The sequence below is a fragment of the Chrysemys picta genome, chromosome 6, assembly GCF_011386835.1.
Source record: "Chrysemys picta bellii isolate R12L10 chromosome 6, ASM1138683v2, whole genome shotgun sequence".
In the NCBI taxonomy this organism is placed as follows: Eukaryota; Metazoa; Chordata; order Testudines; family Emydidae; genus Chrysemys; species Chrysemys picta.
Window position 1 is genome coordinate 54129099 of NC_088796.1, and position 144179 is coordinate 54273277.

A 144179-nucleotide genomic window follows, 5' to 3' on the forward strand; every position below is an offset into this window, starting at 1 on the left:
ATAAACTAAACAGTAATAAGTCACGAGGACCAGTTGGTATTCACCCAAGAGTTCTGAAGGAACTCAAATGTGACATTGCAGAACTACTAACCGTAGTTTGTAACCTATCATTTAAATCAGCTTCTGTACCAAATGACTGGAGGATAGCTAATGTGACACCAATTTTTAAAAGGGGATCCAGAGATGATCCCAGCAATTAGAGACTAGTAAACCTGACTTCAGTACCGGGCAAACTCTTTGAAATTATAGTCAAGAACAAAACTGCCAGATACATAGATGAACATAATTTGTTGGAAAAGAATCAACATGGTTTTTGTAAAGGGAAATCATGCCTTACCAATCTACTATAATTCTTTGAGGGGAATCTAGTGGATATAGTATACTTATATTTTCAGAAAGCCTTTGACAAGGTCCCTCACCAAAGGCTCTTAAGCAAAGTAAGAGGGTCATGGGTAAGAGAGAAGGTCCTCTCATGGATTGGTAACTGGTTAAAAGGCAGGAAACAAAGGATAGGAATAAATGGTCAGTTTTCAGATTGGAGAGATGTAAATAGTGGTGTCCCCCAGGGGTTTGTACTGGGACCAGTCTTATTCAACACATTCATAAATGATCTGGAAAAGGGGGTAAACAGTGAGGTGGCAAAATTTCCAGATGATACAAAACTACTCAAGATAGTTAAGTCCCAAGCAGACTGTGAAAAGCTAGAAAACGATCTCTCAAAACCGGGTGACTGGTCAACAAAATGGCAGATGAAATTCAATGTTGATAAATGCAAAATAATGCAAATTGGAAAACATAATCCCAGCTATACATATAAAACGAGGGGGTCTAAATTAGCTGTTACTACTCAAGAAAGAGTTCTTAGAGTCATTGTGGATAGTTCTCTGAAAACATCCATTCAATGTGCAGTAGCAGTCAAAAAAGTGAACAGAACGCTAGGAATCATTAAGAAAGAGATAGATAATAAGATATAATATAGATATAATAAAGATGTAATAAAAATATCATATTGCCTCTATATAAATCGATGGTACATCCACATTTTGAATACTGCATGTAGATGTGGTCGCTCCATCTCAAAAAATATATACTGGAATTGGAAGAGGTTCAGAAAAGGACAACAAAAATGATTAGGGGTATGGAATGGCTTCCATATGAGGAAAGATTAATAAAACTGGAAGTTTTCAGCTTGGAAAAGAGACAGCTAAGGGGGGATATGATTGAGGTCTATAAAATCATGACTGGTTGGCAAAAGTAAATGAGGAAGTGCTATTTACTCCTTCTCATAGCACAAGAACTAGGGGTCACCAAATGAAATTAATAAGCAGCAGGTTTAAAACAAACAAAAGGAAGCATTTCTTCATATAACACAGTCAACCTGTGGAACTATTTGCCAGTGGATGTTGTGAAGGCCAAGACTATAACAGGATTAAAAAAAGAACTAGATAAATTCATGGAGGTTAGGTCCATCAATGGCTATTTGCCAGGATGCGCAGGGATGATGTCCCTAGCCTCTGTTTGCCAAAAGCTGGGAATGAATGACAGGGAATGTATCACTTGATGATTATCTGTTCTGTTCATTCCCTCTGGGGCACCTGGCATTGGCCACTGTTGGAAGACAGGATACTGGGCTAGATGGACCTTTGGTCTGACCCAGTATGGCGGTTCTTATTTTCTTATCATGACTTCTGGAGTGCTATGTTCAAAATAAGATACGAAACTTTTGCATTCTCTGTTCATGTGCAGGTTCTGAGTAAACTTGTCTGAATTTAAGATGTATTTTATGTTAAAAATATTCTCCATCTACCAGGTAAAGGCAATTAATGGTATCTTGGTGGCTGATATCAAAAGAATACATTAAAAATGAGTGTGACATTTGAGGTAATACAGATAAAAATTGTGAAACTTTGAGTCAGGTATAAATACAGGAGGGATAAGCACACAATCTTGAGACAATCTGACCAGTTGTACTTCTCTGTTCCAGATGGGTTGGCATCTTATTGAACCTGCCATCTGTATTATGCTTTATTAATCTGATTAATATTTGTATTAATGAAAGATGATTGAGCCTAGCTATTTGACATCTTCTATTACATTAAATTGAACCCAAAACAATGTCATCTGCTATTAGCTCTCCTTCCTCACTAAGTAGCGGGCCTAAACTTTCCTATTAGCTCTTCCTCCTAATGTATTTATAGACCATCTTCTTATTGCCTTTTATGTCCCTTGCTCGGTGTAACTCATTTTGTGCCTTAATCTTTCTGATTTTGTCCCTATGTTTGTGCTATTCTTTTGTACTCCTTCTTAGCAATGTGTGAGTCTAAAGCTAATTTCATGCACAAGTATTTGTAGCATCTTAGCTGCAGTTTGGCTTTCAGATCCCAGGGTGCGTTTATATGGCTGGAATTTAGAAACTAACTAATAGTGAAATGGAATTTAGTCCAGGGATGATAGTGCTGGACATTTGGGTCTTCGGCTGCCTAAAGAGAGAGCCTCTCCACTCCCAAAGATACCTGAAAAAAACTGGAACAAAAGACAGTGACTGCAAGGGGTGTGAGTGATTGCTGGACCCAGACTAACAGGAGATTAGTCTGTAAAAGGAAGCATTCTGGAACTGGTGAGGATCTTATCTGTATTCAGTTTGATTAGACATAGATTTGCGTGTTTTATTTTATTTTGTTGGTGACTTACTTTGTTCTGTTTGTTACTACTTGGAACCACTTAAATCCTACTTTCTGTATTTAATAAAATCACTTTTTACTTATTAATTAACTTAGAGTATGTGTTAATACCTGGGTGGGCAAACAGCTGTGCATATCTCTCTATCAGTGTTATAGAGGGCAGACAATTTATGAGTTTACCCTGCATAAGCTTTATACAGGATAAAACGGATTTATTTGGGTTTAGACCCCATTGGGAGTTGGGCATCTAAGTCAAAAGACAAAAACACCACTGTTAGCTGCTTTCAGGTAAGCCTACAGCTGTTGGAACGTGATTCAGACCTGGGTCTGGGTTTGCAGCAGGCTAGCAAGTTTGGCTCAAACCAGGCAGGGCACTGAAGTACTAAGCTGAAGGGGTAGGAAAGCATGGGCAGATTTAGTTTTGGCACATCAATTGGCAGCTCACAAGGGGGGTTCTGTGATCCAACCTGTCACAGAGGTTACTCTTTTTTTTAAATTCATTACTGTAGCATGAAAGGAGCCTACAAATAACTGTTATTCTGCATTGATTAAAATAAGTGAAAAAATAACACAAATAATTGTATAGATTGCTGTTTGCATCAAGTATTTAAAGTACGTTGAATAAGTACAGTATTAGTTTAACTATTATCCCCAAATACCATTTTTCACATTTCTCAATAAACATAATGGGAACTTGCACAGTTCTCTTTGAATTTGGTTGCAGCCTACCCATCTCAGTTTTTTCAGGAACTATCCCAATTTCTTTTTATACCTCTCTATTCAAAAGGAGGATAATCAATTATCTGAACTGTTGTAGTCTGTTGTATTCTTTAATTGCTTGTGAAACAAAAATGTTTCTTCAGAATTTGCACACACTGTAGCATTTCCTTTGAGAGAAGTCTTCAAATGAATTGAGCATATTCAAATTAGCTACCATCCAGAAAGATCATATCTGATTTTTATATACTATGACCCTCCTGAGAGAGACAGAATCAAATAGTCTTCAAGTTGCAGTAAACGGGGCCTGATTCAGATCTAACTTACAGTGTTTTTTACACTCATAGTTCCACTGATTTAAATGGAATTATTCTTGATTATATCTGCCCAAATATTTTTTTATTGGGGGTCAATCAACATTGTGGGACTGATCTAAAATCTGATGAAGTGAATGGGACACTTTCCATTGACTTCACTGGGCTTTGGATCAGGTCATTGAAGATACTAGAGTTTTGATTCAACCATATTTGAACACATTAGCAATTTGCAAATCTGAAAAGCTTAAAAAGAGCTTCATGATTCAGTCCTATAAATATATAGGACGTGTAATATTCAGGTGACCTGTTTTTATTGGCAAATAGCAGTCTACATTGGCATTTTCTCACTTGTGACATAGTCTGAATATTTTTTAAATACTGATACCTTCACAAATAGAGCTGGTCAGAACATAAATTCTGTCCCAGGAAAAATTCTGAGATTAAAAGCAAAAAAAGTCCCAAATTGGGACAGATAGATTTTTGGAATATTTTTGAGATATGAAATTTAAAAAAAAAAATTCTTGTAAGTCAAAATGTGTTTACATATCAAAATGAAACATTTTGAATTTTCTACCATATTTAAAAATATAAAATAATTTTGATTTTGTAAAAACAGCATTTCCTGGTGGAAAACTGTTTTGACCAGCTGTAACAAATAACAGGACTGATTTGTAAGCACTTCACAAAACAAAAAATAAGCCAACTGTCAACAAATTCTGCATTTCGTGAATGTTGTTAAACCAGCTCTGTTCCTGATTTACACCATTATTGTCACAGCTCAGGACAATTGCACCTGTATCCCCTCTGGGTCCAGCACAGTAACCACTTTTAGGCTTCTAGCTCTGCTGGCCTTCACCTCTCTTGGGCAGAGACCCAGGGCTCTTCCCCTCTGGATTGGGATATTTCCAGGCTGCACAATTCCCTGCCTATGCTGTGAAGTCCCAACAAGTCAGACTGCCTCAGCAGGCCTATTTTGCCTCCCTTCTGCAGAGGCTCTAAACAGCATAATTGCTCGCAGTTAAGTTACCACACAGCTCTTTCTAAGCAAGCACATTTATTCTTAAGGTAGAAGCATTTAAAGAGAACATATTAAAAGCAATAAATGAACCTACATGCATGCTAATAAGCTTAGCAAATAGCACCCCAACTCCAACAAGGACTCTGGCAACTGAACAATCCTTCAGACCCTCCAAGGGGTTTCCTCGTGATTACAAATTGATAACCACCCTGCTAAATGGACCATTGTTCTAACTCAGTTTGGCCATTCTTATGTTCTTAGGGTTTACATTAATAAGGTCTCCTCCCCAGACCTGCATACAACACTACATAAACATTTGCATTTGCAATACAATGAACTCCTAAAATACGTACGTTTAATTCAGTAAGGTTTGTGTAAGACATCACAGGCAATTGCCATGTTGTCACAATTATAAACAAGATCAGAATTAAGGTGCAATATTGTTATTGTCTAAGTGGATATAAATAGTAGTAATGAGACAGAAAACATACATTAGAGTTTGGAATCAGGGCTAGAGTTTGGTTTCAAGAGTCCATAACATAGAGGTTAACTGGTTTCAGGAATTTTTAGCCTCCAAAATAGTACAGTTCCTCTAAGTTCTTCTCACAAGATTACAAACACATTGGTTGGGCTGGAATATCATGAAAATAGTTCACATACGTTTTCAGTTATAGTCAAAATAGAAGTGGAAAATAGATGGCTTCTGGTTTAGAGACCACCTGGAAACTAAACCATATGCATATTAACACTAACATCAACCCCTTAGATTGTTTGTTGCTCTGATTATAGTTCCTTTCTCTATAATTCAAGATGGAACTTCTCAAGTATATTTGAGACACTGGCAGACCAGGTGAAGCTCAGGCCAAGGTTCTCATGTTTCAATTGATCACTGACAAATATACATCCAGAATCAGTCTGAGCACCTGTGTGTTAGTATTATTAAAACAGGAATTAAAATGATTAGAATGTGTTCAGTGTTTAGACTTTGAGTGTTTGAGAGTTGCTGCATGCATTAATCTTGCTTATAACATCTGGTTCCCACATTGCAAGGAAATATTTGAGCAGCTGTACTGTCAGCCTCTGTGACTGTAAATCCCGACAGGAGAGATAAATTAATTAGTGTGAAGGGCTGATCTTCCACAGAAGATGTTACACCCTTCCCAATAGGAAAGGTCCAACAATACCAGAAGGATTATTGTGGGACATTGCAACTAGAATTTCCCTATGTATCATCAAGAGGACAAAAGACTTTCATTGTCCTACTCTCCTCTCTGTGAATATGAGTCATGGAAGTAAACTCCTCCCATCAGCTGAGTTTGCAACTCAGATCATATGGCAGGAGGGGAATAAAAATATGAAACAAAAGGAATTTGCTGTCTCTCTGCTGGTTCAACTCGGGTGGGAGGAAAGAGTTTCTAGGCATAAGCGAGAGATTCACAGCTGCTTAGGCTGGTTTAGCCCTAAAGGACATATAAAGCTTGCTGGTCATAGAAAGTTTAATTACATTTGAATATACAAATAAGTTCCACACACATATCTATGTTTACATGCTTTAATCTTGTCAATAACTCTGGTTTCCTTTTTCTATTTAATAAATCTTTATATAGTTTATTATAGGATTGGCTACAAGCATTGTCTTTGGTGTGAGATGTAACGTGCAACTGACCTGGGGTAAGGGACTGGTCCTTGGGACTGGAAGAAACCTAAATGTTGCTTTGATTCTTGAGTAAGGAACCATTGATCATAAATGTATGCTCACCTGGGTGGTGAGATAGATGGTTACTTTGGGCTACTCCAATCTGTGATTCCATGTTAATGCTGTTATAGTTCCTGAGGAACTTACACTTCATGATTGGTTGGTGAATTTAACTATGGAACTCACAACAAATTTGGGTTTTGTGCCCTGGTTCCCAAAAGTCTGCCCTCAGGTTGGTACTCACACTCTTGAGTCACTGTAGGCAGCATTACAGTATTCTGTACTGGACTCCCCATCTTGGAGCAACCTGATGGCTAAACGAGGCATGACAATCTCACCATCTCACTCTCTTCCACAGCGCTCCCCTGGTCTGGGGTGATGATTTGGTGCTTGAACCAGGTCAGGTATATTCTCACCCCTTCCAGGATAACAAAGCTCCTTAATCCAAGTCCAAAACCGGAACCAAAATCAAAGAATCTTCAACCCAGTTGAACTTAGCCTTTAGCCACCTTCCTTGCAGGCAGGTCCAACAGCAGCAGCCTGTCTTACTGACTAATTGCTGGCTCTTGGGCTCAAATACATTGGAAAATCCAGGCCAGGTATGCCCTCCTATCAAGGGCCTCTAGTAGGCCATAGACTTCAGACAGTTCCCAGACCAAGCCAAGCTTCTTGTCCCATATACGAGCAGATCATCAGTTCTCCTCCCCAGCCAAGCCCAAACAGCTGGGCTTTCTTCCTCTTAAGTCCAACCCCCTATACAGGCTTTGTGGGGCGGAACTGAATGAATGGGGCTGGCAATCCTGCTGACCTTTAAACACATCCTTTATTCAATATTATTGACCAAGTCATTTCCATGAATAATTTATTCTGTAGCTGTTTTTGGTTAAAAACATAGGTTATGTACTCTTTCAAGATTGGTGACAATAAATCTTAAAATTGAATTTGTGGTGCAAATACTTGTGATTATAAATTCAAAATTCACTTTTAGAAACTTTCTGCAACTATTGCTTAAAAATTTCTCTTTTAGTGAGCATTCCTCATAGTAATTGTTTCATTAGGTTAATTGCAAAAGTGAGTATAAAAAAGGCAAAAATCAGTTGAAGTAAATGTATTTACAGTAATGTACGTTCACATTATAGTCTGATCTTACAATGTGACCAATATGGGCTGACCCTTGCACTTACTCATCCAGAGCCCCATTGAATTCAGTGGGACTCTGTAGATGGAAGGGCTGTCTCACATAGACCAGACAGAGAGGGATGGAAGCAGATTTTTGTAACAGCCCAAATAATTTCAAATAATTAGCAAGCAAAATACTTGATATCACAGTTCATTTAAGTCTGATGTTCAGTAAGGAAAATATTTCCAGAATTAATTGTATTGAATTACACAGCTGTAAAGTTTTTAGTAGAAAAACTGATTTTTTTGAAGGATTTCTCCACAATAAGTCTCAGGATATTGTGTTTCACCCATTTTAATAAAGACTTTGCTATGGCCTTTGTTTTTGTGTGCTTTCTAATTCTCTGAATTAAATTAAAAATGTATCTCATTTATGTTTCCAAATATGAAGCAAATCTAATTAAATAAATCTAATTGCTATTGTAAAATCCTTTACTAATAATTCAGAAGGACAGTTTCCTGCTAAAGCACCAGTGAATACCTTTGCACTATTTAAAATTAATACTAAACCTTTTCTAGAATAAAGCATAATCTGCCTATGTTTTGCAAGCATCCAGACTATCCTCAGAACAGCAGCTGCTCATGGCCCCAGAAACTAAGTCGTCCCAGTCTCCAGTGTCCTATCCTTCAGCTCATCTCCCTAATGCATCCCTTAACGGTGCTTAAACAGTTTAGTTTAATTCTCTGCTACTTGTAGTGGAGGAGGAAAGAAGTTGCACTAGTTCCTCTTCTTCCATTGGTGAGTGTGTGTCACACAGGATGGGGAAAAATAGATGTGAAGCTATGGGAACAAAACAGAGCTTGCTCACATGTAGCCTACAACCAGAAGCAAGAACAAAGACACAAACTAAGTCATATCAGAACCAGCATTACCACAACAGCTGCTATGGCAGTTAGAACCCATTTCCCCCTCTAATTAACACATTAATATTCTAATTTATGGCTGTTTTGAACAAAAGAACTACTGTCCAAAATAGTGTTCACTGTTGATTGGAGTGAACTCTAGTGTAAGCTGGAAATGAATGAAAATATTTTGATTAATAGTATTTTTGTTGAAAACAATATCTTGGTCAAATTCAAATAGTTATAGCCAAAAAAAAAAATCAGAAAATTTCCTTTCAACTATTTTGAAATGTCTTATTTTGACTTTTCATTTCAAAAGCTTTTATTTTTAAAATTGTGAAACATTTGTTTTGAAATGACATTATGTTTTGAGTTTGGCCAATGTAAAAAAAAAAAAAAGTCCCCAAAAGGGTGAATACCCAAAAATGACTGAATCACAATAAGAAAATTAAGGAAAAAATTGGTAGGAATTGACCAAACCATTTTGGTCAACTCAAAACTAAATGACCTTCCCTCTTCCTTCCTTCTAAATATTCAGGTAGAAGTGAAATATTTCAGTTGATTCGATGTGACATTTTTTGTTTTGTCAATTCGATTTTTTTTAAGGCAGCTTCTGTTCAAATCTACCTCAATTATTTTTAGGATTTTTTGGTTCAGCCATCTGAATTTTTGTTGCCCAAATTTAAGCTTGGCAAACATAAAATTGTTGTATTTGTATGGAGGCAGGTGGGAAATAGAAGTATCAGTGGATTTCAAGAGGGGTTGGAACGCATTAAAAATATTATTGTTCACACAGGTTCTTTCTTCATTCTGAGACTTACAAGTGAAGCATAAAGAGTCACTATGCTTTACAAAGCTATCCCAAAGGGTCTTGTTTGCTAGCATTTTAATCCCTGATGTGCCACTGATTGCAACTTTATGTTGGATAATTGACAGTATTGTTCAATAACTGTCAAGATAAATGGTGAAATGCAAACAAGATTAATATTTTGTAGATAATTCAAAGCAGCAGTTATTTAACAAGTTGAATAAAAAAGCTAATATTTTCGAGGTAGAGGAAGTGTAGGATGGAATGGTTCTTCACATAGGCACCAACTTTCGAATGAGCTGGGGGATGCTCCGCCTGGCTCTACCTCAGGTCCTACCCCCACTCCACTCCTTCCCCCATGGCTCCACCACTTCCTGCCCCCAAGCACATCCCACCCTTGCTCCTCTCCCCAAGCACCTCCTGTATGCCGAAGAACTGCTGGGAGGGGGGAGGAGAAGGGGGAGGTGCTGATTGGCAAGGCCACCAGCAGGTATTAATAGGGGGGCTACCAGTGGGTGCTAAGCACCCACCATTTTTTTCCCTATGGGTGCTCTATCCCTGCAGCACCCCTGGAGTCGGCACCTATGATTCTACCTCTTATATCAAGTGCTAGGTTAATGATGTCACAGTGGACCATGTGTCCATTAACAGTGCACAGGTTAGTGAGTGAACCAAACCTGTACAGACAATAGAAAGATATCAGTTTTAAAGGGACTCCATAATATGCTTTGCAAAAATTTCCTAACAATAACCATGCTATGTTCCCACCAACACAAATGTAAAGGTTAGTTCTATTGTAAAAATGACATTGTGGGATTCTGTGTTTATTGTTTCTTACTGACTGTATATCTGATTTCCTCCATTTAGATGTAACAAGATGAAGACCTACATTTTCTGGTAGCGTAATCCCATCGTCTCCCACGGAGTTACACCATCAGAAATTTTGCCCAGGTTTTCTACCTACCAGTCCTGAAAATTCAACTTAAATTCTGAAAATCCTGTTGGGATCTTTCCATTTCACTTCTGACCAATAATTAGAGCTAGTTAAAAAACAAGGAAAAAGTTTGCAAAAAAAGACAACATTTTCCATCAAATATCAATATTGTTTACATTTTCTTAATAGCTGTGGGCCTGGTCTAGAGATTACTGTCAGGGACAGACCAGGAGCTAACCAGAATCAAGCCAAATTGGAACTCCAGATCATCACAACTGAGAGACAAACCAGAATGCAGGGACAAAGAGTCAGTTACCAAGAACGAGGCCAAGTCAAAATATCAGGATCAGAAGTCAGGAACAGGTAAACTCCAGAACAGCAGTCCATGGCAGAGTGAATCCTCATTGTACAGATAGTTTCCTGTTTCCTCATCTAGTTTAAATAGGGTCTCTTGCCCAATCAAGCTCCTTGGAGCTTTTCAAATCAGAGCTTAGGGGCAGGGCTTGTACCCAAGTTGGGCTTCATGGACCTCAGTCCCAGCTGCTGTCTATGAACTGCAGGGTGCAGAAGTGGAGTATAAAAATCTCCATGGCCATGGGTTTGAGACCCACAGGGCATGACATCAGCTCACTAATAAGATAGATGTGGTAGGCCAAAATAGACCTTTAATTCAACCTGTACAACTTCATCATCTTCAAATTATGCCCTCAGTTACACCTGGGCAATCTCCTGACAGTTCAAAGGGGCTGCAGAATCATTATTATTGGTGATGTATGAAAAAGAAGGAACCCAGCCTGAGGTTCAATGCCCATATTAAGTTTGCAGGGATAACAGTTAGAAAAAAACATTTTTAACTTGACACTGTGCAACTTTGATACTTAATCAGTGAAATAATAAACATGGAACATTATGATGCCATTTTTACAGACACTTTCATAGCAGTGCTGTACTTGATATAAATAGTGTATAGAGCTATGAAAGTACAGCATATGACTGGTAATGCTGTGAAGGTTAGTTTCTTGGAAATTTGTAAGAACTAAAAAAGAATATAACAAACATAGGAGCTTTGCTCTACTATGCTCCACTGGCAGGAATGTTGCAAATATTCTGTCACATTGCTCAAAACATCACCATGAGCAAGCAGATTGCATGCCAGACTAATCAGTTATACATCAAATCTTTGCCCTACAATAGTTACTGGAAGAACTCATCAGGTTCCACAGCACAGAATAGTTCTGCTTCATTAATTGTAAACCTTTCTTTGATTCTGCTGACCATGACAGTCTCCAGAGAATCATTGAAATGACTGAATACTCTGATCGGGATGTTTGAACTGCTTTACAATAGAAAAGAAAGCCATGAATCCATCAATCATATATATATGGCATAGTAAGTGTGTATATATATACAAACACACACACACTTAATATTCCAAATTGTCTTTAGTGCCTATCAGGCTGTGTAGTAATTCTGGAACCTTCCACCATGTAACTGCATTATCTGCAGGACGCATATTCAGCTCATCATTTATGATAGCAAGTTCTTGAAAGCAAATATATTTTGTTGTACCAGTGTCAATCTCTCCTTATTTCAAGAACAGCTAATAAGAAACTCTCAGTAATGAGAGTCTGGAAGTGTCTGTTGGAATGGGAATACTAATTAACTGGCACTATATAGAGGTTGTTAAGATAATACTAGAAGCAGGGAAAATTAACTACATATGTGGAGTAACAATTTTATTTGCAAACGTCATCTGTTGTCAAATGTGATAGTGGCCTGAAGCTTTTAATTGGAAAGTCTCACTTAAAGGATTGTTCTGCTATGGTGCATCTTCTAGGTTATATATAGACTACATGCTACAGCTCAGTCACCTTGTGGAGCAATAGAAGTATACATAATATTACTGACATCTCATGTCTGCTACTTTGTATGAGCTCAGTCCTGAAGTCCTTTCTCAGACAAAATCCTCACTGAAGTAAATGTTTTTTTCTGCCTAAGGACTGAGGGCTCGATCTGCAAAAGTGGCTAGAATGTAGCTCAAGTTAAGCAAGTATGCTGAGCACAGATCCAACAAACTGGAGTAAAAATAATCCAGTTTACTCCATAATTATGCAGATCTGTAACTTGTGGCAGCTCTACAAAGTGGCAGAAAGCCTAACTCATAAGAACAGCCCTACTTGTTCAGACCAAAGGTCCATCTAGCCCAGTATCCTGTCTTCCTACAGTGACCAGTGCCAGGTGCCCCAGAGGGAATGAACAGAACAGGTAATCATCAAGTGATCCATCCCATGTTGCTCATTCCCAGCTTCTGACAAACAGAGGCTAGGGACACCATTCCTGCCCATCCTGGCTAATAGCCATTGATGGACCTATCCTCCATGAATTTATCAAGTTCTTTTTTGAACCCTGTTATGGTCTTGGTCTTCACAACTCAGGGGAACTTGTGACCTCTGCATCACCTGCAAATTGGGGCAGGATTTTATTAGACAAAAATACCACTCCTCATTGCTCTACCTTCCACAGAGTGTAGTCAAAATTTTCAAACATTCAAAATCTTGATTAAAAATGTTTGCAAAATAATTCAAAGACAAAAATTGTGTGTGAAAATTATTCTATCCTTTTGTATTCTGTCCTATTTTTAGATTTCAGTTATTAGTTTAGATAAACTTCCTTTTTGCATTTCATGTTTTCTTTCCCTTTCCCCCATTTCTGAATGCATAAAGCAAACTGTATTGTTTCCAGTTTAGATATGCGTAATTTTATAAAACTAATGATAAAAGACATGCCTCCAAGGTCAGTTTTTAAAAATAAATAATCATTTTCTAGCCCACTCCCATTATTTCTATTGTTCTATTCCCTGAAAACTAGATGAGAAAAACTAGATACTGTGTATAAGCTGTCCATTTTATTTTTATTTTGAATTTCTTAACAGTGTTTTGTCACAAGACATTACTTTGGAATCATGATTAAAATCAGTATATTTTATTCTTTTAATTCCAAATTATGCAGCAGGTGGTTGTGATGGAGAAAAAACATGGACAGGCATGATATGCCCTATGAAATGTGCTGTAATATTTTGCACATTTATGAAATTAATTGACATGATTTCCCACAAGAATATATAAACCAATTTAGACAAATATTTTAATGGTATTTGTTTACCACTTTGGCAGAGATGTTATGCAAAAATCAATACAGGTGTGGGGTTGAGTCTTTATTTTTCTGCTTTCGCAATTCAACCTACATCTGCTGTTCGTTTAACAGTATTTTAAAAACTGATTGCCATTGTGCATCAAGCAGCATATTAAGTAAAAACTGGGCAGCAGAACAGGTTTGACAACTGATTCAGCCTTGAAGCAGAAACTGCTTATGATCAGTTCCAGTCATTAACTCTCTGACATTTCTAACATAAGTCCTTCTGGGGATGGCATCCAGCAACATCAAAGTAGCATCTAAAATATAGCAAACAATGTAGCTGTACTTCAGAGATGAAGTAGAAGGCAGAGGGTAAACTTAACTGGTGCCAAAAAGCCATAGTAAAACCATTTGCTATAGCTCCCTGTATATTTGGGGAAAATAGATTATGTTTGCTACACAACACTAATGTTATCAACAGAGGCAAGCAATTATCCCCACACTGCAAAAAAAGCAGAAGAAGGAGGAGGAAGAGAAAGAGCTACATGCTTCTGTGAATCAGAATTTCAGATTCACTGACAAAGAGGGCTCTTGAAAACCATTGGACTGCACTGAGTTGCAAAACAAAGAAGATGTGCCAGACCAGTTGTGATTGTCATTGAGGCAAGGTGGCAGCAGGTAATTATGGAGCGTGCTATTTTTTCTCCTAAAAACTTAAATTCTTATTAAAGCTAATTGTCCCAAGAGAAATGAGAACTGAATCCAGTAAAGGATCCAGTGATCACTATCTCTAGAAAAAAAATCATCAGAAAGTTGAGAGTGGAGGCAAGGGCTGTTTCTGCATTTGAGATTTACCTGATTCATTTAAGTGGGGTTAATGTTCTGAATGGTGACAGGCTATCTTCCTGTACGAGGTCACTTTTCAAGGACAAGAAAGATTAATGAAGAATGGTTTATTGTCTTTATTCTCAAACCAACTGAGTGCACTGGGAGATAAGGTCTTCATGTAAAAACATACATGACCTTGAAATAGTTCACAGATTGTCTATAAAATGGTCTCTCTGTTTATAGTGTATGTGGTCTAGGCTTTGACTATAATCATTGTTCATGTGAGTAGATCTGTGTAAACCCATCCCAGCAAAATGGGGCTTTTCCTTGGTGTAAAAGGATGAAAATGCTGCTTCTCACTAGTGCAGTTCAGCTTGTTTTCACCATATGAGAAACACAATTTCTGAGCAGCTCATTCATGTTTTACAATTAATAGCATTTTGTGTTAATCTATTATGGACAATATTAAATGATAAAAAACCCAACAGTGAGTAATGCTGGACTTTATGTTAACATAGACTTCACCCCAAAGGAAGTTTCATGAACCTCTTTCAAGTTGTTTTGTACATTCAAGTTTCAAATTCTATGTTATTATTAACAATAATGCCAGACAACTAGTATGGATGCATGGACAGAGCCACTATAAACATGTCAGATTTCAGAGGAATGATAACAGGCAAGTATATAGACAGTATCATATTATTATATCAACCCACAGCTCATCTTTAAATGCTAGAGGTGAGATGCAGCAATAGAATGATTAATGACTGATAATTTACAAGCATTATGTCAACATATTATTCAGCAATGAGTTTTATTACAGGTCTTTGTGCTAGGGGGCCTACTAGAAAAAGAACTGACTAATATGTAGTTAGAGATAGGAATGATTGCTTGGGCTAGAAAGTGCTCCTTTTTCTGCTAAGCAGAAAACAAACCCAGGAACATCTAAGTTCAAGATGAAGTTTTGAACAAGTATTGCTCAAGTGGGTTGCAAATGAAGCAAATTGAAGTTTTTTCATCTCCAGCTGGATAATCACGTAAAGATTGGATTATTATTCATACTGAACCCCCCCAACTATTAAACTTCACAGAATCCTAGCAAAATGAAGTTGTCTTCATGTTGTTCCTCATATATAAATTTCCCTATTCTAATGATTTAAAGAGTGCTGAGGATTGTTTGATCTACCAGGGAATTCATAGCTTTTTACAGGTATTGGCTCATTGATCGGAATGCCAAAAGGATGTTACCTTTCTTTGATTAATTATGACAGAACTTTCTTTGATTAATCATGTTTTAAACTTTCTCTTATAAATATTTAAAATATTTAAAATAATAAATAAAAGCAGAAATATTTTTGATGAGTAATGCTAGTTCAATCCATGTGGATTCATAGATTCATAGACTCTTGGATTGGAAGGGACCTCGAGAGGTCATTGAGTCCAGTCCCCTGCCCTCATGGCAGGACCAAATACTGTCTAGACCATCCCTCATAGACATTTATCAAACCTACTCTTAAATATCTCCAGAGATGGAGATTCTACAACCTCCCTAGGCAGTTTATTCCAATGTTTAACCAGCCTGACACTTAGGAACTTTTTCCTAATGTCCAACCTAAACCTCCCTTGCTGCAGTTTAAGCCCATTGCTTCTTGTTCTATCCTTAGAGTCTAAGATGAATAAGTTTTCTCCCTCCTCCTTATGACACCCTTTTAGATAACTGAAAACTGCTATCATGTCCCCTCTCAGTATTTTCTTTTCCAAACTAAACAAACCCAATTCTTTCAGCCTTCCTTCATAGGTCATGTTCTCTAGACCTTGAATTATTCTTGTTGCTCTTCTCTGGACCCTCTCCAATTTCTCCACATCTTTCTTGAAATGCGGTGCCCAGAACTGGACACAATACTCCAGCTGAGGCCTAACCAGAGCAGAGTAGAGTGGAAAAATGAATTCTCATGTCTTGCTCACAACACACCTGTTAATGCATCCCAGAATCATGTTTGCTTTTTTTGCAACAGCATCACATTGTTGACTCATATTTAGCTTGTGGTCCACTATAACCCCTAGATCCCTTTCTGCCATACTCCTTCCTAGACAGTCTCTTCCCATTCTGTATGTGTGAAACTGATTGTTCCTTCCTAAGTGGAGCACTTGGCATTTATTTTTATTAAACTTCATCCTATTTACCTCAGACCATTTCTCCAATTTGTCCAGATCATTTTGAATTTTGATCCTATCCTCCAAAGCAGTTGCAATCCCTCCCAGTTTGGTATCATCTGCAAACTTAATAAGCGTACTTTCTATGCCAATATCTAAGTCGTTGATGAAGATAATGCACTGTTATACAACAGACCACAGTGGTTGGTATTTAAGTGATGTGGAACATTGGCACTTCAGTACAGCTGAATAAAGTTCAGGAAACTACACTAGAGGTCTAAGTTTAATCACTGCATTTGGTACATTAGGCATCAGTGAAACAGTTTCTGTTTCCTATAACATGGTGGCTAAATTGCAACCCAATCTCCAGTATCTAGCCCACACAGGGGATAAATACCTACTGATTTGACCAGCTAATGGATTTAATTTTTTAGCTCAAGTTCAGGGTGTTTCAAAGAGATTTGAACTTCTGTGGACCTCTAAAACCTAGAACTACAGCATGTATAAACATGATGGCAAAGTCTATGGTGTCCCTCTACTGGTGAGTCCATCTAGAGGATAAGAGCCTATTATTTCTGCTAATGAGCACAGTTTTGATACAGGCTTATGTTTTGGTGCTGAACAACTTGAGTTCATGTCTGCTGAGTAGATGTGGTTGGGGTTGTTACAAAAACAAATGGTTAGTGACAGAATTAGTTCTGAAAGCTTTTACAAGCAATTGTGTCCTTTGGGGACTTTACACCTTTTGAATGGTAACTAAAGTGTTTTAAAATAAATAAATAATCTCTCACAAAACAATTTGTTATGAAACAAATTATAACAAGTGCCTGTCCTTTGTCCTGAGTGATTTTCACAATAACTGAAAATGCACAGTATCAGAAAAACATGCAGCTAGAAATGTCCTGTGCTTTAGTGGTAGCTGGCTCAGATGTTCTGCTTTTGCTCATTTCTATTCAGACTATAGCAAATCTGATAGCTGCATATAGTGGGCCAGTTTCACGACTGTCCATGAACTAAAGCCAGAACTAATCTGGGCAGAAGAAAACCCACCTAAAAGGGGCTGTGACAGTACAAGAGGCCTTCAACCCAGACTCCTTTGAGTCATTCACAGCCAGCCAGTTGTGACCGGTGATGGCTAGAAATAGGCCTGGCCATGACTGTCCAAGTATATACTCAATTCTGTGCATCACCTTTGCAGGCACTGTCAGAACAACTCTTATGGTGGTCTCCAGCTAAAGCAGCCATCTCATAGTGGAAGTGTCCAGGAAGGATGATCAGAGAAACACCATCCAACTCTTGCTAGAGCAGAGAGGTGTATTTAACAACTGGAATAAACTTTAGTGAATCTTATGCCGTGTATTTAAGTGTGTGTAGATAATATAACATACATGTATAAATGCATACATACATATATATACACATGTATGTGTAGATACATACATACATATATCTACACATGTACGTGTAGATAATATAGATAGATAGATTATTCTGAGTGTATTTAAAAACATATAAACCTTGTAAAACCAGGATGACAGGACAGGAAAATCTTAGACTCAGCTCTACCTGTGAAAGCCAATTAACTGCAATAGAATATAATCTGTTATAATATGAAAGTATTACATAAGCATATTAGTCAGTAATTACTTAAAATGCCATTTGTTTGTTATTACTTTCGGTAAATCTAAGATTCTGAAATAACTTAGTGTTCCATCTTGCAACAATTGTCTCACACACAATAGTAATTAAAAAAATACAATAGATTTCCAAATAGAACCGTATGATTGAAAGCAGCACAGCAGCATTGAACCTATAACGTAACTGTAGAACACTGCAATATTAGTAAGAGGTTCTATTAGTAGCTTTGGACAAGATGGTGCTGTGATAGGTTCAGTCACAGAGACTCCCTTGGGACTATCACCTCACGTGCTGAGACTACCTCTGAGACCGTTTTCCCTGTCAGCTTGGGACTCCAGAATCCTGCCTTGTTGAGCCAGACATGCTAGCCTGCTGCAGCACAGACCCAGATCTGGTCCACGCCCCCAAAGCTGCAGACTTTAACCAAAAACTGCTCAGCAGGTTACCAGTCTCCAGCACCCAGATGCCCAGCTCCCAGTGGAATCTAAACTCCAAATACATCCGTTTTACTCTGTATAAAGCTTATACAGGGTAAACTCATAAATTGTCCGCCTTCTATAACACTGATAGAGAGATATGCTCAGCTGTTTGCTCCCCCAGCTATTAATCACTTACTCTGTGTTTACTAATAAACAAAAGTGATTTTATTAAGTATAAAAAGTAGGATTTAAGTTGTTTCAAGTAATAACAGACAGAACAAAGTAAGTCACCAAGCAAAATAAAACAAAACATGCAACTCTAAGCCTAATACCTTAAGAAACTGTTTACAGGTAAATCTCACCCTCAGAGATGTTCCAATAAGCCTCTTTCACAGACTAGACTCCTTCCTAGTCTGGGCCCAATCCTTTCCCCTGGTACAGTCCTTGTTAATTACAGCTCAGGTGGTAGCTAGGGAATATATCATGACTGGCAGCCTCCTTTGTTCTCTTCCACCCCTTTTATAGCTTTGGCACAAGGCGGGAATCTTTTGTCTCTCTGGATCTTCACCCCTCTTCTAAATGGAAAAGCACCAGGTTTAAGATGGATTCCACCATTCTTCCTGGGCTGGCTTACACAAACACAGGAAGGCTTGCAAGTAAACAAACCCATTCACAGTTCATTGATTCTGAAGCACCCTTAATAGCTTCCACTTAATGTGTTTACATCAGCAATACAAGTTTATATCTTATTATCCTAACTCCAGACATAGAAATAATACATGCAAACAAATAGAATGAACACACTCAGTACATTATAACCTTTGTAATGATACTTTTTGAGAGACCTTTTTGCATAAAGCATATTCCAGTTACATTATATTCACATTCAAAGAATATTTTCATAAGATGTTATGGAGTGCAACATCGCAGGTGCCATGAGGGCACAGGTCCATGTTGTAGTGATGCAGAACAGGGGGGAAAACAGTAGAAAAAATGGGTCTGGGCTATAAAATGATGAAGGAGAAGAGTTTCCTAAGGGAAGATGCAGAAGACATTAGACAGGCTGCTGAAGGGACACTACTAAGGTCCAAAAGTTCTTCTACAGTAACCTTGTACAGTCTAGTGACATAAGGCCTCCACAAAAACTACCACTCTGCTGCTGAGAGAGAGAAAAGAAAATAGTAGCTGTTCAAAGACTGACAATAATTTGTGCTTTGCTCTTGTCCTGCCATTTAGAGTGTTTGTAAATTAACAGACTCCCTTCCCAGAATTGTGTTGAGATCATTAAAAATAGTCAGTCACACTGATGTGAAAACAAGGAAAAAAGCAAAGTGAAACCAAAAAGAGATTTGGAAAATAGAAATCAATGTTCAGAAGAGGAAAAGAACAAAGTTGTCAAGGAAAGTGTTATTTTCTTTTCTTTTCAAAGCAGTTATTGAACATGGAAAATAAACAAATCCTATAAAAAATAAATTTATAATGAACAAGGTTTGTCAGAGAGAAAGCAAGAATTGAAGAATCTGTAAGAACTTTTAGTTATAGTTTTATTTTTATTGACATTCATAGAGAAAAAAAATAGTTGATGGAAATACATTGGGGAAAAAATCCTCTGAGTCTAGCAGATATTTTGTTACATACACTTATTTAATTCCAAGTAAAACAGTCTCCCACTGAGTCATACAATGGTAAAAATCTAATTTTATTACATGTGATTACAAAACTCCCTGTCATCTCAATTCTACAAGGAGCTCATATGGAGTTTATTGCAAGATCAGGAATTAGGCCACAATGATCCCTGGCAAATGCAAAGTCAAACAACATAGTGCCATACATTTTCTACTGCTCTTCTAACACCTTTTCAGTGTCTCATACATCAGTATATGTTGGGTAGGTTGGAAATATGGTTATTTAAAGGGAGAAAGTACATTCTGTGTTTGGTCTTTTATGTGACTTGATAAATTGAAAAGTATCTTCTCATTGTTCACTTTTTATTTAAATTTCCCTCTATCCCTTCATCCTGTGGCAAGGTTTACACTAGAAAATTAGGTCAGCTTAACTACACCGCTCAGGGGTGTGAAAAATCCACTGAGGGGCATACTTTAAATGACTTAAGTCCCAATGTAGACAGTGCTAGCTCGACAGAAGTATTCTTGCATCAACCTAGCTACTGCCTCTGGGGGAAGTGGATTACCTACCATGAAGGAAAAAGCACTCCCAGCAGGGTAGAAAAGGTCTACATTGAAGCAACTGTGCTGCTGTAGGGTTTCAAGTGGAGACAAGCCTGTGATGGGATGTTAGATGAGGTGGGATCTGAGTTACTACAGATAATTCTTTCCTGGGTGTCTGGCTGGTGAGTCTTGCCCACATGCTCAGGGTTTAGCTGATCGCCATATTTGGGATCGGGAAGGAATTTTCCTCCAGGACAGATTGGCAGAGGCCCTGGGGAGTTTTCGCCTTCCTCTGCAGCGTGGGGCACGGGTCACTTGCTGGAAGATTCTCTGCACCTTTAAGTTCTTAAACCATGATTTGAGGACTTCAATGGCTTAGACATAGGTTTGATACGGGAGTGGGTGGGTGAGATTCTGTGGCCTGCATTGTGCAGGAGGTCAGACTAGATGATCATAATGGTCCCTTCTGACCTTAAAATCTATGATTCTATGATAAGCCGTAAATGGTGATATGATATAGTATCACCTCAAGCACTGAGGTTTGGATAATAAATTTTATGACATGCCAGTTTTCTGTTAATGAGCATTCTAGGTAAGCCATAAAACTAAAAAAAAAATGTTTTGGTACTAGCAATCAGTAGAGTATTTTATTTTTATTCTATTTCCTCCATGAGAAAATATTATGGAGTTGTTTTTTAGAGAAGATACATGCAACTCCTAGTGACTTCAACTGGAGTTGAGGTTACTGCTCGGCACCTCTGAAAAATTCACCCCTACCTGGCGTTTGTGTTTTGATTTCACATTCCCTAATTCTGTATTTCTTACTCTGCATGTTACTGTGTCTAAACACTATATCTGCCAGCAAAAGGCAGACGTACTCCTGACCTGGATGATATGCTAATTACAACTTATGTGATGCTTTTTGGTTTGACTAGGTTGCTATGATCAGCAGAGATATTGCCTGCATTAGCTTTGATGTAGGGCCCTGATTCATCCATCTGCTAATCAGGCTTAATAGAAGGTTCAGTTTTAGGTAGCGGTTATTATTTATATCACACTAATTATTTCATGGGAAGCATGAACTGTATAGACTACAAGCCTTACAATTTTCTGGCTGAAATAGGTTACATCTGTATAATGTAATAATGATAATTACTAGATAAACATGTTCTGTTGTTACAATAATTATTTCACTTAGAAATAAGCACACAATTAAAACTTGCTTTCCGTATGAAACGTAATTGTGATGGCTTTAGCATAGCTGGCAGTGGTAAATAAATAGTCAATTATCAGTATTCTCATACTTTTTATAACAAAGTTCTGAGTCCACTGAAAGGCTTCTGTGACACTACTTATTTAATACTGATGAATAACATTCATACTTATTTTAAGGTTTCTTCTTTCTATTTATGAGCTACTTATATTTTTCTTCTAGGTAAGGACATTTTTCCCCTCTATTATCTTAAACTGGTAAAGAAATATGTAGGACTTGACTATCAAGACATATTCACACTAAGTACACAAACAGAAATGTACTGCTAATGATAAGCTTTCCATTGCTGAGAAAAGCAATTTACTGAATGTTAATTGTTAGTGGGTAGTGCAATAAAGATACTTTGTAAGACAAAATATACTGAATTAGCATTATTGTGTTAATTTCTGTGCTAAAAGTGGTCATATGGGCTCTCTTGTGGGTTGGGGTTAATGATAGCAGTTATAATTAATTCAGCCAGTTAGAAATTTAGTAGTTTGACTCTAGAGTATTTTTATACAACCTTTCTATGTGAATGCCTATTGATTTATAATAGATTTGCCTTGATGGCTTTCTAGTCCCCCTCATTTTTGTGACTTTTGTTTAATACTTTATTAGATTAAATTGTCATTTAACTGACTCCATACTCCCTAGCTAAATATATTAATCTGCCTAGCTAAATCAGACTCTTTAGGGAAGCTATTGTTATTGATGTTACCTGGTTTGTATTTTTATTTTTATTTTTTTAATACAGAATTATGTGGTATTTTTACCTGTTTTATTAGACACTTTTATGGTCCCAGTGCAAATTGTCTGGAGAGAAGAGAAGGAGCAAATGCTTAACAAATCCAATTCAACAGTTATTCCAACAAAGGGCATCTTAAAAGGGCCAGGCTTTCACCTGAAATGGGATTTTCAAAGAGGTTTAAAAGGGGTAGGTACCCAACATTCAATGGAAATCAGTGGGAGTTGGTAACATAATTCCTTTAGATCCCCTTGACAATCTCAGCCCCATCCTATGAAAGTGAGACCTCTTGGCATATCAAAACAGCCAAACAAGGAGACAATCAAAAACCCCTGGCCACTTTTGAAAATGTCCACCTTAATGAATTCCAACTTGTGTGCAAAATTTCCAAGGAAGTCAATGGAAGTTTTGCATACATTTCAATGGCAGGATATTCACCTAAAGACAAAATAAATTATGTTTATGGGGAAGTGATTACAATATAGGAAATTCAATACAATATCCTGAATTGGATATTGAAGGGAAAGAGTGGAGTGATTACAAGTGGATATTAGAGTGGAAAGAGTTTCATTTCACTCCTGAGTAGATCTAGAAATCAGTCTTGAAAGAAAACTAGTTAATTTGTTTCCTGCTGTCCAGAAATGATGATGGTGGTGTTCGTGTTTTGTTTTAAATTATTGTCAATGTGGGTTTTGTTTTTTTGTTTGTTTGTATGTTTTGCAGAGCTATAATGTTTCTTTGATATGTAGCTTTTTAAATGAGCTGATTTAAATGCTTTTAGTTTTATTTCTTGTGGTAAATCAAATCCAAAAAGTTATTTTTAACAACAATAGGCAGCACCTAAAAATATCAGATTCAATTAAAAGTTCACTACAACTTCACAAAAGTATCTGTTTGAAAAGCTTCCTCCCTGTCTATATGGTGTATTGCAAGTATAGACAATAAGACAATCAGCCCTGAGTAAACTGATTCAGCTATTTGACAATATTTGGTTTAGATGCTGTTTTGGTAAGAAATTTGATTGTGTACCATTTCGGGATCATTCAGGAAAACATTTAAGCATATGCTCAACTGTTAATTAATGGGATTTCAGCATGTGCTTAAACTGAGCCCATGCTTAAATGCTTCGCTGAACAGAATCAGTGCCACCTGGCTATGTAACACTAAAAACAAATAGATACAATATCTTCCTTGTGTGTTATTATGTAACACTGTACATTGAGAACCACCCTCCTGATGCACATTTTATTTTCTTTTTCTTCTGCATAGTAAAGTTTTAAAGCTGTATTAAGTTAACAACACTTTTGAAAGAACAACCATAATGTTTTATTCAGAGTTATGAGCAACCTCCATTCCTGAAGTGTTTATAACTCTGAGGTTCACCTGTATTGTGTTATGTTTTCTGTGTTAGGAATCTGTTCCTCCCACATCTCCTGCACTAAGTCCAGGATACTCAGTGGCTATCTCCAATAGAGGAGTACATAGGTGACAAATCCAGTGGATGACTGTGTTACCATACAGCAGAGAAGAGGGGATAGATCAACTGCTCCTAGTGAGGGGGTCTGAAGCGGTAAACTTTTTCAGCATCCTTTTCATGGTCTGCTTGAAAGATTCTTACACACTGTTTGTGGATAATACACAGAAGTCTTAATGGTCTTTATTTTAAGCAGGACACATACCTATCTTCACAACCTTCAGTAACACAGATGCTATCATTGGTGCTGGGCCCACAGTTCCTAGAAATGAGGGTGAAGTGGGTCCCAGAGGCTGGGCCACAATTTGCTGAACCAGTTGTAGCATCTGCTCTTGTTGTATGCCTAAATGATGGACCAGCTGTCTGATGTCCATCTGTTGCAGAAGCTACTGTTGTGCTGGTTCCCAGTCATCCTTATGACAGATCCATGTTGTTATGAAGTTACCAACTCACATCTTTAGCCTTGGGGTATTTGAAGGCCCAGGTTATTCGGTCCTCCCCTTTCTTGGCGCGTGGTGTGGGGGGGGATTACTGCCTGTGCTCTCCATAACATGTGTCTAGGTCACAAGGAGTCCTGTAACAAATTAACCAGGCCTTTCCAGAGACTGCCTGAAAGGCCTTAGCCCCAGCCAGGCTTTCTTCAAGGAGCTGGCATGGGAGGTCCATTCCCTCTCCCAGTCAGCCATTGCTGTGCTTTTCCCTTCTTCCTCCAGGCTTGACAGCTCTTGCAGGGGAGCACAGCAGGGCTGATTGAGGCCACAGGCTTTCATTAGCCCCTTCTTGGTTGATGTGGGGTTTGAATATCACAAGTTCTTATACACAAGTTCTTATGTACATATGTATATAAATGGAAGAAAACAAGACTTGCCAATCACCACCCAAACAATTTTGTTTACATATTGTATGTATTCCTTTCCCCCACTCTTCTTCTGTTTCTTCCTTTATAGAAGGAAATCTTTTTAAGGCTATAATGTGTCTGGTATGTATGACACCAATACTCTAATGTGATACTATTAAATTATTAGTATTATTATAGTATTGCCTTAATAGCACTTATGGTTTTCCCAATGATAGGAATGGAAGATCTGTCACAGATCAAGAGTAGTGCTTGAATTGAAGAGTGGAAACAACATAATAGGATTCAAACTCACCCACACTGCATACCTTTTAAGCACTAATTGTATTTTATTTAAAAACTATATTTATTCCACACACAAAAAGGAAAATATTGTCTGAGTTTCAAGAAAGTTTGTCATTGTACACAGAAGTCTGAACTACAACCAGTTTCCAGTTAAATAAAGCCTTAACAAATTTATATATCACAAAAGCCCTTTTCAAGTCAGAAAACTGACTGTTCAGAAACAGACATTGATAAGAAAATGTCAATCTGGATTTCATCCAGAGGGAAAAGTCAACATCTTGCTCTAAATTGTGACTAAGACATGGAAAAATCATTTGAAGTGGAGGAGCACATAAAAACATTAAAGATTTTGAATTAAATCATCTGTAGGTGTTCTCCATGAAGGTTTATTAAATGCAGTCACATTAGGTTAGATATCTCATTACATATTAAGAACTGGCATTATAGATCAATAATAAAGTAGGATGTTTGTGACAATCAGAGAAGTACAGACCAGTTTGGATGAAAAGCAGTAAAGACAGGGTTCTCCACAGGTTGGAATCTAATCTGAACTGAACTGTAGAAGTTAGGAAAAAAATTAGATAGTTTTCACCTCTTTTTAAAGACCTTGCCACTTCATTCCTTGATTTTGGTCTGGGTGGGAAGTACCAGAATACTACTAGCATAAACTTTCCTAAGAGGGATGTTGTTAAGTATTACCATGTGTGCTTATAACCAAGATGATCCTGCAAGAATTTCAAGACACCTTTAGCGATGTGGCTTATGCACACATCTTTTGAGAATCAGTTCATCTCTTTCAAAGTTGCAACTCCTTTTTGTTCCCCACTTCTGCCCATGTGATGGGCTCCGTTGGCAGCAATCTGTCCCTTTCTTCTTCCTTACTCCTATTTCGTTCACACATGATCAGGGTTCTGAGGGATACACAGACAACTAAAGAGCAGACATTACCCCTGATTATGCATGGTCTTTCAGCTGGGTGGACCACTGCATTGAAGTCAGTGGGGCTCAATATCGATTCGGGGTCCACCACTGTAAAGGGCAGCTCAGGATTGAGGCTTAAGAAGCCAGATGTGGAACCCTTACACTGGTGAGCACTTACTTGTATGAAGCCAGTAGAACTAATTGAATGAGTAAGGTTTGTACAATTTGGTACTTATCCTTTAGCTCTCATTCAGGATTCCAACAGAAGAACAGTACTTTTGCATATGTGCATTGTTAAGTCATGTAAATTAAATCCCCAAAACAAATTGCAGGAGGACAGTAAGTTAATTAAATTTCATATTTTCCCAAATTAAAATAATCTCTCAAAATAAAGGGTTGCATGTAATGTTTAATTCATAAGAATACAGAAATGTATTTTGTATTATTTCAACTAAACTTTGATCTTAAACTAATTTTATATCTTCTTATCTCAAGTAAACTTCAATTCCTAAAGCTCATATTCCTTAGCATGTGAGAATTATATATTCATACTTCAAGATTTTCTAATCTTCTTTTTTTTACATGTTTGTATTAGTCCTGGTCCTGGAACTTATTTTTAAGTAAGCTTCACAAGGTATTATTTATGATGTGTTCCAATACTAAATATTCTAGTGACCATTTCTACCATAGCAGATACTGCAAAGGCACTTTCAAATTGGTAGATATCTTCTGTGGTGTCTATATGTATAGTCCTTTTATATATATATATATATATTTCACAAACACTCATATAAATGTCAATAGACTTCAATGGCACCAGGAAATCACCCCCAAATATTAAAATTAGTGGAAATTGGACAGGTTTAGAAATCTCAGCCTACATTATCTACTATAAAGTAGGTGTTTAACAAACAAATTTAATGAGACATACCAATTGATTTCTTAAGTTCTATATCTAGTAACATATTTACCATGTTTCCTAGAGAATAGTGAATCTTCCTACCTTTGGCATGTTACCACGTGGTTTTTTATGTAAGCTCCCGGCCAGGGAGGCTAGCCCCCGGCCCCTCCCCCACTGTCCTCCCTCCTCTGAAGCTGTAGTGCGCTGCGTCACCAGCACTCTGGCCCGACACTCCTGCTGGGCAGTGCAGGCAGCGATAGTAAGATAATATTTAGCAATAGAAATGGTTCAAAGGTAGAACCTCATTCATATACACTGTTGAATTTAGGGCAGGGAGAACTTAGTTTCAAATCTCAAGTCCAGCCCATCCCAATGGCTGAGGTCCAGGGTTGGATTCTAAACCAGAAAGAGTATTTGCTAGTTCCAGTTTGGATTATATCAACATCTATGATGCCAATGGGGTTTTATGGGCATAACTGAGGGCGAATCTGGAGGTTAGTGATTAGCTCTAACACAAACCAACACATCCTTAAAGAAAAAGATTTATACTTTTACTTTCGATTCCTTCCTCTTTCCCACTATTTGAGCTAAACTTTTTTTAGTTTAATATTACATATTGCTATGGAATTTCACACAACGATGGAATTATTTTAGCTCAAAGAGCAGCCTACCTTTTTCACAGTCACGTTCAGTTATTACCATCTCTACTTTGAAATCTTCTTGTCTTTTCATTGAAAGAGTGGGAGGTAGGAACTGAGAAGTTCAGCTTTCATTGTCTTGAAGTCAGTTTAGGACGGGCATATAACAAACTGGCGTCATGGATCTGAATTGGTTACTCAGAGAATCACAACGTGAAAAGACTCCTTTGGCAGATGGGAATAACACTAACTAATCTAAAAAGAAGTACTATTGATACAGTATTCTTTATATACATTATTGGTTAACAGATTCTGTTGCTTTTTCTGGTCCATAAAGTCTTGTGCAAACTGACAAGCAGTTAATTAAAATTTAAGCCATAACTGATGTAGCAAAATGTAAAGCTTTGTTGAAAAACTCAAGTGATCAGTGTAATGTTTACATCTATCTTTTTAGCTATGTTTTCAAAAGAAGATGTCAGGTACACCTGCAAAAAGGGAAATAAACTCCACCCCACTCACATTAGTGTGTACAAATACTTACACATGTTAAAGAAGTGATTGTAAACACCCAGACACTTCTTTGTAGCTACACATTGTGCATGTACAATACCTGTTTTGTCTTACACTGTAGGTTTCTGAAGGCACAACGAAGACCAAATACATTGTTTAAGTTTACTAGTCTCCATTTTTTTAATCACTTATTGCCCTTCAGCACAACTTCATAGAGTCATGTGTGCATAGGCTGCAAGGAGTGGGATCACATATTTATTTAATAGGGTTTTTGAAGAAGGCTGAGATGAACAGGGGCTTTTTTTAGGGGGTGGAGTGGTAGCTGGGTCCCTGACTGTTTGAGTTAATTTGTCCATACTCAATTCTTGTTTTTTGAATGCTGTTGGGTATATTATGTATTGTAAAGTTAAAGAAGTATCTTGGCACCTTGAACTCTTTGTAGATGTGACTTCTTTTTCATTATTGTTCAAATCTATATATCTATATATCTATCTAGCTAGCTTATATATATATATATATATATATAGCTAGCTTTATATATATATAAAGATGTAGAGTGCAATTGTTAAAAACATAATATATGTACAATCATATTTGCATTGTACACAATATTATGTGTATAAAACCCCACCCTGGATGTGCAAACATCTTGAAAATGTAGCCCTTTATTATAGTCTAGCTTAATATCTACTCTTTATCTCCCATTTTATAAGTGGCATTGTTTAAAAATTAACCAAAAAGTTATATGAAAAAACATGAGGTTAAATGGATCTTATATTTTCAGTCTATTTCTTTTCTCCTTTACAGTTAGGCATTCTAAACATACTGTTTTTCCATCTTTAATTGTGTCCTAAAAGAAAGGAACAAATTACAAACTTTATCTGGCAAAGAATAGGTGAAATCCAGTGCCCCAGAAATCAATGATAAAATCCTGTTGTGTTCCACAGGGCCAGGATTTCACCCAATGTTTTGGCTAATAAACATAGCCATACATGCACTGAATGCCCACGAGTCATTTATTCTATATAAATATGCCACTGGCATTCATCTGCAGTGTTCTAAGGATACAGTATCAGGTAAATTATTTCCTATAAATGAATAATCATACTAGTTATTTTGTATTAACAAAAATAATCAATGCACATGATTATTATTTTTTCCCCAAAAAAACCTTGATAAGATATCAAGGGTAGGTCTATACTTACCTCCAGGTCCGGCGGTAAGCAATCGATCTTCTGGGATCGATTTATCACGTCTTGTCTAGTCTTCCGGATCGATCCGGAAGTGCTCGCCGTCGACGCCGGTACTCCTGCTCCGCGAGAGGAGTACGCGGAGTCGACGGGGGAGCCTGTCTGCCGCGTCTGGACCCGCGGTAAGTTCAAACTAAGGTACTTCGACTTCAGCTACGTTATTCACGTAGCTGAAGTTGCGTATCTTAGTTTGAAGTGGGGGGGTTAGTGTGGACCAGGCCTTAGTGGGAACAATTAGTAGAAGCTATGCCGCAATGCACCATGGAAAAACAATAAATAAAAACAGAGAGTAGGTCTCAGCATTGTCAGATCTATTAATAATTACAAATGGCAGGTCAAAAAAATCTCAGACTGATCATCATAAATTGCTGATACATATTTTAGTAAACAGTGAAAATGACTTGTTTTCTTCAGGCTGTGTTAGCCATATAATACCCTCAACATATTTTTACTTCTGGAGAAAATTAAATGTAGATACATTATTATTACTCCTTAAAACAATGTATTTAAGACATACATACTGACTAAGATCACCAAGCAGCACATATTTCATAATGTATAGAATGGCTTTATTAAAAGCAAGCATTTAGATCACCTTTAAGCCCCACTAGGTACCTACAACTAGAGGCAATTATGAATAGTTTGACAGACACTTGCCTACAAGCCCCTGCTTAACACTCCCCATAGCATCATAGAAATAGTTATCTTGGCCAACAGAGGTGAGGATGGTTCTCTCCAGAGTCCATTACCTTTCTATAACTGACTAAAGGAATGACTGCTTAGAAACAAAATGTTCCCTGCTCTTCTAAGAAGGGAAAAACACCACAAACAATTCCACCTGTTAAGGTAGGAGAGACGGGGACCAAGTACCAAATCTTAGCCTCCTGCATGGCAATGCTGAGCACTGACAAAGTTACAGTTGTCACCCTTTAACTGGATATCATGCTTCATGTATGAATTTAGACTAGCATTTATGAGGCTTTCCAACCCTTACTTATATTGTGCTGTCAACCCCTTGCACACAACTCCCATTATCATCAAGAGGAATTATGTTCTTGGATCAGGGAACAATATGGCATTTTGTGTTTATTTACAAAGAAAGCTTTGAAACTTCCTTTCACTTTTTCATTTAATTAGGTTTCAGTACAGGGGTACTACCCAGAACAGAGACCAAATGTACTCATTTCAATAGTCATCTCTTGTGGCTTTGGATCCTCCATGATTGAATTACACATGAACAGAGACAAGTACATTAGAAATATTTGTGTTATTAGCATTTGGGTAAATCATCATGTGGTACTGATGAATTTATGGTGAGAAAAGTAAAATTTCTAGCATGTTTCAGATTATATTAAGGTCGATTAAAACGACATCTTGTTTTCTTAATAGAAAAAGCTAAAGGGGATAAAAATTGCTTCTGAAAATAAATTAGAAAAAAGAGATCTCTGTCTTATCATTAATGTCTATTTAGAAAAGGCACATTTATCAGCCCAATTTAAATTTGTTTAATTTCAGATAAACCCAATATATTTAGGGGGGAAAGAATGGTTAATTCATGTTGACCTCTCAAGGTCCCTTCTAGTCCTACAATTCTATGTTTGTGTTAAGGTTTCTTTACCCCATTCTGGCAGAGTAAAAGGGGCCCTGAAGTGAGTAATGAAATGTATACTGTGATGTAAAGAGAACAGGTTATATTATCATCCCTCTATCATTTCCCCCCTCTGTTCTGTCACACACAAGCTGCTATATTTTTTCTCCTCTTGCCTTTCCATAATTGGAGTTAATTACTGTAGGGGACTTGAAGCTATAGTGTTATTCCCAATATAATCATAGGAATTTGAACTTTTAAGACTACATGGTAGATTTAACCAGAGGTGGATTATGGTTTTGTGGGGCTCTGGGCCAGAGCAAGGGGGCCCCCTCACCCCTTCTGCCTGCAGTCCCCTCTCCAATCCTCACCCCAGCACTCCTGCTGGGGAGCAGTGATAGGGCACAGGGGCTTGACCTGTTCTACCCGGTGCTCCTGCCGATGAGCGGGGCAAGTCCCCATGCCTCGTCCCCACTCCCCAGTAGGAGTGCCAGGCGGGCGGAGTGGATTGCAGAATGGGGACACCCATTTTTCCAGGGCCCCCACAACTGGCCAGGGCCCCTGAGCATGGGTCCTGTTGGCCCAGTGGCTATTCCACCAGTGGATTTAGCTTAGAAGGCAAAACTGACTATGGAGATAATTGCACTCTCCCACATAAAGACAGGTAAAGCTAACTAGACTGTAAACTCTCTAGGGCAAAGACCATCTTTACTGAACAGCACCTAGCACAAGGAGGTCCTATGTGCTGCACGAATACAAAAAAAATGGACCCATATTGAGATGTGGAATATTGGAAATAGTCATCTTGTTCCCACCATTCCCTTATTCCCATCTTATCCCCATCATTACTGTATGGTACCAATGACTGACATTAGCATCGAACTTCAGGTTGGGGTGTGCTAAGTGAAATTATGATAATTAAGTCAGATCGTTATGGACGTGGGGAAAATATAAAACTTTTATTAAATATGTATGCTTTCTAGGTCTGTCTATTCCAGGGCCCAAAGCAAAGTTGTCACCTTCAGTTTTTCTAGGGGTCCCAATTTTCTCATAACTGGCCTTCCTATATTAATCTAAAATTAGCTCAGTCCATCAACTTAACCTAAAACCTTTGTCTCCCTGCCAGTTTCTTAGAGGCAGCCTGGCATGGGGTTGTTGCACTTTCACTATCCCAGGCCTTTCTACCTCCTCCTATCTCTGTTCTTCTTACTTTATAGCTGGGCTTCTTTTCCTTATTGGTCTCAGCTGTAGGTGTATGCCTCCATGATTGGTAATTCCAGCAGCTGTATCCTGGGGTGCAGTCAGCCTGACTATCTATGTGAGGGGAAGATTCTCCTCTTCCTTCTGCCTGTGCTCAGTACAGAGTTTGCCAACCCTCTTATCAAGATACACTGGAAACATTTTTATTATAATCTTGATAGATTTTTTTAAGAATAAAAACAATGTCTTTGTCTAGTACTGGGCACCAGACTTGAGCTGTATTCCCAGCTCTGCCAGCAACATGCTGCGTGACCTTGTGCAAGCCACTTCACCTCTATGCCCATTTAATCTCTCATTCTTTGTCTGCCTTCCGTACTTAGACTGTAAGCTCTTTGGGTGAGGGACTGTCATTTATTATATGTTTGTACAGTGCCTACCACAATTGGGCTCTGTTGTTAGTTGGGGTCTATGTGTACCACTGTAATTCAAATATTTTGGGGAAAAAAATCAAGATGATTATAATTTTTCACTAATTAGTCCATGACCTGAAAGTAGGTTGGGCCCTGTGACTGCATACAACCCCATTTACTTCAATTGGTATTTATCCACAAGAATTATTTCCAGGATCAAGCCTTATTGTTTACACACACAGAGAAGTCCAGATTATTGGTCTCATTAGTACTCTGTGACCATATTGGCCTCCACAGCACTCATCCATGTCCCATTAGGGCACTACGCATGGTGGCTCAAGGTCTCCAGTGGTCAGCTGCCACCACTCACAAAGTCCAGTGGTGCTTTGGTTCTTCACCTAAAACACTCCAAGAGTATTAAAAGTATAAAACTAAGAGAAAACAAAGAACTCAAAATAGGATCATCCAACAAGTCTTCAATAGGACCTCACATATCTGCTCAGGGCCTGTTTTCAAACAACCAGCCCTTTGATAAGTCTCTAAGGGCCCAGTCATCACATCCACTAGGAAGCTCATCCAACTGGCAAGCTTTTTCATCCAGACTCCTCTCAGAGATGGACAAGCAGAGCTCTGCTTTTCTTCCTGGCTAGCCCCTAACTATCCTAGGTCTTTTCATTTTAATCCCCTTCTCCACACCTGATTTCTGCTACAGGTATAGGAGTGTGGGGCTGATTGAGTCTGCAGGCCCTTGTGAACCCCTCTTTGCCAGTAAGGGGCCAATAAAACCCCTCACATAGTACAATAGTTGCTCAAATATTTGAGGCCATATTCTACCCTCATTTATATTTGTACAAACCAATTGATTTCAATTTAAGCCATAGGGCCAGAGCCTCAGCAGCTGTAAATTGGAATGGCTCCATTGAATGTTTTAATTTTACCTAAAAAAATAATAAATAGGAAGAGTACCTGCCTAATCCTTGCTATGTTAATTGCCTTTATACAATAGTCACAGCTGGTTGGTGTAATATAGTGCTGATGACTTTGCAGTATGTGAAGCTGTTTTGCTGGAAAAAAAACATTTTCAAATGTCAGCATGAACATGGTTTGAAAAACGTCAGCTGCTGTAGTTTCAGCTTCAATTTGTGGTTTTATTACATCCCCAAAAATCCCCTGAGGGACAGATTCAATAAAAACTCCCTTTGTTTCAGTGTGACATCCCTCTTCCCTCAAGGAAACAAAAAACTTGTGAGGTTTGCGTGGGCTTCTGCGGTATGAAAGCTGGACACTGCTTTTATTGGATCCAGCTAAAAATCAAGAAAATAAAGTGATTTCAAGTTCTAGCCAGGGAGTATTTAGGAATAATGCTATATCAGGGTGCTGTAAGAATACCAGTGATGTGGACTCTGGGAACACGAGCTACATAAGAACATAAGAACGGCCGTACTGGGTCAGACCAAAGGTCCATCTAGCCCAGTATCCTGTCTACCGACAGTGGCCAATGCCAGGTGCCCCAGAGGGAGTGAACCTAACAGGTAATGATCAAGTGATCTCTCTCCTGCCATCCAGCTCCACCCTCTGACAAAGAGAGTCTAGGGACACCATTCCTTACCCATCATGGCTAATAGCCATTAATGGACTTAACCTCCATGAATTTATCCAGTTCTCTTTTAAACTCTGTTATAGTCCTAGCCTTTACAACCTCCTCAGGTAAGGAGTTCCACAAGTTGACTGTGCACTGTGTGAAGAAGAACTTCCTTTTAAACCTGCTGCCTATTAATTTCATTTGGTGACCCCTAGTTCTTGTATTATGGGAATAAGTAAATAACTTTTCCTTATCTACTTTCTCCACATCACTCATAATTTTATATACCTCTATCATATCCCCCCTTATTCTCCTCTTTTCCAAGCTGAAAACTCCTAGCCTCTTTAATCTCTCCTCATATGGGACCCTCTCCAAACCCCTAATCATTTTAGTTGCCCTTCTCTGAACCTTTTCTAGTGACAGTATTTCTTTTTTGAAATGAGGAGACCACATCTGTATGCAGTATTCAAGATGTGGGCGTACCAGCGATTTATTTAAGGGCAATAATATATTCTCCATCTTATTCTCTATCCCCTTTTTAATGATTCCTAACATCCTGTTTGCTTTTTTGACCGCCTCTGCACACTGCATGGACATCTTCAGGGAACTATCCATGATGACTCCAAGATCTTTTTCCCGATTCATTGTAACTAAATTAGCCCCTATCCTATTGTATGTATATTTGGAGTTATTTTTTCCAATGTGCATTACTTTACATTTATCCACATTAAATTTCATTTGCCATTTTGTTGCCCAATCACTTAGTTTTGTGAGATCTTTTTGAAGTTCTTCACAGTCTGCTTTGGTCTTAACTAGCTTGAGCAGTTTAGTATCATCTGCAAACTTTGCCACTTCACTTTTTACCCCTTTCTCCAGATCATTTTTGAATAAGTTGAATAGGATTGGTCCTAGGACTGACCCTTGGGGAACACCACTAGTTACCCCTCTCCATTCTGAGAATTTACCATTAATTCCTACCCTTTGTTCCCTGTCTTTAAACCAGTTCTCAATCCATAAAAGGACCTTCCCTTTTATCCCATGACAACTTAATTTACATACGAGCCTTTGGTGAGGGACCTTGTCAAAGGCTTTCTGAAAATTTAAGTACACTATGTCCACTGGATCCCCCTTGTCCACATGTTTGTTGACCCCTTCAAAGAACTCTAATAGATTAGTAAGACACGATTTCCCTTTAGAAAAACCATGTTGACTTTTGCCCAATAATTTATGTTCTTCTATGTGCCTGACAATTTTATTCTTTACTATTGTTTCGACTAATTTGCCCGGTACCGACGTTAGACTTACCAGTCTGTAATTGCCGGGATCACCTCTAGAGCCCTTTTTAAATATTGGCATTACATGAGCTATCTTCCAGTCTTTGGGTACAGAAGCCAATTTAAAGGACAGGTTACAATTAATAGTTAATTGTTAATAGTTCCACAATTTCACATTTGAGTTCTTTCAGAACTCTTGGGTGAATGCCATCTGGTTCCGGTGACTTGTTAATGTTAAGTTTATCAATTAATTCCAAAACCTCCTCTCATGACACTTCAATCTGTGACAGTTCCTCAGATTTGTCACCTACAAAAGCCGGCTCAGGTTTGGGAATCTCCCTAACATCCTCAGCCATGAAGACTGAAGCAAAGAATTTGTTTAGTTTCTCTGCAATGACTTTATTATCTTTAAGCGCTCCTTTTGTATCTCGATCATCGAGGGGCCCCACTGGTTGTTTAGCAGGCTTCCTGCTTCTGATGTACTTAAAAAAAAACATTTTGTTATTACCTTTTGAGTTTTTGGCTAGCCGTTCTTCAAACTCCTTTTTGGCTTTTCTTATTACATTTTTACACTTAATTTGGCAGTGTTTATGCTCCTTTCTATTTACCTCACTAGGATTTGACTTCAACTTTCTAAAGGAAGTCTTTTTATCTCTTACTGCTTCTTTTACATGGTTGTTAAGCCACAGTGGCTCTTTTTTAGTTTTTTTACCGTGTTTCTTAATTTGGGGTATACATTTAAGTTGGGCTTCTATTATGGTGTCTTTAAAAAGAGCCCATGCAGCTTGCAGGGATTTCACTTTGGTCACTGTACCTTTTAATTTCTGTTTAACTAATCTCCTCATTTTTGCATAGTTCCCCTTTTTTTAATTAAATGCCACAGTGTTGGGATGTTGAGATGTTCTTCCCACCACAGGGATGTTAAATGTTATTATATTATGGTCACTATTTCCAAGTGGTCCTGTTATTATTACCTCTTGGACCAGCTCCTGTGCTCCACTGAGGACTAAATCTAGAGTTGCCTCTCCCTTTGTGGGTTCCCGCACCAGCTGCTCCAAGAAGCAGTCATTTAAAGTATCGAGAAATTTTGTCTCTGCATTTTGTCCTGAGGTGACATGTTCCCAGTCAATATAATAATTGAAATCCCCCAGTATTATTGAGTTCTTAATTTTGATAGCCTCTCTAACCTTAGCCAGTGGCCCTAGAGCATACTTCTGAGCTGTTATACCAATATGACTGGATTACTAATCTTGTTGGTTAGAGATTCCTGGCACAGGAAGATTGTTCAGCTGTGAAACGTTATAGTCTTCTGTTATTCTTAGTGTTCAGTTCACAGGCTGCCAAGACTTCACTGTCCTACATGGGAAAACACCATTTTTGCAGCATAATTATGGTTTATGGTCCCAGGCTTTTGCAGCATTTAGTACTTGACTTGAGGAGCTGTGGCCTTCCACTTCCTTCCTCTCTCAAACCAAGACTCAACCCCTGCATACTGAAAATGACTATGGCACCTTGTAACAGGGCAACGACTCACCCAGCAGCACCTCCTACTGGTCATCCAGGGAATTAGCTAGCCTTTCCCCAGCCCTGCTCCACTTTCATTACCCTACTCAGCTCCCAGCAGCCAGGCCCATCTCTCTCCACATCTAGCGAGAGACTCTCTGAGCTCTTCATAGGGCCAGCTGCAGCCTGATTGGGGTGTGGCCCAGCTGTGGCTGCTTCCCCAATTAGCCCAGGTTTATTGGTTCCCCGCCACAGCCCTCTTGCAGGGCCTTCAGGGCTGGAGCAGGGTAACCGCCCCGCTACACACCTACATATCTTTGAGGGGCTGTGTCTATATGATGAAAATAACTAGGGTCCAAAACCTGCCCTTAGATAAACATGTAACCTCTATGTATAGAACTTGCAAATTTGACCCACATTCTCCTTATGTCAGTGAGCTCTACTGATCATGTTCAGGGAAAGTAGATGATATGCTTCCCCACTGCATATCTGGTGGCTTGAGTGGGAAAATGAATATATATCTTGAAGAGCAGAGACCTGGTACACTTCAAATCTTTTTTTTTTTTTTTTGAGTTTGCACAGCTGGGAAGCAGGCAGGAACATTTGATTTAACATTATCATGTTTAGTGTCAGTCTATTTCGTAATAAGGGGATTTTTTCCCTGGTATGTTTTCTTTCAGTCCCTCATTTTCCCCATCTGGATAATGATACTTATCTTCACGTTGAGATCTGCTGATGAAAAATGCTATAGAAGAGCTAAGTGTTTTTATTCACTAAAGATGGGTCAAAAAGGTACAGCTAAGAGCAATTACAATTAAACACAACTGAAGGGACTTTGGTGCTTATAAAGAAGAGGAACTAACATAGTAATAGAGAACTGTGTAGAACAACATATAGTGCAGACGCTATACCATGTAAATTTCAAGTCACTCTCAATGTACGATACACAGTATAAAATATATTCACCACTAGAATAGGTATTATGTCATTGAGAGTATTGTGTGTCTCTCAGTGGCATAATACCTATTCTAGAGGTGAATATATTGTACATCGTTTATATGAGAGGTTTGCTGAGCTACATATTAGAAAACCCCTACTAAGGCACTGAATACTTTTTGTATCTGTTTATTCTTGATAATGCAGCTATACATATGGCACGATCAACCTTCTAAAAAAGTCAGGAATCATCTCTCACAGCTTTGGCTGAAGACACTGACCTTTATTTGCTAAAATCTTTTCTTCCTGAACACTATGACAGAGTGCCTATGCTGCTGAGCTGAACTATCTGTCACTGCACCTATTCTCACTTAGTGGTTTTAAATCCACTAGAAGCCGGCCAAGAAGTTTTTCTGTGCTTGTCAGGGTGCATGACTGAAAATGCAGCAGCTGGTAGTTAAGACTATGCAAAATGTAGGCATATGTCTGCAAGCATACTCTCTACTGAAGCCTTGAGTTTGTCAAATTGCCTAGTATTTCTGTGACAAATGTCCATGGGATCCTAAGATAAAACCATCAAGCTAATTTCCACTGTGACCTGATCAGTATTTGAATTGAGGTGCCAAGATCCAACAATCCTGTTAACCCACTTCCCTGAATATCTATTCCCCAATGCTTCTGAATTTCTAGTGAAGATCGTAGTCAGATCAGTGATTTTCCATGGCACAGAAGTCTGTAAAACTTTAGACATGAAGATCCCTAATGGACACATCCAACACTAAAGTGTGGGTTCCTGAGAAAAAAAACCTAAAATAGAAAATCGAAATCCATTTTCAAACCATAATAAGTAACCTCAAGACTTACCATTGCATAATTATAACAACAACAGTTTGTACGTCTATAGTGACTTTCCTCTCAAGATTTCAGAATGTTTTACCAAAAGTAATTAAGACTTGCAACACCTTTGTGAAGAAGAGAGTTATTACCACCCTTTTTTACATGTGGGTAAGCTGAGACACAGTGAGGCTAAATGTGTTGTCACACAGACTTTCTGTGCAGAGAAGGAAATTGAAACCAGAAATTCTGATCACAGATGCTTGCTCTAACCAGTAGACAGATTGTACTAAGTTCCACATTGCTTTTTTTCATCTTCAACAGCTCAAGCATCTTCTCTATTCAGCAACACTCACTTGACTTTTCATGTTGTTTCATAATCATACATGTGTATGTAAATGTAGTTTATTAAATCTTGCAACTAAAGTTGGTCAGAAAGTGGTTTTTGGTCCCTGAAAATTTTGATTTTTTCATTGAAAAAAAATACCCAAAAGCAAAAGACCAAAATCACCCAAACAAACAAAAACACTTAGGTCAGTCGACATGCAATTACCAGAATATCATTTATTTTATTCCTATAAAAAACATGTCAAACTCCATTATAATGTTCGATAATTGGATCTCTGAAGGGCTTTGGTCTTAGAACAGAGTTTTTCAGCCTAGCTTGCTATGTAATTCTTGCTACCAGGCTTCTATTATAATGCATGTGTAATTTGTATTTTTGGATTTCTGACAAAGCTATCAAAAACATTCATGGAAAAATTGTATATGGTTGAAAACTAATTCCATTGATTTCAACAGGGCTGCTCATAGTGCCTAAAGGTAAATACATGTGCTAGCATTTGCAGGATCAGGCCTTGTGTTTTTTTTTATTTTATTTTAATTTATTTTTTCTGTTTGAGGAAGTATACTTGAACTAGCAACTAAATAAAGTTGAACTGCAATAAAGACAGCAAGTGGGACAGCTGTGAATTACAACCGACAAGTTGTGTGGGGTAGTTTTATGATCATCAGAAGAATATACTGAGCCCCATTTTACCATTCTTTTAATAAAATTTTATATTGATAAAACAGAAGGGGGCAAGTATCAAGATTTATTTAATTACGTTTCCACCCACACAAATCTGTGATAAAGCATAGTTTGCAGTGTGGTTGAGGAAATTACATAGGAACTGCCTGAACACAATAGTCTGTAAATGGTGATAATGAAAGATTCAATCTGCTTTGAAAGCAGGGGATAGCACACAGACATCTGCTCTTATATCTCTTTTTACTGTTAACGTACAAAACACAAAGAAACCAGAAGGCTGCAAATTTCCAGTATGTTTAATATATATGGTAAATAGTATTAAGAAACTGTCCTAGAGTATAATGGGCCTTTCTCTGTCACCATGTTCGGAGTCCTTTTCAGTTGTATTTATAAAGACATTGAAATAGAGATAATAAGAGTACTATGATGCCACATGATAAATAACAAGGCAAACAATATAAAGGAAAGGCTTATGTAATGTGAGGAATTTCCCTTCCTCAGCAACTGTGCGTCTAGGAGTGAATTCCATCCTTCATAACCTTTTAAAATCTCTAGGCCCAGCTCTATGTTTGTTAGAGCTGGTTGTTGTTTTATTTTTCTTCCAATTTTCTTTTATTATTAATTTTGTGGCAAAATTTCAAACTTTGACCAAAAAGTAGCCTGACATTTTTGCAGGTGGTGGTTGTTGTTTTTGAAAATGTAACCTCAGGTTTTGACCAGCTATAGAGCTGCTTGAATTTTTTTAAACATGGATGAGAAAAGAAATCTTTTTCTTGTGTGATAATTGGGAGAGCTGACTGAAAAATGGAAATTGCGTGGGTAAAAGTTTTCATGAAAATTTGCCCTTTTTTTCAAATCAGCTCTCCATTTAGTGTGCAAGGAAAATACACTATAGTCAGTGGATATATTAAATGCTCTGTATCTAATACTATACCTTGATAAGTAATAGAGAATGCTACATTATTTTCAGTGTTTATTCAGTTCTTTTATTGAGTACCATGGGTCAGAAAATCTAGGTGCACAAAATAAAGTATACAGATTATTTGCTGTACAGAAAAAAGAAAACAAATATAATATAAAAAGCACACATGAGTAGCAAATTATTCCAGTCCTCCCCACAATTATGTAATGCTCCAGAAACAAGGTTTATTTTTCACATATGCTTTGTACATTAATTAGTTTACTAAGTAACTGTGACACTGGCAGACCAGGTCATGGCAGAGTGTAATCAGGCCAATTCACTTGTGTATTATCATAGATTCTTAGGGTTGAAAGGGACCTCAGGAGGTCATTTAATCCAACCACCTGCTCAAAGCAGGACCAACCCCCAAATTGCCCCTCAAGGATTGAACTCACCATCCTGGGTTTAACAGGCCAATGCTCAAACCACTGAGCTATCCCTCCTCCCATTAGTATAGATTAAAGTGATTGTTGAAGGTAGAAGAGTGTATTTGGTGTTTAGACTTCATAAAACTAATGTGGCGTTACTTGCATTGTTTCCACTTATCTGTATTCTGTTATAATGCAACAGCAAACATTTATATTGTGTATACCCCTCTGACTAAATAACCCATCAAAGAGGTCTTGTGGCATTCTAATGAAGGACTTTAACAAAAAACTGCTAATTTCAAAGCAAGTGACCATTGTCTGTGATGATGAGAGGTCAAAGACTTAAAGTGCATTCCTCACTCACTGTCATCAAAGGAAAAGTCCATGTGGGTAGAGACACAGTCAGCTTGTTTTCTGTCAGAAGAAGCTATAAATATGGATTCAAAGAAAGATCCTTCATCTCCAGAGAGTTTGGACTCTTACAGGGAAGTGCACCAGATGCAAACAGAGAATCTGGGTACACTGAAAAGACACGGGAAAGTGGCAGTTTATTACATCACTGCCACCATTTGGAACTACAAACTGTGACACACCTGTATATATATTTCACCTGCTTTAACCTCTCAATAACTCATTTTCTCTTTTTAGCTAATAAACCCTTAGTGAGTTTACTACAGAATTGGCTACCAGTATTGTCTTTGGTGTAAGATCTGGAGTACCAATTGATCTGCCGTAAGTGTCTGGTGTCTTGGGACTGGGAACAACCTGATGTGGTGTTTGTTTTGGCTGAAATGATTTTTTAATCACAAAGTTCAGTCTGGGTGGAAAGATAGACTGGAGAGTTTAAGAGGACTGTGACTCCATGATAAGACTGGTAGAGATATCCAGGAGTTCACATTTGTACTGATTTGGTGAAATCTAATTATGGAACACACTACCAGTTTGGGGTGTCTGTCCTGTTTTCTGACAGTCTGCCTTGAGGTGGGCATTCATATGTCTCCAGATAGTGGGACAATAACTATTTTTGTTTCAATTTAAAAAAAAATCAACATTTTTCAGTTAAAAAAAAAAAACATTAACCTAGAGGTGAATGAAAAGTTTTAGCAATTAGTTACATATTGATTTCATTTCAGCACACAAGTGTAATTGTTAACACCGTTATGTAAAATTGGTAATGCAATAGTGCTACTGAACAGAAAAATAAATAAATGAGAGAAATCCTATTTTGGACTGAAGGTGTTTATGGTTTAACCTCTGAAGAAAATATAGGGCTTAATACTCAGGAGGTATATGATGTATAATGTTTCTCTGGAACACCAATATGTTTCCTCTCACTGTATTTTCCCCATCAGTGTGGATTTTTAGCAGTCAAGGTTTAAAATAAATCTGACTCAACACAGAGGGAACTTCAGGACTACTACATCTTCCCAGTCAATCTCACATCTCCGTAGGGACTACTAAATATTTTAAATGGAAATTAATGATTTTCTTGCCACATTTGCAAACTCTTCTTTTCCAATGGAGCCAGCACAGCAGTTCAGTGAACCATACTCTCTACCTCACTGACCCTCTCTGCCCTGTATTTCAGTTCCCACTTGAGACGTGATTTTAATTTTTGATGAGGCTTTAGTGTTTGGATCTCAGCAACACTGACCTCGGAGCAGATGAGAGACTGGCTTACAATCTAAAATGAGTCATCCTGCTCTGCTGAAACTACTTGCACAATGTTGCAATAAGAGTAGGTTAAGGTATAGGGGCCACAAGGTGGTTTGTGTTTGGAACATAATTCAATTTATTTTTACACTTTTTTTTTTATTCATTCAATCACAAAACTATTTAATGAAAGAGGTAGAAGATTAGCGTTTACTGCATTAGATTGTCACAATAAAAATTCCCCCCCCATAGGGTCCCCTGGGTAAGCATCAGAGTTGTATATTGCTAACGCTTTTATATGCATTGGAAAGGATCTTCGGAAGAGTTGAAGGTGTGAGTGTGGAGTGGAAGATTCCTTTGCAGGTTACAAGAGGCCAAAGGGAGAGGAAGGGAGAAAGGAATGGGTTAACTCAATGATCCATCTAGGCCCGAAGATAAAGAATGAAACTGCAGCCCAAGGCCAGTGCACACAAACAGGCTCTCTGCTGCCAAACAGCTGGAAGCCTGTATCTAAACCCTGGCCAGCCGTGAGAAATGAGAACTGAGCCAGACAGAATATTGAAGGGGGTGCAAAACTAGTAAGATTGCGAAGGTCAGTGAGTTGGAACACAACAGTCTCGCGACCCTGAAACCGGTGTGTTTTGGGGAAACTAAGGGAACTGTGGAAGGCCAGTTCAGACTGGTACAGAGAGCATGGGGAACGAGGGTCCCTGGACGAAAATGCCCCTGGAAGAAGCCAGGGCTTAAAGCACTCCCGAGGGCTGAAGCAAATCGAAGATTTACAGCGGACCCTAGACGACCTGTGCACAGGGAAGAACTCTCGTCTACCCTTCCACCTCTTCTTCTTACATTACACCCAGGCTTGGCCAGCCTTGGGTTGTGCATGTGTAAGCATGAAAGTGCATTAGGGCTCGGGCACTAATGCTTTCTTCCTCCCTCTGAGTGACATGGGGCACGGCCAGCACTCACCACTGTTATTTGGTTAATAAAGCTTTAAACTTAGTTACTTGGTGTACTCCTTCATCACCTCCCCTAAAGATCCTGCGGCCTCAGCCTGATCACCTGAAGCCCCAGGCAGATTTGAAACATAAATCTGTCACAGGATAAAGAAAGAAAAAGAGAAAATGATGTACAGAAATGAAGTGAGGTATTGTTGTTATTAACCTATTTCCATAAATATGCATTATGCTTTAAAAAATACAATAGGCACAACCCCTGTCCTGAAAATGTTACAATCTGTATTTGAAAAAAACAAAACAAAACAAAACAAACCCCTAAATCTAACATTTAAAAGTTTTATATATATATATAAGTACTCCTGTTCTTAGGTTAAGTCTGACACTAAATACTACTAACTCTTCACTCTTTTCATTATTGCTTCCTTCAACCTGCAACCTGCATATATATATAATATTTTAACCTAGTTACAGTGACCGGGGGATGCAGGTTGAAGGAAGCAATAATGAAAAGAGTGAAGAGTTAGTAGTATTTAGTGTCAGACTTAACCTAAGGCTATAAGGTGAGATAAGAGGAAATCAAGTGGCACAGTGGCTTGAAAGGAATGAAGAAATTCCTTATAATGAGGCAGAGCAAGGGAAAGAACAAATCTGTCACTATGAAACCTCAAAAGAATCAGGGAGGGAGGCTAAGATTGTTGGAATGGGTAAATAGGAAGGTGGAACAGGTGAATAATAGGTCAGTGAGGTGGGGGGAAGGAGGCGGTATATGCAGAGTTTTGAAAACCAGGACAGCAATTTTGGCTTGGATATAGCTCCAAAGTCAGTGAACTGGGGAAGATATCTTACTTCCTGTAATAAAATGTCATGTGGGCATAGCATTTTTGGACTCCCTCAGTAGAATTTTGAAAGACCATAACTGTAAGAAGTACTCCTGTTCTTTATGGCATAGCAGAGCTCCCATTGACTACAATGGGAGCAGGTCTGGGTCTCATGATGAATGTCCACCCTTTGTTAAATCTCTTCTTGAGGTGTGACATATCCTGTGACAGAGTGGAATAAAGAAACAAACACGTTATTGTAATTCTTCTTACAGTTAGTGTGAGAATACTTACAAGGGGAGATAGATTCAATGTTTGTACTACAAACATTGAATCTATCTCCCCTTGTAAGTATTCTCACACTTCTTATCAAACTGTCTGTACTGGGCTATCTTGATTATCACTTCAAAAGTTTTTTTTCCTCTTAGTTAATTGGCCTCTCAGAGTTGGTAAGACAACTTCCACCTGTTCATGCTCTCTGTATGTGTGTATATATATCTCCTCAATATATGTTTCACTCTATATGCATCCGAAGAAGTGGGCTGTAGTCCACGAAAGCTTATGCTCTAATAAATTTGTTAGTCTCTAAGGTGCCACAAGTACTCCTGTTCTTTTTGCGGATACAGACTAACACGGCTGCTACTCTGAAATATGCCATAAAGGTATTTCAGATTACTTAGGGACTCATTGTCTACATGGTCTGCCATATTTGTTAATTTTCAAGGCACAGTAAAAAGCTTGTCTTTTCATGAGAGGTTTGCTGAGAGAAGAGAGGTTTGGAGAAGTCTATTTTATTTAAGTCTATTGTGTTTATTATTTTACTTGCTAGATAGCATATATGTCCATGTGTTTTATAGTGAGATAGGGAGCCATTTATCTTCTAATGCATTCTGATGGTGTTATTGTATATGTTAATTTGTGTAATGGGCACCCAGACCTTAGGATGAGTATCTTCAGAGTTATTTTAAATTCAAATAAATTAATGTGCAAATATTGTAATGTCCAGCATGACTGCAGTGTGCAGATCTCACCTCCTTTGTGTCATCTCTCCCTGTCTCTCTCTACCTCAGTTAAGTATTTTCCAACTACAAAGACAAAAGGCTTGTCTGACTAAATATATCTAAAGCCACTAGGTTATAATGTAGGCACAAATGTATTTCTCGGTGAATTCAGTAAAGAGATGCATGATCACAACACTATCAGTCACATTTTCATGTATCATCTATTGGCCATAAAAATGTGTTGAGGGCAGTAAGCATTGAAAAAAGTGTAGCAACAGACTGGAAACTCCTAAAACAGGCATCTGTAGGTAGGGGAAAGGGGGGTCAGAGGAGTTGCTTACCCTTGGGAGGGGCAGGGGATTCATACAAAAAAAGCACCCATGAATTCCCAAGAACCTTATGCATTTCAACATATCTTCTGGAAGATAAGGACATCACCCCTAACTCTTCTCCACATCCCACATTTTCCTCTTTCCCTTACCCTGTGAATCCTAATCTCTGTATAGCACTTCTACTGAGTAAAGGGAAAGTGCCACTGATATCTCAAACCCTGGCTTTGCGTCCTTTTCAACCAGAATGACTAGTTTTCGTCCTCAACACCAGCAGAGGTGGAAAGACACTTTGGCCTTTGTTAAGTCACTTACCAAGTCTGCATAGCTAGTGACAGACCTTGGATCAAAGCTCAGTATTTCTAGGCTCCTGTTCCCATGGTCAGGCCATATGATTTTCAAACTTTCCCACTTGACTGATTCTTGTATTTTTTTCTTTCCTCCACAATCCAGCTATAAAGAAAGGGAGGGTAGTCATGACCCCTGAAGTTGAGAACTTTTACATTAGACCATGCTGACTATGGGCCCAATCCATTTCCCATCCAACTCAATGGAAAGACTCCCATGGGTTTGAACTGGAATGCGATCAGACCCTATAAGGGCTATCTTTCATTCTGGACTTACTAGAAGCTGGTATAATACTGACAAAGACATTTTTTCCTTTTGATCCAAAAAGGAGTGAAACCTAATTTTCTTGAGACCAAATGAATGAATGAATGAATGAATAATGCACTTAAAAAAAAAAAAGAAAAAAGCTAGAACACCCATCTTTCGGAGAGTAGTTTTAATCAAGCAAATTAAAGATAATATAAACATGGTGATATGAGTCTGATTTTATTTTAAAGTGATTTATCACCAGGCAGTGGTTTTTCTCCTCCCCATGGTTTCACAGCTTTAATATGACTTTTTCTTTTTCCATTGCTAGGGCTGAGTACTATGACAGGCAGTAGGATTAATGATACAACGCAAAGGTCCTGTTATTTAATAGATAACTATATCATAACAAACTGTGTAAAAACAATAAATGTCTCCTGCAGTGCTGTTAAAGAGCTAGTGTGTGGGCCATAGCATTAATGTTCTATGGAAAGCATTTGCAGGGCATACACGCTTCTCCCTGGCACATTTGTGATGCTGCTATGATACTGGAGGTGTAACATTTCATTCTGTTCCAACCATTGCTATTACACATGTTCACTATGGGTCACCAGGGGCAAATGTGTTGATTTGGTGTGTGTTGAAGAAGTTAATAAGGGGGCAGCCAAACTCCAGCTAGAATTGCCACCTGTCAGATTTTTACACAGATAGGTTTCTAAATGCTGCGTAGGGTGTTAGGCCACAGACAAGCAATATTGTTTGATATTTGGTTAGCAACTTCCAGGATCAACTATAAAGTATGCATTTTAAAATTCCTCCCTGTTAAAAATGGATGGATACTACCATTGCACTGCTATGGTGCAGGCTATAGATATTAAAATGAACAAATCTACTGGCTCTATGGAAACCATAATTGAGCACAGTCGTCTCATATTGATTTCAAACATCCTTCCTAATTAATTTTGCTGTTGATAAGCCAGCTCATCAGATGACTTTCAACCAATGGATCAAATGTAATATACACTAAACTGTAACCCTGAATATGTTGACTTTGTTAACCTAGTTACCATATCAAAGGCAGAAAAATTGCATGGGATTATTCCTTTAAAAGTAAAATACTAAATATTATATTCTAATGTGTGTCTTGCTTTTGTCTTTCCAAAATGAATTTTCACTGGTAAATGCCCAATTACTGTGCATGTGCATCATTTTTAAATGACACTATTAGTTTTAAATGAATGGCAAGATCCTTCTAAGTGTACTTAGTAATGATTTGTGTTGAGCAGAAATGCTGGAGCAGTGTTGTTGGCCTTTGGCTTTTCATTACAAGTGTAGTACACATTAATGGCTCAGTAAGTGTTTGTCCCCTTCAGAGATAAATTTGAGTAGAAATTCCATTTCAAATACGTTCAAGGGCAAAGCAAGCTGTTTGGAAAGTGGAGATGGTGAGAAATAAGCTTGTCAGATGCTCTCATTGTACGCTTCTTGAACAGAGTCTCCCTCATTACTGACACATGCTGCTGTTATGCCTAGGTGGGTTGTTTGGGGTTTTTTTTCTCATAAGTGCCAGTAATCAATCCAGAGGGAGCTCAAGTTGAAAAAATGCTAAAAGGTGTGCTTTTGTCAATGAATGGAAGCAGATGAGTTTATCGTAATATGGGCTTCAATGTATCCTCCCAGGGCATTGTATTAAGGGATTAGAAGTGATCCTGACATTTGTCAAAATGCACTGTCCCTTTTTACCCTTAGCTTTATTCTGTCTCTGTCTGAAGTCATGATTTTGCAACAAGATGGCCCTATCCTTTCCCTGTGCTGCAGGAGCTCTTGGCCTAACTGAAAAAAAGGGTGCAAAGGTGCTTGAAAACAGGCTAATCTTGTGATGCAGTTTGCTATAACAGCCCCAATAGGCTGTTTGACATTTACAATCACTGGAGAGCAGTGCCATGCCTCTTTTTGTTCCAGCTACACCCCCCTAAGACATGAGGCAGGAGAGGGGTGGCATAGGAGTCACTAAGGTGGCTCTGTAGCCCTGACAAGGTCCTGTTCTGTGATCTCCCAGTGTGGAGTATTCCTCAGGTGATATAGAGCCACTTTAGCAACTCCTATACCATCTTCTTTCTTCCAGGAATCAGATCCAGGGCTGCTTTCTCCCCAGGGAGAGGCACAAGATGTCTGTAGGATTTATCATTGTGTTCTTACCATAGCCAGAATAAAGAGGCTGGCCAGACAAAGTATCCATGGGAATTCTTTGCTCAAAACTTTTTTTAAGGAATAACTAAATAAGATTTTAAAACATTTTTTCCATTTGTTCATTTTTTCTGAATGTTTCCCAAGACAATGATTATAGCTCTTTTACCCCATTTAAGGAAATGATTAACAACACTCAAAGCACAGAACAAGTACCTTGAATCTCCTGTTTGCTGCAGCAGATTGATACAGTAACAACTGAAGAGAAGACTCAATTAGCTTGTGAATAATCAGAACATGCACAAAAAATTATTGGTGAAAAAAAAAACCGAGAAATGATATATATATAAAAAAAACCCAGCACCTCTTTGTTAGTTAATGGTTATATACCTTCCATAATGTTTTCCCTCTCATAGCACTCTGGGGTTTTGTCTGGTGGGGTTTTCTTCCCATTATTATTTATGTATTTATTTTAAAATAATAAAGGTTATGTGGTAATCTCAAAGTTGTGAAACAGATCAAATGTTAATTTCCTTCAGATTGTCAGTGATCACTTCTCTGTGTACATTTCACTAATGAATTACTGGCTTTTGGCCAAGACAGATTAAAGTCACTAACATGGTTATAGTAAACCTTGTAACAAAAGCAACGCGGTTTTTATTGCAGATGAAATATTTGTGCAAACATGAAAATGTTCATGTAAGTGGCTATGTTATGGACAGGCTTAAATTTAATGAGGAAGGGGTAAGCAGACAAGAAATACAGAAGAAAAACCAGGAGTGTGGAATAAAGGAAATAAAGACAGAACAAACAGATTGGGATTCTAGAGCTATCCTCAGCAGGGATTTAAAGCTCTCAAGTTAACATTACAGTTCCTCAGCAGGCATGCAGTACATTGCTTTTATAATCTTCCAGTTCAATCTTTTGCATCAAGCAGCTCTCTGCTTTTATAGCAAAAGCTCCCTGTTCCTTACAGACTCAAGTTGAAACTCCAAGATGATAAGAACAGGTTGGTAATATAAACTTTGGAAATAGATAGCAAAGTTCATGGCTATGGGCTAAATTCAGTTCTAGTGCAACTGAGAGCACCTATTTTGAAGTTGACACAGTGAGGAGCAGTAGAGTTGCATCTATGTACAACAGGTCTAAATTTCAGTGGGCTGAAACAGCTGTAGTGGGTTGTTTAAAAGCCTGATACTGCGAGTTCTGATTGCTTTTTATGAATCGCTTGGCTCCTGATGATTTCAGTAGAAGTAAAAGGGTTTTGTAATGAAAGAGACATGCCAGTCATTAAATTTATGCCAAACAAGAAGGAACTGATTTCTGGGAAAGTTTTGCTGTTTCAAAATGAGTTCTACATATTTTAATATGCAAGGTTTCACTTAAAGCTGTGTAACCCTGAAGCTTCTAGATGAACTATGTAAGCTTCTAGATGAACTATCAAAGCATATATAGTATAATGTTTAGTCAGCATTCAAGATATGGCTGATTTTGGAGAGAAGGTACAATACAGATATTAACAGCACAAGAAACCATCTGAATCTGACTCTGCTGTCTGCTCTAGCTTCTGGAAATACCCTCTTTAAACTGGTAATGCTGAAACACTTAACACAAGCATTAGCAGAGTCACTACATACTAAAAATGGGGTTGATTGGGAATTTAAGGGATTGATGAGAGAGACTCTGTCCAGGAGCTTGAAGATATTGGACCATTACTCTATTAGAATAAATTGATGTAATTTCATTAAAATCCACAGTATATATAGACAGTGATTATACAGACTCCTGGTTGTGTTTATACAGAAGGATAGTTATAGTTACTAATTACTGGAATAGAAGTTAGTATGCAAATCAGGTAATGTAATTAAATTAATTTCAATTTTTTCCTATTGCATCTATCCTATGCTCTAAGCACATATAAACTCAATTTAAAATGTCAATAGAGCATAAAAGAATAGATCTCCCTGTGAGGAAAATGGGCCAAATTATCTGCTGGTATAAACTGGCCAGTTTCCAACAAAGTTAATAAATTTGACTCCGTTGGCAGCATCTTTACCAAATTATTACTATGCAACAAATTCTCCACAAAGCTCTCTAGTGACAGCAAATATCCATTGTCTGAATCTGGAAGAAATTCATGTTCAGAAATCTTCTGCCCAATATTTGAATTTATAAATAAGAACATATCAGTCTGATCCTCAGGACTCTATCCTTCCAATAAGCCCCAGGACTACAGCTGGTTGACAGAACCATATTCCTTTGGAATATGCAGTTCCATCAAAATGATTTGCAAAAATCAAGCTGATTTAATCAGAATGTTGTTTCAGAAGAAAACTGGAGGAAAGAAAGTTCCAACAATATCAAAATGTCTCAATATAACCTTTTTGGAACCAAAAGTTTCAGTTTTTCTTTTTGAAACAGCTTTACTTCATATTTTTTTTAATTTTAAGTTATGATATAATTTTACAAATAGTTATTTGTACAAAATTTTAAAGTCAAAATTAAAGAAAACACATTTTAATTTTGTCTAAGCATAACATTTCAATCAACTGCAACTATTTTTTCCCCAGAAATTTCCTTTAGATAATTTTGAAATGTTCAGTCTCAGTTTCAATTTGGAACAAAGCCAAATTTCAAAATCCTTTCTGAAACAGAACTTCTGTCCTCCCCACTCTACTCAAGATTTGTTTTTTGTGTGGGGAACTGTGCCTTTCAATCCCTTTCCCTTCCTAGGATGGGGAGATGGGTGGAGAAGTGAAATAACAGCTAAGACTTTCAAGGGATGATTGGCAGACTTGCTCCTTTCATCCTGAGTCTTTTGAGGAAATTAGCAAGATAGTTCTGGTCACCACTCCGAATCCTCCTGGTAAATGTCTTCTGAGCAGCAGTAGGATTAGAAACAGTCCTGCTCCACTGGCCCTTAACTCTAGCTCTATGAAATGCCACAGAATGCACTGGGCCTAAGGGAAATCCCTTATCCTGATGTTCAGACAATATTTGCCTTGCTAAGAATGGGTTGCTACAGTATATATCCTATTCAGCAAATTTAATATTCAGCTTGCCCATCCCTAAAGTTATCCTGAGGGAAAGTTTAGCACAGAAGTAACATGACTGTTTCAACCCACCTACTGTCACTATTGAGATCATCAGGCCTCTCTAGAGAATATCTATACTATTTTAATCTTTACAGAACTGTAGTACAGTATTATTAAATGACTTAAAACAGTACCAGTCAATTTTAATGGTATGTTAAATTACTGCTGAATTACAGTGGGATTCTTATAGAAGTCAGCATGACATCCACATTAATTCCAAATGAATTAATTATGCTTAGTGCAATCACACTGAATACCAATGAGTTAAGGACATGACACTTAAAAATTCTTGCCATTAAAATTTAAGAAACATTTACTGTACTAGATTTGTAACCTATTTTCTACTTTGCTGTAGCTTTAGTTAGGGCTACTAAATCCACACCACTGAGATACATGAATATTTTAAGCAGCACACAATCCTTACCATTCACAAATGCTTTATAATGGAATAGACAGCCATTTTAACTTACTAGGACAAGTGTTTGATGGTAGCTTTCTATAATGGTCTTTCCTATTAAACTTAAGTATAGAGATTGGCTTGGACATTAAAATCAGGTACCCTCATCATAAGGTATCCCATGGGACATGTCAGATTGGTGAGCACTGCTGTATTAGGATGCCACTCTCCGAAGTACTGCTATGCAGAAACCTGTTCTGTTAGGAATGAAATGACAGAGGTCTTCCTCACTACACCGTTTGCCATGTAAAGCATAGGAAACTTCCACTCCAAGTTGCCCCTCACAAAACTGGCAGGGGTTTTTGCCGCCTCAACCTGCAGATGTCCCAAGAGCTACATGGATCTTGAAAAGCCTACATAGGGGTAGGAGCATTTAAACTAAGGTTCAGGGGCCACATATGTCTCCATGGTCTTCTCCTTGGCTATGTCAGTATGGCTTTTGCAGGGTGTGCCAAAACCTCTGCTTGGGCCAATTTGCACCCATGTAGGTGTAACTGCTTCAGGTTTGACCTTGGAAGAGGAAGCCTCTTTTCCCTAGTTCTTCCCCAACTGAACTTTGCCTCCTCAGAATCACAACCTCCCCCTCCCCCCAATCACATGGTGCACTATCTATAATGTTTGGAAGGAAAGGGGAATAAAACAGCTGCTGCTTCACCCCTTCCCTTTCTTTATTCATAATTTGCCACATTTTGCTACCTCTTGCATTACTTAAGGGGAGGATAGCAAGTGCTTCGGAGTTAACAGCCAATCAGTGTTTCTCCATAATGATGTAATTCCCTTCAGCCTCGCTTTTAGCAGCAGTTCTATTCAGAATGCAGGTATCCCAAACAGAATGATGCCCATCACATGGAGGCCAAGCAAGCTAATGCAAAATACCAAGTTAAATATCATTCGGACCTACACTCCCATACAGATATGCAGTGACACGCAGATTGGTTTAGTCCATCCCTGAATATGAATACAGAAAATGCACCTGAGCAATTTTTATGATCAAAAATTGAGAAAGTCTATATTCCAAGTTACAATAACATTCATCTACCTGAAGATGATTGTTTAGCTTGCTGTCATTTTTCCTATTTACTATTTGATACCCTTTAAAATTAAACTGAATAAATCCTTGATATGCGAGTTCCTGTCCTGAAGTGTAATATCTGTATAATTCTTCACATCTCAAACTATTTGACTGCCTTAAAATTAATTGGGCTACAGACCTTGAAAGCTGCTAATCAGCAACATAACCCTAAGCCACAATATTAGATCCATCACAGCTCAGAATAATTTGCTACCTAGGAAGAGGGATTTTTTGCCTTTCTTTCATTGAAGCTATACAAACTCATACCCCTCCCTAGAGAGAGAAAGAGAGAGATCTTCATTATTCTGGAGAGACATTTTGAATGAAAGTGTTAGACTGTTAAGAAGGTCTCTTTGTTCTAGACTCAAACAGCCATATTTCTCTCTCAATCTGGTCTTCATTCTGAGCTGTAAAAGGCAGTCATATTAACACATCTCCATTTTCATTGGCTGTCCAATTCATGTTTTCATGCAGAATGGCTAATATGTCATGGCCAATACATATGAATGGCACAGTTATACTGTGACTCTAACCCTACAGACTTTCTAAGGGTCTAGTCCTGCAATTGGTTGACTGCCCCTGGTGAAGTACTGTGCTTCCAGTGGGGCTAGTTCTGCTCCTACTGGCAAAATTCTAACTTCACTCCTTTAAGTGAGGAAGGTCAAGCACAAGGCCTCAAAGGCAGTTATGGACATTATATACATTGTGAGAGCTGTTCAGCATCTTGCAGAACGAGGCCCTATCATCTTAGTTTCTAAATGTTCAAACTCTTGAGACAGTAAAACATAAATTAAAAATAAAATGGTTTTAGATGCATTTGTAGAATCCTCAAATAACAAAGGGAGGAGGGGCATTCAGGACACTGATTATTCAAACCCTGAATTTTCTGATTTCCAATGGGATGCACCTTCATTATTAGGATATAACATGACAGCTGCAATACCCGTATATGTAAACATCCTCAGGTGGAGGAGGTAAATTGCTTATTTTCTTTGACAAATACATATAAAAACAAAATATAGTTTTACAAGGTTGATCTCACCAGAGCAGTGCTCAACACATTTGGAGGTAGGGATGGAATTTGTCACTTTCTGAGATTCTGAAGATCTGGATCTATGCTTTTGACATAATAATAAAATTAACAAAATGCAGAATTCTGTCATTCTAAGGGCAGAATGGCACAGGTGATACTGATCAAGCTGACATCAAAGGTATCCCTCCCACAGCTATTACAACTTGTCTAGTAGTCCATATTAAGATAGGGGCTGCATGAGGTAAACAGGATGAAGTTTAATAAAGACAAATGCAAAGTGCTCCACTTAGGAAGGAACAATCAGTTTCACACATACAGAATGGGAAGAGACTGTCTGGGAAGGAGTAAGGCAGAAAGAGATCTAGGGGTTATAGAGGACCACAAGCTAAATGTGAGTCAACAGTGTGATACTGTTGCAAAAAAAAGCAAACATGATTCTGGGATGTATGAACAGGCGTGTCGTGAGCAAGACACGAGAAGTCATTCTTCTGCTTTACTCTGTGCTGGTTAGGCCTCAACTGGAATATTGTGTTCAATTCAGGGTGACCACATTTCAAGAAAGATGTGGAAAAATTGGAAAGGGTCCAGAGAAGAGCAACATGAATGATTCAAGGTCTAGAGAACATGACCTATGAAGGAAGGCTGAAAGAATTGGGTTTGTTTAGTTTGGAAAAGAGAATACTGAGAGGGGACATGATAGCAGATTTCAGGTATCTAAAAGGGTGTCATAAGGAGGAGGGAGAAAACTTATTCATCTTAGACTCTAAGGATAGAACAAGAAGCAATGGGCTTAAACGGCAGCAAGGGAGGTTTAGGTTGGACATCAGGAAAAAGTTCCTAACTGTCAGGCTGGTTAAACATTGGAATAAACTGCCTAGGGAGGTTGTAGAATCTCCATCTCTGGAGATATTTAAGAGTAGGTTTGATAAATGTCTATCAGGGATGGTCTAGACAGTATTTGGTCTTGCCATGAGGGCAGGGGACTGGACTCGATGACTTCTCGAGGTCCCTTCCAATCCAAAAGTCTATGAATCTTTGACAGGGACTTTACATTTCTGCATCAATCTCCTCAGCAGTTTCAATTTTATTCTTCCTAACTTCCAGTGCCTAAATGGTAACCATACTAACTTCCTGTCCTAAATTTCATGTAGTGTTGCTGTGCAGCGTGCGCAGATGTCATCCTTTATTCAAGAGGTGGATGAAGTCAGCTCTTTGTATATCACTTAAAGTTTCTGAAGTACTTAGGGATGAACAGTAATAATGTAAGGTATTATTTTTATACTATCAGCTGCTACATTTACAAGTAAAGTATTTCAATATCCACATATCTTCAACTCAAATCTTTAACAAAGAGGACTTCTTAAATTCAGATGTTGGGTATCCAGCATCTATTGTAATTTATTCAACAAAAATAGCTATTAACAGTACTTGTTTTTCCTTGTCACACAGTACAACAAACACCCACACATTCAAACATTAGTTAGGCAGTAAAGAGAAAACTGGAGCTATCAAGGGCAGTTTTCTATGCTTGGAGTTTTTTTTAAACAAAATGCATACAGTGCTTTAAAAACAGTTTTATAGGATCAATCTATTTCATAACCTCAGTATAAAAGACAGACTGAGAAAGATGGATGTATGAAAGCATATCAAATAAATCTAATCCTTTGTATTGATTTATATTTTTTTGAGATTGTGCTTTAAGTATTAAATAGACACAGGCATAGTCTGAAATTCCCAGCTGGTACCAAAAAAAGATAAAGTGAGCCCTTGTTTTAGCTCATGATGTGGAAGATTTGCCAGCATTGTCCTACCACTTCTCAAAGCCACCTAGCATTCGTTGCCTTTTTAATGGTCTCTTCCTAGCCATCTCCAAAGCTTTAAAAAAAAAAAAAAAAGTCAAAACATATAAAAGGTGAATAAGTGTGCCTTGGAATTGGTATTATAGATTCACTCAGCCCAATATTTTGTTTTGTTGTTCTCTTTGATAAAACTAATGAAAACAGTGAAAAATTAAATGTGGAATTTTGCACAAGAATGTTCATTGTTTATTTTAGAGTATTCAAATGTTGGCCTTACTCAAAATCTAACCAAATTCACAAAAAAAGTTAAAATTCTTTTTTTTTTTTTTAATTTCAGAGCTAATATTTGCTCAGAGTGACCTAATTTTTCCTTCAGACATTGGTTCTTTTCACAGAGAAATGGGACTGTTTTAAAGAAAATAGTTGTGAAAAATGACAAATTTTGGAAACATCAGGCCTATTTTTGAGTTTGTTCTGAAATACAACTCAACCAAATCCAACCCAGTCCCAACCCCCAACTAGTTGGATTTTGTGTATCTTCACCTTTTTTTGTAAATATGTTGTTCATCACCAGAGTAAACTGGCAGACAAAATGTATGTAAACAGCAATAACTCTTACCCCAAACAAGCTACAGTATTGGTTAATCATTTTTAAATATATTAATATGTTGCAATGATTTTTATTTTAGGATGGAATTTCCAAAGGGAGACAATGAGAGATGGATGAAAATCACAGCATTAAGGCTTGTGATTTTAAGTTACCCCAACCACCGTAACGTCCTGGTATGACAGATTCCCCTCTGTATTGATCCTCAAAGGATATGTTACAGCCCCAGCTTAAAAGCCTTGGCTCTTGAGTTGGAGCCGTCGCAGCTCATGCTTTTATTCTGCCAGTCCTGGTCCAATCCCCTGCATAGCAGCCAATAGACATAGACCTCACAATTAACACACAAAACATACAATTTTCATTGTATATTATATATATTGAAAGTGAAACAATGGAACCTTTTTAAACAAGCTGCAATCTGTTATCATTAGCATCAATTTCATATAGCAATAGTTAGATAATGGAGCCATTTAATGATCCTGTTTTTAAATCACAGACGTTCATAATTTTTCAAAGAGAACATTTCACTGTATTCCACTCACACTATTCATAACTATAAACATGCATAAACTCTGAATATTCATAAACAATTCACTTGACTGAGCATGTTTGTGTTCTTTTCTTTATATATGTTATGACTATTGCTTTATCTGATTTTGCATTTTCCATTCAATTATTTTGTGAGTCGTGGTCTGCTTTCAAGCCAATGTCAGGAACAGACTGTTTTCTTTATTTATAGGGCTATATTTGATTGAAGTTGAATAACTGCACGGGCCACTTTTGTTATTGAATGTTTTCCTAGAGATCATTTGAAGTCCATTTGCATTTTTGTGCTGATAGATTTAGAATCCTGAAACGTCAGCAGCATGTATGTCTCACTGGTAAATATTGTTACATTAGATAAGGCAAATGAATTTTTTATAGCATAGGCCATTTTATGGCTGTAATTAGATTTCTGCATGTATGTGTGAATTTGATTTTTATGTTGCCTTGTTGGATCACAGTTTCATTTCTTGTATAACTTGTTTTGATTAACTATCTATTTTAAATTATGTCCTTCACTTATTTTTTAATTTCATTTTAAAGGCATGGTCAGCTTAGCTTTCTCTGCCTAGCACCACTGAAAACCATTAAATACTATAAGGCAATTCTGAGCTTTGAAAGATCATGTTGCTTGATGCTGGCATATGTTCAACATACTATTGTAACAATATGGTCAAAGATAGTATAGAGTTATACCTGATGCTGTTTTTGTATCTGCTGGCTAGGTTAAAATAGTGAACAATGAATGACAAATTCTCCCATAGAAAACCCATATACATTGGGCAAAGAGGAGATGTCAAAACTAAGTTCTACATTTATTTCTTCTTGATCTAAAATCTTGTTATATAGGACAATCATGTCAGGTCCATGCATAGCATAGGAAGGATTTTAAATAGATATTTTAACTATGTAGACCTCTTTAAAAAGTTGCTTTAAAGCTGAAATACTCAACCAATCATAGCTGTTAATAGAACTCCAGTTTGGGGGCAGGGTTGTTATTTTTTTCTGTTAAAATATCTTCTATAGAATACCTTATCTTAAGAATGAACCAAAGCTTGGGCCTGAACCAAAATCTAGAATTTGCATATCCCTGAACCTTTGAAGGATTTAAAAAAAATCTGACCCAGATTTCACAGTTGACCATTAAATAGTCTAAAATGCTTGGAACAAAAACACCACAAAACTTTACGGATGGAAACCTAAATATGAATTTTATGGCTTAAGCCAATCACTACTTATAACCAACATTTTCCTTTTTGATTAATATTAACTGAATGTTAAAAGGAAGTATGGCTACATATAAAGTATGTCAAGAAAGCCTCAGCACAGCAGATCAAAATGAGATGTCGAGACAGAGTTTCCAGAGAAGCATCCAGTTCTTTTTATAATTGATATGAAAGGTCAGAAATCCATATTACAAAAAAAATGAAGCAACGTTATGTAATGCATTGGTTGTTTTATGATTCTTGGCAGTTATGGTGACACCACACATCAGTCCAGTTTCACTCCCAGTTTAACTATGTCAAGAGTAAATTCCTATGGGATCACAATTTGTTCTTTATGGTTATTTTACTTGATTCAAGTTAATTCAGAACCTTTAGGTGTAAATATGATGTTTAATATGACTGATACTGTATCAATATACAGTACTTTTTCTTAAAAGTTCTCTTTAAGGGCCAACTCTTGATTGCATAAAAGTTTATGACAAAATTCCCAATTACTTCACTGGACCTTGGATTTAGCCATGTATATAGGACATGGATATTGGTATAAAAAGCACTAGTGCCCTGATGTAGCATAATATGTCTTTTGTGACACTGGTGTTCGTTAGTTTCTGAAGACTCAGTAAAATAGCAAATACTCTCCTAACTCAGTGTACAGCACTAGGATTTTAGGAACACCAGAATATCCAGTGCTGACATACTTGGTGAGGAAGAAGTTTAGAGTAAAGTGGATGGTCTGTATTTATAGATGTACCATAGTCTAGATTAGACATTAAAACAAGATCTTGTCTGCTAATTTTTCAAGAGAAAAATGCATAATGGGAGATATTTTTGCAAAGGAGAGTTAATCTCCATACCCAGTATATGTTTTAAAGCAAGTGCTAACATCTGTTTAATATTCAGAGCTGGTGTTCATGTGGCTTTTGTTTCAATAAATGGTTTCCTTCTTATTCTGTGTGCAAGCATTTTGGGTCTATTTTCCGTATCTTTGTGTTTGGCGCCAGTATGTTAGATTTGACATAATTATAATTCTGCCTTAACTGATCCCGCATCTGTGGAGTTCATTTGATTATTTGTCTTGTCCCATAACAAAAGGGCAAACATTTTTTACACTTTATTAGTGTTCAGCCCCAGCTGGGAATATTTTACCTAGTCATGGTTTAAATATTAATATATAAATCTGTTGAAGCTTTGCCAGAGGCTATTTTTATTTTTATTCCATTCTCTCTCTCTTTTCCATTTAGGATATGTGATTAGAATATAGTAGCTACTTTACCATATGAAGTGATTTGTTGCAAAAAATAAGTGAAATTTAGAAATCTAACTGACTTCTACATGAGGACCCTATTATTACATTGCCCCACTAATGAAGTTTAGAGTCACATACACTCCATCAGGAGGGCAACAGAGGACATATAAGAAAAGTGTTTTCCTAACTCTTATGTATTTAGAAAAAAAGATTTGGGACCGTTTTTTTTTTCCTTTGGGGGAACTACCTGGTATCATGAATTCAAAATATCCCATAAAGTTAATTGAATATAAACAAGATGAGCAATTCCCACGCCAGCCAATAAACCTTTTTATCACCAGCTGATCATAGAGCTCTGTCAACAATCCTGTTCTTTGTACCAAAGAAAGCACTTAGTAAAGCCATTATGTTTGTTAGTTCCCAAGTTGGTAATTAGCACAACCCTTGCACTTTGTTTCAGCCCTTATTCTTACCCTCTCCCCATTGCTACTGGATAGACTCTTCAAGCTGTGCAGAACTAAAAAGTCCTGAGAAGTAAAAGGGATATAACCAGTGGGGAGAGAGCAGAGAATGTAGACTGGACAAAGGCTGGGTGGATTTGATGCTAGTCAGCAAATGCGAAAGCTAGGGAGAGGAGCTGGCAATCTCTGGCTGATTTCCTCCATCTCCCTCATTTAGGGTCTAATCCAGCACCCACTGTAGTCAATGGGAGTCACTCTGACTTCAAAGTGGGCTGAATCAAGTGCTGAGAGCCACCACGCTCCAGGAAGGGTCACGCTGCATTTGTGTCTCCTATGTTTGGGGAAAGAGTGTCTCTTTCTTTTTATATATACCATATAAGGTGCCCCTGGTTACTGTGCTGATGAGAATCTTATAAATTCAAGTAATGATGATAAATAAAAATCAGTAATGACAATGGGAAAAGGACACTGAAGATGTGAATAGTAGCATGTACAGAAAGTGGGGGCTGGCCAGAGGAGTCAGCAGTGTGTGTGCAGACTGGGGTGAGACTCTACCTCCCTAACTCTGTGGATCAATCTCTATTATACTACATGCAGCCAAAAGGGCACACCTAACTCATGTTCTGTAGGTATAATCTAATTATCTAGGACACCGATTATCAAAGGAGCACTACTTCAGCTATCTTGTGTATCAGTTGTTGTGGTTTTGACATTTTTGATATTAAAATGTAAGAATTGTTTACCAATGTTTGTTTGAAAGTTCACTTGAAGGGACTCTACAATTACTGCCAGCATGAAAGGAAAACTGTGTAGCTCTCTTTTAGAAAACACTTTTTTCCCCCTTGAAAAGCATGCACTTAAAGGCAGGGAGAAATCAATTTGCCTCAGCCTTTAGTCACCTTTCAGCTCAGTACTTCTCTAATATGCACAGTGGAAATCTGAGAACATGAACACAATAATTTTTGGCTTTTGGGAGTATAAAAACAAGACTGCTCTGGATCCTGTTAATGATTTATACAAGGAAACAGTATATGTTCCCTTAGTATAGAATAGCAGACATGCAAACATTCTCCCAGGTACTTTGAGGAGCAAATGTATCTCCTCTACCTGCTAAGGATAATATATTTTATATACTTACACAAACTAAGGGTTTCCTCTTCACATCTTTAGCTGCATTTCTCCATGATCTCAGGTGTGGCAGAGAGATATTTATCCCCCAACACTATTCTGTTGAGGTATCAACCAGATATTAGGGCTTGCTGCTGTCAGGAATGAGGGCTTACAGCTGCGTCTGCCCAGTCATCAGGCAGTCAATGAGTGCAGTTGTGCCACAGTAGACCCTCCTGATTAGCTAAGGCAGTCAGATTACTTGCTCTGAAAACCAGCAATTGCAGAAGATCAGTACCTGCTCAGTACATATGACCCACAGGTTCTCTATCTTCTTGTGCTCACCTCACTCCAAGCCCTCTCTTTTTTTGCTCCTTCATGGCTCCAGTCTAGACCCTATTCTGCAGCCAGCCTCCCTGCAGCCTAGACCTTGCCCAGCATCTGACCTTGTTCCAATCTTGTTCCAGCCTTGCTCCTGCCTTGGAATCAGCCTCATTCCTGCCTTTCCTGAGTCCAAGTAATCCGATTCTGATCCTGGGCTCTCATTCTTGGTTCTGACTCTCAACCCTTGGCTCTGGCATTCAGACTCCAAGTACTAGGCCTGACTCCTGCTCTGACCACTAGGCATGACTGCCTATGACCTGGTCTCCTGACAGTTGCTCCAGCTTTTGGAATTAAAGTAGGTCAAGAAGTGTTTACTGACAAAGACTATGCCGATGACTTGCTTGTATAGATAGCAAAGAATTTTAGTTCCATGCTGGTCTCCAAGATATCACCCACACTATGGGATTTAACATCTCATTGGAGAAGACCAAGACCAGAACCTTGGAGTTGGGCCACCAGAACCCCAGTACAGTAGGGATCAAGTACCTTGGACAGCACTGATAATTTCATCTAGGCTGAAAGCAGACTTCAAATGGTCACAAGAAATTAGATCTTCTTTGACTATTAGGTCTTGCTGCCTCCTGCATGAAATCCATGTCTCACTTCTGCAGATCGGTTCTGGATGCAAAACCATCTTGTACTGAGACAAAGTTCAAGATCTGTCAAATACTACCTGTACTACCAGTATTGCTATACAAATCAGAAACTTGGACCCTCTTACAGACAGACTTGTGGCTAGATGTATTCCATATGCACTGTCAGTGCCAAATCCCGAGCATTGATTGTGTGCAAAATATCACAGTTTTGCAAACATCTGGCCCACTTTGTTGCTAATTTTATTCAAAAGCAACATTGCATGATCTTTGGCCATGTCTCCAGGATGGACATAAATACTTCAAAGTCTCCATCAAAGGGGTGTACTCCCAGACCTTAATTGGCTCTGCCTGCAGGGCAGCCCCAGAAAATTTTGGATTTGCAGGATTGAGCCAGATCTGGAACTTTGGTATCCAATGCCTGGTGCAATGCCATCAGCCATGGTCACTCTGGCTGGTGCAATAATCCTTAGTAGACTATGCATGTTTGAGTATGTTGAGGAATATGTTCAGCTATATTTTGGGAAAATAACCAAGTATTATATACAGTATTTTCCAATGTGTGTGTTAGGCAGCTTTGAACAACAGAATCATCTTTCATTGCTATATAACTAGTTAGCAACCAGTTTGTGGGATGTTTTTAAAAATCAGAGTGGTCCTTATGTCATTTCTCACAAGCAAATATGCAAGTCATGCTTATAAATATTTCAGCTGTATTTAGATATTATTGATGTGTATGGAATTTACTGGAGTTATGCCTGATTTCCTGGAATATTATTTTTCTGCTTTTCACAGTCCTTGAACTACATATTCTCAACACCTGTCTTAAGAACTTTTGTGAGTTATTCTCACACATTACACAATTCATCCAAATGGCAACAGAATGAGTGAGTAAGGGACTCATAGCCAAAGTTGCACACAAGGACATTAAAAACCTTTGTGTTGTCCCCCCCACACACAGATCTCCCCTAAACTCTTAAAAATTAATAAAGAAAAGGATTTTATTTTTTGTTAGTTTGACATTTCATAATGGGTTAGAGCAAAACTTGAGTGCTGAATGCACTTAGTTCCAAATCCTGCCTCCAGCCCAGTGCACATCCCATACAATTGAGCTATGTGCTGGAGAGAATCCTTTTCCTGAGCTATGGCATACCAGTGGAGCCTCTCCATAGTTACTATTTCAGTTTACAAGCTGGAGTAGCCTCTGCACCCCTCCATGGGGAGAATGGCTAGTGTATATAGCCAATGGAAGTTCCATTGACCCCCAGCTCACTTGTGCTTCACCACAAAATCCCTGTTGTGCAGCACCATGCTAAATTTTAAATAAATAAAATTTTAAAAATAAATTAAATGAATGGAGATATCCTAGCACTGGAAGGGACCTTGAAAGGTCATCAAGTCTAGCCCCTTGCCTTTACTAGCAGGACCAAGTACCCATTTTGCCCCAGATTCTTAAGTGGCCCCCCTCAAGGATTGAACTCACAACCCTGGGTTTAGCAGGCCAATGCTCAAACCACTGAGCTATACCTCCCTCATGGAGAAACTAAAGGATAAACAAGGGATTCTCTCCACAACAAAATTATAGTGAGTGTCAGAGCTGCTGAGCGGCTGCCTGAGACAAGAGCAGATGCAGGCTGAAGTAGGGGCTGGCTAGCAGGGAAACAGGCATGGCTGGAGCAGGAGCAAAGGGAGTCTGTTGAAACTAGTGACAATAGGAATGCTTCCAATCAGATTATGACACTGAGCTGAATGGAAAGACTGCTTCCCTAAGGAGCCGATATATTTACCTTGGGATCACCGAGGTCAGTCCTTACCTGTGGATCCGCTGAACAGCATGGAGCCTATCACAAGAGCTGCAGGCAATTGCATCTCATGACTCTTCATACTCTGGCTCGGGGTGACTCATCAGGCTCAAGCAGGCTCTGGCTCAGAGGTAACTCATATTTGAGCAAGCTCAGAAGTATCACAATGGTTTGGGGGGAGGGGGCATTTGCCCTGATAGAATTAGTACTGTGTTTGCACAGTCAGAATAGTATTACACTGAACTTGGTACTAAGCCTCACTTGGAATTCCCTGGGCCTGACTTGGAGCTCCCATTCATTTTGACTGGTGTTCCGAATACACAGCATCTCTAAAACTCAGGCCCATTACTTGATTTCAGTGGGAAGTTTACTGATGAAATGATTACAGAACCAGCTCCCAGGTTAACAGGCATTTTAGAAGATGTAATCTACTATAGCAAACAAGTACATTCATAGGAAGAGTCTCTGCCCATTTCCTTCCAATGGCAGTTGTGTACTTTGCAAAAGTAGTATATTAGTAAATGGGAGCCTAAGATCCAAATAAATAGCATTTGCATTTGATAAACACTACCTCTGAACTTTACGTCCAGTTATGGACACTGTTCAGTGCCGGTCTGATTAGTCAGTGTTTTTTTATCATGCTACAGCAGCAGTGCACAACTGTAACCACACTATTGAAACACACAAATTTCTATACACATTATGTTGAGGTGGGGAGGGGGAGAAGGTGAAGGAAGGGCAAAGATTATGAGGCACACTGTATAAAAGGGAAGAAAATGCAAGTTCTAAACTAGAGCCTTTTCCCAAAGTGCTAGACTTCCATTGTGCCGCTCTGAACTACTTGTCTGTTTTAAAACCTAAACTGACAATTGTTAAATATGCCTCGTCAAAACATTTCCATCAAAGCTATTATTCAGTGTGGGGGGGGGCGGGGGGGAATAGGGTTTTAATTAAACAATTTTTCACAAAAGGAAATTTCTAGGGAATTTTTTTATTTTTTTTTTCTTGAAAAACTAAACAACTGAATTTTTTTTCAGTTTTTAGTAGAAAACCAAAATATTTCACCTGAAAATTGGAATTCGGAATATTTCAGCCAAAAACTAGATATGATGCTGTGGAACCTCACAGCAGTTGCAGTTCTGGGGCTTTGAGTCCCCATTCTCCTCTATGGGTCAGCCTCCACAGCCAGACTTGATCATGGTGCCATACCATCTTATATATTCATGAGCTTTTACCACAGCAAATGGTTTCATAAGTAGCTAGAATTTTTCTTCTTCTCCAGACTGAGTTATATTTTATAATGATGACACTTTCCAGCTAGCTCAGTTGTCTTCAATCTCTGCATACTAGACATGCTCTAGTTCAACCACAAGTTGTTGGACCAGATGCAGGGATCACTGGGTGAAATTCTGTTGTGCAGGAGATCAGACTAGATTATAGTCCCTTCTGACCTTAAAAATCTATGAACCACAGTGCAAGTGATTACACTTGGGGGCCACTTACTTTCCCAATCACCCTCCATCCTCACCACATTTTCTCTGTTTTTGTTTTGTCATGTTAAGACTCACAAGAAATATCTTTGTGGACTGCTGGTTGGTCGCGGACCAAGGTTTGTTTAAATGATTCAACACAGTGGTTGTCAAAGGAATTTATATTGCAATAATAAAGGAAGCCATATCATAGAACTGTAGGACTGGAAGGGACCATGATAGGTCATCTAGTCCACTCCCCAGCACTGATGCATGTTGTACGTTGAAACATAAAAGCATTTTTGTGACTTTTTTTTTTAGGAAGTGTAAAATAACTAGTATTGGAGCAGATGAGAGCAAAAAGAAATATCTGACATGTTAGATGTGCATGGTCTGCTTAACCTTTCACTCTAGTTACTCCTTAAAACTGCAGTGTGAGCATTTATGAAATGTTGCCCAACCACACCTTTTGAAAATGATTCTCCATAATTAGGCTTGGAAGGATTATACTTATTGGTAAAGGTCGGTAAATGTCAATTGCACCATACACTCACAGACCGACAAAAAATATTTCTATAGATAATCAAAATGTACAGATGGGACAAGTAAGAAAAATGCTGCTTGAGAACTTAGAGTTTGGCTTAAGGCTATTTACTTTGTATATTTTGACATGCAATGTGGATAATTTGTGTTTTAACACCTATAAAGCTTTAATGTTTTTGAATATCGGTGTGTACAGTCATTAAATAATTATTGTTTGACCCACTTCATAATTTCATGCAACTGAAAATTTAAATAGATTAAAAATAAACATCAATATTATCTATCAGGATTATAAAAAAAAATTACCAAGCCTTCCCATAATGTTTTCTTGTTCAGAGTTTTAGCAGGATGGGCAGCGTTTACGTACTATTCTGCATAGTAAATTACAAAACCAATCAGAGAAACAAAATCCTTTCAAACTCAGATCATTTTAACCATCTCCAAGGACAGAAAGCACTTGTTCAACTTACCTCTCTATATGGAACTGGAACATTTGTCAGATGGTTCTATGAATGTGTCTGTCAATTCGTGGACAGACAACAGGGTGGACTGAGCCCACAAGTGGAATCTCCCACCTGGTGGCTGGAGCCACAGGTGGTATAAAGGTACTGAAAGAGCAGAAGGTAAAGGTTATGGTAGGAAAGCCAACTTTCAAGAGAGTTTAAGAAACACTTATGACATCATCTTAAACATTCCTTTCGCTTTTCCTGCTAAAACCCTACCCTTCTGCCACCCCCTTGAGGTGTGCGTAATATATCTACACTGACTTGTGATTAACACAACCATTTATATCAACACTGCATTCATTACTAGATCCATTAAGTGTGCATTATCCCCATTGTGATAGGCAAAGCTCAAACCAACTCTGTGATCCATAAGCAGCAGCACAACCAAGTGAGTCAGAATCTGAGCTGCCTGAGGGGGGAAGGGAAAAAAGGGGTAGCTTGAGGGCCCACAAACTGAGTGGCATTGTGACCAGGTGCAAGGGGTCACACACCACTTGAGTTTGGTCTGGTTGCCCCTAACAGAGCGACGCCCAAGCCAAACCTAAGTGGCTCTGCAACTCAGTGTGCCAGGTCTTAATACCTGGAGAGGGGAGGCAGGCCCATCCTTGCAGGGCAGAAGCCACCTCTGTAGGTTGGGGGTGGGGGGCTCACTCTCCAAGCCCGCCTCCCCTCAGTGGTAATCTTTTGAAGGGTGGGGGATAGCTTCAGATTTTGAGTGACCCTGCTCAGAAGGGAGCTTCTAGGTCATACTTGTCTTCACTAGATGTTAGTCTATATATCATAACATCCACTTCTAAAGAACCAATATATGGTTCGCAAACAGTTGGTATCTGAATTTGTGTAAAGCACGACTGTAATTAATGAAAACTTTTGCTATGGAACTTTCACTCAGCTGGAATTAAATTTTTTTTAAATGGAAATGAAATGTATGATGGCAACTTGTGGAAATAAAGTGTGGGTTTTCATCAGCAAGACAGCAGGGTACATAATGAAACAGTGTTCAGAAAAATCATCTACTGTTACATAGTTCTCAATATGAATTGGTAATTTCATATTAACTTATATATATGGAATGGCACCTTTTCATGCACAAAACACTGGGGGTTTCCATGTCCAGTCTATTATTAAACACTTATTTCTGGTGGATATTAGCAAGTTATTTTGTGCACCAAGGAACTGAATTATCTGACGTTAGGCAGCTGTTGGATTCTGTGAATGGTGCAACGGTTTTTTTTTTTTTCTCTATCCTAAACTTTACCTCTGGTACTGGAAAGGTAAGAGCTTGCATCTGTTCCCTTTGTACAGTCAGAGAGGTATTTCATGTTTATTCCAAACAAGAATCACTTGCAGGTAATCTTAATTTTCACAGTGAAAAGAGATCCCCTTCACTTGCAGGTAATCTTAATTTTCACAGTGAAAAGAGATCCCCTTCACAGAATTTTGGGAAATATGCATAGTATAAAAAAAGCAAAATACAATACCTTTAAATATATCCTTTTAATTTGTTACTGGTTTTAGACAAAACAAGCTTTCAGGAAGTGGTAGTGTATTACAAACTCTCCAGACAGCGCTAAACTTTCTATGTGTCAATAGCAAGAAAGATAAATGTTAGTATATCATTGCATAACAGCAACATTATTGTAAAAAGGCAATAAATAAGACTCAAGAGGCTGTTTAAAATTACAAAGCAGCAACTTGAACATAAAATGGTTTAAATACTGCTTTCCTTTCCCCCACATATAGCAGAGAAAATGAAGAAATGCAGTAGTATGATGTATAGTATGGGTATGAAAACCCAGAAGTAATATACAAAATAATTACAGTAGGTATCAATCTATGCATCCTGAAAGATAAATGAAATGAGAACAAAGTTAGAATGAGTCATAGATCTCAATGTGTATTTTGTTTTTGGCTTGTTAAAGTTTATGGAATTCGCTTTCTGCCATTCTTGGCTGCATTACGAAGCAAAGCTTTTAACGCTAGTAAGGGTACATTAATGGTGGGTGAACAGGCTGATATTCAAATGTAGATCATATTGAAGATCTTAATAGTTGGGAAACATTCAGATACTCCTTCCCATATAAATATTAGTCTATTTTAATCAAATCCCCGTACCTTGCTAAATGCTTACCCATCTCTAGTTCTAAATCTCAAAAATGTCATCAAACTGCATCAGGGAAGAGCAAGAATTATCCTCGTAGCCCTGTTGTGGGCTAGGCAAATGCAGTACTCGAACCTTCTCCACCGCTCTGTGACATTGCCTCTCTGCCTTCCTCTCAGGAACAATCTCCTGTCTCAGACCTCTGGGACCTTGATCCATCCCAACTCCTCCTCCTTGAACCTGAAAGCATGGTTCCTAGGTGGTTCTTGAGTATGGAGCTAATCTGCTCAAATAAGGTCCAGTCAGTTTGCCTATCTAGAAGGAAACCCCGTACCCACAAAGCTTACCTTCAAAAGCGGAAACACTTCCATTCTTGGTGTTCTTTTCACTCTTCTTGAGCATGAGAGGTTCCATTCCTAGACTATCTATTGTATTTTAAGTCACAATATCTATCAATGAGATTACTCTGAATATATTTGGTTGCTGTGACAGCCTTCCACTTGTTCACTGAGTGCATCTCACTTTTTGCCCACCCCACTATGGCCAGATTCTTCAAGGACTTACACAGCTTATTTCCCTGTACAGACCCGCAGACAGACCTTAAATTGGTTCTCAGTGCCCTGAGGAAACCCTCCTTCGAACAAAGGCTACCTGTTCTCTCCTCTCCCTGTCCCTCAAGACTTTCTTCCTTATAGCCATTATTTCAGTAGATGAATAGAAGAGCTTTGTGCTCTTATGGCAAACTGACCATTCTATAGAGATAAGGTTACATGCATCCCCATCCTTGCTTCCTTCCTGAGGTCTCTTCCGTATACCATATCAATCAAGAGATCCACATGCCAGTGTTCTACCCGAAGCCTCATGCCTCCAGATTCCCAAATATAATCTGCATATGATTTTATTCCCTAATCTAAATATCACCCTCTTTCAAATACGAAGGTTTTGTGAATCCAGAGACAGCACTAAAAGTCTTACAAGAAACCATGTTGTACTAGTGAGATTTCCAGATCACAGCAGTTCAGTTGTATTCATAAAACAATCTATCTAAACAAAACCTCAGAACATTTAGTGTTTATCAGCATCCATCACTTTTAGTACACTTTCAGCAATTTCAAGTAAGGCGTCTTGCTGAGAACAACAGCCTGGATCATAAACAAACATTTTTCCCATTGTATTATTTTAGAACAAAGCTTGAATTGATGTTCCAAGATCCAGCAGGACTTTAAATATGTACACTCTTCCCCTTTGTAATTCTTATTAAAACATTACTAAATTACAGAGAGAAAAATGTGAGGATTAAAAAGTGTAAAAGGATGACAATCCTTACAGTGAATGTTAACAGGATGTAAATGATAAATGACACATTTGATGATATGATAAACAAGTTCTGGATTGGCAGTTCATGGGTTCAGTACTTAGCTTCCTACACCCAGAAAATATTAAAAGTTAATTTGGTTTCTAGAGAGCCCAACTGGACTTTATGTTGGTCACAAAGCACCAGAGAATGCACTCGATTAAGAAGTTAAAATCATCAGTTCCCCATGACTTGCATCTTGCACTGCTTCTTGGTGCATATGCTGCTTTGAGTATGGTTGACAGAAATTGTGATATCCACATTATTGTGTCTCATGATCCTGGAATTCTCCATTACTTGCACGTTACCATTGTAGTGTTAAATTTACCCATAGTACGCAGGTCTCTATGCACAATGAGCACCAAATTGTGGCTATGTGGGATATTTAGGTGGAGAGAACGAAGAGAAATTCTTGTGTATGCCTTGTGCATTGCAGAAGGAGTTTCCATGCCAAACTACATAGAGACACCAAGGAAAAGTTCAATGGGACTGGGCCATGCGAAGGGCCATGGTTTTACATGTAACTAGGACAGAGTAGCTCTGAGCATCACATCAGCAAATAAATAGGCAAAGTAGTAGCTTTGATGGCTACAGCGTTGTGCCCTCAGCCCTTACCTGAACCCTGATTTAATATTAACCTATCTGTATAGAGCTCGATTACTATAGGAGAAGTGACTGACATCTTTGAAATCAAAACCCTCTATATGCCAATAATAAATGGCACAGCATAAGGAGCAGTAATGTTATACCACAAAGCTGAGTACAGTATTCATAGAGAAGTTTGCTTGGCTTGTTTAATGGCATTTTCCCGGGTTTGAATTAGCTTACAGTTCTGCAAAATTGAAGTAATTTTACAAAATGTTGCATTTTTTTGATGAAAGGGTTGAAAGTTCATGTGCAATATTTTACAGTGTCCTAATATATATTTTTGGAAACAGAAAACAATATTTTTCACTTCAAAGTTCACACTTTACAATTTTGAAAAAGCTACTAGTAGAGACATCCCCCCAAAAGATGGCACATCTCTCTTCCAATTGTAACTTTTCCTTGGTGATAACAATAGTATTACATGGTATTAGCCAATAAAGCAAAATAAACTCACTATGCTGGTGAAGGTGAAATATGTTATGATGGTATTGGAATAACTTTAGCTTGCATAAAGTGAGACATTTTGCTTCTCTAATGCCTCATCCTAGCAAAACAGTATTTCACTTACTGTAAAAGAGTTCCTCAGAGAAGCATCATAGAAAAGCAAAGATAAAGAACTGTTTGGGAGGGTCCAGATTGGTCAAATCATGCTGCTCTGAATGTATATCTCTAAATGTAATGTCCAATGAATTGCTATGTGTGTAAGCCCATGTAACTGAGCTTGAAACTGAAAAGGATAAAGGAGGTCTTTTCAGCACAGGAGACTATATTGTTTGTCTTGCCTACACCAGATTATGAATGTTTAGGCAATAATTTCAGAATAGAGGCCCCAATTCAGCAAGACATTGACAAAGATTCTTAAATCCCATTGACTTCAATGAGATTTTTTTAATAGGATTGTAATTATTGTGTGCCTGATGTGAGTGCTTAAATATTTTGCTGAATTTGGGCCAGAATGAAGAAAGTTATGTCTGATGAAAAAACATCTGAATATTAGTGACTTCATATTTTGGATCTGGATCCAAATCTGAACATCCTTAACATTGGGAACTGTTTGGATTGAGGATTTTGGTTTGGCATGTTACAGAGAAAGGGGCCAGAAGTTTGAATCAAGATCTGAATTTTCCCTTTGAGTTTCTGGTTCTGTGGTTTTGATTTGAACCCATCTCTACTTGAAATATATAAACAGAAGTTTTATACTAGGCTTGTATATTGTTAAAAGTACAGTGGTGACAAGTTATTTACTGTATTAGCACAAAATAACTGTAGTAATACCAGGAATTAATGGATCTGCCTGAATAATACAACAAAGAAGATCATCTATAATATTATGTGGTATTTTGCAGTAACTTACATCAATGTACTAAGGAAGGATTGTTTATAAATTCATATACAGTATGGGAGAATATTCTTCATGACCAGAATAATTTTGCAAGGAAAATTTTGGCATTAATAGCTTCATTGAAATGCAAGCTTTGCAAAAAGATTTACAATAACAATACATTTATGGGTGTAACAATTTGATGAAGTATAATAATATTAATATTTTAAAATATGTACCTGCACAGTTATAAACAAAGCACTATAATATTAGGTACATTCCACTTCTTCTGGGTTTTGTTTGTATATTCTAAATAGAAATAAATAATATCACTTCTTTATAACTTGATTCCATCATGAATGTCTTCATCCCATGTAGAATTTCTTAAGGATTCCAGTGTTATCAAATCCTTATTAATGATCTTCCATACAATTATTTTAAGTTTCAGTGCTGGTTTTCAGTTGGAATTATTTGTATTGTTCTTATCTTTTATAAATATTTGATACATATTTGCAATCACTTATCCCTTTTACTCATTGTTTTTGTCAGTAGTAAATATATTTTTTCACTACTCATGAAATTTCCTATAAGCATCTCATGATTTATTGAGTACATGCTTTTAACATGCTCTGTTTTGTTTTTTGACTTCTAAGTATAAAATAAGATCTTGATGTCAAGAAGAGTGAACTGTTTTGTATTTTGGTTTGTTTAAATCAGGCAGCACTTACTAGGTTAAGATATTCAACCTTTTTTTTTTTGGTGGGAGGAGGGGTGATAAACTATCTGCCAAACTTGTAAAGACAGGAGTGTTCACAGAAATACCTACATGAATGTTATTGGTTGCAGCATATTTTCAGGAAGCCTTCAAAAGATCCATTATTGAACACATTGCTTGAATTCAGAGTTAAAAACAAATAAAAACTTTTACAATAAACACTTACTTACTTCTCCTGGATTATGTGCTTCAGTCTCTATTATCCTTCAGAAGATTATTATTTTAGCTCATCTCAGGCTTATCCTACACTAATTCAAAAGTCTTGGTTTCAGGGCCAGAATCTTCCCCTGTAATAGTGTTCACACCATTCTGGAGGTAATAACCAGACCGCCCTTTCTCTGGTTATTCCATCTCAGAATACTAGTAGTGCTCATAGACTGAACTATGGAGGTAATATGAAGACATGCAGACAAAGAATTCAGCCACCTTCAATTCTGTGTTACTAAAGATTGATCTTACTGGAGTGATGGTTGCAGTATTTAGTAATCAGTAGCCCAAAGACAATACAGTTTGAAAGTCCTCTTCACATTTATTTTGTTCCCCCCCCCCCACCCACATGCAATGAAATAAAGTTTGGGGGCAAATTTATCTATTGACTTCAATCTGTTTACAGCAGAATAGAATGTGACGCTTTGTCTATTCAATACTAATGGATTAGATGATCCTTCCCCACATGAGAGGGAGGTAGTAAGTGTCGTCAGATGTTTGGCAGCATGTGTGTGTTCTTTCTGGATGCTGCACTGGCTCTGGCCAAATAGCCCATACAGCAGGCTCCGATCGAACTGACCAATAAGACCACAAGACTTGGTTTAGTATTGGAGGCACCCATCCAGGGTTATTGCCAACGAAGCATGGTGCTAATGTCCTGGCTCAATGGTTATAGGTAAACTAACACATGTATGACAATGGACCACATCAGTGGCAGGACTTTCCACTGCGCCCTAGGCCAGACGAAGGGTTAAAGTGACGTAGCCCAAAATTTATAGACCGAGAAACTATCTGGGATAAACAACTTATCACCTTACATGTTTCATGACACGTTTGTTACCTCCCCTTGTACTTTCTTCCTGATGTTTAAGACAAAACATTCCTATTCACCACCTGTCTTTGTACTTTTACTCCTGATGTTTCACACAAAAATATCTCTATTCATCACTTTTGTCAAATCATTTTATCGTGTGCTAAGTTAGGGTGTTCTTGTGCTGTCTGCTGGTATTTACGTATTTGGTGTGTTTTAGCAATGCTAGCACCGAATTCGTGTACCAGTCACTGACTTTCAGGCAAGCATCTGCTTTTGACAGGGCCTGATTGTTGTTCATAGCATAACTTTTGCTGACTTTGGTTCAGGCCTCAGACCTTACTTTCAGGCTCCCTATTTCTACTACAGAATGGATATTCAAGGTTCCCATTTCCTGGAATTTTTCTTGGGCATCTCTTCTGTGGGAAATGGGAAAAGGAGGCTCAGGTTCATTAAGGAAGCTTAAGTGGTGCATAAAAATTTGTGAGGGGTCTTTATACAATGTTAACTATCACCCTCAGCATGCATAGAATTCTCTTGGGAGTTATACACTTGCACTAAGGGTAAAACTCATAGTTCCAAAGAATTTCCGCATCAGAAGCCCAATGTTATTTCCTTTGAAATCAATGGAAAAATCCCCATTGGCTTCAGTAGGTACAAGACTGGGCTTTACAATAAGACAATTTTAAGATAAGTCAAAGTTTGGACCTACAAATCACTACAGTCAACCTTTCTTCCATTGCCCTTTTGGATGATGCCATCAGTGTCATTAAAAAGACAATATTTTCCAACTGGATTGACACTAGATTGACTTCACCTATACATACATTCTCCTAAGAAATTATTCAGCTGGCAATATGGAAAATGCCACCATCCTAAAAGTTAATTAAGCAATAAGACATGACAAACCATGCTGCAGTGTAAATTAATACATACATAAGGTGCACAATGGGTGACGCACAGAGCTTCTGGTGCACCTAAACCATGTTTATTAAAATGACCACATGGTGGATGAAAGAGGAATTTAACATATCTATCTCCACTTTTTAAAAAGTTGTAATTCGTAAGGGTTGAGGAAGTTGTGAACAACTGAAACAGAAGGTTTTAAAAGTTCATTACCCTTTTCAATAATATTCCTCACCTTTAGAATGGGGAATGCCACTAGAACTAGAATGGGTGAGTGCTAGCATGATCATTTGGGTAAAATCCTGAGAGGAGCTGAGCAATGTAAGTTCCCATTGTCGTGTTGTCAGGTTTGGTTACTGTGAAAAGACCAGTCTATTTCCTTATTCCAGACTGTTTATAAACAAAAATATTTCTGACAAATGCAATTTACTGTAACCATCGATCACTGTTAAAAGTTTAGACACAACTACAATATTAACTCTCTTTTTCTAACTATTGAATTTAATTCCAATACAGGAAATACACAGATCATAACTTTTCCATTTCAAATGACATTGAATGAGATTTTGTTTTCAATTATGTATTCAATTACGATCACAGTCCACCTCCTGAGGTTTCATGTTAAGATAAAAACATGTCACAGTCAGAAAGAGTCTGTCTCATCAGAAACCCTGTTGTGAAGTTGTTACCATGAAATCTTGCCAGATGGAATTATTCTGAATGATCTCAATTTGTTTATAGCTAATTTAAAACTGATTCTCAGTGGTAAGTAAATTTTATATCATTATACCACAAAGAATTAACATATATTAAATCTCTCTTTAAATTCCAAAACAGTTGAGCTGCTGTTTGCCCATCAGTGTATCAATGTGGAGAAAGGAATTAAACATTTGAAATGTGTATAAATGAAAGGGAAAGAGGCAAACATACTGTCTTTGGAAAGATGATCACATAGTTGAGGCACTGGACGGGGACTCAGGAAAGCTGGGTTCAACCCTGGCTCTGTCAGGGATTTCTTGTTTGACCTTGGGGAAAACACTTGATCACTTTCTGCCTCAGTTGCCAATCTGTGAGCAGGGGGTAATTCTTCCTCTCTCATACTCTTTCTTGTACATTTACCATGTAAACTGCTCAGGGAGGGGAAGGGACTGGTTCTAACTTTTGTACAGTCTTTTTACAGCACTTCCACAGTGACAGTATCATATCAGAAGGAAGTCCAATGTATTTTATTACAAGCAGACATTAATGTGGGCTTAGAATAGATTCTCTTATTTGTATGTGTTCATTTTTTATCTGTATGCATACAGCTCATAGTGGGTGAAATCCTGACCCCACTGAAGTCAAAGGCAAAATTCACACTGAATTCAGTGGGTGTGAGGCCCCAGTATCTTTCAAACCATAGGCATGCTGATTTGAATGTCATTACAAACCTAAAATCTGTGTCATATCCATGAATCTTTCTGGACAACATAGGCTGAATTTTAGATAGAAATTCTATAGAACTTAATGGTTATCATACGATTTTGACATCAAATGCTCACTTAATTTCATGGTACAGTTCACTTATAGTTTTGAGTTCTTTCTAACCTAAAAACTCAAACCAAACCCATGTAAACTTAAATAAATAACTGTAAGGGGGGAAAAAAATCTATGAAGTTTCACATTCTTCTATTCATAGGTTCTTCACAGGCTCCAATATGTTGAAGTGATTCTTTTTTATTGTTCAAAGCAGCACTCAGCCAGCCCAACACATTATCTCTGGTGCTTATATGGTCCTCATGACCATAGTATTTGAGCACAGTCTCTAACTGATTTACTCTAACACCATCTTTGTGAAATAGGGAAGTAATATTTTCCCCCACCCCGATTATTCCCATATTTTCCCCAGAATATAAAATCTCCATTTTAAAAATAGGGAACTAAAGCATAGAGGGTGAAATCTTGGCCCCATTGGAGTCAGTATTACAGACTATGGCTTGGATCCAAAAAGGGGCTTTAGCATTGCAATTCTGAGCATTCTAATGCCTAACTTTTAGACACCTAGAAAATAATTGAATAAACAATGGGATCCACAGAGCCTGAGTTGGACATGTAGGCTCCCTGTACAATGCCTGGGGAGAGGGATTTGTGCCTAAGAACACAATCCACAAAAGCCAGCAAGCTGGGCAGAGAGCCATCTAAATTAGCCAATGGAAGCTGAGAACAAGAGGGGTGTGTACTAAGCCCTGCCCTCCTCATGGAATTTGATGCCTAAGGGTACGTCCAGACTACCCGCCGAATCGGCGGGTAGTAATCGATCTATCGGGGATCGATATATCATGTCTCGTCTAGACACGATATATCGATCCCCGAACGTGCTCCCATCAACTCTGGAACTCCACTTGGGCGAGCGGAAGTAGCAGAGTCGATGGGGGAGCCGCGGCCATCGATCTTGTGCCGTGAGGACCCAAGGTAAGTCAAAATAAGATACGTCAATTTCAGCTACACTATTCCCGTAGCTGAAATTGCGTATCTTACATCGACACCCCCCTCCCCCCAGTGTAGACCAGTCCTAAGTGTGGTTGCAGGGAGACATCTATCTCTGTTTAGTAATCCATAGCTGGGAATCCCTCTCCTGGAATCAGGTGGCTTAGGTGCCTAAATTATTTCTGGCAAGGAATGTCAGTGGTGGTGACGGCGGCAGCAGCAGCAGCCTTATACCTTTTAGCTCAGTGATTAGAGTACTCACTCAGGATGTGGGAGACCTGGGCTCAATTCTCCCCCTGCCTGATGAGGAGAAAGCATTTGAATGGGAGTCTCACACTGCTCAGAATAGTGCTCTAACCCCTGGACTACAGGATATCCTGACATGAATTCCCACAGTGTCGCCTGTTGAAGCTGTTTCAGTTTGTATAAATACTTGAATAGTCATTGGGTCCAAAAGAGAGTGACTCTAGCCTGATGGATAAGGCACCCTCTTGGGATGAGGGACACCCAGAGTCCACTCCCCCTGCTTCAATGACTCATTATTGATATATAGTGGAGCAGCTTCAACAGGAGACACTGAAGAAGACCCACACCAGGCCCACTCCCCAGTGGTTAGAGCACGAGTGTAAGAGACTCTTGTTCAACTCCTTTCTCCCCATAAGGTAGAGGGGGAAATTAAACTCTGTTCTACCACCTCCTCAAGTAGCTAGATTTTGAGTCTGTCCCAGTATGTGGAGGAATGCCTATATTTTCCTGGTTTGTAGATTTCACTGGAGCTTAGGTAGGAAACAAATACAGCAAAAATGTAAGCCCCTACAGGACTGGGTACAAACCAAGTGGGTGTTATGTGGATTGCCATGGTGCCAAAACTGGAACTTAGCCAGCGAAATCTGGGGCTTAGAGGCCTATGTACCTTTGTGGATCTGCGTCTGAGTGAAGGCACCCAAAGTCAAATTGGAAATCTGCTGTGGAGCAGAAAAATGAACCCAGAGCTTCAGAGCCACAAGCTGGTGCCTTAATCCCTTGTCCATCCTTCTTCTCTCTGGAAAAGGAATAAATACATGACATTTAATAAATTCAAGGATGATACCAAACTGGGAACAACAAAGACATTTGAGAACAGAGGAGGAGATTATAAAAGATCTAGATAATTTACAAAAATGGGATGTGGAGAGAAAATCTATGATGAGATTTAGACTTTAGAAAAAATTAAGGAGGTGAAAATAATACTAAGTAGATGTAACAATGGGGGCTGTTCTGGTTGAAAATAGCAAGCAAGGGCTAGCCTGGCAGTCTGGTGAGGTAATGGTGTAGTGTGGGAATTCTGAATTCATACCCCAGTGAAAATCCCTTGCTATTTTTTGTATGTGTGTGGGGACTAGGAACAATGTGAAGGCAAATTGATCATCTGATGGAGATCATGTCTTGCACAGCTCTCAAGTGGCCCCATCTCAGGGATGTTCACAGCAGCTCTAAAGGATAGAAGCTGTGTCCAGTCCTCCTTGATCAGTGACTGGCCTTCATGGTTGCTTGCTGAAGAGAAAGATCTTAGAAGAATAATGCAGAGCAATCTGCATAGAATGTGATGCTGTTGCTTTAAAAAAAAAGTAGTTTTATACTAGTTATATTTTCTGCATGGATGCACCATGTGTACAATTATATCATCATCATGAGAGTATATAGAAGGTATTTTAGAAGGTTCCTATGGGGGGCCTAGAGGGAAACTGTATACCATCTCATTACCAATTAAATTGTCTGCAAACTTTAGTGATTCACATTCTTACCTTATTGTTCTTTGATCACCTTTTTATTTAGAATCATTTAGTTTTCAGAACCATAGAATGATAGCATAGAAGAATTCTGACTGCTGATGCTGCTTAGTTAAGGGAAGAAGGGGAGGTGATGTCAGAAGGCTGTTGAAGGGATGTCTGAATCTTTAGAAAAAAGCGTGAGTTTGAACAGCAGAAAAGTTACATGCTGGGATTCCATGCTAAGCAACGCCTTCTGACAGAAACTAGCAAATGAAGCAGACTTTAGAATGTCTTTGTCTCTTGTCTTGCTTGTTTCCAGGTAGTAATACAACCACTCTAAAACCTTTCTCTGAAAAGAAATACTGCAGGACAGCAGAAATAAATCCTGCAAATAGAGGAACCAGGTGGAGAATGTGAAGGAGGCAGTAACACATGCTGTGAGGATTAGCAAAAGGAAAGCTAGAAACATGCTTCGTATTGAGCTTTCTTGACAATTTTGGTTTAATCCTTTCTGATTCCTATTAGCATTTGTTTGCTATCTTTGTAAATCTGCATTGAACCACTATTTCCAAGACATTTATCTGCCATTCTAATAGATGTGGCACAACAATCCTCAGCTCAAGTTTCTCAGTTACATTGATTCTCAGTTACATTCTCTTTACGCAAATCCAAATACCTAGAAACAGATTGTTTGAGCTGTAGCTTTGCCCATCTTCTGGAGTTATTGTTAGCCATCATTTTCCACTACACTCCTTGAAGCTATTATCAGCATAAAATATCCCCATGGGCTACCTTTCCCCTGTCAGCAATGGGACCATCTATTCTGCTGAATTTAATATAATGTTGAAGGCTGCTGAAAACAGTCAGAGATGCATAACCTACTACAATTTCCCTTTCCACCAACTGTCATTTTATAGTTTCCAGGTTTGGCATATCCCTGTGAAGAGACTAGCCTTTTACCTACTGCTACACATTACTACAATATGTAGTAATGTACATTATCCTTGATTTCCTATAGGATTTCACAGATGGTCTGCATCCCTCCCTGCAGGGAACTGCACTTTTCAACCATCTCTACCATGTCTTGCTAGAGATTCTTCAAGCAATTTATGAGACATAGAGCCAGATTAATCTTTCATCCCAGAGGTTCCCAAATAAGCTGATAAATTTCTATACAAAATGCAGCTACTGGTGAGGTAGAATGAGGCAGCATAGAACAAAACCATGCTACCATTTATGACAAGAATGGAAGACTATTGTACCCAATTAAAACTGCCAGGGGAATCTGTGTCGATGAATTTATTGTAGTAACTGGAATTATTTTAGTTACAGCTGGCAACATCACCTATAATTAAGGCTGGCCAACATATATTCTTAAACTGAGCTTTCAAAAACTATTTTGGCATGAATTTTTTGGTGCCCTGTTTCAGATGCCTTTAAAGGGGCCTTATTTTCAGGTGGTGCGTACTCAGCACTTTTGAAAATCGGGCCCTATTTCAGACTAATACTTTGTACTTTTATAGCACTTCCTGTCTGATAAACTGAGTTCCAGTCTTACAAATATAATTAAACAACACCTCACAACCATCTTCTGTGGTAGGTAAATGTTATCATGCTCACTTTTAGGCTACGTCTACACTTGGGAGAGTGCACAGTTAGATGTGAGTGTGCTGCTAGAGTGTACCCTGTATCCATGCTGATTATCCACATATGCCATACTGATCATGGGTATATGCTGTCCACAGGCATAAATCCATGTCCACACCACCCCTCTTCAGTACACAACTTTAGCAATAAAATTTCATGGGTGATATCTCAAAGACTTGTATCACAGGATACACCCTAGGAACGGTCTTGCTGCACATGGCTGAAACTGTACTTGACAATGGCAGCTCCTGCTCATCTCTCCCTTCTGCCAAACTGTGTTGGAGACATGGAGCAAATCCACAAAGATGTGGTTCTGCTCCTGCTAAGAGGATTGATGTTTATGCAATGCCATCGCGGGTAAATAGTATAATGGCCGATGAGGGTCTGGCTGGAGAATCTTGCCTACATGCCCGGGGTTCTACTGATCGCCATATTTGGGGTCGGGAAGGAATTTTCCTCCAGGGTAGATTGGCAGAGGCCCTGGAGGTTTTTCGCCTTCCTCCGCAGCATGGGGCAGGGGTCGCTAGCTGGAGGATTCTCTGCTACTTGAAGTCTCTAAACCACAGGACTTGGGGACTTCAACAGCAGAGTCAAGGGAAAGGGTTGGGATGGCTTTGTGGCCTGCATCATGCGGGAGGTCAGACTAGATGATCATAATGGTCCCTTCTGACCTTAAAGTCTATGAGTCTATGGATATTGGACAGAATTGGTCCAGGGAGCTGTCAGATGGTAAAGATACCTGACCTCCAGGGGGAAATGAAAATTTACTCAGGCCCCATGGTACATATATTCTGAATGGTGGGATCATAACGGTATGTAAACCAGCACAATGTGGTGGGACCACTTCGCCTTGGAAACCTGGGATGACAACCAGTGGCTGGAGAACTTCAGAATGAGGAAGCAGACTTCCATTGAGTTGTACAAGGAGTTTGCACCAAACCTCCAACACCATATCACTCTATATGGGAAATGCACACCAGTACAGGAGCAAGTGGATATTACCCTTTAGAAGCTGGCAGCACCTGACAGCTACCAGTCAGTTGCCAATCAGTTCAGGTTTGGAAAGTCAACTGGTGGGGTGGTGGCTGTACAGGTTTACCAGGCTTTCTATACTGTAATCTACCCACAGGTAGTTGCCATTACCCAAGTGTCACAGGGTGTTCCACTCACCACTTGTTTGGCTCCTTCTCCTGGTCACTCTGGGAATTAGCTCCTTGAGGTTGACATGCCTTTCCGTGGTTATACACCATCACCCAATCTCTCACTCTGGTCTGCAGCTCCCCTTTCATCCCAGGACCTGCAGAGTCTGCTTCATGACTCAGCCTTACAGCTAGGTCACTCAGTGTCCCCCCCCCCCCCCCCGCCTTCCCCAGGGTAACATCCTTCAATTTCCTGTCACTCCCACAGTGACCTAGGCAGACTTCTTGTTCACTGCCCCACTAGTCTATGCCATGGCCTTGGTAGCTGGTAGGGGAACCTAGGCCCACCCAGTATTCCAGGTTTCAGTCCAGGGACCCTACAGAAAACAGTTATGGGCTTTCCTCTCCCAGCCCTCACTGCTCCTTCCCCAGACTGCTTCCTACAACTCCTGGTTTCCATCCTTGTTCTGAAACCCTCCTCCCCCTTCCCAGGGAGTGACTAAACTATCCCAGGACCACCACTTGTCTGTTGCCAACTTCCTGGCTTTATAGACCCTGCCTATTCCAGCACAGCTGAACCTGTTTGCAGTCAATTCCCTGTTCCCTGGCTCTTCCTCCAGGTGTAGCCTATGGAGTGAATAAGCCTACCTGGCCACCTTAACCCCTTCCAGTCCCATCTGGGATGGACACCCCATTACACCAAGTCCTTGAAATAATAACAGATTTTCAGAGGATGTTTTTTCCAAATTGTGGGGGAGGAGGCATTGACAGAACAAAACACACATCCCTGTACTTTGCCCAATAGAAGGGGCCAGTGAATACATGAACTGCAAAGGTGGTTTTCCAAGGCTTAGTGGACCACATGAACATGAACATTTGACACACAGGAAAGGTCCATGATGTCAAAGTCCTCAGAAGATCAGGGATGTATGGCTGGGGGGGGGAGGAGAAAGGGACTTTATTCGCCCAAAACGATGTGACTATGTACAGTGTTTGTGCCAACACTTATTTTGGGGGACCCTACATATCCATTCCTACCATGGCTCATGAAGCCTTATCCTTATATCACCAACCCAAGAAAAAGGCAATTCAATCACTAATTGAGTAACTGCAGTATGGTGGGGGAAGTGCAACTTTGGGTGTTAGCAATCCTGCTGGGGTGTCTCTGGACCGGTTTAGATGCCAGTGTGGCCAACACCATTCTGATTATTGTGGAACACTGTGCTTTGCATAACATAGTTGAGGCTGAAGGGGAATACTTCCACACAACAACTGCTTTTCAAAACCAGTTCAGACAACTTTACTTCATTCATGTGCAAACTGCTCCTGGTTCCCAGAAGGCCAGGGAAATTTGTGATGCTGTGTGCTCACATACAATGGAAAACCAACAAGCCAGAAGGTGACTGGGACACTATTGTGACATTGTGTTTCTGCTTGACAAGCTCAAAAAAGCATTGCCACTCACCTCAGTTGTGAGAAACCTCAGTGGGTTTTGATCTCCTGCAGCTAATGTACTAACTGAGAGCAGACAATTGGAATACCTCCCAGAAACTTAACACCTTTGGCTGTGATTTTGTGCTATGGATACCTTTAATGCACTTTAATGCCATCATCGAGTAGTATTTTTGTTTCATGTCAACTGTTCTGTTTCAGGTTGGTTCATGGGGAGCACATAAACTTTGTTACAGTAATTAAAGAAACAGTTATGTAAGGATTTTGGAGGAACTTAACACATTCCCTCCTTACTATTCTGTCTGACACCATATCTCAGGGCTCTTATCAGATGATAGGCACAATGACTCCCATGACATGACTACTTCCATGATTGCCAGTAGTAACTATTGGTAGGGGTAGGAGAGTCATTAAGAGCTCAGTGTCACATATTTTCACTGTTACTTCTGTTTTCTTTGTATTCTCCCTTAGTTATCAACAAAGACAAAGATGTTTCATTTAACTTTGTCATCTGGTTTCCATTGTGGTGCTTTGGACAGCAACAGTTATTTCACAGCATACCTCTTTGCATGAACCCACTAACCTCTTTGGTACTCGCCTCATTCTCCCCCTCCCCGCCCTTCCCCTCCCCACCCACACACACATGGTTGTGGGGAAGGGCTTGTGGGAAGAATGTTAGTATTTCCATAGCACTGGCTTTTACAGAAATCACATGTACTGTGAATTATGCTACCTCATTCCAAACTTCAGGGAAGCATCATATTGATCATGCCTGAAAAAAAAAAAAAAAAAAAAAAAAAAAGTGCACACACAAGTGAAGTGAACAGTAACTTCTATGCACATATATGAAACAGGGCTAGATTCATTTCTAACAGGAACAAATGAGCAAAATTGCAAAATTCTCTCAGAAATGGGCAAAGGTTACTTTCTGGGAAGATGTCTCCTCACACTTCCCTCCCCCTGAGAAGGTGGGAATGCCCACAGAATATTGTGTGGGGTGACAAATGGGGATTTCTCCTGAGTGGGGTTTGAGAGTTGAGTATAGACTGGGCTACAGGGACAGGATGGGGATCATTGTTCCCCTTCCCCGTGATCTGGAGAACTTTTGTCCACTCGTCAGTGACGCACATTCCAGACTTCTATGTGCAATCACAAAAAATGTAGGTGCAAATACATGAACTTTGAAAACACCCCTTTGAAATAAAATCAGCCTCTTGGGACCAATTCTTTCTCTTGGATACATACATCTCTAGTTTGAAGTTAGTTTGGCACTTTGACTCACATTAGTTAGAAGGATGACACTGTGCAGCAAACAGTTGACTATCTCATTCTGTGTTCATCTGAGATAGTCAGGCTTCTTCCTATTTATGTGGGAAAATATATTATATGGAAAAAATGTTGATTGTGAGGCTACAGCAGAGCTTTCCTCTATAAAAGCAATTTTGGAGTGGGGAGTCTCCTATGAAAATAAAAAAGTACTTTAAAATGAAAATAAGAAACAACATTACTGTGTCCTTTCTCCAGACTTGATGCTACAAACAATATAGGTGAGTGGGGGGAGGTAAAAATTTATTAGAACCAAGAACAAACAATATACAGCTTTTTCTTATGGGTATCTAATGGAGATTATCATTATTATTCACTCTTTGCATTACAGTAATTCTTAAAGGACCCAGCTGATATCGAGGCCTCATTTTGTGAGGTACTGTACAAACACTAATGAGAAAGAGTCTGAAGAGCTTTCAGTTTAAATAGATTGGACAGATAAAGGTCAGAAAGGAAATCAAAGGCACAGGGAGGTGAAGTGTCTTGTCAAAGCATGTCAGTAGCATAGCTGCAAATAGAACCCAAATAGTCTCCTGAATTTTAGTTCAATGCCTTCACCACTAGAATATTCCACATGCCTGTAACTATGATGTCTGCCAGATGCAACTATCCTAGTGAAAATGAAGTTAGTGGGCCTGATCCACTCAAACCAATTCACTTCCAGTCATGTCAATGGAGTTACTCTTTATTTGCTCCCGTATGCATAAGACTAGGACACTTCCTTTGTCCTTGCAATGTAATCTTTGTCTTGCTTGCAGTAAATTACCTTATTTCATGAAATGGGGTATTATAATGTAGTAGGTACACATTTTAAAAGAGAAAAATAAAACATTGCACTTTCTGTACTGTGCATTAAGCTCAGAAGGATTTACTAACCTAGCACAAACAAAAAAAAATTTTCCATTATGTTATGGTCAAAATGATATGTTCCTTCCTTTACACAGCATAATGATCCTTTTAGCGTTAGCCTGCAAGTTAGACATCTAACATAAACACACCAGAGAAAGGCTTCACAGTTCCTTTGGCAGTTTCAGGACCTGGGGTGATTTTAGTATCTGAAGCTGAGGCATTCATGCTAAGTTTCCAGAGTTTGAGTTGAAAGGAAGGCTTGACACTGATTTTTCTTGTTCATAGAAAAATGGAGTGGTGGAGTCTACTACATCTTGCTCTCCTAAGGACAGTAAATACTTATACAAGCCTATGTTCCCAGCTCTGTGTCCTGGGTGCTTCTGGTTCTCTCCTTCTCAACCATAACTCAGCCAAAGATTCTTTGAGGACACTCGCAAGATTCCCCAAAGAGCCTGATGTGAATTGGAAAACACTGGTCCCTGTTGAAAGTTTGGGATTCTTTTTATTTGGAAAAAAAGGTTAGTATTTTCTTGTTGATCAGAATAAACTTACTGTATGAGTTCAGTAAAGAAACTAAAAATATTTGTATTTAATTGAGTTTGTTTTAGAGCTAAAGTTCTTCGCTAACAACATTGCACAGAATATGAATTCTGCCACTCCTGGGAATAGTGGTGCTAAGTACACTTTAATGCTTTGCCTTGAGAGTTACCATTAGCTTCCTTTCCTTCTATGAATGGGCTCAAACCAAAATATCTACATTTGGGGAGGTTTGAATTCCAATCTGGATCTGAATTTAGGATCCCTGACCCATCTTTGCTTTATTTACAAAGTAGTGTAGTTGTAGTTCATGTGACATTTAAACCTATCACATTTCTGTGGACTACTGAAAGATGTATTGATAGAATCACGCTAGGCAAGCCAAGAGGTAAAGGTTACATTCCATAATTTGCAACTGCCAAAGGATGGTCAAAATGGCATTAGGGAGATAGATTCAGGCAAGCTGGCTTGGGGTGGTATACTTTATACTTCTTTGTCTAGCAAGGATCCAGCTGCCCCAGGGCAGGTGGCAATGACTTCTCCCATCACCTTCCACCAGAACTTCCCTCAGAGACTTGTAGGATCTCCAATTGTGAATGCTTCTGAAGGGAGATACTGAAACAGTGTGCTCTTGGCCAACACTGTTTACAGGCATCCTGACACAGGAGAAGGAACTACTTTGCCTTGCTCTTGTTGATCTCCTTGGAGACTGACCACTACGACCCCAGCAACAGAGAGAAAAGAACTGAGCATCTATGGAGGGTTGATCAATGAATGTGAAACTTTTCTTACCCACCTAAGATGCTCTGTAGATCCCCTTTACATTCTAGTGTCCAACTATCTTCAGGATCCCGCAACTTGAGGAGCTCCCACAACTCCCACAGAAGCTCAGCCACTCTGGAAACCAGCCTATTTATTTAAGGGCCTAAAGATAGATTTAGAACTAACCTTTAGACAGGACTTTGGAGCGGAGCCCGGAGCTGGAGCACAGACCAGTAGGTTTTTGCCCAGAGCTGGAGTAGAGCCAGACTGGAGCAATTCAAAAATTTGATTGCTCCAAATCCCTGCCTTTAGATATCCAATTTTGAAAAGTTAGGACAAAACATTTATCACAGAAGACTTTACTTACTGGTTTCTTTTTTTTATTTCACAGTGTGTAAGATACATACAATGGACCAGATCCTCCTCTGCATCAGGGCAGCTTTACACCAATCCATTAGCCATAGAATTACCTCCCCCTGTGCTCTGTCTGGGCCATTAATGTGGGTGGCTTCCTTTATGCTTTTCAGTGAGAGGGTTGCACTTTGATCTGCAGCAAATTCTGCTTGGGCATTGCTTGCACTGCAGGCTCTCTCAGGCAAGGGGGACTCCTCCCCACTGCCCTAGAGACACACTACTGCCTTCTGCTGAAGAAGACATAGAGGCTTCTTTGTCCCTTTCTGTCTCCCCACCCCTTCTTCAGAGTTTACCTCTGGGAACTCAGAGACATATTCCCTTTTGCTGTGGGTCACAAGATTAACACCTCTGAGCAGCGATATTATGTCATTTCCAACCAACAATCCACTAGTAAATTCTTAAGAACTTCCAGATTCAAAGTATCCCTTAGACCTTTCCACTCTAATTCAATGTGGTTAAAGGCACTATGGTTTTAAACTACCACAGGCCAGGAATGTTACCTCTTCCCCTGGGATTATATCAACCTCCTCAGTCACATCTCTCCTGACTAGGTAAATCTGTGTTCCAGTATCTCTCCACCCTAGCACACTTTACCATTTACCTTGACCTGTTTATTAAACTATTTGTCTACCATCCTGGAGGTCAGATCTGACAAAATTACCTAGAACTCCCTCTGCCTTGGTAACAAAGAATCTGGTAGTTCTGTGAGTGTCCACTGGATAAGGGGCTGGAAACTCCAAGGGGATTCCCAGACGACTCAGGGGTTCGAGTATATCTGTCCCTAACCTACAAAGGGATGGCAGAGAGGATAGTGCTTGTGTTTCCTGTGACTGGGGAAGTCAGGGGACTGACCTCAGGCAGGGCCAGACAATGCTTCCTTGCACTAAGGTGAGGTGCCTTACAACCCTGGGTACTCCTAGGAAGTGTCACACCCCTTTTCCCCCTCATGCATCAAGTGTTCTTTATCCACAGCTGACGATTGTATCTTAAATACTATTGCATGTAACAAATTAGATAAAATTTACAAAAAGGATGTTTTAGTATTTTTTTTTTTTGCCAATAGACCTGCAGATCAAGTGCTGCATTAAGCATTAATATCCTGTTAGCCTAGGGTTACTGCATACTTTTAAATTACACAGTAGTATTATTAAACAGCAGAAAGGTCTATCGGCATCAGTTACTGTTTAGCCTGGATGATAAATACAGGAAAGATAGAGCAGAACACTTTACAGAGATGAAACATAATTCTGCCCTTTAGCTATCCAACTCCCACATTTTTACCACTTATAAATGTCAGATTACCATAATGTTTTATTTGGGTTACATTTTTGCTTTCTTCAACTTTCTGTTTTCATGTCACTTTGTTTTAGATTGTATAAGAGCTAAACTCTGGATGCACAAGGAAGCACTAACTCACATAACTGAAGCACCACTTGGAACTCTTCCTGCCTTTCAGTAACATGGTGGTATGTGACTATAATCACAAAAGATGAAGCCACTCTGTTAAGAAGAAAAGCAATGTGTGTGAAAATGCCAAGGTCAGTCTCTGAACCACTCTTACCTGATCACCATGCACATCAAAAAATTGCTTCATTTTTTCTTGCTGTAAATATGTGTAGCTCTCCAACTAAACTGAAAAATGCCACCCTTTCAACTCCAGGGTAAAGAAAGTCCCAGACAAACAAATGTCAAAACCTTCACCCAGTCTCTCTCCCTGAGTCACAGCTCTCCTTCAAGGGTCTGTGTCAGTCTTCCCTGTTGGGCATATAACAACAGCCACCCACGTAGGCTCCAAGAAAAAGGAGAGCTCTCCCTCTCTTGGGAGCTCCAACCTTGGGTCATAAATCGTGAAGTGAGTGGCACATTGACTTGCCAACTTGCCACTTTCTCTCTCTCCCTCATTGTTTACATGGCCACCATCATTGTTATGTCTGAGGACCTCCAAAACATGAATGAATTTAGCCTCACAACACCCATCTGAAATAGGGGAACATTATCCTAATTTTACAGATGGGAAACTAAGATAGAGTGATTAAGTGACTTTCCCTAAACTACACAGAAATCTGTAGCACAGCTGAGATTTGAACATGTATCTCTCAAGCTGATTCCACAAAACCATCGCTCTCTCCCTCCCTCCACTTTATACATAACCTCTGAGTTTGTCCCAGTGAGTCTCAGTTGGTGTAACTCAAATTGAAGGGTCAGAAAAGAAATGTGTACAAAGGCAAACAATACTGGAGGGGAGGAAAGGGGGCATATGAATGTGTGGGTTAAAGCAGGCAACCCCTAATTTAACTCCCACCTCCTCATATAGTGTAAATGAAAACCATTTAAGCTCAAATTTCAGTAAGTACCTGTAAGTAGCTTTAAGGAATCTAAACTGGTGTACAGGAGTCTAACACTACCTTATACGTCAACACTGAATTTGTCCTAAAGACTCAGTAGTAGGCACTTTGAGTGTTCACTGGGTCTATCCTACATTTGCAAATACGGAAAATACCACACATTTAAAAATAAAAAGCTACTAACTTGTAAACATAACTGACGTAACTATTGTAGTTAAAATTTACATTATTTTGTCCTTGACAGGTTTCAAAATTAATTGCCTCTTCTATAAGTGTCTGCAGAATAAGTATCTTATTATGGAGATCAGTTTTCAAGTAGCTGGAACTATGAAGGCTCTCTCAGAGGCAGCTTTGGCTAAGATATAGTCCTTCAACACCTTCCAAACCTAAAAATAAATAAGGCTTTTCATCATCATTTTTAAAAGTACCAGTGCTTTTAAGTTTGGGCATCTGATGTCTAATTCTGATACTAATATTAAAAAGCTGCATGTCCGGATGTCATCTGATCCATTGCAATGTACAATTCCATTATTTGTGGTTTCATATTGATCATAAAATATTTATACTTTTGCTTCTCCTATGAAACAATCATTTTATCAAGGCTACATAAGCTTTTAAAAGGGATACTGACAACTAAAGAATATGCTTATAATCAACTAGAGCAATAGCTGTGGGTGAAACATGAATAATACATGGCCCTCACTCCCTTTCTAATCTCCACATTATAAAGCCTGTATTCCAGAATCCTGAAGGATGATAAATAAAAGAAAATATTTCAAGTAGTGGAAACAGGATACACAATCAGAGACTAGAAAGATGATAATACAATACCCAACCTTTAAAAGGGATCAAAGAAAGAACAAGGAAACTACAGACATGTATGTCTTACCTCCATAATCAGAAGCATTCTAGAGTCACTGATTTCGAGTAGCAGTTTCTACACCACATTCTGGCTCCTGGAGTAAGGGACATGGACAGGAAAAAGTCGATGTGACCCAAAAACTCCAATTCCCTAGGAATTTCCAAACTGCCTTCATGGCTCCTTGGGGCTATTGACAGCTGGCATAAACTAGAGTAGCATGAACATAAGAGACTTTACCAGCAGCTAGGTAGCCCCAGGATTAAGGGAACATAAAGTGGCTTAAATCCTTCTTTGCATACCTTCTATTCTCAGCTGACCTCTCTGATGGACTGCAACCTTGTCGTAGTGGAGAGGCTTGCGTGGGCTAAAGACCCTCAGAGCTACATCGTCTGGAGCTTTCATACTCCTGGTAGGGTCCCCCTTGGCAAGCAGGTCTGAGGGGAGTCCAAACTTCACAAGACCCCAACAGTGGATCAGGCGCATATAGAGGACCTTCTAATACTTTGCAGCTATAAAGGCAGATGAGGGCTGTGGCAAGAGGGAGGACCCTGGCTGTCTTGGATCTCCTTGCCATTGGGTCACGTTTTTTCTCCTAACCAGTCTCGTGTGGTTACTGCCTCTACACCAGTTTCCGCATGTTAAAAGATTTCACGCGGAGGCCTCTGCCAAAGGGCTCACACCCACACAAAGTCCTGCGGCAATGGATGAGTGGTGGAGAAGACAGGAGCAGTGATCTCTGGGAGTCTTTAGTCACAAATCTGCATACAGGTGGCAGCCATGTGATGGTCATCTTGTGCTTGAAGGAGACAGAAGTGCATTTCGGCAGCAGCGACTGAACAGGCCTTTTTAAGACCTTCTCTGCTCACTCCAAATGGGGACGGGGCTAGAAAAGGTGCCCCAAACATAGGCTGCCTCAACTCTGCACTCAACTCTGTGGCTGAAACAAGAGATACAAGACAATGAATTTCGCCAACTGTAATGTCCCCTCCCCTATGGGCTCTCAGCACAGTGAATGCCCAGAAAGAATGCCCATAATTGCCAGAGAACTGGTAAGACTCAATATTGACATTACAGCTCTTTGTGAACTCTGCCAGACCGATGAGGGCCAATCAAAAGAGGATGGAAGTGGCTATGCCTTCTTTTGGAAAGGAAAGCCACCTGAAGAGAGACACATTCATAGGATTGGCTTTGCCATCAAAAATAAGATTGCCAGTCAACTTTTGGAGCTTCCTGTATGGATCAATGAGCGTCTCATGACTGTTTGGCTCAAGCTCAGCATCAACCAATATGCCACGGTTATCTGTGCATACGCCCCAACACTCGATGATGAGGAAGACAACAAGGAGCAGTTTTATAGCACTTGTGATACAGTCCCTTTTTTAAGCCTGGTCCTGGCCATCCTGACTTTTTTTTTTTTTGGCAAAAGTTAGCATTTGTCCCATTTGCTCTTTCCAACTGATCACTTTGCCAAAAAAGTGGGGCACACACCCCTAACAGAGCACAGAGGAACATGTGGGGGGGCAAGCAGCAATGCCAGCCCTGTGTGGGAGCAGGGCTCCATTGAGTAGGGATGCCAGCCGCATGGCTGGGAGGCAGAATTCAGGTGAACAGCAACAGCTGTGCGGGGGGCAGGCAGGGGTCATGCAAGCGACAACTCCAGCCCCATGCCAGTGGGAGAAGGAGGGCAGTAGCAGGTCTCAGGCAAGGAGTGATGCCAGCCCCAGGAGGCTTATCACCTGCTCAAAGCCAAAATCCAAAGGAGGCTAGGTGACATCAAAAACAAGTGGTAGCAAGAGAAGGCCTCTGAGATCCAGGGTTTCGTAGATCAGGATGACTTGAGAAGCTTCTTTCAAGCAACAAAAGCTATATATGGGCCAAGCTGCAAAGGCCCAACCCCCTTATGTTCCCAGCATGGCCCCACCCTCTTCAAGGACAATGTAGTCATTAAAAAAATGCTTGAAGGAGCACTTTGACAGCCTACTAACCTGCGAATCCACAGTCTCTGAAGACACCATAGGGTTTATTACACAACACTCAGCAATGGGACACCTTGCTGATCTCCCATCTTCTGTGGAAGGCTGGAGTACCATCATCCAGACAAAAAGTCACAAGGCATCAGGCCCAGATGGCATCCTAGCTCAGGTTTTTAAAGCTGGTGGAATAATGCTTCAGCACAAACTCGCCAACTCCTCAACAAAATCTGGACCTACGAAGACATTCCACCTGACTTTAAGAAGGCCAACATTGTTAAAGAGGTATTGCCCTCCTCTCCATTGCAGGGAAGATCCTTACCCGGATCCTACTAAACTGCCCCCTCCGCTTTGCTAAGAAACTCCTCCCCGAATCACAGTGTGGCTTCAGGCCATCCCGAGGCACAACCAACATAATCTTTGTGGCATGACAGATTCAGAAGAAGTGCAGAGAGCAACACTAGAAACTGTTTATGGCATTCATTGACCTAACCCAGGCCTTTGACTCTACCAGTCATGATGCCCTATGGAAGGTGCTGTGTAGGTTTGGCTATCCACAGAAATTCATTTCTATCATGAGACTACTTCATGATGGGATGACTGCCATCATTCTGTGCAACAGCCCAGAGACCAAACCTTTGATCTCTGGTGTCAAGTAGGGCTGTGTCATTGATCCATCACTCTTCTCTAATTACCTTGCCGTGATCCTGATTCTCATCTACGACCACCTTCCTGATGGAACTGGGATTGAGTATTGTATGGATGGCCAATGCCTCAATCTCCGACATCTACAAACAAAATCTAAGATTACAAGAATTGGCATCAGTGATCAGTATGCAGATAACCATGTCATTCTTGTACACACAGAGGCCAACCTGCTAAGCACACTAAATTTTTTTGCAGATGCCTATCACAGCCTGGTTCTCTCTCCCAGAGTCGGGAAAAACAAAGTACTCTACCAGCTTTCACCCGGCACAAACTACTCTTCGTACTGCACAAATCACAGTCGGTGGAGAACCCCTGGAAAATGTGGACCATTTTCCATACCTTGGCAGCCACCTCTCCCAAACAGCCAGAATTGACACAGAAATCAAATAAAGGATCCGCTGTGCCAGCACACCAGCACATCCTTTGGAAGACTACTCAAACGAGTCTTCAATCATAGGGATCTGCAAACAGGCACCAAGATCTTGGTTTATAAGGCAATTGGCATTCCCATTCCCACCCTTCTCTGTGTGTGAGAGACCTGAGTAACCTACAGATGACATCTCAAACAGCTGGAGTGGTTCCAGCAGCACTGCCTCAGGAGGATTCTCAGGATCAGCTTGGAAGACCGACGCACTAACATCAGGATTCTCTCTGCAGACAACATCAGCAGTGTAGAAGCACAAATCATGAAAACCAACTCCACTGGACTGGCCACTGTTTCCATATGCCAGACACTTGCCTCCTTCTCTCAGTTAAGTCAGGGAAGACGGGCTTGCGGAGGGCAGTGGAAGCACTTCAAAGACATACTGAAAGTACATCTTAAAAAGGGAAACATGAACCCAATGAAGTGGGAGGACTTGGTGTGGAACAGAACACAGTGGTGCCACACCATACACCAAGCCACAGCTCATTTTGAGGAGAACAGACATTCTCATGAGACAGAGAAGTGACCAAGGAGGAAAGAAAGGGCACAATAGTCCAGCCAACAACTATGTCTCTTCTAAGATTAAACCGATCCCTTCTGTGGGAAAATCTGCAGGGCACGAACTGGGCTCCTCAGCCACTTAAAAACCCATCAATGAACCCCCTTCACAGACATCATCCTTGCATTGCGGGATAGCCGAATAAGATTATCAGCCGAACTGATTTTTCCTCGGCCACAGTTGAGGGTTTGGATCATTGTGGTATATTTTTAAAGGCATAAAGGGAATCTAGGTTCCTAGTTATGCTTAATATTCATGGAGAGGTAGCTAAGTGCCTTTGAAAAAATCTTTATTATTTTTAGCCATACCAGATTGTACTATGCTCTTGCCAGCTGTCTATAGCTAAGCAGAGTTAGAATGGGTTGCTGTTGGGATGGGAGAGCTCCAAAGAATACCTACCTAGGTACTGCAGGAAGTGATTTTGGTGATCCATACTGTCCGTCTAATCTGTACTGGATGAATGCTGTTTTGGTTTGTTCCAAATCAGTGACTCTAGAATGCTTCTGATTATGGAGGTAAGACATATATGTCTGTAGTTTCCTTGTTCTGTCTTTGATCCCTTTTAAAGGTTGGGTATCATTATCTTCTTTCCAGTCTCTAATTTTGTATCCTGTTTCCTGTTTGATATATTTTCTTTTATTTATCATCTTTCAGGATTCTGGAATACAGGCTTTATAATGTGGATGTTACAAAGGGATTGAGGGCCATGTAATATTCATATTTCACCCATAGCTATTGCTTTAGTTGATTATAAGCATATTCTTCAGTTGTCAGTAGCCCCATTTAAAAGTTTATGTAGCCTCGATATAATGATTATTGTTTCAGAGGTGAAGCAAAAGCATATTCTTTGTACCATCAGTATGAAACCACAAATAATGGAATTATACATTGCAATTATAATGATAAGTGGTGAGGATCTTGACTATACGTTTCATTCAAAACATGGAGCCACTTGTAACACCATGCTGGGAAGTGGCCCTCTGATTCTGTACTGAACCACTTCCCAGCATGTGGTTCCATCGTTTGAATGCAACATACAGTCAAGGTCCTCACCTCTTATGGTTATTAAATAACCTATGGCACATTTTGGGGGGTATGTCTACACCACAGCTCGGAGCATGATTGGACAGTTGCATGAGCTCTACTCAAGCGATTGGGCTAGAATTAGGAGTGTAGCTGTGAGGGTAGCATGGGCAATGGCTTGGGCTAGCTGCTCAAGTACATACACAAGGGAGTCTGAGTGGATTTGTGATCTGGTGGTTACCCTGAACTGCTGTCCATGCCACCCCCAGCTACACCACTATTTTTAGCGTGCTAGCTCAAGCAGAATTAGTGCATGTATGTCAACCTGCTCTGAGAAGCAGATTCCCAGCAAGAATAGATGCGTCCTTGAGTTGAGGTGTTCGTCCTGCTCTTCAGATCAAACTGCAAATAAAATTATCACATTGTACCTGCCTACATTCTCCCTGGAGTTTCAAAAAGATAATCTTCACATTCTGTCCAGAATATTGTGTAGTGTTGGTATGTGCTATCAAAATAGCAGCTTCCTTTCACCTTGGAGGCAGCTGCATTTCAGTTGTGGCTTCACTGATCCCTACATATTGTTTGTAAAGCTTTTAGGCTCTTTCTTTATGTAGGAGCTATATAAATGTAAATTATTTTAATCACGTCTGCTGCCATAGTTGGGTTTCACAACACCCATAATACACAGTCCCTGGTTATTTTGGGAGGGAATATTTTCCCAAACTTTCTTCAGAAGATTTTCTTGTTTTAACCTCTGGGTCAGAGTCTATCAAACAAATGTGATGCATATAGATATTAAACCTCCCCAGTGTCATTTTCAAACATGTTTTTACTCTCCTCTAAAGTAGAAATTGGTTTCACTTTCCAACATTTCACTCCTTTCATTATATCACATGTAAACTAATTATTTGGTTCCCATGTGCTGGAAGAAACTCATATTTTGAAATGCATTAATCCTATAAAGCTTCATGTATAAAAAAAACATACACTTACGTTAAGACAAATGGCTTAGAGCCTGAATCTTCATTTCAAACAGAAATACATTTTTAGTAGAACAGCAGTTGCAACCAGATTCTTTACTCTTCATTATCTGTAAAGCTCATAAAAAATCCATTTCAAAACAGAAGAGAGGGTGCTGAAGAATGTCATCAGCCTCATTTAAGAATGCAGAGACATATCTTGAAATCAACTTTGCTATTTTTCTGTATAACTTAACATCTAAGAGAGTAAGATGAATTTAAATTACTCATATTTCAAAATAAGCAATTCATACAAGACTTGCATACTGGAATAGGTTCCATTATGAGACTGAATTTAAATATAGCATCTGCATAGCTGTATATTACAAAGAATATGCAAGCTTTCACCTTTCCCGATCTTATTTATTAGTCTCAGCTGCTTAACAGGCGACTAACAAAAAAATCTTATGTCCAACAGACATAGAATGATTTCTTCAGAGGGTTCCACAAACTGGAAAAGGCCAGGAGGTATATTAAGTAAAAGAGATTTGGAGGTGAGGTCAGTGGAATCTATCATAAGAGTGACACAGGTGGAGAAAAAGAGGATCAACCTATGCTGGAAAATATATCGCATTTCCTCCCTTTTCAGAAGCTGCAATCATTGTTAGCCTCCTCCAGTAATCTGCTAACTCCTCCTGAACAGTAGACTCCAGAGACCCAACATCTTAAATCTGTTCTGATTTCTTCCTCGCTTCGAAACATGTAGTGCTGTTCATTATCTATGCCTTTGGGATGACCATTACCAATTTAATTGATACTTACTTAACATAGTAAAATGTATCTTTGTTCTGGTCCAGCGTCTCCTGCTAGGCTGATCTCTGATGACCTGGAAACTAGATATCAGAAATAGCAACGTTTACCCATGTTAGTGGAATGCAATTGTTCCGTTTCAGAGAAATGCCGACACAGGAGATTGTGAAGGAGAAAACAGTTACACAAACACTGCAGGCTAAGTGACATTATTTACAGCTGTTGGTCAAACCATTCTGAATAATGTTAAGGATCTACAACGCCTGAAGATTGAACAGGACATGATAAATATAGAATTTAATAGTGAATCCTGTGATCTATTGCCAATATGATTAAGAAAAACATCTCCACAAGTCAGAGAAGAAAATCCGTTGCTGTAAGAAACTATAACACACACCACACACACACACTGATTAGTTCAATATTTTTAACTAGCACATACATGCATCATTGTTATGCAAATATTCATGTATTAAACTGATCATAAATTGTTAATGATCGCCCAGGATATTTTATCTGATCAGCATCTTCTGCATCATTTAAATTCCAATGCCCAGGTGTGATCAAATGACAGTAAGTGCATACCACCGCACAACATTCCTTACATGAAGGGTCTTCAAAGAAATCACAAGATATGATTCACATCTGCACTACTCCAGTTTTACACCTACGTAATTCCTAATTTTAATAGCATTAAATCAGCATAAAACTGGAGTAACACAGCAGGGAATCAGATTCACAGAATCTACGATCTGATTATTAGCAATAGGCAAATCAATTATGTTAAAATAAAAAGTGGCTTGGAGCTGAGCTCTTCCTTATATGAATTGAACTCACAGCTTCCTTAAGGAGAGTAGATAGGATGGGCTCCCTCTTTCCCCCACATGGAAAATATTCCCTTTTTCCACATCTATGACACCTATGTAAGATTCCACTGCCCTTTCCCCAAACCACTGTTGTTTGATAAGCCTTTTAGCCTTCCCCACTCTCTTCAGCCCTTTGAGAGCAGAATTTGGCCCAACATATGTATCACATATTCGGTTCCACTGGTAGCTGATCAAAGGAATGGTGCTTTTTTTCTTCTATACAGAAGATCGTGTAAAAGCAAAGCACACACAAAGAAACCCGCAAGAAATCGTACTTCCCTGCAATAGCTGTCAGCTTAGATCTGTGGGCACTTTGCTACTTGCACTTCTAATGAGAAAGTGACTGCAGACTCTCGGTGATTTAATTTTCTAATTAAATATGAGTTGCTAACAGCCCCCACATCCTTATTTCAGACACGTTTTCACCCACACACTTTGTTAATCATTTTAAAATCTTTACAAAGTGCTTTAAGAAGGTTGTAAGTGAAGAAAATTGGACCCAGGGTAGAATATTTTTAGAATAATTGAAATGTTGAGTTTGTTTAGAATAACTAAGCACCATTTCCCCCCCCCCCTTCCCCTATACAATCACCACTATTTTGTTAATTAGGTCTATGAATTATATAATTAGTTAACTATTAATTATTCATTACAATTACATTTGATATTTCCCAGTGCCAGTTTTAAGTATTTGTGATGGTTTTAAATACTGAATGCAGTGATAAGTGCTTGATTTATGTTTAGTTCTTATAATTATAGGTCTGTTAATGTTAAATATATTGATTTGGTCACAAGAATGTAACACCAATGAGCTACTGCTTGGTACTATAAAGATTATGGCTCATTATCTGTTAGCAAACGCACTAATTATTATTTGTAATATGTAACATCAGAAAATAAAATGGCTTCTGTTTCCAAAAGTCTCAATGATGAATGGCTTTTAAATGGCATATAAGGTAAGATATGACATATTAGGAAAGAGTAAACACATTGTGGCCAAGATTACCAAAACAGGGTCAGATCCCAGAAATCAATGAAGCTATGTCACTTTACATCAGTTGAGACTCTGACCACAGATGCCTAAAAGTGGGTTCTTAAATCCATATTTATGTAACTAAAACATGATTTTCAAAAGACCTGAGCACCCAGCAGCCCCAACAGAAACCTATGGGAGTTTCTGGGTGTTTGGCACTTTTGAAAAATAGACTAATTATGTAAGTATTTAATTAGCAGAGCTGAAGTTCTTTTTTTCCCCATCACAGAAAATTGCCATGACCACACTGTTATGCATAGGTTTGACCTTAAAATATTGGTGAAGCTTAATAAGATGTAACCTTGGGGTCCATCAATGTAGCTCATTCATTTCATGTAAAATAGGGTGAAGGATTTCCAAGCCACCCCTGTGTTGGAAGTGCAGAAGTGGAACTGAGATGTTGTATTCTGGGATCTATGCACAGTTGCTCATGTTTGTTTAAAAAACATTTTTAAAGGACAGTTGTGCAAATAACCTCATGATCTGGGGGCTGCTATGAACCCCAGCCCTCAGAGACACCTACTGTGAGAAAAATGCTGTTGAATGTTAGCCATATATGGCATTTTTCAGACATTAACTAATTAATCATTGCAATGACCATTCTAAAGAGGTATGTAGTTATTCTCCAAATCAATGAAGTTATATGAATTCTGCCCAACACTCTTTACTGTTCTTCCCTTTATTCATTACCTAGCAATGATTTCTGAATAATGTATAGTTTCAGCATCTGAGGTCACAAAGAGGTCAGATTGCACACTGCCTGTTGTTGAGGTCAATAACCCTCTAAAAATGGTAAAAATAAATCTCACCCAAAAAGAAGTAATTACAGACAAATTGTCATTTAGTTAGGAAATAAGCAGTGCAATTTGTTTTTGCAGGGGAGAAAGACAATTAGATCTTTTTGGTCTCTTGTGATAGCTAATGGAAGCAATGTTTTTAATTTTTTTTTTTTTTTTTTTAAAGAATATCATGAAATTGCAGTTTAGGCCAAAAACAATTCCTTTTTATCAGAACATCATTGCAGGTAAAATGCACTCTGGTAGAGTAGAGTACTAATCCTTCTGGGGGAATGACAAATTATACTATAGTACCTTTACATTCAGGAGGAACAGCAGTCAGACAAAAATGTCCTGTAACTAATTAATAACCTGCCTCTCAGACGAAGGAAAAATCCATGTTGCTATTATTCTTTCTTTGACCCATTTTAGGAATAAAAGGCCCTTAAATAGCTGCTATTTCCAGTTCCCACTGGACAAGATTTCCCAGTTCTAGGGGATAGTAATTTAAATACCTTTTGGCAGTCACACCAGAAAGGCCATGGGAAGCAAAGCATAGCTGTAGCACAGTGAACACCAGCCACACCCATTCTCTGTCTCCAGCACACACCCTAGGTTGGGGACTGGTCTGCCCCAGCCAGGGAACTCACCTGAGCAGGGGGTAGTTTTAAGGGGCTATTTACACTCCTTTTAAACCACCATTACACTGTCAAAGGGGACATTAACGTACATGTGAATCACATTCAAGTTAGGGTTTTTTAAACGATTCCAGGCACAAATGTGTGTCTTTGTAGGTAGATTTTAGCCATCTCTTCCAATTATATTATCATTATTATCCCTTCTGGCCATAAAATCTACTACTATATTAATAAAAACAACTAAGGCTGTCGAGATTTAAAAAATTGTTTAACAGTGAGATTAATCACAATAATAGAATATAATTCATTTAAATATTTTTGGATGTTTTCTACATTTTCAAATATATTGATTTCAATTACAACACAACACCAAGTGTGCAGTGCTCACTTTATATTTATTTTTATTACAAATATTTGTATTACAAAAAACAAAAGAAATAATATTTTTCAATTCACTTAATTCAAGTACTGTAGTGCAATCTCTTTATCATGAAATTGAATTTACAAATATATAGTTATGTACAAAAATAACTACATTCAAAAATAAAACAATGGCAAACATTAGAGCCTCTGAGTCCACTGAGTCCTACTTCTTGTTCAGCCAATCGCTCATGCTGAGATAATGCTGCCTGCTTCTTGTTTACAATGTCACCTGAAAGTGAGAACAGGCCTTCTCATGGCACTGTTGTAGCCAGCGTCACAAGATACTTATGTGCCAGATGTGCTAAAGATTCATATGTCCCTTCATGCTTCAACCACTATTCCAGAGGACATGCGTCCATGCTGACAATGGGTTCTGCTCGATAACAATCCAAAGCAGAACAGACTGATGCATATTCATTTTCATCATGTGAGTCAGATGCCACCAGCAGAAGGTTGATTTTCTTTTTGGGTGGTTTGGGTTCTGTAGTTTCCACATCAGAGTGTTGCTCTTTTAAGACTTCTGAAACCATGTTTCTCACTTCATCCCTCTCAGATTCTGGAAGGCACTTCAGATTCTTAAACCTTGGGTCAAGTACTGTAGCTATCTTTAGAAATCTCACATTGGTACCTTCTTTGCGTTTTCTCAAATCTGCAGTGAAAGTGTTCTTAAAATGTACAACATGTGCTAGGTCATCATCCAAGACTGTTATAACATGAAACATATGGCAAAATGTGCATAAAACAGAGCAGGAGACATACAATTCTCCCCCAAGGAGTTCAGTCACAAATTTAATTAACACATTTTTTTAACTAGCATCATCAGCATGGAAGCATGTCCTCTGTAATGGTGGCCAAAGCATGAAGGGGCATATGAATGTTTAGCATATCTGGCACGTAAATACTTTGCAATGTCAACTACAAAATTGCCATGTCATATCACTTTCAGGTGACATTGTAAATAAGAAGCAGGCAGCATTATCTCCTGTAAATGGAAACAAACTTGTTTGTCTCAATGACTGGCTGAATAAGTCGGACTGAGTGAACTTGTAGAGTCTAAAGTTTTACATTGTTTTGTTTTTGAGGGCTATTATGTAATAAAATATATTTGTAAATTTCATTTTCACAATAAAGAGATTGCACTATGGTACTTCTATGAGGTGAATTGAAAAATTGTTTGTTTTGTTTATCTTTTTACAGTGCAAATATTTGTAATCAAAAACAATATAAAATGATCACTGTACACTTTGTATTCTGTGTTGTAATTGAAATCAATATATTTGAAAATGTAGAAAAAATCCAAAAATATTTCATAAATTTCAATTGGTATTCTATTGTTTAACAGTGCAATTAAAACTGTGATTAATCGTGATAAATTTTTTTAATTGAGATTACTTTTGAGTTAATTGTGTGAGTTAACTGCAATTAATTGATAGCCCTAATAATAAGTATTACTAATAGTAACTAATAAAGGCTCCAGCCCTATTGAACTAGTATAATAGGGTAGAGCATGCTGAGGAAATATTATGCATAACTATTGTATTCCCCTCCCAGCTGTTCCTCTAGGTCCAAACAATTATCTTAATAGGATTCCCTAGTAACTAAAGCTGGAGTAGCACTCATACTTATCTAAAGGAGGAGGGGAACTGAGACCCAGCCATCACAGCAGATGTGTCTCTTGGTCCTGCATGGATCAGCTATTGAGTTTAGAGAGGGCTGGACTTAACTCCTATATTTATAACCTCCTCCCCGTGCACCTGTGGCTCTGATTGGCTCAAGTGTTGGGTGGTGACTGGGTCTGGATGTTACCTGCCAGGTGGGTTGCCCACAATGAAAACTTCCAATACAGCTTCAAGAACAGCTAATAAGCATGTCTAGTAACCGCCACACCCTAACTCTGAATGCTTCTGGGCCCCTCTAGCTGAGATGCCTGTCCTGTCCTCTGCATGTGTGCAGAGACACAGAGTATTTCAACTAAAATCTGTATCTTCTTCCCCACTGCTTCTCTCCCTTTCTTTGGGCCAAAGTCAAATGCTGTAGTATAAAACATGTGGTTTACACAAGACGAGGTACAAACACATCATAAGATGGTCTCTGCCTCCAAGAATCAACACTCTAGATAAAAGAAGAGAATCAATAGGGGGACACAACAAACACAAGGAAGGAAATGGTGAGACAATTATGATCAGTATACTAAGCAACAGTCAAAACACACCAGTTGACTAACTATGTCAAGAGTTTTGTAGGCATGGTTACAGAGATATGTTTTAAGGAGGAATTTGGAGAAGGACATTGAGGTCGTTTTGTAGATTGTAATAGGGCGTGTCTCCCATGCATGGAAAAAAGCACAAACATATTAGGTGGAAAATTTGATAAATGGACTATCGAGACTGCCATATTGGCAGAGCAGAAGCAGGACTCGATGTCTCAGTAGCATATAAGAAGTGATGGGATGGGTAGTAATACATTATGAAGGCTCTTCTATCTGAAGTCATAGAGTTTAAGGCCAGAAGATACTACTAGATTATCTAGTCTGACCTGCTATGTCACAGGCCACCAACACCATCCAGAACCCTAAACAGAGCCACTGAAATAAGACCACACAGGAGACTAGACTGTTATGTTGATAAAATATAAATTGATCTTACAGGAGAGACTGCATACCCTAGAACCATCTTATTAGAGTGGGCAGGCCTGGGTCCCCCCACCCTCACTTATCACTGGGTTGTTGGAGATACACCACACCTACCTCTGGAAGGGGGAAACACAGATGACAACCTGGCTGGGTTGCAAAGAGGATGCTGCGTTTCTGGGAGTTGAGAGAGAAATTATAGGCGGGACCAGAGATAGAGTACTGGTGTGAAGACTGGAGATGTGGGCGTCAGCCTCAAACTAATCCCCAACATGACCAGGAGGCTGTGCCAGTCTGGTAATGAGAGCTGTCCCCTGTGACAAGGGCCTATGTATATTTTCATTTAACATTTTTAATGTTTTTAGTATGAATTTAGGGATCATGGAAATTACCAGGATGGCAACCAGAGGGATGGAGATCTGCTATTTATTCACAAAACAGAGACACCAAGAGGATTGATCATTCAAATTCCACCTTGCTTCTGGGCCAGTGTGCTTCCTGCATGACTCAGAAGACAACTTCCAGCACTGAGAGGATACTTTGGACTCCATGCCCATTCAGTCCTCAGCTTCTCAGCTGAGACTGCCACTGTGGCTATGAATTAGTGCTGCTTTTCTTAACTTTTGTGATATTGACATGTGTACATATTGATTGAAACCATCCAACAGCCACAAAATTGCAGCAATTCTTGTCTTGATTAAGATCTGAATTGTCTTTACATAGAGTGACCATATTTCCCTATGCTGAATACGGGACACCTGGTAAAATTATTCTTATTCAAGTGAGTTCAATGGCAATCAATCAGAACTATGCTGTACAAACATTCAAATTAACACCAAGTTGCCTGAGCCCCTATGAAAAAGAAATACTGTGTAGTTGGATTCTTTTTATTTGCCTTATCTTTAAGGCTTTAGGGTTCACACAAGGAGGAGTGACACACACATACTCTTGTATACCTCTCTCACACGGGGCAGGGGGTAGGGGTGATCGACTGAGCCAACCCTCCCTGCCCAGCACTCTCCATGCCTGGCTGGACCCCCGGGATGAACCCACCTCTTCTGGGACCTGGCACTGCATCTTCCCGAGACCACACGTTGGGAGGTGTGGGGAGACGACACAGCGTCACATGCCCCTCCACCCCAGATTTCTGCCAGGGTTCACACCAGAACATGGCCAGCAGCAGCCTTCCGGCACTGTGCGGGAGGGAACCAGAGCTGCTTCCAGCCACAGGGGAGGAGTGGGGAAGGGATGACCTGGCCCATGTCTTTGCAGAGCTCATACTTCTCCCTGCTGCTCCCCTTCCCTATGTGGCTGGAAGCAGCTTGTTCCTTCCTGCCCGCACAGTGTTGAAAGGCAACTAATGCCTCCAGGCTTCTGCTGGCCACTGCCATACCCCAGTCGCCTCCGGCTATAGTACAGGTAGGAAGAGGTTAAGCCCTAAGGATGCATACATTGTGCACCAGGGCCCAGGGAACCTGACTGCAGGAGCTTCATGGAACCTGGCCAGAGAGGTGGCTCAGCAGCGGAGGGTGCCTAGGACACAGAGCAGTCCCACACTCCCTGGGGGCAGGACCCAGGGTTGGGGGGGGGGCGGCAAGTGAAGAGGTTGCTAAGCTCCTGCCCCAGGGGCTGCTGTGGAGCCTCCAGGTTTGGGATGAGAACAGGCTGGAAATCACTTCCCCCGACTCCAGAGTTTAGTTGAGCTTTGGCACCACAGGACTTTACTCCCCGTGGCCAGAGTCTGGACCGGAGGGTCTTGGCTTTTCTGGGGCACTGGCCCAGCCAGAGGCAGTGGGGGAAGGAAGGAGCCTGCTGGCCAGGCTGTTGGTGAGTTCAGCGTTTGACCAGATTCTGGTTCTCTGCACAGCGCTGGGAGTGCGTTGTGCGGAGAACTAGATATGGAGGTTGCTGGGGGGAGGGGCGTGAAGGTCAAAGCAAGGAGAGGATAGTGAGAGGGGGAGCACATAGAGGGCCGATGGATGGGCAGCAGAGGCAACACGTAACTGGCTGTCGCCTGGCACCTGCCCGCACTCACCAGCCACCGCAGCTCGCAATGCAGAGCCAGCACCAGTCGGAAACGGGACGGGGGACGGAGCCCTGCTGGCCGAGAACAGCCGGGACTGTGCTGATGGACCAATGGGGGAGCGGCTGGCCCCGCATGCTGCATGTTGGCCCCGTCACAAGCCTTGCACACCCACACCCATCATCGGCCACTGGACCCCCCACCTCCACTCAGCGCTGTTGGGTGGGGAGCTGGCAAGCAGGGATCTGGCCAGCAGCAGGACCTGCCATTACTGATGTAGGGGAGACAGAAAATATGGGACAATTTGCCCAATTTAAAGAGAAAGTCGGGATACCTGCAGGAGGGCTTAAATACAGGACAGTCTTTAAAAACAGGATATCTGGTCCCCTATCTTTACACTATTGATCTAGACCAACATATCCCAATACTAGTTATCTGAACCATCTAATCACCAAAATAAGGATGGAGGGCAATTCACCCCTAGTCTAGTGATGCTCTTTTTCAGTTTCTCTGCCCTGGTCTACACAATGAACTTATCTCTGTAGTGATACTGACCTACCCCTGGTGTAGATTGTGCTATGTCAATTGGAGGGCTTCTCTAGTCTACACAGCTACTATCTCTCAGGGTGGTGGAGTATCTATGCCAGTGGGAGAAGCGTAGCAACATCTTCACTAAATGCTACAGCTGCACTGCTATTAGCATAGATGAGCTCTCTGTTTCCTGCTTTTAACGTGAAAATGTTGCCCAGAAGCCTTGCCTGCTGCACACAAATCTATTTGATTACAGTGGAGCACAATCTCAGAAAACTTCAAAAAACCAAATGCACTCCCAGCTGATCAAGTGTCGTTAATAAATGTGCCTTTGGCAAAAAAGTGGTGATGATGTGACTGGAAGCGGCAATTAGACTAAGTCTAATGTTTGGTCAGTTCATTAGCTTTTGAAGCTAGTCAACACAAATCTGCATCCAATGGAAGCCCAATCTGGGAAAAAGGACTTTTCTAAATTCTGCAGCAAGCATTTAGTAATCTGCATGCACTTTCCTACCTTTTCCCCCCCAATAATGCTAACCTATTTATTGCCTTTCTAAAAATTTGATTAAAATTAAATCACAATACTAAGGGATCAACAGAAAAGGCAACAGAAGACAAACACAAAGAAATAAGAAACAAGATGTACACATTGAAAGCACCAAATGAGCAAATAAAGAAAATACGGTAGTGAGATAAAACAGACACCAGAGAAATTCAGGCAAGTTAAAATCATGGATTTGTTTATTTTTAATTTACCCCACAACTTTTCATTTCCTGGACTCAGGCTGGGACTACATTGTGTACTAGGGTAGAATATGGACTAACGTTGTTAAATGACTGCTTACAGACTTTTCTGCCAGGAAGCCTGCTACCAGATGCTGAATTAGTGTCAGAAAAAGTTCCTCAACCCAGTCTATAGAATCAGTATGACTGCTCTGTGCTTCTCTCAATCTGTGCACCCATTTCCTCTCACTACCAATGGTAGTTCAAGGTCAGTACTTAGTCCTTGTACAATGAATTCAACCCTTTTTTCTAACTGTGAATTTTCACCTAACATATTTGGGTCCAATTCTGAAAAGACTGTCATATATCCTGAATAATTGCAAAGAAGTGAATGGGACTGTTCACCCTGCATAAAGTGAAGTGTCTCCAGGATCTGTGCCCGTGTTTTTTGTTAGTTTGTTACCAGTAATGTAACAACCATTATGCAAACCTATTATTTCATTCTATGAAGCACTCACTACTATGGTTGTGCTTCAATATGATGTTGTTCTTGATAATAGTGCGTGTCTGGAGTAGCTCATGACTGTAACTGCCTACCTCAGGGCAGACTGTCAAAAACAGGATAGATACCAGAAACTGGTGGTATGTTTTATAATTAGATATCACCAATCTACTAACAAATATGAACTCCTGGATCCCTGTACTAGTCTTACCATGGAGTCAGACAGTTCCCCTTGGGCTCTCTAGTCTAACTTGCCACTCAGGCAACCTAAATTTAGTGATAATTTATCACTTACACCAAAAATTACAAAATATTCAGGTTGCTTCCAGTCCCAAAAGACGAGTGACTTACTCCAGATTGTCTTTGCTGTAAGATCTAGGGTAGCCAATCCTGTAATAAACCATCTAAATGTTTATTAACTAGGAAAAATAAATGAGTTTTCAGATTTAAGCAGGCGAACATATAGACGCAAATGAGTTAACACCTATCATTCCTAAAGGTGACAGATGTAATAATCTGTCCATTCAAAATGTCTTTCAGGGTGGACCCTGAGGATCTCTGCTTTAATTTAGTGTCTCTGGCCTATCTTTAACATTTGGCCTTCCAGTCCAAGAGACAAGCTCCCTTTCATGTAGCATTTTCCAGGTGAATAGGGCTATTCACTTTGTATTGTGATGTTCCTTAATGGCCCATTTAATCTTGATAGGCTAGCTGAATGGGTGGGTAGGATGATTCCCAGGCCCGGGTTCACAAGTTCAGAGCAAACATTTTCAAAGTTATAAAGCAAAAAATACATATTTCCCTGTAGCATGGAATACAGACATTACAAATGAGATTAATGCATGCAGAGACCTACAAGCATTTCATAGATTCTAAATGCTAAATATATTCTTATAAAACATATCTATTTTGAACAAAATTAGCATACAGGTGAGCTGGTTTGGTTTCCAGCCAGGAGTTAACTAAGAATTGACAAACGCCTATGGTCTTGGCCAGAGATGGCACTTGGTTTACCAGTCACATTGTACATTACAGTAATGCCTAGGAACCAACCAAATATGTCCCAGGTATAGTAACTGAAAATCATTGCCATCTGATGGCAGTTTGGTGGCCTATGTGTAATGAGTTTGCTGGTCTGTCCTGTAAAGGTACAGACTCACCCCTGCAGCGCCTCCTGCTGGTCATCCAGGGAATTAGCTCTCCAGCCTCTGGAGCACCCTCTGCAGACCAGTGATCCTCCTGTCCTCTCCTTCTCAGCTCCCGTGTCCCTCCCAGGACCCCAGTGCCCCTTGCTCTGGGTGCTGCTCCCTAGCAATATGCTAGGTCTCCCCTCCCAAGGGAACCCCCCACCCACTAACCCCACCTCACCTCAGGATAAGGCCACTACCAGTCACCAACTAGCCCCCACTCCCTGGGGCAGACTGCAGTATAGGCCACTCATCATCAGCAAGGTTGGGTTTGGACCTGCTGCCTTGACCTAGCCCTGGGCTGCTCTCTGCAACCCCCAGTACCCCTTGGCCTAGTACCATGCCGCAGCCTGGGGCTATCCAGGCTGGAGCTCCCCAGCTCCTCAGCCTTTCCCCAGCCCTGCTCCACTACAGGTACCCTGTGTCTAGCTCCCTGCAGCCAGGCCCTTCTCTCTCTCTCAAGGCAGAGAGAGACTCTGTTTGGCCTCTGACTCCCAGCCTTTTTATACAGGCCAGCTGTGGCCTGATTGGGGCGTGGCCCTGCTGTGGCTACTTTCCCAATCAGCCTAGCTTTTCCCTTTGCCCCAGCCCTCTGCCAGGGCTGTTTTAAACCCCTCAGGCAGGAGCGGGGTAACCACCCCACTACATGATTCTAAAGAACAGTGTAAGACAAAGGCTAATTAAGGGAAACTAGTCAGGCTTTTAAATAGACTGGCAGGTATCCTCAGAGGTTCTCTTCTCACTCCGCTTATTTAAAGAAATGTGACTTAGTATCAATTTTGTAAATGTTTTTAAAACAAACTTAATAAAATCTAGAAAACACATCACCAAAGCTTAGCACTGTTAATAATACTAAGCTAAAATACAAAATGAAGCAATACAGCTGCCAAATCGATATCAAATCACAGTCAAATTATCAAATTAGTCGCAGCACAGATTGGAATTAAATCATCAAATTAATACTAAAAATAATCAATCCTTATTAATTCTAATGGAGTTTAAAAAGGTGGCAGTCTATTCGGTTATAAATGTCAACCAAAGTCAGAGTGTACCAAAGTCAATCAAATCTATAACTAGGAGCTGGTTAAATGTCTTCACATGGAAACCAAATTATTGCTTAATATTTGAAAAACAACCTCATAGCCAATTTTAAACCTCCCTGCTTAGAATTCTACTTGTTTGTGGTAGCTAACCCTTTCTTCTCCTCCCAGAAGAGAGATTGTAATTTTAAATAGAATATCCTTGATAAGCACAAATTTGACAATTCTTGTGTACCAGAAAAATACAGATGAGAATTTCAAGTCTCTCAGGACTTTATAAACATACTACACAGAACACACTTTAATGAGCATTTTTATGAGACAATATTTAGGGCTGTTTAAACCTGGGGAACTCTCTTACTGACATATTCCTATGCGGACTTTATGAATGCTCATACATATACACATAACCACACAATCACACCCTAAAATTAAAGAATATAAAAAGGCTAGGCTATCTCCTAGCTAATAAAAGCAACTAGGAAAAAAATAAGATACTTAAGATAACTGGGGATTTGCCAATTTTTCAGCTCTTGCAGTCTTCTGGACTCTCACAGAATACGAGCTGGAACTGCAGTCAAGGAGCATCTACTCTGGGGGTTAAATCGGCATAGCTATGTCAGTTAGGGGTGTGGTTTTTTCACATCCCTGACAGATGTAGCTACATCAACCTAACTTTTAAGTGTAAGCTTAGGCCTTGTTACACTGGAACTTCACAGCGCTGCAACTTTCTTGATCAGGGGTATGAAAAAACACCCCACTGAGCGCTGCAAGTTTCAGTACTATAAAGTGCCAGTGTAGAGAGCGCCCCAGTGCTGGGAGCTACTCCACTCCTGGAGGTGGTTTTTTTATAGCACTGGGAGAGCTCTCTCCCAGCGCTGGTGCTGCGACTACACAGCCACATTAAAGTGCTGCTGCAGCAGCTCTTAACGGTTGCTAGTGAAGACATTCCCCAAGTGTATGAAGGCACTTCCTATAATCCCAGCCACATTAGTGAGCCTTTCAGAATCATCTTGAGACACTGAGCCTGATTCTCGACATTGCAATCAAAGGTCTGACTGCAGCACATATGATCTGTCCATGGACACTAGTACTTACTTAAGAGGCTAGCTCATGCTGCTGCAGCTTCACTACTATGGTTATTCAAGCTAGCTAAATCAAATCTCAGGTATGGCTACACATGCTGTAGTTGCACCTCTGATTTCAGGACATATCCTTACACTAATGCCCCTTTACAGTACTCAGGCAGTGTTGAGGGGCCATTCTTTGGCCAGACATAACATTTGGCCTCTCTACACTGCTAACGCCATGTAATGGGGCCTTAGTGTAAATGAGAATCAGACCCATGAACAGGACCATGTTGGGGGAATTTGTTACCATCCTTACTGCATACCTGTTCATAAAGATGTATGATCCTGTTCCCAAATGAAGTTTTCTAGTTTCTCAGAATTTAAGGCCAGAAAAGACAATTAGATCATATGATCTGACCCCATGTATATAACAGGCCAATAAATTTCACCCCAATACACCTATATTAAGCCCAATAACTTGAGTTAAACTGAAGCATTTCAATCTTCAGGAGCCTAAACTGCTGTGGTGCCAAAGGCAGAGTACAGGAGAGACCATGGTGATCCAGGTGCCTGAGGTCCCTGCAGTGCGGGAATTGATTAGCTGAGATATATCCAGATGATCTCAGAAGGCAAACCATGTGCCATGCTACAGAGGAAGATGAAAAACCTCCAAGACCAAACTGATCTGGGAAGAAATTCCTTTCTAACTCCAAATCTGGCGATAGGTTAGACCCTGAGCATCTGGAGACACACCAGCTAACTCTCTAAGAAAGAGGATTCTCTGTACCATCTAAGAGCACAGGTCGGACGCCCCCCCTACTTCCCTGCACCAGTGTCGCATCTCCTGCAGTGGTCACCTCCTGATACCTCTGCGGAAGGCAAAAACAAAAACACAACAAAATAGAATAGACTATAACTGGCCAATTGGGCATAAGGGGAGAAAAATCCTTCTTTGACCCTGCAGGCTATCACCTGAAGCCTTAAAGTGTGAGACGTCAAGGCAGAACTGCAAATGTTGTCTGCATTTTGAGGGCAATGCACACACAGACTGTAGAATTTCTCTCAGATGGTAGTCCCTCACCTCCCCAGGTAATCTGTTCCAAAGTTTAATTACCATCACTGCTAATTTCCTCTTATTTCAAGGCCACTGAATTAGTCAAACTTCAAATTCCAACCACTGGATCTTGTTATGCCTTTGTCAGATATATTAAAAAGTCAGTGGAGTGTCATATGGATTTCAGTGAGTGTAGGACTAGGCCCAAATAGAAATTTTCACTCTTCATTTCTGTCAGTCCAGCATGATAGATAAGATAGATAATGCAATTTTTTTTTTTAAAGAACCAGCTATAGAACAAAAGGAGAACAGAAGTGAAGGCACACTGTAAGATACCAAAGTGGAAAAGACAGCACACAAAGACGGACAGAAAGGGAAAGCAATTGTTCTAAAGACAAAGTATAATGAGACTAGCAAGGAGGAAGAAAAATGTTACGATCAAATAAAAGAAACAAGCAAATCAGGAGACACTGAGAGACAAAGAAAAAATACACAAATAATCTTAGACACAAATCATAAGACAAAAGCTGAAACAGAAAAGAAAAAACTATCTAAATATGAAAAAACAACACCCCCGCCCAAACCCTCAGTTAGCTAGTCACCAAAAAAATATAGGGAAAGAAAAAAGCACAGAAAAATGACAGACCAATATAGAGAAAATAAAGTTTAAAGATAAAAAAGTACTTTGCTAAAGATAAGGATGAAGAGACCCTACCAACAAAGTAAAACACACAGATAAAGAAGAGCACCACAAGAAAAGAAAGGTCAGAGACTTCTAGAGAAATAAGTAACCAGGGATAGGATAATAAGAAAAGGTGGGAGGGGGAGGGATAGCTCAGTGGTTTGAGCATTGGCTTGCTAAACCCAGTGTTATGAGTTCAATTTTTGAGGGGGCCGATTAGGGAAAAAGGGCAAACAAAAACGGTCAGGGATAGTACTTGGTCCTGCTAGTGAAGGCAAGAAACTGGACTAAATGACCTTTTGAAGTCCCTTCCAATTCTATGAGATAGGAATATCTCCATATATTATTATAACAGTAAGTAAGATGACAATATTGTGCTTGCAAATGGTAGCCAGACATTAGAAAACACTTTACAAATAAGCTGAATTTTCCATCTGATGTCTTTTCTACCTGGTGTCTAAACATGATGTATGTGACTGGAAGGGACCTCAAGAGGTCATCTAGTCCAGTCCGCTGCACTAATGGCAGGACTAAGTATTATCTAGACCATCCCTGACAGGTGTTTGTCTAATCTGCTCTTAAAAATCTCCAATAATGGAGATTCCACAACCTCCCTAGGCAATTTATTCCAGTACTTAACTATCCGGACAGGAAGTTTTTCCTAATGTCCAACCTAAATAGCCCTTGCTGTAATTTAAGCCCATTGCTTTTTGTCCTATCCTCAGAGGTTAAGGAGAACAATTTTTCTTCTTCCTCCTGGTAACCTTTTATGTATTTGAAAACTGTTATGTCCCCCTTCGGTCTTCTTTTCTCCAGACTAAACAAACCCAATTTTTTCAAGCTTCCCTCATGTCATTTTTGTTGTGGTTAATATATATTACCAGTACCCCACAGTCAAACAATATGGGACACTTCTGCGTGGGAGGCTGGAACTCTGTATTAAGTGAGCTAAAGATGGAATCACCATCACCCTATAACTGAGCCTGGAGAAACTGTGCTATCCATGTCTCGGCTGGACCCTCCTTCTCATTCCCATCCCCAACATCTTACACACACTAATACTAAATAAAGAGAGAACATGGAAGAAGAATGAACAAACAATAGTTATTATCATAACCAGACTGATTCTGTGTTAAGTTCCAATAATATTAATACAGCTGTGTCAAATTTGGCCAGAGTTTGATTCTAATCTTTTAGGTTGACCAACTTCTCTGCAGTCTCTAAACAGCAAATAGAAGTGCAGTCAGTCAACCTCCTGGTCTGTGGCAAAGTAGCTATATTCACTTCATTTTAGCCAAATCAACTAAATCTTTCAGTGCCGCAGTGTTCTTGGCAGATGTTGAATAATGACTGTAAATGATCAAAACTAGCACTTACCCTACATAACTTGTCAAATGTGATTCTAAAGTATATGTGTAGACCCATTCAGAGAAACAATATGTTCTGCTTCATTTCTCAGAGTCACATAGATGCTGGAATCATCACCCCTATAATTTATAGTAGCACTGTATACACAACAGGCAGACATCATGCAAAGGCAGACAGCATGGTGGCATGGTGTGAAGGATGAATTTGATTATTTCAGCAAATGTATCTCCCACGTTATCTGATTCTTTGCCCATCCCCTCTAGAGATACCAACACTGCAGCAGTGGGAAAAGCGTCACATCCTTTCATTCTTTTCACCAATGCCTCGCAAGCAATGCTGTAAAAAGACAAAAGCCCTGATCCTTTGCTGTGGCTGAGAAAGGAAGCCAGGGCATGGAGAGAGGAAGGCAAAGAAAAGGGCTGGGACCTTGGAAACAACCTCAGTACTCCAAGTCCCAAGCCTGCTGTGTGCTGCTCAGGTCCCCTTTAAAGCAACCTGATGGCTGCTCTTAATTAGGCTGACTACTTATCGTCCCCTTGGTGGCAGCCAGTCATCCCTGGGGTTGAGTGAACCATGAGTAGTCCCTTCCCCCTCATCCATGTCTCTTACTCTGTTGGCAAGGATGAGAAAGATGGAGAAGCCATTACACTAGCTGTGCAGCAGTGGAGCATTTTCATACATTGAGATGCTACTTTCATGGTCAACTCAGTCAGCTTTGGACACTTTGCTCTGGACAAGTAGCACAAAGCAATGAGACCGAAGTGAGGGAGCAGTGCGAGTGATCCTTCAAATCACTGAATGAAAGTGGCATGAAGTTGGAAGCAATCATACCACATTTATAAAAGCAGAATTGGATCTTATTCAGTCACCTAACAATTACTTGGCAATTAAAATTACTAACACTCCACTCATTTCTGGTTTTTAAGGATCTATATAAATGGGGATGCCAACTGGAATGAATCACATGGCCAGTCAGGGTTGGCTGTTTGTTGCTCACTTCATCTGGGGGGAACAACCATAAGTCTCCCAGATGCTCAGGCCTCCAGGTGCTGGGTAGGTCACAAAAAAATGATTGAGATCAGTCTCAGGGATGATATAGAAAAGGCTGTCCCTGCAGGTGGGAACACTACAGCCATACCCGTTTTTTCTCAACCATTACCTCTTTGTCAGAGGCTGGAAGGAAGAATATGTCCTCAAATGTCCACTTAAACCAGCTTTTAAGTTGCTTTGCCTGAAACAGACTTAACAGGGCTGAAAATCTGATTGACACCTGATTGGTCTCTGGTTATTTCTCTTCCTTTTCATTGAACTTCTCTAAATGCTGTCCTACAAACACCACATGTAAAATGAAGTGTTAAGTTGGACAAAAAGACAAACAATAAGCTGAACACTAGAAAAAGAAAGGGGTCTAAATGCTGACATCACAAACAAAAACACTGTAGAAAATCAGCCTATGAGAGGGGAAAGATTAGACTATGTCTGGGTTTGGGTTGTTTATTCATCACAGAACCATACATTTTAGCAGAGGTCGATGCACACTTTAAAAAGGGAGTGCATGTTTTGAATCTAACTAGAGAGGACATTACAAAAAAAAGCCTGCCCTGATGCTTGGATCAGGCTGGGTTATTTACACTTGTGCAAACTCATTGAAAAGAGGGTGGAGAACAATATCAAATCAGAATGGGAGCATATTACACCTCTCTTTTGAACGTGCACATTTATAAAAGATTTGACAAAGTGCAAGGCGGTGGAAAATCAGGCCTACTTTTCTCACGTGTAAAATTTGAGCCTTCTAGTTTTAAAATATAGTCCTTAATTTTTGTATGTTTTGAGAAGTGGTGCTGGCTTTTGGCTACACTGCTGTCTGGTGCTTTTACTACACTGTGTACCTGTTAGCTATCTGCTTTTCCCCTTTTTCAGGCTTGCTTGCTTCCTACTGTTGCCTTTCTCCTATGTTAACTCCCTGTGGTGTCCTAGCTATCTGGTCAGAGAGCAATTACCTTTCAAACTGTGTGCCCTGCTCCCCTGAAATTGGATGAAGAAGACTCCACACCTTTTATTGGGAGACCACATCCATAGCATGTCCTGAAAGGATTTCATGAGCATAGCTGGAGAGCTCTGATAGTGTTGGCTCAGGCATACGTGTCCCCCTGAAATCATAAGAGCAGGGATCCTCATATCAGCCCCAAAGATTAACCAAATTATAAGGGCTCCTTGTAGATGGTGAGTCTGCTGTTGACCAAGGCCAACCGTGAGTGCTGGAGAGAGAGCGCGATACTGAGAAAATATATAATCTCTGTCATGCCCTTCACCGTTCTGGCATAAATGGCCAGAAAGGCCTATGAGAAAAGATCAGCCTAATTTAGGGCATGTCTTCACTGCAAAGTTAACTCAGGTCCTTACCTGAGTGTTGTCCTAACTTGACTCTCACACATAAAATCCTATCACTTGAGTGTGATGCTGCTTTAAATTCAGTCTAGCTGGTCTGTAAGACGTGATGGACTATAGCCTAAATGGTGCTAACATGACCACTCACAGTGTGGATGTCACTCACATCCTCCAATACCTTCCCAGAATTCCCCTGAACCATATTTTCTTAACACCTAAGTACTCCCTGCTTCCAGACTGGAAATACCATATAATCTTGTGCACCTTGAGGGGAGTGCCAGTCTGGGAAGCCCATTCGCTCAAAGCCCACTATTATTTTGGGGACACTAGCTATCGTCACCAATCCTGGATGTACCAAAACAATAATTGCCTTGCAAATATCCATCACCGCTGCACGACTGTTGATTTTCCAGTGTCAAACTGATTAGCCACCTACCTGTAGCAATCTGAGGTAGCCAGCTTCCAGATGGCAATAGCAACCCAATTCTGGACTGATATAACCCCTCTCATCTACATGTTTTCACACTGAAGGGTCAAAGGAAGCTCCTCATACAGGTCTACAAATGAGGCTTTCCTCATAGGAAAGTTCTGGGTCTACTACTAGTCATCTTAGGTGAGCATGATGATGTGCTTGTGGTTCCTCCTCCAGGGTGATTCCATGCTCACTAAAACCTGCATCAGGTGTGTCCACTCTCCAAGGCTGCATGCAGCCTGTGTGATCTCCTTAGCAAAGCATGATGTCACCTTCTCAGGGTAACAATCTGCTGCCAAAATGCCCACCATCACATTTCAGATTCTATATATAAACCTGAAATGAAAGCTGCATTAATACCAACAGCTGGAACAGGTCATCATCCTGAGCTGGATCCAAGCCTTGGCACTAGTTAGAACAAAGGCCACAGATAGAAATCTATAGTGTGCCAAACTGGAAGTGGTTTACTTACTGAGTTGGTGGGCTAAGACCACTTTCACACAGGTGCTCAGGAAGGACTGACAAGTTCTCCCACAATACACTAAAAATAATTCATTGACTACTGCATTAAGCTGAGACACTATTAACCATGGCATGTGTCCCCAGAAGTCCTAGTGCCGCACACAAAGGAGTACAGCACCAGTATGGATGCAGCACGTTGAGTGTGGCTTTGCAGTGTGGCTGCTATCACCCAAACTAAGCCAATTACAGTGGTCAGACCTAAGTGCCAATCACCTGAGCTAACTTTGCAGTGAAGATACATGCTGATTCTGTGAGGTGGTGATGAGCACCCTCAAATCGCACTGACTGCAACAGAATTTGAGACTGCTCAGGACTTTGCAGATTCAGCCCATCAGGCACCAGGATATAACTGTTCAACACTAAAAGAATAAAAGACATCTAGCAGTGCTATGAAGCTTACAAACAATGGAAGAAAAGAAGGGAAAAGGCTAAAGAGAGAAGGTGAGGAAGGAAAGATAAATGAGAAAGAAGGCAGAACAATATCAGTTTATAGTACAAATTATTGTACCTCCTATTGCCCTGTGGGGATGTATCATCCCTACACCAACCTAATGAAAAGTTCCATGAGGAGGTAAGGGTCACAATGGGACACTTGCCAGGTAAACAAATCATGGCCTTATGTAAGGCCCCCTGGTGGTCTAGGATTATATAAAATAATCATGGCCTTATGTAAGGCCCCCTGGTGGTCTAGGATTATATAAGATGATCATGGCCTTATGTAAGACCCCCTGGTGGTCTAGGATTATATAAAATGAGGTAAACAAATCATGGCCTTATGTAAGGAACGGTTGAACCAATCGGTGTGGGGCTATACATGTGATAAACACATGATTCTCCTTCTTGTCCAATCCGTAGATGTGTTATTATAGCCTAATTGTGTTATGTAATGTAAAGAAAAACTATAAAAGAAAGCTTGCAATAAACAGAATTCGGATTCAGCCTGCAACCACAGTGGTCGTGTGCTTTATCCACTCCGCATGGGACCCCACAAATGGTGACCCCGACGTGATTCGGCTTGAACATCAAGGCAGCCAGGACTTTGCCCAGAGTGAGCTAGCAGAGATCATACTAAACACAGCCGCCAGTGAAGCAGGGATCAGTGTTCTCAGACAGTAGACCCAACAGGTGTTGTCTCAGAAGCTGAGCAAAGAGAAAGCAGATCCAACCAGAAAAAGGATCTGAAAGGTCAGACTCTATGTCATCTCTCATGAAAAAACTGGAACAATTGAATTTAGATATTGAAAAGGCGGAGGTGGTAGCCGCGGCAGGAGGTACCGGAGGATACCGGCTCCTGGTCGTCCAAAAGAGACGTTCGTGAGCTCACAGCCAACTGAAGCGTTCGGTGAGAAAAGGCGGAGGTGGCAGCCCCGGCAGAAGGTACCGGAGGATACCGGCTCCTGGTCGTCCAAGAGAGACGTTCGTGAGCTCACAGCCGACTGAAGCGTTCGGTGAGAAAAGGCGGAGGTGGCAGCCGTGGCAGGAGGTACCGGAGGATACCGGCTCCTGGTCGTCCGAGAGAGACGTTCGTGAGCTCACAGGTGAGCGGCTGCATTTAATAAAATGGGCTCTGCTTTGTCTGCAGAGGAGGAGACGGTGCATGATTTTTTATTACGCATCGCTAAAAAGCGGGGAGAGAAGCTTCCCTCTGACGCGTTGTCCCGTTTGTTGAAATGGGGGCAGAGACGCGGGTTTTTTGTTACTCCTGATACTGTCTTTAATAAGGCAGTCTGGGAAAGTCTAGGCTCTGACCTCTGGGAGTCGGTCTCTCACAGCAACAAGGAGGCCGTGTCATTAAGCCAAATATGGTGCAAATCTAAGAAACTGATAAAGACGCTTGCGGCAGAAGCCGAGGTCCAGTCGGCCATTAATGACCTCTTTCGGCCAAAAGAGGAGCCGCCTTATGTGTTGCCGGTGGGAGCCCGTAAGTTCTTTGGGGGTGAGGACACTATCATACCACTCATCCCCAGTGTACCCAAAGCTGATCCTACTATTGTCCCGTTACCGGATGACCCTGCGGATAAAATGAAGGTCTCGAGCCCAGAAGGGGATAAGTTACAAGAATTTCGGGCGGAAATGTACAAACAGGGCCTTCAGCTACAGAACATGCTGAATCAGTTGTCCCATTTGGCCGGTGAGAGCCATCCCCCGCAGTCCCACACATTGCGAGCCCTAAACCAGCCCGGCTTTCCTGTCACCAATAATGTTTGTACCCCAAAGTTCCGGGCGGAGTTCCCGGGGCAGGGTAAGCAGTTGCAGAATAGGTTAAAAAGAATGGCGGAGCCAGGCTTATCTAACTTTGAAAGAACATATAGGAAAAAACCACCGGAAAAGATCCCTCCGGCAGATAATATTGCTACCCGAACACCATGCCGCCACACAGAAGCCGAACAACGGCCCCGCAACACCGGACCTGCACTTGTTGTTTGTCACAACCTAAACACCTAATAATGCTGTGCTTCTGTTTGTTCGGACTCCTTATTATAGGAGCAGGGGTCTTTGTATGTCCAAACTCTGTACCTTTTGTTAACCCACGACAAAATGTTTGGGTCACCTGGGCAAACCAAACTGGCCAAGAAGCCCTTTTTGCTTGTCTATGGCCACCCCATCGAATCCCTTTAAAACATGTCTTATTGGCTATCCTTATTTACATCCCAATGGTTTTCATGGGCATTTACGTAATATTACGTTTCTTAAAAAGTTCCTTATTTAAGAAAAAGGGGGGAGGTGTGGGGATGTATCATCCCTACACCAACCTAATGAAAAGTTCCATGAGGAGGTAAGGGTCACAATGGGACACTTGCCAGGTAAACAAATCATGGCCTTATGTAAGGCCCCCTGGTGGTCTAGGATTATATAAAATAATCATGGCCTTATGTAAGGCCCCCTGGTGGTCTAGGATTATATAAGATGATCATGGCCTTATGTAAGGCCCCCTGGTGGTCTAGGATTATATAAAATAATCATGGCCTTATGTAAGGCCCCCTGGTGGTCTAGGATTATATAAAATAATCATGGCCTTATGTAAGGCCCCCTGGTGGTCTAGGATTATATAAGATGATCATGGCCTTATGTAAGACCCCCTCGTGGTCTAGGATTATATAAGATGAGGTAAATCATGGCCTTATGTAAGGAACGGTTGAACCAATCGGTGTGGGGCTATACACGTGATAAACACATGATTCTCCTTCTTGTCCAATCCGTAGATGTGTTATTATAGCCTAATTGTGTTATGTAATGTAAAGAAAAACTATAAAAGAAAGCTTGCAATAAACAGAATTCGGATTCAGCCTGCAACCACAGTGGTCGTGTGCTTTATCCACTCCGCATGGGACCCCACATTGCCCATTTTAGAGATAAATGGGGTAAAACTGCTGTATGCCAATATACATAAAGCATAGGAAACCAAGGCCCAATAGAACAAGTAACAATCTTTAACAGTAGTATTGCTGTTATGGGAGATCAGCTTCCTCCTTGAAGGGACTCCAAGCAGCAGTGCAGCAGGAGTGATTCTGGATGGAGATGTTTCTGTTACTCCAATATAGCTAACACAAGCTGCTTCTGGGAGTAGGAAGCCCTCCTTACCTCTGATTGGCCTCTTGTGAGTTGTAAAGTCGGTTACGTTCAGAAACAGTACCATAGTGACAAAGAAAACTTGTTTTCCGCCTTCCAAGCCATTTTAACAACAAAGCTTTTAGACCTTGAGAGGACAAGTAGGAATGTCAGAATTTGGGGTTGAGAGAGAATGTGAAGTATCTTTTAAAACAGTTCTAAACAGTAAAAAGTGTCTAAATGGAGAGTAGATTTTCAAACAATGGTGCTTGGGCGAGATTCTCAGGTGGGGTAAATGAGCATGGCACTATTTTAGCTTTAGCTCTTCCATCTTTGGGGCTGGCTTTTCTTTCTGTATCCTCTCCCTCACTTTCTGAGCTGCCTGTCCTTTTCCTGGTGCTTATGATCTCTCTAAATCACAGGCGACAGTTGGGGAGGGGGGGTGGAACATGCATGACCGAGTGCCCCCGCATATTGGCCTCCCAGGGAGGGAGAGAGACTCTGTCCTTCTCTCCCTGCACATCCCGCCTCTGTCATGTTCAGCTGGTTTCCCTGGCAGCAAGGCGTAGATAGAGGAGGGAGCCATTTCTGCCTGAGAGCCTGGCTGGGAGACAGCAGCTGCCTGCTGACACCCTCGTTGCCAGGGACAGGAGCCTGAAACATGCCAGGGTGGAGAGGGTGCTCAGTCTCACTTGGCCCCTGTCTCTAGCAGCTGAGCCCGGGCAGTGAGCAGGCCAACACTGCCTCCTAGCTAGGCTCTCTCAGGCAGAAGTGGTTCCGTTCCACTTCCCATCTGGCTGTCGGGGAGAGCAGCCAAATGTGCTGGGGGAGCACAGGGAGAGAAAGACAGAGCTCCCCCTCCCGCTGCCACCCCACCCAACCCCATAGGTAACGTGGTAGGGTGGGTCACTGGGCAGAAGAGAGACATGTTCCAGTATGGGGAGGCATGAATCGTCTATAAACTAACAAACCCTTGCTGATTTTTATCAGCCTCTCCCCATTTTCTTAAGTTTTACTCTTAGTGATCACTAATAAAGGCTAATGACTGTGTTATCTATTAGGAATGACTGCCTTTTGAGAATTTATTCCTGTGCTTACAGGGAGCATGCTGAGGGGAGATATGATTGCTCTCTATAAATATATCAGAAGGATAAATACCAGGGAGGGAGAGGGGTTATTTAAGCTCAGTACCAATGTGGACACAAGAACAAATGGATATAAACTAGCCATCAGGAAGTTTAGATTTGAAATTAGATGAAGGTTTCTAACCATCAGAGGAATGAAGTTCTGAAACAGTCTTCCAAGGGGAGCAGTGGAGGCAAAAGACATACCTGGCTTCAACACTAAGCTTGATAAGTTTATGGAGGGGATGGTATGATGGGATAGCCTAATTTTGGCAATTAATTGATCTTTGACTATTAGCGGTAAATATGCCCAATGGCCTGTGATGGGACACTAGATAGGGCGGGATCTGAGTTACTACAGAGAATTCTTTCCTGGGTGTCTGGTTGGTGAGTCTTGCCCACACTCTCAGGGGTTAGCAGATCACCATATTTGGGGTCAGGAAGGAATTTTCCTCCAGGGATGATTGGCAGAGGCCCTGGATTTTTTTTTTTTTTTTTTTTGCCTTCCTCTGCAGCATGGGGCACGGGTCACTTGCTGGAGGATTCTCTGCACCTTGAAGTCTTTAAACCACAAGTTGAGGACTTCAATAGCTCAGACATAGGTCAGGGTTTGTTACAGGAGTGGGTGAGTGAGATTCTGTGCCCTGCGTTGTGCAGGAGGTCAGACTAGAAGATCATAATGGTCTCTTCTGACCTTAAAGTCTCTGAATCTATGACTGTCTTTTGAGAATTTATTCCTGTGCTCACAGGGAGCACGCCCTGAGTTCACAGGGCACGTGCTTAGCATTACAAATACATGCCTTTATGGACTGCATTTTGCTACGATGGTTCCACTTCATAATCCATTGCAGATGGGGAGACTGAGCTATAGCCTTGCTTCCTCCATGACCCTCCCTACTTCCTTTGTGGGCAAAGTGAGAGCCTGTCCTTGAACCCTCCCATTCTCCTTCGGCCACTCACATAAGAGCCAGGAAGAATCTGGCCCGATGTAATTAAATCACTTTTGTTTTCATTTTGGATAATTATGGTAAAACATGGCAGTGTTTAATGCAACTTGCAGTCATGCTAAATTAAGGTTATTTCTCATACAGTTAATATAACAAATGTTAGTGCTACCCAGGATAAGATAAAAGTTGTGTTTCCCCTTAAAAGTGGAGTTTACTATGATTTAAGTCACACTACTGTAGATAAGATTACAATCCAAATTCTGTTGTGTTGGAATTTTACCAAGTGCTTAAACAATAAACAGTCACTCTCTATCTCCAGCAAAGTTTGAGAATGCTAAGTTTTTATAAGAATCTCATTAAACTATGGTGAACTTTTTCTTCTATTTCCTTTCCTATTAATAGTATCATTTCTTTCCAGATGACCAAGTTTTGTGTATAAACAAACACTATTTGAAGCTGCTATTGCTTCATTTGTTTCAATGTTGATGAGTTTTTAATACCATAAACACTGATCACCATATTCTGATCTCTGTTACCCTAGCTTAAGTCCATAGTAACTCTAGGGAAGCCAATACAGTTACTCTGGATTTTCCTGGTATAACTGAGATCAAGCCCTAGTTTAGAGTCCAAATCTTTTTCAATGGGAATTTTGCCATTGACTTTACTGGGAGCAAGATTGGACCCTTAGAATGTGACATACATACATTTACACTTGGAGCTACAGTTGTGATTTCCCATTTCAATAGACATACTTGCACTAGCACACTAAAAGTAGTAGCATAGCCAGGGTAGCATGGAGAGGTAGCATGGGCTAGCTACGTCATGTACAAACCTGCCAGAACCTCATGGGTACATACTCAGCACAGATACCCCCTACAGCTGCTCACCACTGCCTGTGCTACCCTGGCTCCACTACTATTTGTAGTCCACTAGCATCATTGAGCTACAGCAAGTATGTCTGTGTGAGCTGGAATCAAAGCCCTAGCTCATAGTATATATGAGCACTGGAGCTGAAGATGTAATTTTCAGCTCTGGTAGACATACTTGTGCTAGCTCTCATCAAGCTAGCAAACTAAAAATAGAAGCATAGCTGCACTGATACAGGCAGCAGGATGCGTTAGCTGCCCTGAATACGAGCCCATCTGAGACCTTAGGTATGTACTTGAGGCGCCTAACCTGTCCCATCACTTGTGCAGCGGCAGCAGCAGCACTCTTATTTTTAGCCTACTAGCTCAATCAAAGCTAACACAGGTATGTCTACCCAAGCTAGAAATTACACCTCCAGCAGCAGTGTAGACATACTCTGTATCAATCAAGCAGAAACCACAGGCTGATTTAAAAGGAGAAAGATTTGACTTACACAAATGCCTCGGGAAATCATCAGTAAGAGAAAGGAAACAGAGAATGAATGAGGTTTCAAGCAAAATATTACAGACTAGATCCTCAGCTGGCATAAATCAGCATAGCATCATTGAAGTCAAAGATCCCAATATGGCATGACTTAGGTTGCAAAAGTTTTATTGAGTGTGTAGTTCTTTATAGAACCTTCCTTGTGGAACATTAGATAACCCACATTATTTGTGAATAAATATCAGCAAAGGAATATCATTTTCAGTTCCAGGGCACAAGACAACAAACCAGGCAAAATAAACAATGTGTCAGAATATCTCTATCCTATTTAAAAGATTAATAGAGCAAGAAGATGTAACTTTGAAATATGCATTTCAAATATGTGCATTTTAAAGGCTTTTATTACTGAACAAAGCCACATCAGCATTTAAATTAAAAACATTGGGCCTCAGGAAAAGAACAAGAAATATTACCTAGTACAATTCACATTGCTTATAAGGCAGTTGTAACAATTTTTGATGTACATGTAGAACATTCATATTCCCAGTGGAGCTCAAATGTTTAAAATTAATGTTACATTATATATACTGCCCCCATTACCAAGTCTAGAGAAGAATGTCTGAGTCTATTTCCTCCTTTCCCTACGTGTGAGTGATGAAATTGGACAGGCTAGAGAGCAGAGAAAAATGACGGAAGAAAACAGAGCCAGAGCCTTAAGGGAGCAGGAAGAAATGTAGGGCTTTAGACAGAGTTATGGGCTGCCCTGAGAGAATTGAAGAAAGTGTGCTAGGAGGAGTGGGGGAGGAAAGACAGAGATGGAGGAGTTCAAAGACAAGACAAGACAACTGCAGAAACATTCAGCCAGAGGAAGAGGGAACTCTCCAGTCACATGCCAAGGCTAAAGATTTATGCAGTGGGATCCAACTCTGACAGCTAGATCCCAACAACAAAAGTTATCTCGTGTACATTATTATCTTTCATCCAAATACATGTATTTATTTTGAAAATTAATAACATTTCTCTATTTACGAGTGAAGAGTCTTTAGCAACACTTAGGAGCAGTATGAAAATTATTAACCATACAGTGAGTTCAAAATTCAGAAACAGAACCATCTTTCGGAAGGGTGGGGGGAGCAGACTTCAAGACATCAAACTAACCAGTAAAAAAACAACAAATGTGAGTGCTCAGAAGAAAGCCTGAGTGAACAAAAATGCCTTGCAGCATGATCCCAAGCTCTCCAAATAAAGACTCTGATGAATACTCAGGGAGGGTTAGGGGCAAAGGCAGGCAGTGTCAACTAAGAATTCCCTGCCAGGGACACTGGAAAGCTGAGCCTCAGGCACTGATAGCTGAGATCCCCCATTGATCTCCACTGTCACAGTGCGACACAGGGAGGGAGGTGGACTCTTAAATAATTGGGTCCAAGCTATACATACTGTCACTGATACCTTGAATTGCACCTAAACTGAACTGGTACTTAGGGCAGCATGCAGTCCTAACTTCCCTGAGTTACCGCACTCTACAGAGAAGGCGGTCACTGAGTCTTGGAATAGACTGTAGCTTCTGTGGATACTGGTGGGCTATCCCAATAGAGTGCCTGCAAGTAGCACAGAGGTAACTCCGGTGAAGTCAGTGTCTTAAAGGAAAGTCTCCTGTTAGCTGTTACTGGGGGGCAATAGTGGCAACTGCCTAACCAGCTTCGGACAGCATAACAGGCTTTATTTGCAAAAACTGCTCCTCTTGGAATACGTAGTTCTGTTATGGTATTAGAAAAGACTTACAAAATTAGGAAAGTTCTACAGCCCCCAACAAACTCTTCAGGCAGGAGGCACATTTATTTACAGAGAAGTCAGCAGATACAGTAGCCTGTGCCTGCTTGGAAGCAGAGAGATGGAATTGAGTTTCAACTTCAAATGAATATTAATCCACCAGTGTGGTCAATTTAAACAGCTTGAAAGTCAACAAAACACATCTGTGTTAGAATTCAGTGTGGGGACTACAGCTGGTCAGAAAATAAATTTTACATCCCACAAAAAATTTGGAGATTTCCAAAATAAATAGTTGTACCCTGAATCAGAATAAAAAGACAACATTGTTGGGGGGAGGGGTTAATTAATTTATTTATTTGTTTATTTATTTATTCAAAATGAAATTTTGAAATGTCTCTCATTTCAGGGCAATTGAAACTTTTTGAAAAATTTGAAATATGTAAACCATTTTTATTATTGTAAATCTAAATTAAAGTAGTTTTTGAAACAAAAAGTCACTGAAAATGAACCATTGAAACCTACCATTTTGAAAATGTCAAAATAGGATATTTTGACATTTTTCCAAAAACATTTCCTAAATGAAATTTTGTCAAAATTGATATGACTCTATTGAAAAATTTCAGTTTAATGGAAATGGCCTTTTTCTAATGGAAAACTGTTTTGATGAAAATTTTTCAATTGGTTCTATTAGAGACTAATTCTTCATTGATTCCAAGGCCTAAGGGAACCATTGTGGTCATGTAGTCTGACCTCCTGTATAACACAGGCCATAGAATTTCCTCAAAATAATTCCTAGAGCAGTGGTTTTAAACCTGGGAGTCTTCGGACTCCTGGGAGTCTGCAGACTATGTGTAAGGGGTCCACGAAAGGTGACTGTGGTGAAAATAAAGTTTCATATTCCAGAAAAAGCATTCCATTTTTCTGATCAAAAGTATGAACACCCCACCAAAAAGACAATAACCAGAAGTGTTGTCATACCATAGAAGCCCGCAATTTGTCACCTTTTCTCATGCTGTATCAAATGCCATGCCGAGCATGTGCAACATTTATAGGGGAATTCTGTTCAGTCAGTTTTCAGTCTAAGACTTCCATGGTAGGGGCCCGCAGAACACAGGTTGAATTTCCAAGGGGGTCTGCAACTCCATTTAAAATAGTTTTGGGGGTCTGCAATGAAATAAGGTTGAAAACCACTCTCCTAGAGCATATCTTTTAGAAAAACATCCAAATTCAATTTTAAAATTGTCACTTAGGCCTCAGTGAAGTGAATTGCAAAACTCCCATTGATTTCTGTGGTGCAGTATCAGACTCTTACTCCAGTTTTATATTGACTTCACTAGCATTACTCTTATTTTACTCTGGGTAGGTGAGTGGACATATGGCCCTTCATCCTTTTTGCCTTTTGTTTTAAATTTATTTTAAAATTAACTAAGTTTTGTGGGTTTCAGGAAAGAGTGGCTTTTTAAGAGGGACTTGAATGAAAATTGTGTAGAGGTACATTAGGGATTTTTATCGACCACCTGGCCAGGACAGTGATAGTGATGATGACATGCTAAGGGAAATTAGGCAGGCTATCAAAATTAAGAACTCAATAATACTGGGGGATTTCAATTATCCCCATATTGACTGGGAACATGTCACCTCAGGACAAAATACAGAGACAAAATTTCTCGATACTTTAAATGACTGCTTCTTGGAGCAGCTGGTGCGGGAACCCACAAGGGGAGAGGTAACTCTAGATTTAGTCCTGAGTGGAGCACAGGAGCTGGTCCAAGAGGTAATAATAACAGGACCGCTTGGAAATAGTGACCATAATATAACAACATTTAACATCCCTGTGGTGGGAAGAACATCTCAACAGCCCAACATTGTGGCATTTAATTTCAAAAAGGGGAACGATGCAAAAATGAGGAGATTATTTAAACAGAAATTAAAAAGTACAGTGACCAAAGTGAAATTCCTGCAAGCTGCATGGGCGCTTTTTAAAGTCACCATAATAGAGGCTCAACTTAAATGTATACCCCAAATTAAGAAACACAGTAAAAAAACTAAAAAAGAGCCACTGTGGCTTAACAACCATGTAAAAGAAGCAGTAAGAGATAAAAAGACTTCCTTTAAAAAGTGGAAGTCAAATCCTAGTGAGGTAAATAGAAAGGAGCATAAACACTGCCAAATTAAGTGTAAAAATGTAATAAGAAAAGCCAAAGAGGAGTTTGAAGAATGGCTAGCCAAAAACTCAAAAGGTAATAACAAAATGTTTTTTAAGTACATGATAAGCAGGAAGCCTGCTAAACAACCAGTGAGGCCCCTCGATGATAGAGATAGAAAAGGAGCGCTGAATGACGATAAAGTCATTGCAGAGAAACTAAACGAATTCTTTGCTTCAGTCTTCACGGCTGAGGATGTTAGGGAGATTCCCAACCTGAGCCGGCTTTTGTAGATGACAAATTTGAGGAACTGTCACAGATTGAAGTGTCACGAGAGGAGGTTTTGGAATTAATTGATAAACTTAACATTAACAAGTCACCGGGAACAGATGGCATTCATCCAAGAGTTCTGAAAGAACTCAAATGTGAAATTGCGGAACTATTAACTAGGGTTTGTAACCTGTCCTTTAAATTGGCTTCTGTACCCAAAGACTGGAAGATAGCTAATGTAACGCCAATATTTAAAAAGGGCTCTAGAGGTGATCCTGGCAATTACAGACTGGTAAGTCTAATGTCGGTACAGGGCAAATTAATCTAAACAATAGTAAAAAATAAAATTGTCAGACACATAGAAGAACATAAATTGTTGGGCAAAAGTCAACATGGTTTCTCTAAAGGGAAATTGTGTCTTACTAATCTATTAGAGTTCTTTGAAGGGGTCAACAAACATGTGGACAAGGGGGATCCAGTGGACATAGTGTACTTAGATTTCTAGAAAGCCTTTGACAAGGTCCCTCACCAAAGGCTCGTATGTAAATTAAGTTGTCATGGGATAAAGGGGAAGGTCCTTTCATGGATTGAGAACTGGTTAAAAGACAGGGAACAAAGGGTAGGAATTAATGGTAAATTCTCAGAATGGAGAGGGGTAACTAGTGGTGTTCCCCAAGGGTCAGTCCTAGGACCCATCTTATTCAACTTATTCATAAATGATCTGGAGAAAGGGGTAAAAAGTGAGGTGGCAAAGTTTGCAGATGATACTAAACTGCTCAAGATAGTTAAGACCAAAGCAGACTGTGAAGAACTTCAAAAAGATCTCACAAAACTAAGTGTTTGGACAACAAAATGGCAAATGAAATTTAATGTGGATAAATGTAAAGTAATGCACATTGGAAAAAATAACCCAACTATACATACAATATGATGGGGGCTAATTTAGCTACAACGAATCAGGAAAAAGATCTTGGAGTCATTGTGGATAGTTCTCTGAAGATGTCCACGCAGTGTGCAGAGGCGGTCAAAAAAGCAAACAGGATGTTAGGAATCATTAAAAAGGGGATAGAGAATAAAATAGAGATGATATTATTGCACTTATATAAATCGATGGTACGCCCACATCTTGAATACAGCATACAGATGTGGTCTTCTCATCTCAAAAAAAGATATACTGGCACTAGAAAAGGTTCACAGAAGGGCAACTAAAATGATTAGGGTTTGGAGAGGATCCCATATGAGGAGAGATTAAAGAGGCTAGGACTTTTCAGCTTGGAAAAGAGGAGACTAAGGGAGGATATGATAGAGGTATATAAAATTATGAGTGATGTGGAGAAAGTAGATAAGGAAAAGTTATTTACTTATTCCCATAATACAAGAACTAGGGGTCACCAAATGAAATTAATAGGCAGCAGGTTTAAAACAAAAGAAAGTTCTTCACACAGCGCACAGTCAACTTGTGGAACGCCTTACCTGAGGAGGTTGTGAAGGCTAGGATTATAATAGCGTTTAAAAGAGAACTGGATAATTTCATGGAGGTTAAGTCCATTAATGGCTATTAGCCATGATGGGTAAGGAATGGTGTCACTAGACTCTGTTTGTCAGAGGGTGGAGATGGATGGCAGGAGAGAGATCACTTGATCATTACATGTTGGTTCACTCTCCCTGGGGCACCTGGCATTGGCCACTGTCAGTAGACAGGATATTGGACTAGATGGATCTTTGGTCTGACCCAGTACGGCCGTTCTTATGTTCTTATGTTCAATAACTGGGGTAGGAAAGGTGCTCTGCAGAGGGGTAGCAGAGAAAAATGCACCCAGTTGTTAGTGAGAGAAGAAAATAAACATGGTATTGATATTTACAGGACTGGCAGAGTGGAACAATCAGGGGACACGTTAGGAGATCTGAAAGGCTCTGAAGGCAAATCCTGAAGTCCTACATCAATAAAATACCCCATGCAGTAAACAGGAGCTTTAATAGATTAAGGACTTCAGCATCTGGCTTTGTGTTATTGTTTTCTAAAAGGATGCTTTTAAAACATCAAAGCTTTAAATACCCTGAGCTCTTTCACTACAGTATAAACTTGATTGTCATTATGACCTGGAAAATGTGGGTGTGTGACTCATAGATATTATGGCTTTTCTACAGCAAACTGTGATTCCTGTCTTAGCTAAAAGGTTTTGATTTTTTTTTAAACCAAAGCTCATGTGCCTGCTATGGTGACATTTTCCAAAAATTGTTTAAATTTACTGATGATTTAAGAATATATTAGATTTCTAATAGGTAATAAAGTGCTAATCCCTAACTATAATTGCAAGGAATCTTGTCAGACACAAGAAAAGAGAAACCTACAGTCTATTGCATTACTTTATGAGAAGAAAGTAAGCACGTACACCTATAAATTCTTATATGTCATTTATACTGTAGTGGGCTGGTTTGTCTCTCCTTAACTAAAAAGACAGGTATATGCAACATTCTGAATTAATTATCTTAATGGCCAAAAGAAAGTTTGGATTTGTAACACTTTCACTCATCTATAAAGGTCAACTAAATTTATGAGAGGAAAGTTATTTATGAGGGGAAAGTTATTTCTGAAGAAATATATTTTATAAATAAGGCCTCCAGATAATATTTTCAGTACTTTCTGTCTAGTTCTTAGTCTTTAAATTAATTGAACACACTCTCCCAATGACATATCTATCATCAGCATTGAAATTTATTGCTATTTTTTTAATAAAGCTTTCTATTTTCATATGTTTAATTATCTGATGTCACTCTGTGGTTTAGAAAGGTTTAGTCTACACAACCTGATCTGATCCCTTAATTCACAGCATTTCCCGCCCACACAAAGAGGTTGTCTGCTTTATAGAATTATTCATACATTGACAGGAGGAACAAGAACAGATCATCTAGCTCTTTGGTTCTCATCCTTATTAGTACATACTTTCCTCAAGAACAGAACCAAGCTGCTTCTTAAGCCATGCTATTGTATGCATCTGAAAACCTTTGCCAGGGGGCAGCTTCTCCCAACAACGGAACTGCCTATATTAGAAATATCCTTTGGTTTTTCTTCTCTGATCGTAGGTAGTTCTTATTTCTCTTAACCCTTCAATATGTTCCCACTGTGATTCCCATCCTCTTGAATGAACTGTCAGAACCTAAAGAAATATGTTTTATTCTTTTCCCTCTAACTTTGGCCTGGTCTACACTATGAGTTTAATTCAAATTTAGCAGCATTAAATCGAATTAACCCTGCACCCGTCCACACAACGAAGCCCTTTATTTCGATATAAAGGGCTCTTAATATTGATATCTGTACTCCTCCATGACGAGGGGAGTAGCGCTGAAATCGGTATTGCCATTTCGAATTAGAATCATAGAATCTTAGAATCTAGGACTGGAAGGGACCTCGAGAGGTCATCGAGTCCAGTCCCCTGCCCGCGTGGCAGGACCAAATACTGTCTAGACCATCCCTGATAGACATTTATCTAACCTACTCTTAAATATCTCCAGAGACGGAGATTCCACAACCTCCCTAGGCAATTTGTTCCAGTGTTTAACCACCCTGACAGTTAGGAACTTTTTCCTAATGTCCAACCTAGACCTCCCTTGCTGCAGTTTAAACCCATTGTTTCTGGTTCTATCCTTAGAGGCTAAGGTGAACAAGTTCTCTCCCTCCTCCTCATGACACCCTTTTAGATACCTGAAAACTGCTATCATGTCCCCTCTCAGTCTTCTCTTCTCCAAACTAAACAAACCCAGTTCTTTCAGCCTTCCTTCATAGGTCATGTTCTCAAGACCTTTAATAATTCTTGTTGCTCTTCTTTGGACCCTTTCCAATTTCTCCACATCTTTTTTAAAATGCGGCGCCCAGAACTGGACACAATACTCCAGCTGAGGCCTAACCAGAGCAGAGTAGAGCGGAAGAATGACTTCTCGTGTCTTGCTCACAACACACCTGTTAATGCATCCCAGAATCATGTTTGCTTTTTTTGCAACAGCATCACACTGTTGACTCATATTTAGCTTGTGGTCCACTATAACCCCTAGATCCCTTTCTGCCGTACTCCTTCCTAGACAGTCTTTTCCCATTCTGTATGTGTGAAATTGATTTTTCCTTCCTAAGTGGAGCACTTTGCATTTGTCTTTGTTAAACTTCATCCTGTTTAACTCAGACCATTTCTCCAATTTGTCCAGATCATTTTGAATTATGACCCTGTCCTCCAAAGTAGTTGCAATCCCTCCCAGTTTGGTATCATCCGCAAACTTAATAAGCGTACTTTCTATGCCAATATCTAAGTCGTTGATGAAGATATTGAACAGAGCCGGTCCCAAAACAGACCCCTGCGGAACCCCACTCGTTACGCCTTTCCAGCAGGATTGGGAACCATTAATAACAACTCTCTGAGTACGGTTATCCAGCCAGTTATGCACCCACCTTATAGTAGCCCCATCTAATTTGTATTTGCCTAGTTTATCGATAAGAATATCGTGCGAGACCGTATCAAATGCCTTACTAAAGTCTAGGTATACCACATCCACCGCTTCACCCTTATCCACAAGGCTCGTTATTCTATCAAAGAAAGCTATCAGATTGGTTTGACATGATTTGTTCTTCACAAATCCATGCTGGCTGTTCCCTATCACCTTACCACCTTCCAAGTGTTTGCAGATGATTTCCTTAATTACTTGCTCCATTATCTTCCCTGGCACAGAAGTTAAACTAACTGGTCTGTAGTTACCTGGGTTGTTTTTATTTCCCTTTTTATAGATGGGCACTATATTTGCCCTTTTCCAGTCTTCTGGAATCTCTCCCGTCTCCCATGACTTTCCAAAGATAATAGCTAGAGGCTCAGATACCTCCTCTATTAGCTCCTTGAGTATTCTAGGATGCATTTCATCAGGCCCGGGTGACTTGCAGGCATCTAACTTTTCTAAGTGATTTTTAACTTGTTCTTTTTTTATTTTATCCGCTAAACCTACCCCCTTCCCATTAGCATTCACTATGTTAGGCATTGCTTCAGACTTCTCGGTGAAGACCGAAACAAAGAAGTCATTAAGCATCTCTGCCATTTCCAAGTTTCCTGTTACTGTTTCTCCCTCTTCACTAAGCAGTGGGCCTACCCTGTCTTTGGTCTTCCTCTTGCTTCTAATGTATTGATAAAAAGTCTTCTTGTTTCCTTTTATTCCCGTAGCTAGTTTGAGCTCATTTTGTGCCTTTGCCTTTCTAATCTTGCCCCTGCATTCCTGTGTTGTTTGCCTATATTCATCCTTTGTAATCTGTCCTAGTTTCCATTTTTTATATGACTCCTTTTTATTTTTTAGATCGTGCAAGATCTCGTGGTTAAGCCAAGGTGGTCTTTTGCCACATTTTCTATCTTTCCTAACCAGCGGAATAGCTTGCTTTTGGGCCCTTAATAGTGTCCCTTTGAAAAACTGCCAACTCTCCTCAGTTGTTTTTCCCCTCAGTCTTGATTCCCATGGGACCTTACCTATCAGCTCTCTGAGCTTCCCAAAATCTGCCTTCCTGAAATCCATTGTCTCTATTTTGCTGTTCTCCCTTTTACCCTTCGTTAGAATTGCAAACTCTATGATTTCATGATCACTTTCACCCAGGCTGCCTTCTACTTTCACATTCTCAACGAGTTCCTCCCTATTTGTTAAAATCAAGTCTAGAACAGCTTCCCCCCTAGTAGCTTTTTCAACCTTCTGAAATAAAAAGTTGTCTCCAATGCAGTCCAAGAATTTGTTGGATAGTCTGTGCCCCCCTGTGTTATTTTCCCAACATATATCCGGATAGTTGAAGTCCCCCATCACCACCAAATCTTGGGCTTTGGATGATTTTGTTAGTTGTTTGAAAAAAGCCTCATCCACCTCTTCCACCTGGTTAGGTGGCCTGTAGTAGACTCCTAGCATGACATCTCCCTTGTTTTTTGCCCCTTTAAGCCTAACCCAGAGACTCTCAACACTTCCGTCTCCTATGTCCATCTCTACCTCAGTCCAAGTGTGTACATTTTTAATATATAAGGCAACACCTCCTCCCTTTTTCCCCTGTCTATCCTTCCTGAGCAAGCTGTACCCATCCACACCAACATTCCAATCATGTGTATTATCCCACCAAGTTTCAGTGATGCCAACAATGTCATAGTTGTATTTATTTATTAGCACTTCCAGTTCTTCCTGCTTATTCCCCATACTTCTCGCATTTGTATATAGGCATCTAAGATACTGGTTTGATCTTTCCTCCCAGTTTTGTCCTGACTCTTTCTCTCTGCCAGTATAGCCCACACTCCCTCTTGTTTCCGACCCATCTCCCCGGTCTCCATGTTCCCCACTTACCTGTGGGCTTTGCTCACCTGTCCCCGTCGAACCTAGTTTAAAGCCCTCCTCACTAGGTTAGCCAGTCTGTGTCCGAATAGGGTCTTTCCTCTCCTCGAAAGGTGAACGCCATCTCTGCCTAGCAGTCCTTCCTCAAATAGCATCCCGTGGTCTAGGAAGCCAAAGCCCTCCTGGCGACACCATCTTCGCAGCCAGGCATTCACCTCCATGATGCATCTGTCTCTGCCCGGGCCCCTACCTTTGACAGGAAGAATTGAAGAGAATACCACCTGCGCTCCAAACTCCTTCACCCGTACTCCCAGAGCCCTGTAGTCACTCTTGATCCGCTCAGTGTCACACCGCGCAGTATCATTTGTGCCCACATGGATGAGTAACATGGGGTAGTAGTCAGAGGGCTGGATAATCCTCGACAATGCCTCCGTAACGTCTCGGATACGGGCCCCCGGCAGGCAGCATACCTCCCGAGATGAAATGTCAGGGCGACAGATGGGCGCCTCCGTCCCCCTCAGCAGAGAGTCTTCGACCACCACTACCCTACGTTTCCTATTCGCAGTGGTGGCAGCAGACTCTCCAGCCTTAGGGGTACGAGGCTTCTCCTCCTTTACTGTAGGGAGTGATTCCTTCTTTCCTGTATCGAGAAGAGCATAACGGTTACCTATAACCACGGCAGGAGGGTTCGGAGCAAGGGTGGAGCACTGCCCGCTGCCAGAAGTAACCAGCTGCCAGTGTCCACCCTGAGCCATCTCCTCCTCCACCAGTGGTGTATCAGCAGTCCTGTGTACTGGGACAGCTACCTCAGCTGTCTCCACATGGACACTGTCGAGGAATTGCTCGTGGACACGGATGCTCCTCAACCTAGCCACCTCCTCCTGTAGCTCTCCCACCTGCTGCCTGAGAGATTCCACCAGCAGGCACCTCTCACATTGGATGGTCCCCCCAGCCTGGATATCAGTAAGTGGAAATTGCAAGTTACAGTCTTTGCAAAACCACACCAGGATCTGGGTAGAGGCATCCATGCTTAGGCACTCTGTCTGGCTACAGGCACAGGTGGAGGAGACAGTAGCAGTGCTGGCACAGGTGTTGCGGGTCTTCCTAACCATCGTAAGCCTCCCTCTGTCAAACTCCCGTCTGCAGCCCTTAGGGTTAGTGTGGCCGCAATTCGAAGGTATTGGCCTCCGGGAGCTATCCCACAGTGCACCATTGTGACCGCACTGGACAGCAATCTGAACTCGGATGCACTGACCACTATGAGTTTAATTCAAATTTAAAAAAAGTGCCGCGAACTTTTGAATTTCATTTCCTGTTTGCCCAGCGTGGAGAGCACAGGTGACCACGCAGAGCTCATCAGCACAGGTAACCATGCAGTCCGAGAATTGAAAAAAAGCACCAGCATGGACCGTACGGGAGGTACTGGATGTGATTGCTATATGGGGAAAGGATTCCGTGCTAGCAGAACTACGATCCAAAAGATGAAATGCCAAAACATTTGAAAAAATCTCCAAGGGCATGATAGAGAGAGGCCACAACAGGGACTCATATCAGTGCCGCGTGAAAGTTAAGGAGCTCAGACAAGCCTATCAAAAAACCAAGGAAGCAAAGAGTCGCGTCAAATCAGAGCGCAGACATGCCGCTTCTACACTGAGCTGCATGCAATTCTAGGGGGGGCGCCACCACTACCCCACCCCTGACTGTGGATTCTGAAGCGTGGGTAATCTCAGCCACACCTGAGGATTCTGCGGACGGGGAAGAGGAGGAGGAGGAGGAGGAGGACGAGCTTGCGGAGAGCACACAGCACTCCGTTGTCCCCAACAGCCAGGATCTGTTTCTCAGCCTGACTGAAGTACCCTCCTAAGGCAGTATCCAAGACCATGACCCCATGGAAGGGACCTCAGGTGAGTTTACCTTTTAAAATATAAAACATGGTTTAAAAGCAAGCATTTTTTAATGATTAATTTGCCCTGAGGAGTTGGGATGCATTCGCGGCCAGTACAGCTACTGGAAAAGTCTGTTAATGTGTCTGGGGATGGAGCAGAAATCCTCCAGGGACATCTCCATGAAGCTCTCCTGGAGGTACTCCAAAAGCCTTTGCAGAAGGTTTCTGGGCAGTGCAGCCTTATTCCGTCCTCCATGGTAGGACACTTTACCACGCCATGCTAGTAGCAAGTAATCTGGTATCATTGCATGACAAAGCCTGGCAGCGTTTGGTCCCGGTGTTTGCTGGCATTCAATCACAGAATCATAGAATCATAGAATATCAGGGTTGGAAGGGACCTCAGGAGGTCATCTAGTCCAACCCCCTGCTCAAAACAGGACCAATTTCCAACTAAATCATCCCAGCCAGGGCTTTGTCAAGCCTGACCTTAAAAACCTCTAAGGAAGAAGATTCCACCACCTCCCTAGGTAACCCATTCCAATGCTTCACCACCCTCCTAGTGAAAAAGTTTTTCTAATATCCAACCTAAACCTCCCCAACTGCAACTTGATACCATTACTCCTTGTTCTGTCATCAGGTACCACTGAGAACAGTCTAGATCCATCCTCTTTGGAACCCCCTTTCAGTTAGTTGAAAGCAGGCTCTTCTGCAGACTAAACAATCCCAGTTCCCTCAGCCTCTCCTCATAAGTCATGTGCTCCAGCCCCCTAATCATTTTTGTTGCCCTCCGCTGGACTCTTTCCAATTTTTCCACATCCTTCTTGTAGTGTGGGGCCCAAAACTGGACACAATACTCCAAATGAGGCCTCACCAATGTCGAATAGAGGGGAACTATCACGTTCCTCGATCTGCTGGCAATGCCCCTACTTATACAGCCCAGAATGCCGTTAGCCTTCTTGGCAACAAGGGCACACTGTTGACTCATATCCAGCTTCTTATCCACTGTATGGTCCTTTTCTGCAGAACTTCTTCCTAGCCATTTGGTCCCTAGTCTGTAACAGTGCATAGGATTCTTCCGTCCTAAGTGCAGGACTCTGCACTTGTCCTTGTTGAACCTCATCAGGTTTTTTTGGGCCCAATTCTCTAAGCAACATCCGTTCTTTATCTCACTGTGTAATCCTCAGGAGAGTGATATCGCTCATGGTAACCTGATTGAAATACGGGAATTTAATTAAGGGGACAGAAGTGGCCATTCCTACTGGGCTGTTTGCCTATGGCTGAAAATAAATCCTTCCCTGTAGTTAGCCAAGCCAGGGGGTGGGGGTAATTGGCGCTGAGCTTTTTTCGTTTGGCTAGCAGGGATCTTCCCTGATACCAGCCACGTGGTGGGGGGAGGGATAAAGCGATCATCCCAGAGAATTGGATGGGGTGGGGGGTTAGTTTGTTTTCTGCTGCTGCAGGTTAACAGGAAAACCGCAGCACTCAACGGACTTTGCTTGGTATGTGGGAAAGGAGAGCGCAGAAGCAGAAAGACAATGGCTTACCATGGCCGCATGCAAGCCAAATTCTGTTGCCCGGACCTGTGTCTGTGATCTCTAAACACCAAACCCACAGGCACTCAATATTAAGATGCAAAATGCGACCTTGCACTGAAATAACATGTGCTACGTAATGTGAATAGTGATGTTCACCATGAAAGAGTATAAGCATTGTTCTGTAAAATTTATCTTTTTAAATACTTCTCTCCCTTTTTTTCTCTCCCTCCAGCAGCTGCAAATTTTTCGAGCCTCCCTCCTCCATCTCCAAGGCTATCTCAGATAAGGCGGAGAAAAAAAAGGACGCGAGACAACATGTTCTCGGAAATCATGGAATCGACCCGCAATGAAAGAGCTCCTCTGAATGAGTGGAAGGACATGGTATCAAAGTACAGGAAAAATGCCAGTGAATGTGAGGACAGGAGGGACCAACGTGAGGACATGAGGGACCAATGTGAGGATAGAAGGGACCAACGTGAGGAGAGGAGAGATGCTTGAGATGAGAGGTGGCGGCAGGAAGATCAGAGGAGGGCAACGTTGGGGCTGCTGCATGAGCAAACAGACATGCTCTGGCATCTGGTGGAGCTTCAGGAATGACAGCAGGATCACAGACTGCCGCTGCAGCCTCTGTATAACCACCCTCCCCCCTCACCATGTTCCATAGCCTCCTCACCCAGACATGTAAGAACGCGGGGGGGGGGGGAGGCTCCGTGCACCCTCCCATTCCACCCCAGTGGACAGCCCAAGCAAAAGGCTTTAACCTTTTTTTAGTGGCCTTTTCCTTCCCTCCGATCCTCCTCCCAAACCCCACCCAGGCTACCTTGTCAGTTCTCTCCCTCTTTTTATAATCAATTAATAAAGAATACATGATTTTTAAATGATAGTGACTTTATTTCCTTTGAAAGCAAGCTGTGATCGAAGGGGGAGGGTGGGTTGCTTACAGAGAATGAGTCAATAAAGGGGGCGGGTTTTCATCAAGGAGAAACAAACAGAACTTTCACATGGTAGCCTGGCCAGTCATGAAACTGGTTTTCAAAGCTTCTCTGATGCACAGCGCTTCCTGGTGTGCTCTTCTAATCGCCCTGGTGTCTGGCTGCATGTTATCAGCAGCCAGGTGATTTACCTCAGGTTCCCACCCTGCCATAAAGGTCTCCCCCTTACTTTCACAGAGATTGTGGAGCACACAGCAAGCAGCAATAACAATGGGAATATTGGTTTGGCTGAGGTCTGACCAAGTCAGTAACGTGCGCCAGCGACCTTTTAAACGTCCAAATGCACATTCTATCACCATTCTGCACTTACTCAGCCTGTAGTTGAACAACTCCTGACTCCTGTCCAGGCTGCCAGTGTATGGCTTCATGAGCCATGGCATTAAGGGGTAGGCTGGGTCCCCAAGGATAACTATAGGCATCTCAACATCCCCAATGGTTATTTTCTGGTCCAGGAAGTAAGTCCCTTTGCGCAGCCATTTAAACAGAGTAGTGTTCCTGAAGACGCGAGTGTCATGAACCCTTCCCGGCCAGCTCACGTTGATATTGGTGAAACGTCCCTTGTGATCCACCAGTGGTTGCAGCACCATTGAAAAGTACCCCTTGCAGTTTATATACTGGGTACCCTGGTGCTCCGGTGCCAAGATAGGGATATGGGTTCCATCTATCGCCCCACCACAGTTAGGGAATCCCATTGCAGCAAAGCCATCCACTATGACCTCCACATTTCCCAGAGTCTGTACTTTTGGTAGCAGCAGCTCAGTGATTGCTTTGGCTACTTGCATCATAGCAGCCCCCACAGTAGATTTGCCCACTCCAAATTGATTCCCAACTGACCGATAGCTGTCTGGCGTTGCAAGCTTCCACAGGGCTATCGCCATTCGCTTCTCAACTGTGAGGGCTGCTTTCATCTTGGTATTCTGGCGCATCAGGGCAGGGGACAGCAAGTCACAAAGTTCCATGAAAGTGCCCTTATGCATGCGAACATTTCGGAGCCACTGGGAATCGTCCCACACCTGCAACACTATGCGGTCCCACAAGTCTGTGTTATACCAATAGAATAAAAACCAGCAGGATCTTATTAAGAGGGATAAGGCAAAGATGCCACATTTAATGTAAATATACTGATAAAACAAAAGATAAAAGTAAACAACGTTGTTTGACTACTTATTTCTTATACACACACACACACATATATATATATATAGAGAGAGAGAGATTCATTCACACAATCATTCATTCAAGTTCTGTATAGGTGTTATAGTTACCAGCCTAGAAGTTGCTCATGCCAAGTTACTGGCCAGGTATCTTGGTCATGAGGATGGAGCAGAGTCTGTGTCAGGTGCACCTGATGCTCCTGGAGGCTGGCAGCAGAACCAGAGACTCAAAGTCATCAGTCTTTAGAATCCATTCTTATAGGAATTAGTTCCTATGTTAGTCTATGGGAGCTGTTTCATCCTGCTGTTGCTGACTCAATCAGCAGATGGCACATTCCTGTCCAAAGTGGCACATTCCTGGTGGCTCCACACTGTCCAAAGTTTGTGTTTCGCATCCTTCCAGGTAATGGGGTGGATCCCAGTTTACCCTCCGGGGGGTTTCTGGTCATCCAGTTGACACATTCTTCGGCCGATGTATACTCCCTTTCTAGGCTGGCACCTCCCTAACCATTCATGTATATCAAGCATTCATCAGTATACATTCCATATTTTAACCATATTTTAATTTACTGTCTCCACCACTTTCAGGGTGTGTGCTAATTCATTTGAGACTCCCGGCCCTTTAATCACAGAGGGTGGGGGTCTGTCCTAGGAGCCATTGAATGAAGTGAAAGTCACTTAACGGCTTATAGTGTTTGTTTACCTTGTATCAATTACTTCAAGAACAAAGTCAGTTAACTTGTTTGTAAGTTTTACATAGTAATAAAGTATCTTTCACAGGATAGATATAATCAATGGTTTCTACAGACAGTAGCTTACAAGTTTTAACAGAAGACCCAAGAGATTTTTGTACTTGGTGAAACTGTTGGATTTTAAAGTGTGGGGGACACATTATGAGGGGGTCACTGTCACTTGGGGGAATCACTGTTAGTACCTTCTTTAATATCCCTACATCTGTGCTTGTTTCCTGGGCCCAGAATCGGCGTTCCACGGCTAGAACCTGCCCCGTTAACAGCATGATCTCCAAAGCGCCGGGGCCCGCGGTTTCAGAGAATTCTGTGTCCATGTTCATGTCCTCATCATTCTCGTTGCCGCGCTGCCGTCGCCGCCTCCTCCTCACCTAGTTTTTCTAGTCCTGGTTCAGCATAAACTGCACAAGAATACGTGAGGTGTTTACAATGTTCATGACTGCTGTCTTGAGCTGAGCGGGCTCCATGCTTGCCGTGGTATGGCGTATGCAGTGTTCACACAGGAAAAAAGGCGTGAAATTGTCTGCCGTTGCTTTCATGGAGGGAGGGGTGAGGCTGTACCCAGAACCACCTGCAACAATGTTTTTTGCCCCATCAGGCACTGGGATCTCAACCCAGAATTCCAATGGGCGGGGGAGACTGCGGGAACTATGGGATAGCTATGGGATAACTACCCACAGTGCAACGCTCTGGAAATCGATGCTAGCCCTGGTACATGGACGCACACCACCGAATTAATGTGCTTAGTGTGGCCGCATACATTCGACTTTATACAATCTGTTTCCAAAATTCGAATTCTGTAAATTCGGACTAATCCCATAGTGTAGACATACCCCTCATCTCTACAGCATCCACATTTCAAAATGGCAAGTACTATTTCAAAACTAGACTTCACCTACTGGACATAATCATATAAAGAAAGTAAAGACTATTTCTCAACTTTACATGTACTTTTCCACACTCCTAACAGTCAGTTATTTTTATGAGGGGAACAGAGCCATTACTCAAGGTCAGCAGGATCTCATAGAGGTATTTTACCTGACTAAAATGGATGCACCTTATCACCAGTGACATTTCTTTTTTGCATGACAACTTTATTATGCTGAGCATGCAAATAACCTGTTAACAATTTATGTTTCTTTGTCCATTAGGCAACTACTTGAGTAGCTAATGTTCAGTGGGGTTTATTTCTTGTTTTATATTTGTGTACTATATATTTCATGTATGTTGTGGTAGTGCCTAGGAGCCTCACTCATGGCCCAGGATGCCATTGTGCTAGATGCTGTGCAAACAAAAAAAGCCGATCCAAAGAGTGTGTAAGCGAAATAAAGAGAGATACTGCTTTAGTTTGTCTGGAATTCAACATTTCAGACTTGTGAGAAATTTTGCAAGAAAGCAATTAAGCCAGGTGTTGAATGCTCAGCACCTTCCAGGATCAAACCCTGAGTTCACTTGTTTATCAGTAGAACTGATACAACATGGGCAGCAGCAGTGCAAGTTTTGCTATACCACTGACCTGGAAGGATCACTTCTAGAATACGCTTCAATTATGCTAATTTTATACAAGTCTTCTAGGTCCCACTATGTGCTCTGCTCATAGTTCCTCAGCTTATTGGCAGTCTGGTACCCATGTCCACAGAATCCTTGTCTTTCCTTTAACACTTGCAATTTTCTTGGTGGCATCTGAAATATGGGCAGTAGGTATGTTAGAAGCTCAACTCAGACTCAACTCATTTAAGGAAAAACATTAAACAATATAACAACTTTCTATCACTAGTATGAATCACAGTCAGTTCTGAGCCATTGAGATGCAGATGAAAAGCTTTGTATTCCATTACCAGTCCGCTAGGTAGTCTGGTCCCCAATAATAGGCCTGGTTCTTTACATTACTGGCATTACCCTGGTATAAAACTGGAGTAAAATCAGTAATGAAAAAGGCCCCATATTTTTAAAAAGCAACAAAGAGGGCTATGGCAGTATAGACAGTAAAAATCCATTCTGACGTTCAATTTATTAACACCTTTAAAATATAAACAGAATATTTTTAAACAGCACCATAATTGGTGCCAAGCCAAGTTGGAAAAGGAGGAGGGTTGGCATCAGGTTGGCAGCCAGCCATAAAATCTGTCATAAAATGGAACTATGATTCCTCAAATTAATCATGAAAATTAGAGGGTATTCTAGAAATGTGTTGTGGAAGGTAGGCAAAGGCTATGGCATGACTTTGAATGCATGCAGTTAAAGAAGGTAGTTGGAATGTTGGCACACTAACTGGTTCTGGCAGGGAGCTGACAGAGACATTGAAGTGAGGGGGAAGGTACAGATAGCATACACCCAGGAAACAAAATGGAAAGGGCAGAAGTCTACAGAGGTTGGGGAAATATGATCCACTGGGGGGCTTCCAACTCAAAAAAATGGAATAGGCTTAATTGTTCATACTAAAATAAAGGAAAAAATGGTGACAGTAAATAGAATCAGTGATAGGTTAATAATGGGCAAGTTATTTTTTGAATGTGGCTTACTAAACCTAGCTAGTGTTGATCAGGCTGCAGTGAGGATGAGAAGGCAAATTTGGGGGAAATATAAGACACTGCTTTTCATCAAATTCTAGGAAACAAGGAAACAGTTATAAGCAGCAATGTAAATGGATGTGTTGGAAGAGACATGGACGGAGGTAGACATGGTGGCCAGGGCTATGAAACTTTGAACAACAAAGGAGAAACTGTCCAGGAATGTAGCTGCAAAAGTTAAAGCAAAGTGTTTTGAGGAACTTTATGCAAGATTTGGAACAAATGAAGGGGAAAGAGAAGTGAAAACAGATGAAATCACAAGACAGAAGTACCAAAGATATAAAGGAAGTGATATTTATCAAAGATAAAACTGATATGGTGGTGACTGATGATAGATACATAAAGGATCAATAGGGAAAGGTGTTTTGAAGAACTTTTAAATGAAGAAAACCCAAGAGAACAATATGACTTCAAAATGATGAACTTTGGTGTAGTGGAGCCTATCCTACCAGACGAAGTGGAAAATGTTGTAAAAGAAATGAAAAATAATAAGGCCCTAGAACCAGACAGAATCCTAATTGAGGCATGGGAAAAGGATGCATTCTATTCCAGGTATCTGCTGACATTCCTGTTCAATTCAATCATGAGATGGGAAAATATACCAAACAAGTGGAGGAAAAGTATTTAGGTGCCAATATGTAAGGGAAAAGGTGACCCTGGTAACTGTACAGATTACAGAGGGATAAAGCTGATGAGTCATACAGTGAAACTGTGGGAGAGAGTAACGGATAAGAGACTAAAAGTAAAGTAGCTATTTGTGCAAATTGATATGGCTTCATGCCAGGACAAATCAACAATAGATGCTGTTTTTTGGACTGAGGCAGCAGATGGAAAAGTGGATAGAGAAAAGGAAAAATATTCACATGCTGTCCATTGATGTGGACCGAGTTCCAAGGGAAGTCATCTAGGGGTGTATGAGGGAGAAAAGGGTACCAGAACTTAATGTAAATATTGTTCAAGTCTTGTATGATGCAATGTCAATAGTCAGAACTTCTAGTAGTGAAACGGGTGAAGTAAAGATGGGAGTGAATCAGGGATAAGCACTGAGCCCCTTCTTGTTTATAATCTTGTTTATTCTCGGTTGGCAGCTGATATTCTGTGCAGTGAGGAGAAAGATAGTCTGGAAAAGAATCTTGATAAATCGAGAGATTCATAGATTCCAAAGCCAGAAGAGACCATTACGATCATCTAATCTGACCTCCTGTATAACACAGGCCATAGAA

The 144179-nt window shown here is 40.2% G+C and overlaps 2 long non-coding RNA genes across 3 annotated transcripts; one reads left to right on the forward strand and one right to left on the reverse strand.

Annotated features, from left to right (window-relative positions):
* Window positions 1-13611: 13611 nt before the first annotated feature.
* Window positions 13612-103888, forward strand: LOC122174239 (uncharacterized). 2 transcript variants are annotated; one of them, XR_006175812.2, is made up of 4 exons: window positions 13612-14006; window positions 85576-85808; window positions 88374-88541; window positions 103394-103888. It is a non-coding gene; the product is annotated as an uncharacterized LOC122174239 (long non-coding RNA). The 2 variants fall into 2 exon arrangements; XR_006175811.2 differs by lacking the exon at window positions 103394-103888 and having other exon boundaries at window positions 88374-89523.
* Window positions 55675-61379, reverse strand: LOC135972466 (uncharacterized). The gene is made up of 3 exons (XR_010588924.1): window positions 61272-61379; window positions 56813-56959; window positions 55675-56126 (listed from the first exon to the last, which is right to left on the reverse strand). It is a non-coding gene; the product is annotated as an uncharacterized LOC135972466 (long non-coding RNA).
* Window positions 103889-144179: the final 40291 nt, after the last annotated feature.